Raw genomic sequence first — 144,179 nt, forward strand, 5'->3', positions numbered from 1 at the left:
AATCCCGTTTCCAGATTTCATTTTCTTCTTCTTCATCTTGGCTTCCCCTCCACTCTCTTTCTCTCTCGTGTTCTCCATACCACGAGGACATATGGAGAGTAATTGCCGGAACAAAAAAAAAAAAATACATATATATATATATATATATATATAAAATAATACGTAGTTTGTTTTTTTGTTAATAATAATTAATAAATACATTAGTATTTATCTTTTTTCTTTTCATTCTCTATTTTATTAAATAAAATAAAATATTAAAAGTTCATCTGTCACATATAATAAAGACTCCTCATCATTTAATAGCATTATTTGTCATTACTTTCCTTATATTTTTCTTTTATTCCTCTCATTCAATCTATTTAACAACCAATGATATCTCTTACTAACTAAATGGAGTAATAACGGAAAATAAAGTCACAAAAACGTTGTCAGTAATTATCAATTGAAAAAAAAAAAAAAAACTCAAAGAGCTGTTTGGTTTTCATTAGGAAATTAATGCCCACGTAGCATGAATTTTAACGAGCATTAATCTGGAAATGTAAATGCCACTTAATTATGGAATTTAAAAGGTTTCACCATTAAACATTAAACTCCTCTATATATACACACACAACCTTATTCTTCAGCATGCTTTTATATATGTTTATATGGATTTCATGCCTTTTTTATTTCACCTAAATGCTTTTTACGTATGGATATTTTTATTTCTTCCATTAGAAATATAATAATGGTAACCTTTTGATTTCTTATAGGAGTAAGATACGGATGTAAGCAATCACACAATGTATCTATTTTAAATATATCATATATATATATAGCATTTTCAATCAAAACAATTCACACAACTCATGTGCTACGATAACATCACTTTTAAACACTTTTTTTTTTTTTTTTTGTGTGTGTGTGTGTTTATTTAGTTAGTATGTTTGCGGTACCACTTGAATTTCTATTTTTCCAACATAGCAATTACATTTATGAGTTTTTTTTTTGTTGCTATGTATTTTTGTGAGTTTTTAAAGGTGGTGTTTTTTTATAGAAGTATGAAATGTGATTTTTGCTATATTTAGGTTTGAATTTCTTTTTTCTACCCTAAATTTTAAGTTAGCCTAAATATAGTGCACAGAGAAGTGATAGGAATTTTTGTTTATGATGGAATTTTAAGAACATATTTTTCAATTCGCAAAACGTTTTGATATTTGTGAATGCTGTCAATTAATCATTTGTTAATGTTGGTAGAAGTGGTAAAAGAGATTTTATAAAATTTAATTTGTTTTGTTGTTGTTTATTCTCTTTGCGATTTAAACAAGAGAAAATTATGAAGCACCAAAATTTATATCTTAAACAAAAGAAAAAACCAAATGTGATACTTATATGAGTGTATATTTTAAATGTACAAATGAATTTTTTTTTTAATTTTGTTAAATATATGCACATAAAAAAAAATTATTTGTGGTCAATAGCATGATGATGTGGCATAGTTCGTTGACCAATGATTACTTCTTCTTTTTTTGGGACTTCTTTCACTTATTTCTTCTTTTCATTCAATTCGTTATCTCCCTTTTGGAAGGAATCTAGAAGATATTTTCCGGTTACATAATTATATAACTTGAAAGGGTCTTTCAACTTAATTATATCGTGAGGGGTCTTATATATATATATATATATATATATATATATATATACTCACCAATAATCCCCATATGAAAATAAAATTGTTGGCATGCTGCTGCTCAGTGAATCATCTCTCTTAAGTTAGGTTAGTGTTTGCTTCAGTATATCTTTTTATTAAATTTCTTTTCTTTTCTTTTTCTTCATCGCAAAGCTTATATTAGTTCTCAGCAATTTTGTCACATTCATCTTAGCTATAATTAAGTAGGAAGCAGGTTTGGGAAGAGCATATAATTTTGTACATGGGCTTTTGAAAATAAGCTCCTTTTCTCCATTATTGCTATAATGGTTCAAATTATGTGGGTATAAATTTCAATTAATATTGCTGTAGGGAAGTTAATGTTGTTCTTTTGCGTTTCACCGATTTTTTGCATGAAATTTTTAGGCCTAAAGGCAAACACAAACAAAAAATAAAAAAATAAATAAATAAATAAATAAGGAAATAGGAGATAAAATAAAAGGGAAAATTTCAGAAATATACAAGTTGGTCACTTACATTGCAAAAAAAAAAAGCCCAAAATTTACATTACAAAAAATAGCCCAAAATATACAAACATATACCGACACTTATACCAACATATACAAACATATAAGAAGGCAGAGAGAGAGAGAGAGAGAGAGAGAAGTTTGGGTATTTTTTGTAAAAATTAAAAAAATGGGTCAATTTTGGTAGCATTGTTGCCCCAATTAACATACAGTGTAATTTTCTCAAAATAAAAAGGAAAACAAAGAATGACATGGAGGTCATAGAGGATTATATGCATATATATCCACACTTTTTATTTAAAATCAAATGATATAACCACATCTTTAGAGAGTTTTCTTCCCATTAAAAATGAGTGTCCAACCCATTAAATTGTCATCGCAGATGTGGTCGTTATTAAGTAAACATTTTCCCGTGTTACACCTAACTAAATAATTAATGTTAAGAATCAACAATTTAAAGTGAATATCATATCACTTAACCATGCTTAAATGTGAAAAAATGTATACGCAAGACATATATTCGACATACATTGACTTGGGATAAACACCCGGTAAGTTTTATTTGTCGTTATATATATATATATATATATATATATATATATATATATATATTCCTGTTAATTAAATTTACATATTTAGAGTATGCATGAAGATTAAAATAAATTACATTCTAGATGGCTTAGAATTTAAAAAAAATACTTCAAAAGATTACAATTGTAAGAGATTCTGTTTAACGTCTCAAATTGTAATAAACTGACAAAATTATTTTGTAGATTTGCCAATAAAAGTACACTAGTGAGAAATTAAAGAGATAAACTGTAACACCTCGTACTTTCATACTAAACCATATCGGTAATATCCCGTAAATCCGAGTTAGATGTGAACGTATGAAACTAGTATAAAGATCATATTTTAGCAATATGAATCCATTCGGGTGATAAAAATCGTTTTGAAATCAAACCAAAAGTGAAGTTCTTAAGGCCTTCTAAATTCGTCTAAGTACGAACGATTGTACTTATTTTTTTTTCGTGGTAGTGACGTTAGGAATTTGAGAAAACTCAAAACATGAAAGTTGTAGGCCTTTGAAATACCTTTCCAACCATATATTATGGAGCTCAAACGGAGCTAAACAAGTTATACTCGTTTTAAAGGTGAGTGTGGTCGCGCGATAGCGCACTGCAGGCGATGTACACCGCCTTCGCCGCGCGATCACTGCGCGAACTAACCTCCACCGCGCGACCGCACACCGACCACGACGTTTTAAGAGCCAAATTTCGTTATATTCATTCCCACTTCGTTTTAAACCAATTTTTCCGAGGTAAAGAAAAAAAAGTCTCTCAAGCCCTAAGGACTAAGCATTTGTTCCTCTCTCCCAACCTTCAAGAAACTTTAAGGTAAGCCTATTCCATGCAATCCAAGTCAATTCCAACATACGTTCATGATCATTAAGCAAGAATCCATCATTCTTAACATAGGGTTTTCAAGAAAATCCATCTCAAGGTTCAAGAATTCAAGATTTTTGAAAGAGAGAGTCTTTAATTCAAGTTTTGGAGCGACTAAGGTATGAGAGTTACTATCTACGTGTGGGAACATCATTGTTTCTTCCCCACGCCTCATAATCCATAAATTATGATTCTCTACTAAAACTAGGGTTTTTATACCATGCTCATGATAACCCTAGGTCCATGTCCATGATTATATTATGTATGAATTGTTATAATTCCATCATTGAGTTCTTAATATTTCTTTATGATTATTGAGAATCCGTCCGTAATCCATAAAAACCCATATCTTGCATTCCATGGGTTCTTGCATGCATGTTTTTAAACAAAAATGCTTATTTCATGAATATCTATCTACAAGTTTTCATGCAATTGTATTTTATAACTATGTTCATGCCATGACTCAAGATACACACATGTTAAATACAAGTTATTTCATGAAACCATGCTTACAAGTTATTTCATGAAACCATATTTACAAGTTATTTCGTGAAATCATGATTACAAGACAAGTACAAGTTAATTCACGAAAATCATGGGCTTCTTAGCCAACTATATTATGTTCATGTTTTTGGGAGTTGCACGAATTATAAAGGCTCGGATAGCCTAAAACTACGTAGCCACCGTAGGAAGGATAATCCGTTAGGACGATACCTTAATTTTTTACATTGAATGGATCCATCGCAAACAGGTTACACCTCATACCCCGGCAAGTATGGGGATATATTGGTACGGCGAGGTACCGAACTCACATACCTTTGGTACGTGGTGATATCACATGGTCGGTTTATGAAATGCTCTCCTACTTATCATGATTTACGTATGTTATATATATATATATATATATATATATATATATATATATATATATATATATATATATATATATATATTCATGCTCATGTTCATGTATTGTTTTCGACTTTTTCGATTTCGGTTCTTATCATGTTATCCCATATCCCATGTTATTTCATTCGGTTGCTTTACATACAGGTCATAGATATTCAATGTCATATTGACGTCCCCTTTCTATTGCCGGGGGCTGCATTTCACGATGCGGTACTAATTTACGTGGCAACGTATCCGCTCGATGGGGACGAGCACTCGTATCAGCTTATTGGTGAGCCCCATCTCATTCGGGGTTTAGTCAACTCTTTGTTTCATAATTAGTTATGCATCTAAGGTATGCTGGGGGCCTTGTCCCAGCAAGCATGTTTTACGAGTCGGACTCATGATAGAGGTTTCATAGACTAGACAAGTCGGTTATCTTATATTTATTTATATATAGCCATTTTGGCTCATTCATGTTATTTCCGCACTCATGTTTAAACAAGTAATTTTATTAAGTATTATGACTTATTACGTTTTATAAAGGCTCATCATGCATTCACGTTATAGACGCTCATGTTATGCCTCGCTGATGATTGACGAAGCCATGTGGTTCGCTCGGTCACATGCAGTAAGGCACCGAGTGCCGTGTTTCGCCCAGGCCATAGTTCGGGGCGTGACATAAACCTCCAAAGAAACTCCCAGACGTTTGCAATTTATAACTTGTTTGGCCAAACTTTTGAGAAGTCAAAAATACTTTTTTTTAAAAGGAAAAAGGTTCAAAATTATCCTGGTGATTTCTGAAATGCTTTACTATATATCGTCTTCCGTTTAAAGTTGGGTCAATCATGCCTCGCTGTTACAAAATTGACATACATTTAACCCAGGGATTCGTGAAATGGTATACTTTTGTCCCTTTTCACTAATGGAGCCATTAAATGGAGAAGGCCCAAAACTATCCCTATATTGTTTTAAAATTATTCTTCGTCCACCTGTCGCCCCTGAATACTTCTGTCATTATTTTCTAGCATAAAAATATTCTACGCGACTAATGATAATAGCTGAAATAATTACAAAAAAGAGAATTTTCAAATATATTTTTTAGTTTTTTTTTTTTAATTTAAATATTAGAATATCCAAATTCTTCCGAAAGGGAAGATACTTCTTCTATCTATTTTATAAATATGCTATTGTTTGTTTAGTCTGTTTCATGAAAAAAAAAAATGACAACTTTCGAACGTCTTTATTATGAATTTGACATTCTCATTTTATCTTAATTTCATTTTTTATAAGATTGACATTACAGGTTTAAAGTCACAAGCAATGTTATATTTAATTTAGGTCAAACCCATCGATAGACACCTGTGGTCGTCCTGTTCTTTCACTTGAACACCTCAACTAAACCTTGTTTCATTTAGACACCTGATGTAGGGTCCAACTGTGCCATTTAGACATTTTTCGCTGAATCAGCCAAATTTACAAAGTGTGTGCAATACACTCGCTGTTGACATGGCAAATGACAAATAAATTGAGGGCATGTGTCTTTTTAATTAAAAAATACTATTTAAAAATATTTAATAACAAATTAAAAGTAATACTCTCAAAAAGAAAAAGAAAAACTTGATTTACACCAAATTAGAAAAGGACACATTATTAATAAAAAGAAAAAGAAAAAAAAGGACACATTGAAAATTCTGAAATGAATAGTTGTTCTTGGTGTTCTTCACCATCTTCCTGTTGTTCTTGTTACAATCACGATTTTAATCCAAATTTTCAAGAGAAACTCCTCCAAATTTGTTATAACTTCAGCTAAAGATTCCCCACGAAGACCCAAAGACAATCCAACATTCATTTCTCAAAATTTTCATCAAATCAATTAACCCATTTTAAACTTTCAAGCTTTCTAAAGACTCCATTAATGGCAAGTTTTTTTTTTTTTAAATCTTTTTGGGAATTTTGTTTTTCTTTTGTTTATTAAATAGATTTATCCAAAGAAAAATCATCTTTCTTGTCCCATAAACGCTTAGAAGAGAGAGGGTGGTGGCGGTCTTGATTTTTTCCAGTGAACAAGATAGTAATGGTAGAAGGTTTGTTAAATGGAGAAGAAAGAGAAAAAGAACTAAAAAAAAAAAGAAGGAAAAACCTGTTTTTTGGGCTCTTCACAGGCCAGTTTGGTGTGAAAATCACGCAAGTTGCCAAGTCAGCGAAAAGTGTCTAAATGGCACAGCCGGGCCCTACCTCAGGTGTCTAAATGAAATAAGGTTTAGTTGAGGTGTTCAAGTGAAAAAACCGGACGATCACAGGTGTCTATCGATGGGTTTGGCCTTTAATTTATATGTCAAAATATTTCATTAAAAAAACATAATTCACCTCCAATCAAACATTGTCTTATAAAATGAATCAGACAGAATAGAAAATCGTAATAACAACAGAGACAAAAACAATAATATCACGATAACAAATACTAATGACATGTGATAAAGAAAACGGAAAAGGGCCAAATATACCCATGTACTATGGGAAAAGGGCTAAATATACCCCTCGTTATACTTTGGGTCCAAATATACCCTTGCCGTTATACTATTGGTTCAAATATACCCCTCCTCCATTAAAGTTGTCCAATGCGGACATCCAATCCTACGTGACACTAACAATTCGATGAGGTGGATGTCACCTCAACACCCCTGACCCATTTTACCCCGTCCTCTCTTCCATCACTAAAACTTCCTTCCCCTCCACCACCATTGCCATCATTACCGCAAGCATGACCACCTCTTCAAATTTCTAGCAGATCCGCCTCCAACAGGGGATCAAAGGCACATTAGAAGCCGTCCTTATTCAAAATTTCCTTCCTCTTTAATGTGAATGTCCTATGAAATTTTTTCCCCAAGAAAATGCATACTTCCAATATATAGTTCTCTGTTTCTGGTCTAAGCTTTCAGAGGCGTATCTAGCCTACAAGGTAGGGGTTCAACTGAACCCCAAACTTTCGACACGGAACTTAAATTTATGTGTAAAATATTATTAAAATTGCAATAAACAGTAGATATGAACCCCTAACTTTAAAAATATAATGGATTCAATGCTAAAAATCTTAAGATTGAACCCATAAAATTTAAATCCTGGATCCGCCTCTGTAAGCTTTCATCCTTTCAATCTTTAGATATTTTACAAAATCGTTCATATCTTTTGTACCTTCAAATGGATGCTTCCCCCCCCCCCCCCCCCGGTATATATTGATTATGAGAAAAAGTTTTTACTGGTCGAAGAATAAAGGAATTTACTCTGTTTTACCTTGCAATGTTCTTAATCTGTTTATTTTTTTGTATAAAATTATTAAATAGAAACATTAAACTCGTTCATAAACATTGCTGAAATATGCTTAATGATGTTGCTTGGAAATAGCTAGTGTAGTAAATGAAGCAATCCAAAGTTATTTCCTGGAGCCTAATTTAACAATAATTGCAGAGCCAGGACGATTCTTTCCTGAAACGGCTTTTACGTTAGTCACACATGTGATTGGTAAAAGAGTTAGAGGTGAGAAAATAGAATATTGGATTGATGAAGGTATTTATGGATCATTTAGGCCAACACTTTATAACAGTTGCTTTGTGGGTATCAAGCCACTTTCAGTGAAGGGATCAGAAGAATCTAGTCAAATATGTGAATCGACCATTTATGGACCAAGCTGTGATTCCTTGGATGCAGTGGCCATAGACATAAAATTGCTGGAGCTTCAATTGGATGATTTGATAGTGTTCTATAACATGGGTGTATACTGATAAGTTGGTATTTTACCAACTTATTTCTTCTTTAAGCTTTAGACTTTTGCAATGTTTGATTGAGAAAATAGTGGATTTAATATCTTTTACATCTATTTTACAGGTTTTATGTGACTTAGAAGTGATCGGAAGAAACCAAGTGAAAATTAAGTCAAAAAGAGGCCAAATTGGACAGTTTTGCAAAACTGTCTGAACTGGACAGTTTTGCAAAAACGGGACAGATTTGCAAATCTGAAAATATGGGCTGTTTTGGTCATATTTTAATGTGGGAATATTGGGAGCTATAAGAGGATGACTTGGGAGAAAATATCATTATCTTTGGCCACATTTCAAGCTTGGAGCTAGGGTTCATCATCAACCACACCATTGGAGGAGAAGATTGGAGCTCTTGAATGATAAAACTCTTAACCCTTTCTTCAATTCCTTGTTATGTATTGAATATTTAAGTGTGTTGTATTTTATTCTCTCACTTGCATCTTATTTATGAGAATATCCATTATCAAGTGTTGAATTAACTCTCTTGTTTTGCTTATGTATTGAACAATTTTTATTTCTAATGAAGTGGGTTAATGTTTTTCTATCAACTCTTCATGCTTAAATGTTTCTTAATGGTTGCAAACATTATTTGTGCCTAAGTACTTTTACTTTGCTTGAGAAAGAAAGTGAAAGTTAGGAAAAGAGTTAGTTAGCAAGGATTTGGGTCATTAAATCCATCTAATAACTTGAGCTAGAGATAGGATAGTTAACTTGAGGTTGAATTGATTGTGTTTAACATCACATTCTAAGGCTTGAGAAAACTTAGAGTGAAATTCATTGATTTGGTTGAGAGACTTTCAATGAGATTTTAGAAATCACTATCTATTAACATAAACCCGCTCATAGTTGTAGAATTGTAAAATACATTGGATCATCACTTGAGAGTAATTTCTCTTGTATCCATGCTTGTGACCATTGATCATTTTACTTGCTTTCTAGATTAGTTTATATTTTCGCATTAGTTATAATTTTCTCAAAAACCAAAATATTATCTATCGTTTGGCTTAGCTTAGTTGGAGAAAGTTCCTTACTTTCTTAATCGCCTAGCATATTGTTCCCTGTGGAATCGACCCCGACTCATAGTTGGATAAATTATATTGCATACGACCATGTACACTTTCTCTTTGAGGAATGGATTTGGACGTTATCACATACTCAAAATGTTCAGGAACCAAGTTCAATGGATTTGATATGTTATCCACACCTATCTATCTTGCTAGCACCAATTCTAGCTAAAGCTATATGTCCGAAACAATGAAAGAATTGGAGCTAGCTCTCCTTGTTATTTTCTTAATTCTCTACAGGTGCTAATGATCGAATAAAGAATTTATTCCCATTGGTTAGATGTTTGTCCTTGCTACCGGCGTCCCTAGGGTCGCTATTCATAGTGATTTTTTTGAACATTTGATTGGCAATTTTGTGGAGTTAAAAGCTTATATGATCACTCAATTTTGGGTAATTAGTCACCATAGTCAACTCAACTTTGTTTTGTCTTTCAAAAGCTACTCAACTTTGAGTAAGTGGCCTCTATAGTCACTCAACTTTGTTTTGTCTTCCAAAAGTCACTCAACTTTAGGTAATTGACCTCCATAGTCATTTTAGCCAGAAATATAATTTCAGGTACATATTTAATGACGTGGCAGTTATATATATTTTTTTAAAAGATCTTAAGAAATTAAAATCAATAATTAAATTTACTTATTTAGGATCCAATTCATCATAATTAGTGCATGTAATACTAAAGTTTAGGATAAATTTATTTAGGATGTTATTCATCATTAATATATAAAAATAACGAACTTAGACAATATATCTCAAGTAATATTGTAAGACATAAATAATAATAACAAAATATTTTGAGAATATAAAATTCTACTTATCAAATTAAACAAGTGAGTCAATAAACCCAATTAGCCAGATTGTTAGCAATAACAATTGAAGTCTGCAAAAATTCTCAAATTCTCTAGAATCTTCTACGATTGTTATTAGTGTTGTTTCAGTAACTTTTTGTAGACTTCAGCTGTTATTGCTGACAATTCGACTAACTGGGTTTATTGGCTCACTTGTTTAATTTGATAAGTAGAATTTTAAATTCTTAGAATATTTTATTATTATTATTTATGCCTTGCAATATTACTTGAGATATATTGTCTAAGTTTATTATTTTTATGCATTAATGATGAATAATATCCTAAACTTTCGTATTAAATGCACTAATTATGATGAATTGGATCCTAAATAAACAAATTTAATTATTGATTTTAATTTTTTAAGATATTTTTGTAAGAAATTATAACTGTCACGTCATTAAATATGTACCAGAAATAATATTTACGCTAAAATGATTACGGAGGCCATTTACAAAAAGTTGAGTGACTATGGAGGCCAATTACTCAAAGTTGAGTGACTATAGGAGGTCACTTACCCAAAGTTGAGTGACCTTTGAAATACAATACAAAATTAAGTGACTATGGTGGTCAATAACCCAAAGTTGAGTGATCATATAAGTTTTTAACTCCAATTTTGTGAGACAAGGACCTACCTATTTTATTACTACAAGCTTTCGAAATTTTATTTTTTAGTGTTTGGATATTCACGATTTTCTATTACTGCATCCATTCGTTTGGTTAATTTGAAACCCTGTTCTTTTGGTGTCTCATGAGTTGACAAAAAGTTAGATGATACAATCAGTCAATCCACTTGTTCATTTTTTAAATTAAAATAAAAAGAAATGAAAATTATCCTAGAAAAGGGAAGAAATGAAAAATGAACGTACTACATTATTAAATTAAAAACCACACATGCCGATGAGGAACCGCATCTTGTCCAGCAAAGGGATGGCAACGATTTATGTTACACTATTGCTAGCAATTCAGAAGGATAGTTGAGTTGTGCGGCACCACAACGGCAAAATTGTGGCTACCTAGCCAATTTATTGTAGAAATTTTTGGTTAAAGAAATCGATTACTCAATGTGGATCAGGGTTGAACGAAGGAGACAAAAATTTGAGGAAAATCTACCTCTCCGACGAGCTAGAACACGGGTGTATCGAGGCTATCAACCTGATTTGATAACTAGTTGACGTTCTAATAATAAAAAGAAGGTTATCTTTCTAATCATATTTTGATTATGTCTGGTGAATAAATACAATCAAACAGTTTGATACGACGACAATCATTGGTTCAAATTCAATAGTAGGTGAAATTTGTTAGATATCATTGACTCTGGTATCGAATAAGGTTTAAGACCCACCTTTAGTAATATTGATTTTTTTAATTTTATTTTTCTATTTCATTTTTGAATTTGATTTTTGCATCAAACTTGGATTCTATGACCTTCGATGAGAGTTTATCTTGAAGCAATAATAACGCGTTGATCTAGTCGCCACAAATGACTATTTAAATTGTTTCGGTTCTGCCGATGGTGTCATCGAAATTAAAAGTTCTTACATATACTTATAGTGATTACTGTCACATCCTTTTTGATTTTAATAGTTTCTACGATTACATGAATTATATCTATTTCGACCTTGGCGCACGTTTAGTAGTATTATATATGATTCGAGCATCCATCCTATTTTAGGACTAGAGCAACGTAATATAATAAGTTTCCAAATAGGGTGAAGTTTGTTGAAGGTTTAATGACAAGGGTTTGCTAGCAGCCTAGCACCAAGCAATCGACCACTCAAATCACGCATCTACATCTAATAGGTGAAATGACAAATATGAAAATTTTAATATTTTTTGTAGTTTTTATTTTTGAATTTTTAAATTAGAATATCCAATTTCTTCTGAAAAGGATGATACTTCTTCTATCTATGTTATGTGTTATTGTTATTTTTAGTCTGGTTCAAGAAAAAATGACAGGTTTTTATATTTAACTTGAAAGCTCTTTATTAATTTGACATTATCATTTTATCATTTTATCAGAATGACATATTTTATAAAATTGACACGACATGTTCAAACTCACATACGTTGTTAATATTTAATTTATGTGTCAAAAAGTTTAGTTCACCTCCAATCAAACATTGTCTTGTAAAATGAATCAGAACGAATAGAAAACAGTACAGCAATATATCCAAAAACTATAATATAACGACAACAAATATTAATGACATGTGATGGAGAAAATATTATGCATGCGTGTGTCTGAATACAAAAAAATAATATAAGTAGAGTCCATCGATCCTAAAAATTGGACACCAGTACGTTCATACCACTCGAATGCTAACTACTAATGAGAAATAGAGACTCATTTCTTTACATTTAGAGAGTCTTGTGTAACATTCAGACTAATAATAAGGTTTGATGAATTAATTAATTAATATACACAGGTGGAAATTCAGAAAGAAAGAGATTCCCGTATCTTTTATTGCACTAAAATAATTAGTATTGATTTCTAAAATAAGAGAACAAGCACTCTATAGTCTATTCTAAAACGTGGGCGAGCTCGAGTCAATCACCGCGAGATTTTAATACTCATAAGAATACTCTTATGATACGCGTGAGATATACATTTTAGGCATTGTATGGAGTATATATAAAGGAGATCGATAAATGCATAGAAACAGCAACAAAAGACTCTAGCTTTCTGCTACTGCTCTTATACTTCTATTTCATTCATATTTAATTTACACATTTCTCTTCTTCGTCTTCTCTATTAGTACTATATTTCTTGATCATGATATCTACAGATTTAGTAAAAATCGTGTGCACAAAATAGCAAAAGATGGGATAACGGATTTAATCCGCTCAATTGCTGAAAAGCATCATGAAGCAGGCCAGCCATCTTATGTACTGCTCTTATACTTCTATTTCATTCATATTTACAAACCTAATAAGTCTCTCTTCTTCCTCTCTATTATATTTCTAGACCATGACGTTCACAGATTTTGGTAAATTATATATCCCTATAGTGAATTTTGGTAGTCGGCAGATGCCTACAAAGGTTTGGCGACCTAGTAGTACCATGCCATCAACCATTCACATTACGCATGCATCCAAATTTGATGATATTAGTTCAAATTACAAATATGAATTATTTTAAATAGTAGAAATGTAGAATTTCCTGTTTCGTTAAGTTGCTAAAAAGGCAGTATGTACTTCATTTATATGTTACTCGTTTTCGTTTGTTTTAAAAAAAAATTACATAATTACTTACATTTCATTTTCATACATAAAAATAACATAACATATTTAGCATCACAAGATATTGAAGTTTATCATCTTTTTGATTAAATTAAGCTCCAATCAAATCACTGTCATATGAAATGAATCAAAAAAATTTTTCCTCATAAAATCCCAAAAAGATTGTCCAGATATTTTCATATCATTGATAAAGCACAAATATTAACATAATTTTAATAAAAGAAGACTTTTGAAATGTGTGGTCCAAAACAACGTTCTTTTAGATATTTGTATGGCTCTAAATCATCTTATAAAGTTAAATTGTTTTAAATATTGTAAAAGGAGACAATATTTTTGCCCAGGACGCCACAACGTAAAAAGGAAAGGAGGACAATTTTTTTGGGACAAAGGGAGTAATAAAGATGATACTTTTAACTCCCACAGCTATAAGAGATCCAACAACATATGACGACAACAAATATAAATGATACGATCAGAGGCGAAGTCAGGATTTGGAGTTTATAAGTTCGGAATTCTAATTATTTAAAGTTACTGTGTTCTAAATTAATATCTTATACATATTCAATGAATTTTTTTAATAAAAATACAGAGTTTGAACCAAAACTACTGGGTTTGACCGAGCCCGTAATCAATGAACTAGCTTCCTAAATACGAGTTTTTTTTTTTTTTTTTTTAAATAATTGCATATGTGGCTGGTGGGATTCGAGCCCAGGTCTCCACGGCCACAACGTGGAACTCTCACCACTAAACTACAACCACAAAGATAGCTTCCTAAATACGATGAAGAAAATGGCACATGACAAATAGTAAGGTCTTTGATTTCCTGAGAGTGGGACACCAACGTTTATCCCACTAGATGCTACGTTCTCTGGTTTTATTTCTATTGTATGTCTAATGGCAAACAGATAGAGACACTTCTTTACTGATGAGAATTAAAGCGATAAACCTCCAAAGAAATTCCCAATTTTATCAAATAATTATGAGTTTAAATTATATATATTGTCACTGTAATAAATATACAATATCCTTTAGATGATCGTAAACTACTAAGGTGCATGCGAATAAATCATTCACCACGAGAATGACGAGATGCTTGTGAATATCTGCAAATTATAACTTGTTTGGCCAAACCTCTGAGTTTAAAAGGAAAAGGGTCCAAAACCTTGTGATTTCGAAAATGGTTTAATTACTATATATTGTCCTCTATTTAAAGCTGGATCAATCATATATACCCTCGTCTTACAAAATTGGCATACATTTAACCCAAGGATTTGCCAAATGGTTTACTTTTGCCCTTTTTCAATAACGCGGCCATCAAATGGAGAAGGGCCAAAACCACGTCTATACTGCTTTAAAATTACCCTTCATCCATCTATCAACTCCTAAATACACATACTATTACTTTCTAGCTTTCTTCTACTGCTCTTATACTTCTATTTCATTCATATTTACAAACCTAATAAATCTCTCTTCTTCCTCTCTATTATATTTCTAGACCATGACGTCCACAGATTTTGGTAAAAATCGTGTGCACAAAATAGCAAAAGATGGGATGACGGATTTAATCCGCTCAATTGCTGAAAAGCATCATGAAGCAGGCCAGCCATTTTATGTACTGGATTTGGCCACAATTGAAAAGCTTATGCACAAATGGAACCATTCTTTTCCAAATGTAAAGCCTTTCTATGCTGTCAAGTGCAACAGTGAACCTGCACTTCTTACCAAACTAGCCAACTTGGGTGCTAATTTTGATTGTGCTAGCCTACTCGAGATTGACAGTGTCTTAAATCACGGAATAAGCCCAGACCAAATCATATTTGCTAACCCGTGCAAGGCTATTTCCCACATCAAGTACGCAGCCACTGTCGGGGTCAATCTCACAACCTTTGATTCCAAGCTCGAAGTTGACAAGATCAAGCAATGGCACCCTCAATGCCATTTGTTACTCCGAATCAAAGCCCCTAGTGATAGTGGCTCCTTGCGCCCCCTCGGGAAAAAGTTCGGCGTGCTGCCCGAAGAGATTGAACCGCTCCTGCATTATGCTTGTAATGTGGCTGGCTTAAAAGTTGTAGGTGTTTCATTTCACGTGGGATCCATAGCACAAGATCCCAACATCTATCGTGAGGCGATTGCAAATGCCAGGGCCGTGTTTGATGTCTCCGATTATCTCGGAATTCCTAAAATGCAAATTTTGAACATTGGCGGGGGATTTAGATCGACCCCATTGTTCGAGGAAATAGCTGGTGTAGTAAATGAAGCAGTTCAAGATTTTTTCCCCGAGCCTTATTTAACAATAATTGCGGAGCCAGGACGATTCTTTCCTGAAACGGCTTTTACGTTAGTCACGCATGTGATAGGTAAAAGAGTTAAGAGGTGAGAAAATAGAGTATTGGATTGATGACGAGATTTACGGATCATTTAGGCCAACACTTTATAACAGTTGCTTTGTGGGTATCAAGCCACTTTCGCTCAAGGCATCAGAAGAATCTGGTCAAATGTGTGAGTCAACCATTTACGGACCATCTGTGACTCCCTTGATGCAGTGGCCATTGACATAAAATTACCGGAGCTTCAAATGGATAATTTGATAGTGTTCTATAACATGGGTGCATCCTCAAAATGTGCAGGAACCAAGTTCAATGGATTTGATATGTTATCCACACCTATCTATCTTGCTAGCACCAATTCTAGCTAAAGCTATATGTCCGAAACAATGAAAGAATTGGAGCTAGCTCTCCTTGTTATTTTCTTAATTCTCTACAGGTGCTAATGATCCAATAAAGAATTTATTCCCATTAGTTAGATGTTTGTCGTTGCTACCGGCGTCCCTAGGGTCTCTATTCATAGTGATCTTTTTGAACATTTGATTGGCAATTTTGTGGAGTTAAAAGCTTATATGATCACTCAATTTTGGGTAATTGGTCATCATAGTCAACTCAACTTTGTTTTGTCTTTCAAAAGTTTACTCAACTTTGAGTAAGTGGCCTCTCTATATATTTTCAACTTTGTTTTGTCTTCCAAAAGTCACTCAACTTTAGGTAATTGACCTCCATAGTCATTTTAGCTAGAAATATAATTTCAGGTACATATTTAATGACGTGGCAGTTATATTTTTTTTTAAAAAGATCTTAAGAAATTAAAATCAATAATTAAATTTACTTATTTAGGATCCAATTCATCATAATTAGTGCATGTAATACTAAAGTTTAGGATAAATTTATTTAGGATATTATTCATCATTAATATATAAAAATAACGAATTTAGACAATATATCTCAAGTAATATTGCAAGACATAAATAATAATAACAAAATATTTTGAGAATATAAAATTCTACTTATCAAATTAAACAAGTGGGTCAATAAACCCAATTAGCCAGATTGTTAGCAATAACAACTGAAGTCTACAAAAATTCTCAAATTCTCTAGAATCTTCTACGATTGTTATTAGTGTTGTTTCAGTAACTTTTTGTAGACTTCAGCTGTTATTGTTAAGTTTATTATTTTTATACATTAATGATGAATAATATCCTAAACTTTCGTATTATATGCACTAATTATGATGAATTGGATCCTAAATAAACAAATTTAATTATTGATTTTAATTTTTTAAGATATTTTTGTAAAAAATTATAACTGTCACGTCATTAAATATGTACCAGAAATAATATTTCTGGCTAAAATGATTACGGAGGCCATTTACAAAAAGTTGAGTGACTATGGAGGCCAATTACTCAAAGTTGAGTGACTATAGGAAGTCACTTACCCAAAGTTGAGTGACTTTTGAAATACAAAACAAAGTTAAGTGATTATGGTGGCCAATAACCCAAAGTTGAGTGATCATATAAGCTTTTAACTTCAATTTTTTGAGACAAGGACCTACCTATTTTATTACTACAAGCTTTCGAAATTTTATTTTTTAGTGTTTGGATATTCACGCTTTTCTATTACCGCATCCATTTGTTTGGTTAATTTGAAACCCTGTTCTTTTGGTGTCTCATGAGTTGACAAAAAGTTAGATTATACAATCAGTCAATCCACTTGTTCATTTTTTAAATTAAAACAAAAAGAAATGAAAATTATCCTAGAAAAGGGAAGAAATGAAAAATGAACGTACTAAATTATTAAATTAAAAACCACACATGCCGATGAATGAGGAACCGCATCTTGTCCAGCAAAGGGATGGCAACTATTTATGTTACGCTATTGCTAGCAATTCAGAAAGATAGCTGAGTTGTGCGGCACCACAACGGCAAAATTGTGGCTACCTAGCCAATTTATTGTAGAAATTTTTGCTAACAATAATTGAATCATACAAATTAGAAATGTTTTTTTTTTTTTTTTTGGTTAAAGAAATCGATTACTCAATGTGGATCAGGGTTGAACGAAGGAGACAAAAATTTGAGGAAAATCTACCTCTCCGACGAGCTAGAACACGGGTGTATCAGAGGCTATCAACCTGATTTGATAACTAGTTGGTACGTTCTAATAATAAAAAGAAGGTTATCTTTCTAATCATATTTTGATTATGTCTGGTGAATACATACAATCAAACAGTTTGATACGACGACAATCATTGGTTCAAATTCAATAGTAGGTGAAATTTGTTAGATATCATTGACTCTGGTATCGAATAAGGTTTATGACCCACCTTTAGTAATATATTTTATGTCTTTAATAATAATAATAATAATAATAATAATAATAATAATAGGTGAAATGACAAATATGAAAATTTTAATATTTTTTGTAGTTTTTATTTTTGAATTTTTAAATATTAGAATATCCAATTTCTTCTGAAAAGGATGATACTTCTTCTATCTATGTTATGTGTTATTGTTATTTTTAGTCTGGTTCAAGAAAAAATGACAGGTTTTTATATTTAATTTGAAAGCTCTTTATTAATTTGACATTATCATTTTATCTGAATGACATATTTTATAAAATTGACACGACATGTTCAAACTCACATACGTTGTTAATATTTAATTTATATGTCAAAAAGTTTAGTTCACCTCCAATCAAACATTGTCTTGTAAAATGAATCAGAACGAATAGAAAACAGTACAACAATATATTCAAAAACTATAATATAACGACAACAAATATTATTGACATGTGATGGAGAAAATATTATGCATGCGTGTGTCTGAATACAAAAAATAATATAAGTAGAGTCCATCGATCCTAAAAATTGGACACCAGTACGTTCATACCACTCGAATGCTAACTACTAATGAGAAATAGAGACTCATTTCTTTACATTCAGAGAGTCTTGTGTAACATTCAGACTAATAATAACGTTTGATGAATTAATTAATTAATATACACAGGTGGAAATTCAGAAAGAAAGAGATTCCCGTATCTTTTATTGCACTAAAATAATTAGTATTGATTTCTAAAACAAGAGAACAAACACTCTATAGTCTATTCTAATCATAAAACGTGGGCGAGCTCGAGTCAATCACCGCGAGATTTTAATACTCATAAGAATACTCTTATAATACGCGTGAGATATACATTTTAGGCATTGTATGGAGTATATATAAAGGAGATCGATAAATGCATAGAAACAGCAACAAAAGACTCTAGCTTTCTGCTACTGCTCTTATACTTCTATTTCATTCATATTTAATTTACACATTTCTCTTCTTCGTCTTCTCTATTAGTACCATACTAGTGATATAGCCCGCGCTTAGCGCGGTTATAAACATCATTAGTAAATTTATAGTAACCCATATTGTTGTAAATCTATTGGGAAGAGAATTGATAAATTTTTCTCGTATATGCATATCATAATTAATTTTATATATTTGATTAAAATCACAAATATAAATATCTTTCTTAAAAGTAGAACTTATATGAACTAAATTTCTCATTCGCATATTTAAAAATAAAAACGAATACATGTGCATGTGTGCTATAACTTTTCTATAATTTTCTTCTATTCAGATGACATGAAGGTGAAATGAAAAGTAAAAACTATATACCTGACAGAATCCAAAGAAGAGAGAATTACACTTCTGCTAAAGGCATTCAGCCTTTTAACTCTCGCGCATCAAGAATTATATTTGATCAATCAAGAAGCCGTCTATAATACCGCCGGTAAGTAGTGTTATCAGCTTATAATAAGCCTTTTTTGTAAAATCTTTTACTTTGGTTAATTGCAATAAGCATTTTGTTGCTAAGTATTTCGTTGTTAGTTATGTTAATCAAAAACTAACTACAAGTAAACGAAGTTTTCAAGTACAACTAAAAAAAAAAAAAAAAAAACATTGTTTTCCAACGTCATTAACACGAACCATAGTGTTAGCCATCTTGGTTTACACATGCTCATCCTACAAAAGTAGATAAACGAAATTACATTTTGATTAAAGGAAGATTTAAAGTATGCAAGTACACAAAAAAAGGAAAAACGAGGGAATCACATAAGCCTATTGTCTGCTTACAAAACCTCGTTGCTATCTCATCACTGGAAATTTACATTTTGATTAAAGGAAGATTTAAAGTATGCAAGTACACAAAAAAAGGAAAAACGAGGGAATCACATAAGCCTATTGTCTGCTTACAAAACCTCGTTGCTATCTCATCACTGGAAATTTACATTTTACAGAAAGGTCGGGTAGAAATACTCAGCTAAAGGAAAATTGCAAAATAAGTTCCAATGGTATTAGATAAGGAGAATTACTCCAAATAGAACTGAATATAATTGAGTTAAAAATCTATTCATATGCATGAATTATCATATATCTAGTAAATGCAGTAGCTATTATATTAGGAGCACCTATTGATTTCGAGTATGTGATCCTGTAGTCTTTCTAGTCTATTATAATGATACCAAAGCCAAAAGCCTTAGTTGAGGTTGGAGGAAAAAACATACTTGATATATCCTAAAACATAGATTATGACAATGTCCTTGCATAATCATCAGGTGTTTTAAGTGCTCTCTATGTTTCACAAAAGCGCAAAAGATTGGTGGCAATTCAAACATTCTAATGAGTCGCTATATATCTTACAACATAGATAAGAATTTTATGTGAAAGTGGAAATAACGGGAATAGGAAACTCCAGATCTTCGATCCAAGCACAACAATCCACTGATGCATTAACTGAGTACTTCAAGATAGGCTAAAATGAAAAAGTAGCTTTCCCAAGGCAATACAGGCCAACAACATTAGGGCTTAGGCAAAACAGAGGAGTGACTTTTCAACACCTTAAAGAAAATTAGAAAGAAATGGGCCATTCCAAATAGATGAAACCATAAACAGATTTTAATTACATCAGCAACTATTTTGACTATTATACAGTTATGGCCTTGAATCGATGCAAGTTAGTTAATGATCACCAATTTCTATCTTTGCATCGATGCTAGTTAGTTATGGCCTTGAAAGATGAACGCATGAATTTCTATCTTTGCATAGAGTTATAGCTCATTGTTGTTTCAATCAAAGACTGAAATCACAGAGAAGGCTCACATTAAAGAATGAAGAATACATATAACAAATTATTGTTCATTGGTAACAGTTAAAACAATGAAGAATGTAAATTTTTTGGAGGTGAAGATATCCTGCAGGGTAGAAAGCATGAGTCGAGTGGCAATAATTAAAATTTAAACATGTCTTATTGGTAGTCCCAATTACTAACGAACAACTGTATAAGCGGTGACACTACGGTGACAATTACAAATCTGATAGCTGATACTCTAAATCATCAATCTAAAGTGTAATAAAGGTTAGCCTCGATATATCAGTATTATCTTCTCGCATGAGACAAATTAAGAAAAATGTAAAAAAAGAGCGAGCGATGATGAAAGCAAAGCATATTAAACAGAGTGGTTAAAAAGACAAAAAATATGATTATGACACGCTACAACCGAAATGGAAAACAGGATGATGAAGCTTATAATACAACTGTAAAAGAGTTAATAAATCACTATTCCACTATTAAACCGGTTTTTTCAAGTTGAGGATTAATCACATTAGAATCCTTGGCAATGGTTTTTAACTTTCCTCTTTAAAACTGATTTTTCTCGAATGTGCACTTGGCATCATTTCGACACTTCATGCCAATTTTCCAAAGTGGGGTCTATCGAAAGACGGAAGAATAATCCCTTGAATCTCCATTTTGTTTTTCAAGCGTGAAAGAAATCACAGTTCCGTTGAATTTCGTAAGCATATGAATTTCCATGGTTTAAGGACACATCATGGAGCTCTTGAGCATGCAATGAAAATCCAAAGATCTTGATATACCCTTAAGCAATAACAGAAGCTAATAACTACATCTCAAGATTTTGAAACTTTACCTATAAATAGGCTGGACAAAGAGTTAAAATTTGTGGAAGACTGGAAGCCTGCCTCCAAAGATTGAAATTTTTCACCTTACCGTTGTATGCATCAAATTCTTCTATAAAAGAAAAGAACTTAGTGATTGCACGAACACATAAAATTGTTTAAAAGTAAAACAGGTATAAACTACCGCTTCCACTACTCTTAAGAACAAAGTTCTGAAGTTAAATCTACTAAGCTTATTCCATTGCTACACGATTTAACAGCATTCAGCTCTTCAAACAAAGTAATGAATCTAAGAAGGCGTAGAGATTACTGGACATCCATTATTTATTTTTATTAGAGAAAATTATGAGAAACATCAATTGCTCATTTTTAATAGAGAATATTAGAAGTAAAATTTACTTGGCATAGCTTACATTATTACCTATTTATGGAACATAACTAAATTTTACAATAATTATATTTAGTAGCTAAAATATGAAGCTACCACTTTTTTAGGATAAAAAAAAAAAAAAAAAAACGTCCCTCTCTCCTATCCCCCTAAATACATGCCATTATGTCCAATAGCCCTTAATTTCCTCCAATTTCAAATTAGTTTTATAATAGTTCAACTTTCTTGTTTATCTCTAATTAACTACTCATTAATTTCACTCATAATTCAAATCTAAATTCCAAAAAAAGGTAAGATTCTATACTAATTTTTACGTTTCACCGTGTATTTAACCTATATTTTCATTTTTTTTCCACTTTGGATTGATATTTTAATAGTTGTTTTTTCATATATATTTTGGCTATATTTTTAATTATATTTTGATTATTACTTCAATATTACCAGTTTATTGACTATACGGATATAACTATATTTAGAAAAATTTTAAAAAAAAAAGAAAACATTGTTACCTCAATTATGACTATATTTTGGCTATATTTTAATTGTATTTTTGATTATTACGTTCAATATTACTTAAATAATTGACTATATTTATATATTTTTCATATATTTTGACTATATTTTAATTTAAAAATCAAAAAAATAAAAAAGTTGCAGTGGAAACGTTGTTACCTCAATTATGAACTCAACTTGAATTCGATATTTCAACAGATGAATTCAAATATATATTTGTCGTTTAAAACGAGCTTTGTTCACTGGTTTGATATTGTTATTTTTCAAAGTTTTTTGATGAACTAGTTTTTGAACTTTTTTTTTTTGTTGGGTTAAAAATATGAATGTACTTTTTGAATTCAAAATTTTTTGAATTTATTAGCTGTTTGAATGAGATATGAGATCAGATATGGAATGAAAGGATATTTGCGTGAATCAGGAAACATTAAAAACTGATTTTAATTTAAATTGGAATAGATTAAAGAGCACTTTCGGTTTTATGAGTGTACGTTATATTTATCTATATTTACGACGCATCTACTAGCTAAATATAGGTCCTCTAGCTGGTGTAAACATATATGAAAATTTTACATTAGAAACTGAAAAGGATGAGCCCAGTAATTGGAGAAACTTCATTACACGCTAGAATTAGCATGCTAAAATGGGAGTAATTACTATTTAACAATAATAAGATTAAGGAAAAATAAGTGACATTAATGCAGTGAAAAAGCAGTTAACTAAACAAAGACAAAAAGGCACATGGTAAGATTAACAATTGGATTGAAAGCAAGCCAGAGAAAGAAGCCAAAATAGAGATCTTCTAGGCCAATGTGCTATACCATAATCTGTTAGTTTCAAGGGAGCTTGATCTCTAATTATGCCACCAAAAAGTGGAAGAAAATATGGAAATTAGTCCACATATGACAAAAGAAGTGAACTAATTATCTCTATATTACTGTTCTACGAAGGAGGCAATGTTTTACTAATTGTTTGTGTCTGAGATAAATAAATAAGAATAATCTACTAAAGTTTTATTTACCATGCCAAGTAAGAGGAGGAATCTGTTTTGCCCCTCTTAACTACTTTCACCATTGATTTTCATATTAACATATATGCTATGCTTCTTGTGTATTATCAGATATATCAGATGTGGCATGAAGAAAGGGAAAACAGTTATACTTGTTTCACTTGTTAAAAAAGAGTTCAAAAGGATTCACCACAAGAAGTAAAAAAGAAGAATGCAGTAGTTACAAGAATGACTATGAATTGCAGTAAAAAATCCAGCTTCATGAAATGGGGATAAGAAAACTTTTGAGGAATAAAACACTTCAAAGAGAAGCCGAACTTAATAAGAAACTTAATGTGTTTGAGTTCTACTCCTCTGCAATGAAAATTATTTAATAGAATTGTGATGAACTACAGATAATAGTAGAAGCAATCAAAATTTTGTTTTCTAAAGAACCAAATATTACGCATTCAACAATAATTACTTCTAATATCTAGTGTGCAACGTAAGTTTTATTTAGTATAAGAACAAACCCAAGCTTTTGTTAATTTCAAAGAGCACAATGGCATAAATAACTGACAAAATTTATTCACTTCAAAGGGAGCATGAGAGTATATGTAGGTACCACATTCAGTCCAGAGGCGTTTTGAGGCGAGGGAGAGATGCCGGTTCGGAACACATCGAATAAGCATCTGTCATGTCACTCTGATATCGGTGTGTACTCGTTTAAACGATCCAAACGTTATCCCACGGGTGAACTTTCTTCCTGCAATGGTAGCATTCCCAGTTAATTCAGATAAGGGAGAAAGTCCACTCCAAACTATTTGTGCCACAGAGTAAACCATATACGCAAAGAATCGCATGGAAGGCAAGTGATAAAATAATTTCAAGTTGACTTGAGTGATTCTTATCCTTATAATCTCAATTTCGGCAACACAAATATGATGAACTGTCTAATCAATTTAAAGTTAATCGTTGTTTGATATATATATATATATATATATATATATATATATATATATATATATATATATATATATATGGAGCAAACACATTAAGCAGAAAATTATAATTAAACATCACTTAATATTGAGATCATATCGGTCTTATTCTCCGTCACAGATCTGAAAACCCATGTATTGAAACTAAACACTCAAAAGGTTTTAGGATATTAGAAGATTCTCCTTCAGCCCGTACTAAAATAAATTTCCTATTTAGGTATAATCAATTGAATTGTCTACAGCTATAACAATATTTATTATAGGTTTGTTGCACCTAACACTTAGTAATCCGAGATTTTCATTCATATATGGATTAAGTATTTTACGACCGCAATTCACACAACCGAGTCCAAATATATTGAGAAAACTTATAAATTTTGATTAAGTGAAAAAAAGTATAAGTAGTTGAAAGAAATTATTCATGGGTTGGGAATAAATTCCACAATTTGAAAATAAGTAAGAGGTACGCACCCGGAAAGGAATTCAATAAAGGGCGCATGCATAGTACTTTTTACATATACAGCATCTGGGAAATCGAATAGTTGTTGTAAGGTGAGGGGAGAAAGAACGGGAAGAAAGGAGCCGCATGGACAACGAAACGCCTATTAGAGTTTTATTTAACCGCAAACATTAGCGTCTTTTGGGTTCCTTTAGCGAAGGCCGAAGGGGCATTTGAGTTTTATTAAATTAAAACAATTGATTTTGTTAAAATTTTAAATGGCAAAAAACTGAGGAAAAAGATAAATAGTGATTCGATCATAAACGCCGCCACGTCATCGGCCTAAGGCCTCGCAATTATATATATATATATATATATATATATATATATATATATATATGATGGTATTGAGCCGCCACGTGCATGGTGTTTTCTTCATCACTCGTCGTTAATAATATGTGCAGTTGTTATATTATTGTTTTTGGATCTATATATTGTTGTTACGGTTTTCTATTCCTTCTGATTCATTTTACAAGGTAATGCTTGATTGGAGGTGATTGTTTTTTTACAAAAAAATAATTTATTCTTTTTTTGACACATAAATTAAATATTAACATCGTTTGTGACTTTAAACATGTAATGTCAATCTTATAAAGAATGAAATTAAGATTAAATGAGAATGTCAAATTCATAAAGACCTTTCAAATTAAATATAGAAAGTTGTCAATTTCTTTTTTAAAACAAGTTAAAAAATGGATAATATGTAAAATAGATAGAAGAAGTATCTTCTCTTCGTAAGAATTTGGATATCTAATATTAAAAAGTTAAAAAATAAAATAAATTATTTGAAAATTTTCCCTTTTGTAATTATTTCACCTATTATCATTAGTCATAGGGGTACTTCCAAGCTAGAAAGTAATAGTATGTGTATTTAGGGGTTGATAGATGGATGAAGGGTAATTTTAAAGCAGTATAGAGGTGGTTTTGGCCTTTCTCCATTATTAGAAAAGGGCAAAAGTAAACCATTTGGCAAATCCTTGGGTTAACTGTATGCCAATTTTGTAAGACAAGGGTATATATGATTGATCCAGCTTTAAATAGAGGACAATATATAGTAATTAAATCATTTTCGAAATCACAAGGTTTTGGACCCTTTTCCTTTTAAACTCAGAAGTTTGGCCAAACAAGTTATAATTTGCAAATATTCACAAGCATCTCGTCAATTTCGTGGTGAATGATTTATTCGCATGCACCTTAGTAGAATAATTCCTTTTACGACCATCTAAAGGATATTGTATATTTATTATAGTGACAATATATATAATTTAAACTCATAATTATTTGATAAAATTGGGAAACGGCATACGCCCCCCATGTACGAACACTCGCTGAAGCTTGAATCACGACTTCGGTAAACTCCCTTATGTTTGAAGGTTTAACCAATCTAGGGTTAAAAGCTGTTGAACAAATGAGAAGTTTAAAAAGAGAAGATTGAGGTAACGGGGTTGCATCAGGGATCAGCTTTTATCCCGTTTCTATTCGCCTTGGTGATGGATGAATTGACGCGACAAATACAAGGTGAGGTGCCTTGGTGTATGTTGTTCTCGGATGACATAGTCTTGATTGACGAGACTCGTGCGAAAGTTAACGATAAGTTTGGAGGGGGAGACAGACGTTGGAGTCTAAAGGATTTAAATTGAGTAGGACCAAGACATAATACTTAGAGTGTAGGTTCAGTGGCGTACCGCATAAGGCTGACGAGGAAGTAAGACTTGGTACTCAGGCCATTCAAAAGAAAGAAAGTTTTAAGTATCTTGGGTCTATTATATAGGGAGATGGAGATATCGACGATGATGTTTCACATAGTATTGGTGCAGGGTGGATGAAATGGAGGCTCGCTTCCGTAGTGTTGTGCGACAAGAAAGTGCCACCAAAATTTAAAGACAAGTTCTATAAAGTGGTGGTTAGACCGACTTTATTGTACGGGGAGGAGTGTTGACCGATCAAGAACTCTCACGTTCAGAAGATGAAAGTCGCGGAAATGCGAATGCTGCGATGGATATGTGGGCACACTAGGAAGGATAGAATTAGGAATGAAGATATCCGGGACAAGGTGGGAGTGGAATCGGTGGAAAACAAGATGCGGGAAGCGAGGCTGAAATGGTTTGGGCATGTGAAGAGGAGAGACACAGATGCTCCGGTGCGGAGGTGTGAGAGGTTGGCTATGGACGATTTCGGGGAGAGGTAAAGGGAGGCCCGAAGAAGTATTGGGGAGAGGTGATTAGACGGGACATGGCACGGTTTCGAAACTTACCGGGACATGACCTTAGATGGGGGTTGTGGAAGACTCGGATTAGGATAGAAGGCTAGGTTGCTTATCCTTTCATCCTAGTAGTTGTAGTTTTGCTCATTTGTTTATTGCCATTTGATTTACCTATATTTGTTGGGCCTTGTACTTTGATTATCTTACTTATCTATGGTAGCCTAATGCTCTTTTCTTTCCAGACTGTTCTATCATGACTTTCTCGCTTTTATTATTCCTCGTTTTCATATTGTTTTTGATATGCTTGTCCCTATCTAACTTTTTGTCTTGTTTTGTCTCTTGAGCCGAGGGTCTTTTCGGAAACAGCTGCCCCACCTTTCAAGGTGGGGGTTAGGCCTGCGTACACTCTACCCTCCCCAGACCCTACATTGTGGGATTCTACTGGGCATGTTGTTGTTGTGTAATATTACCTCTCGCGTTCCATTTTTCTGGAAAGGTGCTAGCATCCCCGCTCACCAGTTGAGCAGTGGAGATAAATACGAACTCGTCAAACCAACGCCGGTCATGACCGTCCTCGGGATCTTCAAATAATTTATTGGATCCCCGAGCTCTAAACATAATCATAGAGCCTCGGATAAAATGGATCGAATTCAGATATAGAATATGATCGAGACTAATGTTTACCCCGGTAAGGTGAGCAACATGCTCAAGTAATTGAAACAATTGCCAAACCCCGGGGGTAATTTGTGCCTCACAAATTTTCAAACGGCGGCAAAATTCATCTATTAACGGCGAAAGAGGTAAAGTAAAGCTCATAGTGAAAGGATAGATGTACACAGCAGAATATCTGGGAAGATGAGTAATTGCGGACATACCCTCTCTAAGAACTACGAAGTCGAGATTACGATTTGTCCAGTGACACCTTTCCCGAACAGCATCAAGAGACTCCTCAGTAACGTGAGAAGTAATTGAAGAAACTAAGACCATCCTTTCTTCGTCTAGCTCCGAAGGTTATCGCCTTTCAAAGGAATAATCTTTAAATCTGCAGTATGTGAAGGATTCTTTGGAATCGCACTATCAACAGAAGGAAGATTCACATTAACCATGTCAGTTTCATCATCACCAACATCAGAAGGTGATGAAGATGAAGGCTTTCGGAAACGGCGGCAGCGTATCTCGCATCGCCATGAATTTTTTCGGAGGCAATCTGCTCTTAGGTTTTTCAACACCTACATTGGAGGGAAGAGCATCAACAATGACGGTCTTTTCTAGTAAAATATTTTGAGAAGACGAAGGAGAAGACATGGTTGAAAATAGTTGAAAATCGAAGAAGTTAAAGAAGAAGAAGAAGAGGTAGCGAAGATATTCGAAAATTGAAGCACAAATTGGAAGTAAAAAAAAAAAGAGGATAAAAATTCGCTGCTATAGAAGAATCATTATTGCATCGGAAATCGGCGAGAAAATAAAGGGCACGGCAACGGCCACGTGCCCCACGTCTGACTTCAACATTAATGCGAGTCTTTTCAACTTCTACGGTTATGCCACATACCCATCACGTCAGTGGGCCACGATCTAACATCAGTTACAACGTTTCTTATTCCACAATGAAAACGATTCAAATGTCTAATCAGGTAGAGATTGATGAATAACGGCGAGGCAATTCCTCGGGAACATCTTGGTGATGAACCCGAAAAATTGAGGGACTATCTGTATGGGTAAAAATTGTGCCTAACACGTGGACCAACATATGGCTAACACGTGTCAATTAAGACAATGGCGTAGAAATATCTAATGGCAATGCCGAGCATAGCAATTACGGAGAGGTAGCTTATACCGATGACATGGTCAACGAAGAGAACATTAACGGGAACAACATACGAGATCATATTGACTACGCACTAAATAGAATTAATACAATAATGGCGAAACAGTTTCTAACAGCCAGAATCAAGGAATTAAATAACAATCATTAATTCAGTAATTAATGATTGTGCGCCGTTACATACACACAACGGGAAAGGCACCAGACAGGACCAAATACCTATAAATAGTACTTCGCTTGTACATCTAGGCATCAAATACTGACTGAAAAAATCGATTATTCTTGATTACTTTCCACTTATTATTATTCTTATTATTACTCTGATTCTCTAATCATCAAGTTCTTGTTCATTCTTGGAAAAGGAGAAATTCATTACTGTTATTCATCACAATTGGCATAAGTTTACTTTTTCTCTTTATTTACTTATTCTTTATTAACCTTTAGTAACTTGCTTGTGTTAATTCAACCATTTTTATCAAATTGCTACCAACTATGGTTAACCTTATTTAACTTCTTAACTATTTGGGTAAAGTACAATTTTTGACTCAAACAGATAAAACAATGAAAATGACAAAAATAGTCAATCCCTCAAATGCTTTTCTACTAAATATGGTGGACGATATTTTTGTAAACAAACAACTTTTACTGTAAATTATGCAATGCATATTACTTTTAAGAAACAAACCAAACAATCATAAGAAATAATACAGAATAACTAATCCTAACCTAACTAATCTCAATATAACTAATTCCAATATAACTAATCTCATCATAACTTGTCTACAAACCAAACGACCCCTTATAGTTCTATTGTTGCTCATTATACTGTATAGTGAATGTGATAGTTATGATTAATTTACGCATGTCATTTCATTCACGGCATAAGATATATAAATCCTGATATTTTGCTTAAGTACACTATTTTCTTGTCCTTTCACCAGATAATTAAGCTGGTGTGCTTTTGTGGTTATACTTTGCTCATTATACTGTGTAGTGAACGTGATATTTATGAATAATTTGCTCATGTCATTTCATTCGCAATACATCTCAATCATAGATCACATGCTTTGAATCCTGATATTTCACTTGTTGGCCATTCCTTTATCAATCTTCCTCCCACGAGAGAAGCTAGTACGCTATGGTTCCACTGATGTTTCATTATAATGAGTAGCGAACATGATACTTATGGATATTTGCTCATGTCATTTCATTAGGATATCCTGCACAGGTCTCTTGCCACACTCTCTGATCCACATGATGGTCGTAGCTCCTATTATGCTCTATGCATCCCCACCTTCCTCAAAATACGTTTCTTTAGTGATTATTTATCTTATGATGCATGAAAGGCTTTCCAGAATGGAATAACAGTGACTTCTCGGCTGACTAGAGAACTTCAAGTGTAGAGAAAAACAATAGCACCGACAAACCATTGTGCACAAGGAAAAAACAATTTTTTGGTTGCATTAAATAACATCAAAGTGGCTTCATTAAAACACTGCAAAGAGTTACACGAGTAAAATACAGAACTGCTATGCGAGTTGAAAGGGAAAATCGCAGCTGTGCATCTTTTGGCTACAAACTCAGTTGTGCACAGTTTCATGTCCAACTGAAAAAATATGGTAGGAAGAGAAAAGAAAAGAAAATGGTAAAAAGTTTTTGAAAATGCCGGTTGTAAACGTCAGACCTCCCGAACTAGATTATCTGCAAACCTAAAACTCCTTAACAGCCAAACAGAAATGCTGTGCAGAACAGAACTTCTGGCTGATCATGACGATTTGCTAAGAGAGGAAACTGTAATAAGAAGTGCTATGAACACACACGGACCCTTCGTGATTCTCTCTCTTCTAGAACAGCCCCTGATGACTTGCTATCCCTCTCTGCTAAACATCTTTTGTATGGTAAAAATCCCTTACTGCTCTTGGTCGTACATTTGGACTCAACAGTTTCAGAACTCCTGTTTCCGTCATCAACTTCACTAGCTAAGCCAGTGCTTGAACCGGTCGACGATCCCTCTCTTTGAGGTTCTTCATCTTTCGGTCCTTGACAAGGAGCAGTGGTGGTTTGGCCGCTCGATGAGATAGATCGATATACAAGATCTTGGTACCAGGACCACCAAGAAATTGTAGTAGGGAAGGCAGCAGTACTCTCAGGATTGTTTTGTGACAACCAAGAAGCTGGTAGAATCATATTGCTTGGAGCCATGGCAAGAATAAACGGTGAATTTGCATGGTTAGCTTGGAAGCCATGAAGCACATTTTCATTGTTGATCTCGATTTCCTTTTCTGTGGTTTTAGATGGCATCGAGTTGCAATTATCTGTAGCTCGTAGAGCAAGGTTATTGGCATCTGGTACAGAAACCGTCTGTCCAAACAGCTTGATACTTGCCAAAGGTGCTTCAACAGCTAGCTTTTCACCATTACACGAAGTTTCCCTGTGAACTATATCACATTCCTGCAAGGCACATACGCATTTGAGGTAATTGTACAGAACAAAATAGCATTGCAAAGCAGATAGATTTATCAACAACTTTAAGAGGAATTACCATGACAGACTTGGTAATCGGGCTGGTACTAGCAGCTACTGGTTTTATTTCCTCCACCGTGTTGGAGTTTGAGGTCATACTTTCATTATCATTCTCTGCAGAGATTATATTTGCAGTGTGTGCATCCGTAGTACAAGAGGCTGGTGAAAAGCAAGAGCTTTGCTGCTCAGCAAATGGATATTCAGAAACACCTGAACCGATTGCTGAAAAAACTGAATCTGGAGAACCACTGTCCATTCCTGATGCATTTGGGGAAGGAGACCTTTCAGGCTGACCTGAAACTGCCTCGTTAGCTACAGGGGAATCAACCATCTTGCGAGGGTATGGATGCAGAGGTTTCTTCTTTGGCCGAGGAGGAGGTATATCAATCGCATTTACGGATTCATCACCATCATTACCTGAATCTCGAGCAACCTAAAATGGAGATTAAAACCTCAATGCTTGTAGCCATTGTTGAATCAAGCAAAATTCTTATAGTCATAATATAAGGCACCAACCTTGGCAAAAAATTTCTGGGCATGACTACGAATCTGAATTGCAGTCTTGCTTCCAACATATTCTGCATGATTAAAAAGACATGTTAGAAACTTCTACCTAGATTGAACCACATAAATGGGGAAAAAAGAGAAGGATCAGAAAAAGAATAGACCTTTTATCAGCAACGAACAACCTTATACCACTCACCTTCTATTTGGCGCCAAGCACGGCCATACAGCTTCAAGGCTTCAAGAAATCTCTGGTGTTCTTCCTCTGTCCATTTCTCTCTCTGTTTTGTAATGGTATACGGCTTCCTGACCTGTTGCACATGTGATAAAGTGATCCAATTAAGCACCAAGAGCTACATGCTATCTGTCAATCTCAAATAAACTGAAGGAAAGTAACTTGGAATGCATTCATGGGAGGGATGTTGACCTTCAGCATATTTTCATAGGCAAGACAGGTCGGGGCCTTTCCCTGAGTAGCCACAGTTTCCAACTTTGAGCTAATCATGGATGAGGCACCTTGCCAAGACCCCTTAACTTGATTCTGTCGAATTTCGAAGAAAGTATACTTCATAAGAATTGAAACCTCCAACTAAGCTCAATTAAAAAGAAACAAAATGCCACAAAGAAAGCAAAGGAAACAGGCTTCCTCCCTTACCAGCAGACAGACTTCTAGCTCAAATCGCTCTCATAAAATGTTGCCTATGATTCCAACCAACATCCACTGCTCTATGGTGCTAACATTCCATATTTTCACCCCCATTTCTATCAGCCATACGAATTTGGACAGCCATTGATCTACCTTTTTTTCCCAAATATAGTTAATAGTATCGTTTTTAAAACCAGGTAAAGCGAAAAAAGAACAACTACTACTACTGCTAGCATCCCCGGGAGCGCTCAAACGCAAGAGCGCGTGAAATAGGAGCTAAGAGGGTTGGAAAGGCCTCATGGATTTACTTCCATGTGCTTGACGTCATTGGAAGAGGATATGGAGCCAAGTTGGAAGAAATGAGATTGAAGCCATGCGCCTACAAGGCAGACACTGCAGGATTGAAGACTCAAAATTGAATTTGTGCCCTCAAGCTTGCAGCCTTGGTCTTGAGGATTTTCCCACTAGCCATGGCCTAAAATCTGGCGAGATTTTCAGTTATTTAAAGACATGCGGGTTTTTGACACACTTCCAATAGGGGTGGGCATTTGGTTCTTCGGTTTTCGGTTTCTTGAAAGTTTGTACTGAACACCAAACCGAATTAGTTTGGCTCGGTTTTTTGGTTTTTCTAATTCGTTTTTTTTTTTTGGTAGGGCCTGATTAATGGACTATTTTCCTGTTTGTAAAATGTGCTACTTTTTAAATTAAAAATAGGCTATTTTTCAGTTATCCTTTCCTTATTTGATGTTTTGGCGTATTTGTGGCACAGTAGGACTGTAGGAGATAGTGAATCTTTCAAGGATAATAAAATAACTAAAGCAAGCACTGCACAAAATAATTTACTCTAGAAACAAGGTGTCAATTGAAGTCGTAGTCAAGAAACCAGATAGACAAGCAGAGGAGTCAATCAGCATAAAGTAATATCCAACAGTGCATGAAATGCATATGGAGTAAGCCTGCAGTACTTTACTATGTTATAATGGTTCCATGTAATGAAAACAAGGAGCATTAAGAAATAACAAAGGTGAGAGTTCCTTTCCTCACCCCTGCCATTGTTCTAGGAAGGAATAGTGCTAAATGGTGGCTACAGGAACAGAGGTCTGAGTGAGGAAGTACAAACGGAACTAGGACTAAGATTTGATGGAGTCTAATACGTAGTTGGATATAATTAGGGATAGGCTTGGGTTGGATAAAAAAATTTGGGCCTAAGATCTGAGTATCATAATTTTTTTTCATACTCATGTAATAAAAGTTCGGTTAAACCGAAGAACCGGGATTCCATAACCGAAAGCCGAACCGAACTTTTAGAAAATAAAAAACCGTAACCGAACCGAAGAACCGAATTAATTCGGTCCAGTTCGGTTTTTCGGTTTTCGGTATTTATGCCCAACCCTACTTCCCAAGGGGACTATAAATCAAAGGCGGAGCTAGAATTCTGATTACGGGTTCGGCAAAACCAGTGGCTTTAGCGCAGACTCTGTATTTGTGTTATAAATTCTGTATAAATAATTTGTGAAGAACTCAATAACTTTCTTTTTCTTAGAATTTAGCACCCATAAACTCAAAATCCTAGCTGCGCTTGTGGTATAGATTAGAACCCTATAATCGTTGTTTATTAGTTTATGAGAAGTATAGTTTTGAGAAGCTTCGCATAAGTTTAATGCTTCTAAGCATAGGGATTGATCTCATGTTCTTCTTTTTGAATCTTTAAAGTCAGATTTTTTGTATGGGTTAATCTCTTCTTCCTCCTACTTCTTTATCTTGATTTAATTTGTAGGTTGTTGCATATTTTTTTTGGAATCGACTTATTATATTCTTATTTAACAACTTGATCATCAAATTCGTTCAAGAAAAGCCAACATGTAGTGATTTTTACTGCCAACAACAAAAATAACAATTATGATACCAAAGTTATTGTCCCTCTTCCTTAATCGGTACTTTCCAGCAGCAAGTTTCTTTATTTGATCTTACCACTATGTTCTTTGAGTTTGAATGACCATTAGTTATAACAAAGATTAAAGTTAGATTAGTTACTTGAGTTCATGTTATTCTAATCCACGCATATTTGTGTCGTTCCGCTAATCTGTATGCTGTCAATGCCTCAATTCCAAACAGCTAGGTTATAGTGCATCATACAAAGGCAGATCCAAGATTTAATACTTATGGGTTCAACCTGTAAAATTCTTAGTATTGAACTTATTTGGTTTTAAAAGAATTATGGGTTCAGATCTAGTATTTATTGCAATTTTATTGGATTTTTATACATAAATCTATGTTTCGCGTCAAAAATACAAGGTTCAGATGAACCCGCCCCTAGCATCATGTATAGTATCTTGTCATGGTTATCTACTGGCACACAAAGATGTAAAAGTGTATATTGACAGATTACCTATCATCAAACAAATTGTTTCAGTTTTAGCTAAATTACATGTTCGACACCATAACAAAGACCATTTACAGCCAGATCAAAACCCAAGAACATATATCCTCACCTCACAGGAAAAATGTGATAATGACATAATTGTGTACTCTTTCTGAGTAAATGAAGTTTACTTTGGTTTTACTGTAAGATTTAAATTACCTAGCCTCCTATAATTAAGCAGCTTTGTAGCATAATTGTCCTTACTACAAATTTGCCTAGCTAGATAATTGACCTTTTGACATACTAATGGAATCAGCAAATAGACAACTTCTAACTACCATTTAACTTAATTAAATTTACAGTTCTAGACATATACTAATAAGTATCAGCTAAAGCAACAGTAAATAAGTGCTCAAGGATGGACCTTATCAGATGCACATTTAAATCTAACAACTAAACAGGAAATTATTAAAACTTCAGTTGCTTTATATATTTAACAAACAAAGTCTACTACCAGATATAGTAAAAGAACATCAAACTAAGAAATACCCATATTCCAAAAATGAATAATGAAAATAAAGAATAAAATTAAATATTAAGAAAGAACATACCAGTTGTTCTGCTACCATTGCTGCAAAATCTTGAAAATAAAAGTTAGACCAGTCAAAGAAAAAGGAAAAAAAAAGTGGGTATTTTGGCTTCACTTCTCTTGTAGCAAAAAAAGAAAGAAAATTAAAACTTTTGAGAAGTGAAAAAAAATGGAGAAATATACACAGTAGTGTAAATAAGGAGGAAAAAATGAAATGAATGAAGGGAAAATATAAAAACAGAAGAACAGAGAATTGAAGGGTTAGAAGATATTGGTGGGGTGGTGGGGTAGTGGGGTATGCCACGTAGGATAGCATTGGATAGATTTTTTATTTTTTTATTATTTAATAAATAAAAAATATTTGGAATCGAAACCTCGAGAAGGTTGTAGAGTTGGAAGAAAGATCTTGTGGCTGAGAAGGGAAGCTTAGACATGACACGTGTCGATGTCAGGCTGTATTCCATTCTTGGGCTGGGCCCATTAATTGAAACCATATCTCTATCTCTTTCATAAATAGTGACACCAAAGTCTACATTGATTTGTTGATTGCTATTTGTGGAAGATATTGAACCAACCAATTATACACCTATAATAGGGAAAGAGCAATCTACTTATATTTTAGTAATATCTAAAGATAATATCTTATCCATCACTTATTTTTTTGGGGGAACGTTCTTTCATTGATTCCAAAGAGTGAGTTTGTAGCTCTGATTCTTTGTCCTTTTTGGGTGGCTGATTTTGATTCTTCTGTTTGGGCTTAGTTCAAGTTAGTTTGTTTTGGGCTATGAAGAATGGGTCTTGAAAATCTTTTCCATGTGGGTGTGTCTCCGCTGTTGGGTAGTGAAAGCTATTGAATGTCGTACCCTTAGGCGTAAAATAAGATTAGACATGCAATATCTAAAGTTAGGTTTTGTTCAGTTGAATTTTAGATAAAATGCTTGAAATTTTATATGATTGAAGTTTTAGATATTTTTGCCTGAAATCTAGACAAAAATGTTTGCGCTTCAACCATATGTAGTTTTAGATATTTTTGCTTGAAATCCAGACAAAAATGTTTGCACTTCAACCATATGTGCATGAAAATGCCTGGATCTCAACCATATGTTCATGAACTTCAGGTAAAAATGTTTGAAGTTCAGAAAGAAAGAAAAAATAATTAAACTCAGCCACATATAGCTGAAGTTCAGACAAAAATAGTTGACCTTTAGTCTACATGCTTGAAGTTCAAGTAAAAATGACAAAACCTCAATCATATGCGCTTGAACTTTAATCATATAGAATTTCAGACACTGTTGAAGTTGTTCCAAAATAAATAGATACACTATGAATATAACTTTTATAGTAATCCCAAAATTGAATATATGTGTAACTTTTTTGCTTGTTTGACCAAATATCTTTTAGTGCCGTAACTCATTGTTTTCAACTTTACACTGGCGTTTGGATTTAGAGCTTTATTTTTATTTTATTTTTGTTTCATTGTGTTTTGGTTCTGGTCTTTATCTTAAATTTGATTTTATCTTTTAAGAGTAGAAGGTAATATGTCCGTGAGTCTGTGACATGTTAGATTTCTGCTCGTGTCTGCACTTTAAAGAATGCTTATAGTATAGGTGTTGCCTTATAAGATAACATGTATTCCCGCGAAGGAATTCATTTGAACCCTTTTACCTAATTTAAAGGTGGCCATGCCCCTTTATCTCTCTATCCTTATATTTTCTTTCTTGGCTATGGACTTCAAATGGCAATCGATAGTTCTCTTTCTCCTTTTATTCACTGACATGAGGTGCCAAGTCGTATTATCAAGTAGTCGCACGTTTGGATATACATCTAGTGATATTTGAAAGAAAAAAAAAAATTAAATTAAAGTTGAAAAAAGGAAATTTAAAAGTTGAAATTGTGTTTGGACATTTATTTTACTTACAAAATACTGAAGTATTGTGAGAAGAAAATATTGAAACAATATTGTACTTGAAAAACTGATATGTTGTAAAAAAATTTAAAAAAATAAATAAAAGATGGAGCGAAAAACTGATACAATATATAACTAAATAGATTCTTTTTTAAAAAAAAAAAAATCTAAGTCCAAAGTCCAAACGGGCCCTAAATACCTCACTCTTATCTCTAAAACAAAATCTATATTTATATCTATATTTATATCTATATATAACATAAAGCTAGGCATAGATAAGATGATGTGGCACCTCTTTATGGCCACCATTCCTATTTATCTTTTTTCTCAAATTTTTGACATTTTAGTTCATTTTTCAGGCTAAAAAATTAGGATATTCAAGAGGTTACAATGTCTTTAATGACAAAAGTTAAATACATTCATGACATTACAATGAATTAATGTTTTATGGCAGTGGTTAAATTAGGCGTAAAGACATAAAATGCTTACTTAATGAAAGAAAAAATTCTATGAATGCCTGTCCAGGCATTTCATATTACGTATGGAGAAAGAAGAATGCCTAAAATCTCCAACCTTTCGTACTCCTTATTGAAGAAGGAAAAGCCTTAAAGTCTCCTGCAGTCGCATACCAATATATACCACAAATAAAGATATGGAACAACTAGTAAACTTATTCGCCTTTCGCGCAGTCATAAAAGTCCTCATTAAATATATAAAAATATTTTAAAATATTAGAATATTAAAAGCTATTTTAACACTTGGATCTTTTCCTCTAACTTTAATGATTTTAATCTTCTAATAGTACTTGATTTTTGCATAATCTATAACGACTAAACTTCAACGGCAAATTCTAATGTAGTAAAATTGTTTTAGTAATTGGTTAAAGATCATTTCATTAACATGAACACAATATTAACCAAAAGGGAAGTTGATGAACATTCTGATTCAATAATTTACATAGAGTCACTCACATTTATTTTGATAAAAAAGTAACTCACATTTATTTTGATCAAAATGTAACCTTTCTTCACCCATTCAACTTTTCTAGCTTGCTTGAGTTAATGCCTTTCTAATTAATTACATATTAGTAGTATTCAACCGTTAAAAAGAAGTACCTAACGAATTTGGAAAATAACTATTGAAATCAAATACAGATATATTTTTCAGATTTGTGTAAGAAAATAGACCAATACATATTTTTGCGGTTAGTAAAACCAATCATGTTCCTTTCTCAATTCCATATTCTCGACAAAATAAGAACCCATACTTTTTTTTTTTTTTGCATAAATTGTCATCGTTAGTTGACTAAAAGTACATATTTGAATAAAAAAACAATGTCAAATACATGAAAATATTAAGAAGAACACTTAGATAACATATTCTCGTGATCTAATTAAAACGGAAAAATGAGTTAAGTCTATGGGAAGCATTTCTCTGGATCAGTCATATGCTTGGTCAGTTTTAAACATGCTAACTTTGCATTTGTTTAGATTTTGGTGACTGAGTCCCGGATCTTGAATTTGTAGAGATCAATCTGTGCGCGCTGTATTAGCACTGGGAGTTGGACTACACCGTAATTTTCATGGTCAACGACTCAATGATCTAAATAATAGTCCTTTCATAGGTCAATTACAAAAGTAACTATAGAATATTCAGTACCAACATCATGTCTCAAATTCACACGCGCAAAATGGAGCATTAATGTTAATCAAAATACTTAACACTTATTTCTCGAATGAGCTATATATCTGAATACTCTCAAGTAGATACTGGCCTCTATCTAAACATTTTAGTCTATAGTAAATGTGTCTCACTCTGTTATGTTTATAGTAAATGTGTCTCACTCTGCAGACATTAACAATTTACAATTAAGAGCTTGAGACCTTGAGTTGATTAGATGTTTTATAGATCTATTCAGCTTCAAACTTTCATTCCTTATAGATGAGTCTCTTCTGGATCGCATGAACAAATCAAATAGTCTGCAATTGGAGTTATACGTAAATGATTGGCATAAGCGGAAATGAAAGTGAAACAAATATCTACAATCAAATTCACAAGTGCAATTTAAAACCTCCAAACAAAACTACTATTAAGATTTGATCACATATCCTGTCAAGTTAAGATTTACCTATTCTCGCTTCACTATAACAAAATCATGAACAGACATGTTCACTGCGTCGTTATGACTTATGTACCTGCATCTCTGAAGTTATCATATCAGGCAAAAACCCAAAAATAAAATAAGTTTTATAATTGTTCCCAAAATGCTGCGGGAAAATTGATACATTCTTGGCCTCCATTTATAGTATGGTGGGTTATATCATGTATGAGGGAAGATGGGACACATTTATGGTACATATTTTTTATTAGACGTTACATACTGTAGGAATAGTGCCATCCATTACAAGGTATTTAGAGCACCCATTAATTACAGGTTATTATGGAGCTTTTACAATCTAATGTGAAAGAAACGTTTTGATATGATAAATGTAACAGTAAAGCACATTGGGATGCAATAATTGAGTTAATGAGTATTGTAATTAATTTTTTATTTTTCAGATTTTTTGGACATCAAATAAGGAGAAAAGTGCAAAAAAATCAGAAAAAAGATAAATAGAAATGGTGACCATAGAGAGGTGCCACATCCCTTGTTTATGCCTGACTTTATTATATATATAGATTCATATGGAGAATCAATTCTTCTATATATCCATATAAAATTTAGCAGTCTGGTTGGAAAACACATATTTGCTGCCAATGGTCTCTGACTAGATTTATTCCCTCACCATATTTTGGCACTCCTATGGTGATATTCAGAAGATGATCGACCAAGACTTATTCAAAATCTAGAAACTCTTTTTCCCTCTCTTCTTTTTTAGTTTCCCGAGTCCTCTTCAGGCTTATGAAGTTCTTCCATATACTGGTTTCTCAATCAATATTGAGTTCAACAGCTTGCTTTTCTTCTAATGGTGATATCAAATAATATTTGTAGCACTAAACCAATGAATTTGGGATAATATATCCTTCTAATTGTATGGAGTGAAGTTATAAAAGAATTATTAAAGTAACAAAAGCTATATAGAGTAGGTTAACATTTTAGGTTTTTTTCTCCATTGACTAAGAGCCTGTTTGGATGGGCTTAAAAAAATCAAATTTATAAATGAAAACAACTTTTGATCGTTTTTAGATAATTGCCCAAACGGCCCAATTATTTTTTTCGCTTATTTTAAGACAAAATGACTTATGTGTTGTACCAAACACTCAAAAAAATCGAAAACGTTTTTATGTTCGTTTTCAAGCAACTTATAAGCCAATTCAAACGGGCTCTAATTGCTTTCTTCAGTTCTTTTTGATAGCAAAGATATTTTTGCACATGTATTTCTTTATGTTTCTTACTTTCTTTTTTTTTCGTTATCATGGAAGAACTGTGAAAGTATTTGATCTCTTGATGTTTACTTTTGATATACACAAATGTACATTTCATCGTTTTCTTTCTTTTAAAGTTTTCCCCATTTATTTTACTTTAAATAAATGGGTTTTTGTCACCTATATTCATTTGTCTTAAAATAATGGATGAGAAATGTTTGTTTGGTAAGAATCTTTTCCAATGTTTAGTGGATAGACGGAGTATAAAGCTTTAAAACGTATATTATATTTTAAAAGTGGGTTCTCTTTAATCAAATTGTATTCGATATTTCAATATTGCAGTCGTATGCGGTATTCAATTACTGAAAAACTTATGCATAAAATTTGTTAGTAAGCTTTTTTATTTTCCTTCCTAATTATTTGGGTTCTGATTCTTCTGGGGTTGAACAGGGTGACGAAGAAGAAGAAGCTATGGAAAATGGAAAGGATTTGATAAAGGATTCTTAGAGGGAAAAAATCTGATTTTTCCACCATATTTACAGGAAAAGCAAAATCTGATTTTCCACCATAAACACACAAAAATAAATTAAAAATGCTCAACCCAGAAAATACCCATAACGAATCAAGTGTTATCAATACAAAAATTTCAAAATGCAGGTGAATAGATGGATTCATGGAGCAAAAAATCTGATTTGTTATTAGAAAATTAATGATAAGAAATGAAGACTTTTGATGAAATTTTCTGTGTATTTCATTGCTTGACAATTACCTCTATTTATACAAAACTACGAAGGACTATTCTAATATTCTGCATTTAACTAGGGACTAAAAACTAATTACAAAATCCTATATAACAAACTAACTAAATTTTTAATACCACATATCTATATAACAAATCAGACACCTCATATATTCTAGAATTTGGACACCTCATCTATTCTAGAAGTATGTTATTTACAATGTAGCTATTTATCTACTCAATTGGGTCAGCTGAGTTGTGGAAAGCCCACAATTGTTTATTGAGCCCAAGTCATTTTATTCTTCAACCTAAATCATTTAATCAGCCCACATACAAATTGTATCATTCTAGACCCTTCAGACCAAAGTGAGTTTCCAACTGTGATAACCTCGTACACTCTATCTGTTCTTCTTATTCTTCTTCTTCTTCATTTTCATTTCTTCTTCGATCATTAATGGAGGTCAAGGTCGAGACTGAGGGCTTCTCTTCAACATCTCCCCTCAAGTGGGGGGAAGGGTTAAAACACCCAACTTGCTCATAATTTCTTGGTGAGAAGCCCCAGAAAGGGGTTTTGTGAACAAGTCGGCTAGTTGATGATGTGAGGGAACAAAATTCAAGGAAATGAGACTTGAAAGAAATTGTTGTCTCACGAAGTGACAGTCCAGATCTACATGCTTGGTTCGTTCATGAAAGATCGGGTTACGGGCGATGTGGATAACAGCTTGGATATTTGAGTGAACCGAAACAGGAAGAGGTGGAGAAGCTGAAAGATCATCAAGTAATCGAACCAACCAGGTAATCTCCGCTGTAATTCGTCTCATCGATATGTATTCTGCTTCTGCAGAAGAAAGTGAAATTGAAACTTGCATTTTTCGATTTCCATGAAATAGGAGCTCCTCCTAAAGTGATGAAATAACCACTTACTGATCTGCGACTATCTTTGCAGGATGCCCAATCTGCATCGCAAAAAGCAAAAGATCGAAAGATGGAGTAGATGAAACAAGAATCCCTTGACCTGGATCTGACCGGAGATAACGCAGAACCCGTTGAGCAGCTGAGAAATGCGAAAGAGTCGGTCTTTGCATATATTGACTAAGGCAAAGAACAATATACGAGAGATCCGGTCTGGTATGAGTTAAGTAATTTAATTTCCCAATTAAATGTCAATAGGTAGTTGGATTGGATAGTATAAGACCATCATCTGCTTGTAATTTGGTATATGGATCAAGAGGGGAGGAAATGCTAGAACCACTAGAATCAAATTCCTTCAAAAGGTCCTTAGTGAATTGTCTTTGGCTAATTATGAATCCTGCTTCCTCTCTAATGATTTCCATACCCAAAAAATAGTTGATATCACCCAGATTTTTTACCTTGAATTCAGTGTTGAGAAAATTGGTTATACTAACAATCTCGGAAGAATTATTACCTGTAAGTAATATATCATCCAAGTAGACTGCTAGAATGGAAATAAGATCACCATTTGTCTTGAAAAATAGAGAATAATCATTCAAAGAACTAACATAGCCTTTGAAACTTAATGCACCAGTAAGCCTAGAATACCATTGTCTAGAAGCTTGTTTAAGGCCATAAAGAGATTTTCTTAAAAGACAAACATGCTTAGGTGCGGGGGCATCAATACCAGCTGGAAATTTCATAAATACCTCTTCTTGCAATTCACCATGCAAGAAGGCATTGTTTACATCAAGCTGAGACACTTTCCAACCCTTTTTAACTGCAACAGTAAGCAAACACCTGATAGTAGTCATTTTCACCACTGGAGAAAATGTTTCATTATAATCAACCCCTTTTTCTTGTACATCCCCCCTCACCACCAACCTAGCTTTCAACCTTTCAATAGAACCATCTGATTTGTGTTTTACTTTGTAAACCTACTTGCAAGGAAGGGCTTTCTTTCCTGGGGGCAAAGGAACCACATCCCAAGTGTGGTTGAGTTGGAGAGCCTCAATCTCAACATCCATAGCTTTTAACCAACCTTGATGTTGAGCAGCTTCACTAAAACTTCTAGGTTCAGATACAATAGAAAAGGACTGAAGAAGTTGTTGATTAGGAATAGACAAAGCCCCAAAAGAAAAAATAGTAGGTTGAACAAAATAAGAATTTGTGACATCAGTTAAAAAAATGTTGTTACAAATGAAGTCATGCAAGTAAGCAGGTTGATGTTTCAGTCTGGTAAATTGTCTGATGGGTAAGGAAGGTGGAGAAGGTGTTTCAGGACTGGAAAGGTTAGGATTAGATAAAATAGGAGAATGTGGAACAGGGGAACTAGAAGATGGAGGTGAAAGATGGGAAATATCAGTGGTAGGTGATGAAGGAGTACTATGATCAGAAGATATAGGAAAAGATGGGGGTGAAGTAGAAAGTGAAGAGGACTCAGAGAAAATAGTGGAAGGAAAAAGATTAGAAGTAGAAGTGTCATTAGATTGATTATTAAAAGGGAATTGATCTTGACGAAATTTGATATCTCTAGAAACAAAAACTTTCTTGCTTTCCAAATCTAAAACTTTGTACCCTTTTTGAGACTGTGAATACCCAAGAAAAACACACTCTCTTGCTCTTGGTTGAAACTTATCTTTAGAGTGTGATAGTGTAGACACAAAACATAAGCATCCAAATGACCTGAGATTTTCATAAGAAGGTGGTCTGCTAAAAAGAACTTCATATGGAGATTTCCCTTTCAAAACTCTAGAGGGTAATCTATTTATTAAATAAATTGCAGTTAATATGCATTTACCCCAATACTTGGTGGGTACTTTGGACTGAAAAAGAAGACCCCTAGCAACCTCTAGTAGATATTTATGTTTCCTCTCAACAATGCCATTCTGTTGAGAGGTTGCAACACAGGATCTTTCATGTATTATTCCAGTTGAATTGAGATATGAAGCCTCTTGAGAACCCCTACCAAGCTCTAATGCATTGTTTGACCTGATTCCTTTTACTTTCACCTCAAATTGTCTTTCAACCATAGATAAGAAATCTTTAAATACTGGAAAAGCATTACTCTTTGTTTTTAAAAGAAAAGTCCATGTTCCCCTGCTATGATCATCCACTATAGTCAAAAAATAGAAATGTCCATTATAAGTAGCCACCTTGAATGGACCTCATGTATGAATGTGGATTAACTAAAAAATTCTCTGAGTTTTAATAGAACTTGTAGGAAAAGGCAATTTACTTTGTCTAGCCTTAAGACAAACATGGCAAACACAATTAGAACAAGAAGAAAATTAAAGAAAATTGAGGTTCTTCATTACTGAAGAGGGCAAATGGCCTAATCTGACATGCCAAAGGCTTACATTAGGTGTAGCATTTGCAGAAAGTTTAATAGAAATGGAACTATAATCAGGACTGGAAATAAAAACTGAACTAGGAACATTTTTGGAGTAATCTCCTTTTGGAATTGAAACTAATTGACTAGAAACAACATTGGAATCTCTTCCTTTTTGAAATGAAAAAGCATCTCTAACATGAGCTAACTCTACTACAGTAGGCTTGAGCAAGTAAAGGCCATCTCCTACTTCACCAAAAACTTGCTCCTTTCTCATTGAAGGGTCCTGTAACACACACCCAGTAAGAGTAAATAAAAGATGACACTTGAGTTGACTACACAATTTATGAACTGATAATAAATTGTACTTAAAATCTGGAACAAAAAGGACATTATGCAGAGTTAGAGTAGATAGAATGGAAACACTTCCTATATGAGTGACAATGATCCTATAAGAATTAGGTAAACTGATACTTAGAGGCGCAGGTAATGGTTTAAGAAATAAGAAAGATTTAGAGTTGAAACACAAATGCTCAGAGGCACCTAAATCAATGATCCAAGTGCTAGAATTGTAAACTGAAAAACATGATCCTGAATACTTTAAAATTGTACCAGCTATAACATTAGCATTGAGTGTTGGTCCTGATGGTCCTGTTTGATTGAGTTTGATTTCCTTAAGAACTTTCTGCACTATCTCATTACATTGTTCCTTGCTAATGTTCTGATTGAGGCTGCTTCGTTGATTTGAGATTCCATGAGTTAAGTCCAATCCTTCATTTTCCTCAGTTGTCATAACTGCATCCCCTTTGACTAGGGGTTGAAAATTCTTTGTTCTTGTGAATTCAAAATCCTTAGGAAATCCATGAAGTCTGAAACAGTCATCCTGCACATGACCTACTTTTCCACAGTAGCTGCAGGTCACATTAGGATTGTATTTGGCCCTCCTTGGTTTGAATTTCTGAATAGTTTTTCCAAACCTTGGTGCTGGATTTCCAGATCTTTGTGAATTATTCCCCCCTTTGTCGGATTGAAAACCAGATCTGTAAGTTCTCTTTACTTGTCCTGTGACCATGAAAGATATAGAATCAGGTGAAGGTGGAGTGAATGAGTTAGCATAAAATTCTCTCTAATTTTCATCTTGTAGCAGTAGAGAATATGCATGGTCCATAGTTGGTAAGGGGTTCATCATTAGTATGGTTCCCCTTGCCTGAGCATATCCATCATTAAGCCCCATTAAAAACTGAATAAGTCTTTGATCTTCTAAAGATTTGAGTAACTTTTCCTTCCCTTCACACAAACACACACAACTGCAACATGAAGTTAAATTGAGTGAATCCAACTCATCCCATAGTTTCTTAAGCTTTGTAAAATACCCTGCTATGTTGTTATTTCCCTGAACTAAACTTGATAAGTCTTTCTGCAGATGATAGAGTTTGGCACCATCCACTTTGCCAAATCTTTGCTGCAAACTCTCCCAAAGTTCCTTAGCAGTCTTAAAGTAAATCACACTGTCCTTTATGTCTTGTGATAGTGTGTTCAAGAGCCATGCTATTACCATGTCATTTACACAGCTCCATTGTTCATAGTTTGAATCATTCAGATCTGGAACCTTGCAACCTTCATTGATGAATCCAAGCTTTTTCTTGGCAGAGGGGGCTATCAAGATTGATCTTCTCCACCCTGGGAATCCTCTACCATCGAAAGTGGTGTTTATAAGATTTATCCCTGGGGAGTCTGATAAATTCAAATGATCGGGGTGATTAACATCAAAAGTGGTGGTGATTGTCTTGGTTGTGTTACTAGCTTCAAAAATTGTCTCAGGCATTTTTGCTTAGTTATATGGTGATTGAGATGTAAATATTGATTTGATATCTGAAAATTGTAAAGGACATATTTGGATCGAGCTATTGCTCTGATACCATATTAGAAAATTAATGATAAGAAATGAAGACTTTTGATGAAATTTTCTGTGTATTTCATTGCTTGACAATTACCTCTATTTATACAAAACTACGAAGGACTATTCTAATATTCTGCATTTAACGAGGGACTAAAAACTAATTACAAAATCCTATATAACAAACTAACTAAATTTGTACAGCTAATACCTTCTAAATCTGTACACCTCATATATTCTAGAATTTGGACACCTCATCTATTCTAGAAGTATGCTATTTACAATGTAGATATTTATCTACTCAATTGGGTTGGCTGAGTTGTGGAAAGCCCACAATTGTTTATTGAGCCCAAGTCATTTTATTCTTCAACCTAAATCATTTAATCAGCCCAGATACAAATTGTATCATTCTAGACCCTTCAAACCAAAGTGAGTTTCCAACTGTGATAACCTCGTACACTCCATCTGTTCTTCTTCTTTTTCATTTTCATTTCTTCTTCGATCATTAATGGAGGTCAAGGTCGAGACTGAGGGCTTCTCTTCAACATTTGTCCATCATAAACAAAGTAAAATCAATCAAAAAAACTCATCCCAGAAAAAACCCACAACGAATCAAGCCTTATCAAAACCCACAAAGATGGGAAACGACATTGGGCGCGAGGTTAGCGGCAGCGGAAGCAGGGGTAGGGGCATCGTCGTCGTCATCAGCGGCGGTGGCGCCTTCCATTTTATTTTGATTTTGTTTTTTTGCCTTTTGTGTTTGAAGAAGGTTATGTTTTTTTGCCTTTTTTCATTTTTTAATTTATTTTAGTAACTTTTAAATCAATTCACGCTCTTTATGCGCGTGTAAACACGCACTTTTTCCATCTCAGCTAAATTAATGCCACATAAGCTCGGTCAATGGTCAAAGGAGTTTAAAATGCTCAGTTTTTAAGGGTAGAGGGATTTAGTTGACAAACCCATAAGTATGAACACCGGCATGACAAAAATGGACAAGTACAGGAGCCTCTCGAGCTATTCCGCCAAAACAGAAACACAAAAGTAACGGTCCAAAATAGAATGGAAAAAGTGAAAAATAAGATTTTAGTTATTTTTCAAAAAAGTTGTATTTGAAATTTTATGTTTTAGTTATGAAATTTTTTTCAAAAAAGTTGAATTTCTCGTGGCCAAATTCCTTATATTTTAAGACCGTTTGGAACTTATAAGTTACTAAATTTTTGAGTGTTTGGTTTGAAATCCATTTTGCTTAAAATCTAAAAAATAAATAATGAATTCTATCTAAAAACAACGGCAAATATAAGCCAAGAAAATAAATCGCGCTACCCTAACTTATTTTTTTTTCGACTTATAAACGGGTCGTTAGATTTTAAGCCCATTGACTCTAACTTTGAATCGCCTCGAAGGGTGAAAAGAAAACCGAAACGGGAAAGGAGTGCGGCGTTGCGGATCATTACCAATTGGGCGGGTATCATCCGAACCAAATTCCAGAACCCAATTAACTCTCCCAACAACTGCACAGCGCGAAGACGAAGAAGAAGAAGAAGAGCATGAGCAAGGATAAACAGTTCGAATTCTGCCTAGTTTGCAAGCTCAATCACAACCAAGCACGCCGCCATAACTTCCTCCCTAACCACAAGAAATCCCTCGCAGCAGTTCTCTCCCGCTTCCAATCAAAGCTCTCCGATATCCGTTTCTTCCTTCGAAACCCTATCCCTTTGCGTCCTGAGCACGCTTCGCTTAATCGCCTTTGGTGTCTCTTTTGCGAGTGTGATATTCGTGAACACGACAGCTTCTACGCTAGGTATGTAATGATTAAAATCTGCGGATTGTCTGATTAATTAATTAAATTATGTGTTCCTTTTTAGATTTTGTTTTTGTTGGATATAGCGACAATGCGATTAGGCATTTGGCTAGTGCGGATCATTTGAAGAGAGTGAAAGGTTTTTTGTGGAAGTACGGTGGTGGAATGGACAAGGTTGATATTCTTCGGATTACTGAGGCTGACTTCGCTAAGGTACTGGTAATATGATGTTAAAATTTGTGATTTCATTTCTCGCTATCACTATCACTATCACCAAAGCTTACTATTGACTACAACAACTGTACCTTAATTTGAAACTCGTAGTCAGCTGAATTTTTTCGCTGAGTAGAAATGTATAAAATTTGAGCTGATAAAATTTATGGGAATTAGATGACATTCCTTCGGGTACCAATTTCAATAGAGCACTTCAAAGTTATTTCTATTAATAAATTTAAAATGTGGTTCCTTATTAGATTATACATATGAGAATTTTTACTGATATTGCACCAGGTGGTTGTCCTTAAATGCTAAACGCTTTCTTACTGCACTTTTAGTTTTGTATTTGTCGTTTTCTCCCATCTAGGTGTGGATTATCCCTTTGGTTTTTCATTATATCCTAGTGATTAACGTTATCAATAGATTTTCTCTGTCGGAGATGTCGTCTCCTAGATGAAATTTATGTATATTTAGATCCGAGAGGTGAATGTTAGGATTTCGCAGAGTTGCTGAATTTGATCCTCACATGTCAAGTTGAATATATACTCTATCATCTTAAACTTTTTACGTACCTTAAAAGATTTATTTCCTATCATTCTGAACCTTGATAAAGTCATTCGTCATGTATTCATATGTACAGTGGGAGAAGAAGTGCAATCTATTGAAGAAGGGAGCTCTTGATGGAGGATCTCGTTCGACGTCAATTGGGCCATCTAATGATATCCAAAATAAAACGAACTCTGACTATCTAAATTGTTTTGAAAAAGATAATATTCATGCTCTTAACGTTGGTGTTTCAAATAGTGTTGTACCTTTACAAAATTACACGAATGAGAGATCACAGATATCTGAAAACGAAATGCGTAGTGTTACAAATGGCCCTAATTTGCGCGGTCCGTGCATGGGCGGTCAACTCAGTGAAGATGCTTGTTCCTCCAATGGCCTGTCAAGTTAGTGCCTCATAGTTTTCTCTTTTCATATGGTACAATGATGTTTCGCTGACTGCATGTTTTGCTCACTGACTGAAAGTGATATTCTCTTGTTGCACAGATGCCCAAAAGTGCTTGGGGTTTCATGCCACAACAACTTCTCACCAATGTCTTAATGGCGGTTCTGTAAGTCTATTTAACAGGCATATCTGCCACTCACTTTTCATGTTATTTATCTTTTTGTTGTAAGCTTGGATACTAAGATCATTGTGCACTACCAGTAAGACATCCTATCATGCGCTAGTTAACTTTTCCTATGTCCTTCTTTGCTGAACTCTGACCATCATACTTGATGCTTTATCATTTTTCTCTTACATATATCATTATTAGTCCTTTTGTGTTCTTCATCATTTTCCTGAACAGGTGGTATCACTAATTATTATTATTATTATTAATTTTTTTTTTTTTTTTTTTTGAGAAAGTTAACAACTGTTATATATATCCAGAAAATAAACTGCACCAAGTTAATGCAGTCCAGACTAATTACAAAATGCTATAGATCAGTCTCCTATTCCTTTGGTTCACAAGGTTCCTATTACATCTACAAACGGTTCATGACCTTCCATAAATTCATGTTCACACCAAAAATAAAACAAAACTAAGCACTTCAGCTTCAAGTTCTGGACGGAGCTACATTTGTTTTCAAAGCATCTTTGATTCCTTTCCTTCCACGCTGTCCACCAAATACAAGCAGGGACAATTTTCCATCTTTCCTTCCGTAGCTAGGCTAATTAATTATTATTTGAGTGCTTACAAGCATCACTAATTATTAAAGCATTAATTGATGGCTCATTTTCTTTATTTGCTTTGCTTTGACTTTTTGAGCACTTACAAGTTTAGAATCTTTCTTATTTGGTGTGAGATTACTGACTGAATTTATGAAAAAGTGATAATAGCCTTTAGTTGTGGGAAAAGTTGGTCATAGGATTGGTAAATTGCAGAGATGTTTATAAACATGTAAGGTCGAAAGAATAGATATCAGAATTTTGATATGACTACGGTCTACAGATATATGCAAGTAAGCAATATATTGGTTAACCAAAATACTTGATGTATATAAAGCAGTGCTTACGGATGAAAATTGGTATAACATTGCATGCTTTCTCTTATCCAGGAGGAAAGACAATTACAAAAAACTATAAGATGTCTAAGTATGATAGCCTCCTTTTCTCCGTTATTCTGTCTTTGCACTTCTGCATATAAGTGTGCCAAGATCTTTGTGTTTTTGGCCCACTTCAGCCTTTTAACCTTCTTATTTGAAGGCTGAACATTGAGAACCATGACACTTCTAGTTATAGAAATGGGTTTCCATCAATAGAAGTCTGTTATCCTTAGAATTTTTCTGGAAGGTCTTCATACAGATAGTGATGAACTTTCTTGCTTACATCTGATTATCAACGGGACACATATAGTGCTTGTGCTTTTGTTCTTCTTACCTATTAAAATGTTGATTGTCTTCTTTTTATCAAATGGTGGCCTATACATTAAAGAGTTCATAAATATTTGGCAGAGTTGTGGTAATCATCTAGCAAGGTGGCTATAATCATCTGATTGCTTGTTAATTTATTAACTTCTAATTTGTTTCTCTAAGTTGATAGTTGGTCGCTGAAAATGATCTTTTGCACATTATCCAAATAGTGATTTTGATTAGGAGCTATTAGATCCAAAATTTTGATTACATCATGTGGTTGCCCACCTATACCGGAAGCTTCTAAGAGAATCTTTTTAGTCTCTTTCGTTTTCTTATAGGCTGATACTTCAGGTTCTGCTTGGACGAAATGGATTTGGTTGATTAGGGTTTAATTGTATCCATTAGGAAATTATGAATTTATTTCAAATATATGGTATATACAAACTATGCCAATTAAGAGGTGCCGAAATTATAATTTTCAATTGATTTTTCTATCACAAAGTTTGATAGTTTGTCTTCTTCAACGTGTTGGATCGATTTCCTTGATACTATCACTGGTGATTGTATTTTCTATTTTGTCTCTGCTCCCTTCGTGGTCTTAAAGCTTATAGTGTGCTTTCTTGGTTCTACCCAATATGGATGTCTCCTTATAAAAAAAAAAAAAAAAAAAATGGTTTTCAATTTTTTTTTTCTTTTTTTTGAAGTTTTTCCTCGTTGTGTAAATCTCGCTCTGGTTGATGTGCCAGGTAACCCCGGATGGAAGAATGATGAAAGGGAAGAAAAGTTCTCTGGGTATTGATCTCTCGACTTTCTACATAATTTTTCATTGTATGCACTTTAGTTTGGACTATATGTGCAGTAGTGTTTCTGAGTTGTAAGATCATGTTTATGGACGTCTAATATGTTTGTGGGTTGGTTATTGTGTTGTTTCTTCTCTCTTGTTCGTTTGTCTTCACCTATTCTTACAGTTGAAGAATGGAAATTTCTTCTTCTTCTTCAGGTCCACCAAACATTACACAGATATCTTTAACATTTCAAGAAAGTTCCCTTGGTAATGTTCATTCTGGAGCACCTCCCCCGTGGTTCAATGCGACTGAACAAAGTCAGCTAGATTTTACATCAAATCCTGGACGGAGTGACCTTCTTCCCCTTTCCAATCAGAAGAAGTCGAAACTAAACCCAAATCGGGTTGGTGCTGCTTGGGCAGAGAGAAGAAAAGTTGAGCTGGAGTTGGAGAGTAAAGGGGAGCGTGTGGCTAACACTTTTGATGTGAATTGGCTCCCCAATTTTGGCAGAATTTGGCAATCAGGTACTAGGAAGGAATCTAGAAAAGCATTTCAGCTGGAGAATCACAAATCTGCCAAGGTTGAAAGTCAGTCTGAGAGTATGGTGCAGTTACAACCTTATGTCAGCAAGAGAAAGGTAAGCTACTACGTCAGCATATAGTCATTTGCTTGAACCCAATAAATTCCTCTAGGTAGCTCTTTAGCATCACCAAAAAATCCCTCTAGCCTAGTCTTGTATGCTGAAAGCTACAATAGTATATGTGGCCGTAAATTGTAACTTTGCTCAAGTGTTTAATATGCTGAACTTCTTTTAACATTCATGAGGCGATAACTCTGCAACTTCGTCACAAATTTCAAGTATTCAGATTCAATTAGCTATCTAGATTTTAACAATGCCGTGATGTATATCTTCTTTCAAGCTGACTTTTCTGCAGCTACCTTGTTATTCTATTAACGAGAATATCAATTAGTTACTTCCATCACAGTAAAACTAACCTACTTCCGTTTCTGATTCAAAAAACTTGACTTCTACATGGGAAGTCTTTCATACTCTGACAATTTTTAAACTAATAAAGAGTAATGTTATTAAACTATTTCTAACTTCTGCTAACAACTTACCAACCGTTACCCCTTAATTTCACATTTCAAACTAATATGCTAAACGTTTCTCTATCAAATTTAACAATATGCTAAACATTCTCTATCAAATTTAACATATTAAGCTATTTAAATGTATTACTTCACTGCAGTACTGCACAAGTCAAATTAGGTAATATTTTAAGGGATGGATGGAGCAATATGCAAGTCAAACTCCTTTAGCTCCGTCCCTTGTGAAACATTGTGAAAAGAAGGGGACAGACAAATGATTTAGTGATAAGGGGTCTCTCAGCTCTCTTATTGAGCCAAGGGTTTATCGGAAACAACCTCTCTACCCCACAAAGGTAGGGGTGAGGTCTGTGTACATCCTACCCAACCCAAACCCCACTCATGGGATCACACTGGGTATGTTGATGTTGTTGGCTTTCTCAGTTCTCTGACTCTTGACCTAATCTCCTAAAGAAGGCTTTCTCAGTTCTATGCTTTTTAGATGTCTAAATTCTTGATCGCAATGTAGTGGTAGTTGGTTTTTCTTTGGTGACCTTGTCAGAGCAGTGTTCCCCGAGCAACCATTTATTCTGATATGCTTTGATGAGACGTTCCCTTGTATATGTTAAGGCAGTAGCCTTGTTGCTCTTTCTGAATAGATGGTTTATCTACTTCATATAGATAGAGCGTTCATTGAAACTAGACCATATTGATTCTTACTTTGCATCATAAGTGTTCTGTTTATGGCATTCGTATGACTGATCTTTTTTATTAATCATTGCAGCGCAAAGATCCTGTTGATGATGAGCTTGACTGACCTAACAACTTCCGTATGGTGACCAAATTATGAAAATTCATCTGTACATTCTTCTTGATTTTCTCTCCCCAGCAACTATCATATTTGATACTCGTTAGGTTTTCCCATTTGGTATGAAGTTGGGGCAACTAGATTATACTAAGCTTTCATGGTCAAGTTATTAAAAACTGTAGATTGTTTGTTATGTTAATTTTTCTTGAGGAGCTCTTAGGTCTTTTGTGTTGGTTCTCTGAAATTGTTCGGCAAAGGTGTTAGCGCCCACATGATGTATTCCTATTTTCTTGTATTAGCTCGCCTTTAATTGGCTCAAAGCTCCACTTGTATTCCTATTTTTTTGTTTTTGTTTTTTTGGCTTGGAGGTCTCGTGCTTGTAAATAATTGCGGATGAATATTGAAGGTGACACTTCTGATTTTGATAGTTTCCTCTTACTCAATTGCAGCCTACCTTCCAGTACATATTAATATCATGAAGGTTCTTTTCTATTTTCCCCCCCCTTATCACGTGTTCTTTCAATTTTTATTCGTCTCTTTTACATATGAATTTTCTATGTCTCAATCTGATGAAGAACTTGAAAAATAAAAATAAATTTAATATGGCTACCTGATATTCATATAACAAATTTTGCCAACTTTTGAAAGTAAATGATGCTGTACTATTAAAGAAAATTACGATGGGGGTATTTACCAAGCAAAGCGAAACTGTATTTGGAGCTACATAGTGGCAATTTTTATCAAGTATGAGCAACTCTTACTAGTAGAGGTACGATAAAATTTGGAACAAATTATGCGTGCGTCCTTGACTCCTGGTAATTTTTGTTGTTCGCTTGTTATAAATCTGCTAATAAAGGAATAATAACAAGTGAGAATTTTAAAACTTATCGAGAATACAACCTCATCTTTCCTAGAATAATACAATTATTTTCCACTTTTAAGACAATAGTTAGAAAATAACACTGGTCAGAAGAGTCATTTGATACCCATGCAGAGAAAAACACTCACGAAATAGTGGTCAAATTCAATGGTCAAAATGTATTCTTTTCACTTCAAAATAACCTCATCTCTAAATACTCACAGAAATGTATTTGCAAATATTCTTCTTAAAATCATATCCTAAGACCCAAAAAAATAATAATTCAAAACATAGTAAGCTTATAGGAGAAGTCTTCTTTTTTTTTTCTTTTTCTTTTAGCAATTAAAGAAAAACAAAACTATTCACACGAACGGCGCCGCTTAAGTTCCCGCCTAAGTGTTTTCAGAACTCATCGCCACCATTGGAACAAACGCAGTAAACCCCCAAACCACTTCCCTCTCCGCCGGAAAAAAATGCTTATATCCATAGTAGAAAGATCCTTATTCAAAGACAAAAACAGCGGCACTAAAATCATCAAACACCGCTTCTTAGGGTTCTTAATCTGGCAAGCACTTCAATCCACATCCATCTTCTTCTTTACCAAAACCCTACTTCTTTCTCTTCACTCAAACCCCTTTCAAACCCTCATTTCTCACTCTCCTCTCTTTCCTAACTTTCCACTTCTCCCTCCTCCTATTCTCCACTTCCCTTTTCATCGTCTCTTCTCCTCAACCTCAACACGCTGCTTCACCTTTAGAACTTTTCCTCAGTACTGCTAAGCTAATACTCGTTCCCATTTCTAACACACAGCCGTTATTGTCCACTGATTTTCGGGCCCGAGCTAGGGCTTCGATTAGTTTCGTGCTGTTTGTGGCTGTTTGTGCTGTATCAGGGTCTTTGTCTGTGATTAGCTTGTGTTGGAGCTGTCATGTTTTTGATCAATTGAAGCCGAGAAGGTTGGTTATTGGGAAATTAGGGTTTTGGGGTTTGCAGATTGGATTGTTTTATGGAGTGCATTATGTGTATAAGAAGCGCTGGGTTTTGCAGTTCCCAATCATACAGGTATAAAAGTGGATGATTTATATCGATTTTACTACTCTGTGATTGCATAATGTAAGATTTGTATAGGAAGTGTCGTGAATTGTGATCTTCGATATGCTTTTCTTTTTGAATTGACTCTTAACTGATTGATTTCCTAGTTTTAGCTTTTTAAACTCAAATCAGTTTGGTTTCTGCTAATTGGAAACGAGAGTGTGAACCCATATGTGTAAAATTTGCTTGCACTTTGGTTCCTTATCACGTTCTTAAAATAGACTAGAGAAGTTATTAGTCTGGTAGAAAAATGTAAAAACAGTAGTCAGTAGTTCATATACAAACAATTTATATGGCATATTATTTTTGTAATTGCTTGGTTTGCTTCATCTATAGACTCATCTTGTTAATTGGGGCATTGATCCAAGAGAGAACTAAATCCTTACATTCTCTATCAATTTCTGTTATTTGATGCGGAAGTGGTGGAACTGAATTATTTTGTCATGTGATGTCAGTCCTTTCAGAATTACTGTGTTCATGATACGTTAATGTTTTTTTTTTTTCCCGCTTGATTTAATTATTTATAGTATCAAAGAATAAGCGTTGTTTTATACACAGTTTTTTGGGGGCGTTAAGTTAGTATTTCTTTTGGCAAGGGGATACTTAGTTCTTGCGTGTCTGTTATTCTGTATGAAAGCACCCAATTGTCTATGCTTACTGGAACTGTTAGTTGAGAGTTTTCAACTCCATTTGTGGTTTCTCTCATTGCTATGATTCTAACAATTTGACTTTTCTTTGGTTACTTCCAGTCTCATTAAATATCCACTTCCCATCATGTAACATTTAGTTTGATGTAGTGACTAGTGGTATTTTTTTCGGCAATCAGAGACACTGACACAAAGTTCCTTGTCAACAGCGTCCTCCCTTTTTCAGCTTTAAGATGGGGTTACCTTTAGCTATTGGGAAAGCTCTAAAGCTTTCCGCTGCCGGTTATGTGTTTTCAGCTCTCCTTGCGTTTGTTCTACCTTATGAGTTTAAGGGTCAACTTCCAGTAGGAAACTTTATCACTGAGCAAATACTCTTCTATATTGGAAGTTTTGTGGTGATTCTTTGCTGGGAATTATGTCATCATTTACACCAGGTCAGTCTCTCTCTCTCTCTCTCTCTAGCACACCCCCCCCCCCCCCCCCCCCCCCCCCACACACACACACACACACACACACACAAAAAAAAAAGGTTAGGCTCTCATTAGATGTATATGTTGAAGCTGGTTATTCTTCTAAGTAGCATCTGGAAATAGCATAAATACCAAAAGCGATGTTACTTTGACTATTTAGGTGTTACACACAAAGCGGTCTGTTTTTGCTCCTCCAAAAGGTTCTGCAGCTGCTGAAACAAATCCAAGTGAACCTCTTCTTGCCGCATTGGAGGAGAGCACACCCAAATCTCTTTTGCAGTATCTTGCATACCTTGACCTTTGTATGGTATGCGAAGGTAATGTTGACCCTTGGCGCCGAGCTGCCTTCTTTGAGGAAAGTGGTGAGACTTACAAAAGAGTCATTTCTGTGTGCTTGACCCCTGTTGAACAATTCACAAGAAATCTGAGTGAAGTTTTGGAAAGCTCTCCAGTTGATAACTCCTTGCAACTGTCTCATCAGTTGCGTTCTCCAAATGAACAGCTTGCCGATTCAAAGGTTTACGAATCATTTGATGACTTTCAGGTAAATCACTATTTTTAAGCACAGTGATTGATAGCATTCTTTAATATATGCAACTGAGACTATACCACTTATTTCAAATGAAATGCTAAACAGAGATTTAAACTGGATGCAGCTACTAGCTTGGTGTGCCCGCATTGTGGCTTCACTAACTGTGCATTCACACAAGGAGGATAGATTTGGCGTTGCTCAACTTTCAGGGAGCAATGCTGCTGTTATCTCAACATTGCTATCCAGTTTATTAGCTGTTGAAGCTCTGATGGGCAAGAAAACCAACTTACATTCGTCAAATACTTTAATGGATCCTGCTGGTATTAAGTGGGCTGCATTAAACTCAGGAAGGAGAGATTCAGCAGCAGGCTTTGCAGGAAAAAGAAAAGGAGCCCCTTTTTATGCAAAAGCATATTCAATGGCTGATATCCTGAGGACTTCCATCTACGGTATTGTCTCCGCTTTTTACGATGAGATGTCGCATAGTGCCAAGGCAGGACTACTTGAGAAAGATTGGATCATCAGTAGTAAGCCACTATATGGAACTCGGGAGCTCCTTTCGCAGAAGTTGCGACTGTTCCTGGACTTCCAAGCTAGCTAGGGCGGCTTGTACTGCGTGGATGTTGATTTTGAAGAGGTGGTTGTTGTGTTTCCAGGGGGAATGTTTGCTCAAAGAAGATTGATACCTCAGTCCTCGTGTGAGAAATGGTGCGAGAAAGAAAAGATTATAAGCTTATACCAGGTCCATCTGGTGGATGATGTCTGGCATCCGCATTCAGATCTTGACAATTCTCTCCTTTTTTTTTTTTTTGGTAGGTAAAAGATTGGGTGGTGGGTTAAATTTACGGATAATTGTCATCTTTGTGCATTAATTGAGGTATGTTATAAGTTTGAATTTCTACCTTTTGGAATCACTTACACATCTGCAACTTGCTCATGTGCATATCTTCTGAAGTATTTGAGAGCAGTACAAGCACTAAAACATCTGTAAGCATTAAAAACATTTTTTGAAGAGATTTCTGCCTCTAATGCATATGTGAAATTGATGTTGCTCATGAGGTTTTTATTGTTGATCGCTGGATGTATAAGTTAAAAACACCAATGCTGTGTATATATGTTTCTTTTGCGCAGGAAGCTGTCTGGATGACACTCGGAGAGAATTTTCTGATTTTTTTTTTTTTTTTTTGGGAAATTAGTTGTTTCCTTGTGTGTTCTTCCCCCACATCATACCTACTGTGATATGCTGGGTACTATGGACCACAAGATGCTCTTGTAGGTATGGAACACAAACAAGGTTCTACCCAAGGAAGTATGGAACAACAGTGTCAATGGTTAATCAAAGCTGCTATGGATAAGGCCTACCCAATGCACAAACTGAATCGACAATGGGCACAACTGTGTGAGACAGTTAAAAAGATGAGGCACAGAACAATCACTAAGGTTGTGACTTGGAACTTGCCTTGTAGTGGCTGGATTAAAATCAACACAGATGGAAGCTTCTTGAGAGGAAATGGGAAAGCAGGCATTGGTGACATAGCTAGGGATTGCTCTGGAAACATGCTTTTTGCTTTTGCTGCACCAGCTCATTGCCGAGATCATAATGTAGCTGAAGCATTCGGTGCATTTTTTGCTGTGCAATGGTGCAAGAACAGTAGGTATCAACATTGCATTATCGAAATGGATTCTATGCTTATTGTGGATATGCTGAAGAACAAGACCTTTACAAATCTCAACCTGAAGACCATTGTAGAGGATATTCTCATAAAAAAAAAGACCATTGTAGAGGATATAACTGATTTGACTGACAATACTGATATTACTTTCTCACACTGCTATAGAGAAGCCAACAGGGTGGCTGATTACCTAGCTAAACTTGCCACAACCTTGACTGAACAAGAAGTCTATAGCAATTTTGAACAGTTGCCTACTGGTGCTAAAGGATCATTTCTTCTGGACAAGAGGCAGGTCCCTAACATTAGGATAAAGTAGGACAAAGCCAATTTTTTTGTTAGCCAATTGTATAGCCTGTATCTCCAGAGGAAAGTTCTGCATTTAGTGTAAACTTTCCCTTGATGATTGCATTGCAATCTGTGATGTGTACATGGGGTTTTGGTCTAAGTTCCCCCCCGGCTTTTGTGTTATCCTTACATAAATAAATACATCACCACCAGGATCCAACCTGGTAAATTAAAAAAAAAAAAAGCATTTGTGAGTGGTTTGTAAGTGGAAGTGAAGTTCTTTATAGATATTCAATGAACGCTCTCAGACTACAACTCAAAAAAATGATCTTTGTTCCCTTCTTGGCAAGTGATGACAATAAGGGACAAATGGCAAAGATCATTGAGAAAAGGTTGTAGCGTAAACATTTCGCACTTGATCTAATTGTCGAGAACTTAGATTGCACTGTATATATGGATAACTGATGGGACACCCAGGATTGTCCAAGTCCTGGAACTAAAGTTACCCGGTACTCGTACTGATGGGAGGTAACTGGTATCCCCCAAACACCACTGTTATAAAAAAAAATCATGTCATTAATCGTTAAAGATGGGTGAACTACAGAAAGAAACCGTGAATTTGACACAATAACCCGAACAATACTACTCTAGCCTTATTCATCAGATGATGTATGAAATTGAAGGAGTTTTGCTTCAAAAACCATCTTCCCAAAAGTGATGATGGCAACAAATACATAAATTTGGTTGCAAAATAAATAATTAAATTTAGTATGACAATCTTGTCGAGTTATTCTTAATGTTTTTTAATTTTTTTTTTTTTTTTTGGTTTATTAGTAAGCATTCTGGAAAAGAGAGGATGATAGGAAATGTCATCATCTGAGGCTAAACAATGCAGCTGCAAATGCTTTCAAAACAAAAAGCTAAAATTCTCTTAATTAATCACATTTTGTAGATGTTAAAAACTCATCCATTCAATCTTTTTCTCATCTCATACTTGAGTTGAGATCATAGGCACAACAGTAACTACAAAATTCACATTTGCATCTCAAACTTGATTTACAGATAAGGTTATTGCATTTGTCCAGATAGGTTTTTGCCAATCTTATTTTTCCTGTTTGTATAGGTTTCTCATTCTGAATAAATAAACTAACAAAAGAAGACGAATGAATTTTTATAAAGCAGCTTCTTTCTTTGGTCAACCTTTGGTTTATCCCCTGCTGCAAAGCTCACTATTTTCTACTGTTCCACCATTACTTTCTTTTTTAATATGTTGTAACATCATTATGTTGGATAGTTAGCACTGATCAAAGACAGATTTCTGGTAACGGAAAACAGACGAAGACGATTGAAGCCATATATAGACAACAATACTTTTCAATGCAATGCTTCACTATGCTCTGTCAGGACTTGAAAATTTTACCATAATGGAAATTGTAAAGACCAAAAGAAGTGTTTGTCTGCAGCAAAACAAGAAACTTTCTTGATTCCTTTTTCCAAAGCAAACTAGCACACTCATTAATTACTATTAATCTTGAGTTTAGATATAGTCTTTACTATGAAACAAATGTTTATTCGATTCAATAAAGATTTCTATTAAACGAGTTGTTTTGTTGGTGTGTCCCTTTATTAATATAGTGGATAATTTGGTGCATAAAGTTTAGTTTGTGCACAGAAGATCCAATACAGCTTGAGTATACCAAGGTATGATTGTCGTAATACAAGATTTTTTTTCTTCGTCGGATTATACTTTTAATCTTGATATAATAATTTTGACCAATATAAATTACTTTACAACCAATGTGGTTGTTCCTATTTCATTTTTTTCTTCCAAGCCCTTCTTAGAAAGCACTCACTAAGTTACTTACGGAATCTTAAATCTCTCTCGACGCCGAGAATTCTTTATGTGTCCACTATTCAGGTTGATTAGAGAGGTCTGGCATGTTCTCCCCCACCTTTTAGCCTTCTGGACCTCTGAAAAAAGAAAAGTTGAAATCAAAAAGGAAGAAGAGAAATTAGGTCATCTTTTCCCAGAGAGGCCGCCTTCTCTCAAGCCATCAGTCTTCTACTTCTAGTCGGCTGCTCTATTACGGGGTTCCCTCTTTCCTTGGCTCTGCTCGCTTGTCTACGCTCCGGCCCAGCAAGTAATAATTGTTGTTTTGATTTCTTAGTGGGTAAGATTCATTAAGAATCAACATATCTAGTTCATTGATTGTTCATACGGATCTTCCGAATCACTTTGGAGATTTCCCCTCTAAAGGATTTTTTTTTTTTTTTTTTTTTTTTAAAGACCAACAAAAACAGTGACTCGTTTTAAGTTAAACATATTATGTCTTCCTTTCTAGTCTCCGAAAAAATTAAAACAGAACGAATTGAGGGCATGAGAAACGGCAACGGAGCAGAGGAACACAACAACACATTAGTGAGTACGGAAGTGAAGGATGATATAATTCGGGAGATCACCTCCCGCTTGCCCTTGAAGTATGCAGTTCAATGTAAAGTTTTAAACAAGGATTTTAATAGATGCATTTCTGATCCTGGGTTTTCCCAATCTTTGCTCCAACATGAAATGGATTGTTCTACACAACTCATCTTTACATCAAATGTTTTATTCAAATATTTTCACAAAATATCCTTAAACCCAATCCCAATCACTCATGGTGCGACGACTTTGCCCTATGACGTTGAACTTTTAGCCTCATGCAAGGGTCTAATTCTCTTTGACTTTGATGAAATTATGGTTTACTGTGTTTTCAATCCGATAACTGGAGCTCACCGATTAATACCGTACCCCGAGCCTACAACTTTTATGATGATTGGTGAACCAGGCCTAGCTGTTTATTATCCTAGTTCAGATCACTATAAATTGGTAACCATCAGTAAGATGGCTGATCCCAATTTGGTTTACAAATTTCACGTACTTTCATCAGTGCGATCTGGCTCGTGGCGTGAAATCCCACTGAGAAGCAATACTTTCAGTGATTTGGCCGTCGGTAGTCGACCTGTTTACTGGCGCGGTTCTCTGTATTGGCTCAGAAGTGACGGTAGTGTTATAACTTTTGATACAAATAGAGAAGAGGCTATAATTCTTGACCGTCCGGAATTTATTGATGATTTTGGTATCATCTACGGTAAAATTTTGACAGGTCGTGATATATGGTTAGGAGTGGCTCAAGGTTCACTTACACTTGTTTGCATATTCAAGAAGTCCATTGTCATTGCTGCTTATGAGGATGCAAGCAGCAGTTGGAACGTTTCCCACCCTCTGGACAACTTCCTTCCGTGTCCGGACGGCTTTATTAATGGCTTTCCAGTCATGATTGACAGCAAACAAGTGTTTTTCGCAGTAAAAGGTCCCCTGTCAATTTATCATGATCTTTACGAGTATGATACTGAGATCAATTGGGTTAGGAAAGCTGCAGGGTTGGGCCTAGTTGATTATCCCCTGCATTCCTTCCAACCAACATTAGCCAGCGTTCACGCGACACCCTCGGAAATTGTAAACAGTCATCATTTCTCATATATCACAGCAAAGATAGATCAGATCAGAAGATATATTACCGAAGGTACCAGTTAGTTTCAGTTCAATTTTATTTTGTTAGTTCTTGTGATGTCTTAACTGAGACTGAAGGTCATGATTAGCTATTCCTTTCAAAACTATTGTCTTCTATTTTCAAAACATTTTCTCCAGTATCACCTCAACTGAGAAAATCCGGAGTTTCATAGAGATATTCTGTGCCTTCTTTGTGGTGTCAAGATTTTTGACTTCAGACATGTGAGTTATAGCTTACAACTAGGTTGAATTAGAAAATGGTCACAAGACAAATACAAAAGTGAACAAATTTAAAGTCTTTTTGTTATCAGCCTTCCAGTTTCAGTTCCAATTTAATGACTTGTGTCACCTCCTTCTGCAGAAAGACTGGCTTTCATATTAACAACTTATAAAATGCTTTTAGAAAGTGATATTATTTGAAATATCCAGTAGAATTTAGTCCAATTCTTCCATTACAAACTTTAATTTATTACTACTTGGAAGAAGTAACAACCACATGATACTCATAAACCGACTACATGAATACGAATTTTCACATTACTGCCAAATTTTCACGTGATATATATACACATGTCATAGAGGCGTTTTCTAGATTTTATCTTTTTACTTGAAACAAGTTTTAGTCACTTCTAATCGTTCTCAAATTTTGTATATAACCTTGTCCAGGTGTTTCCACAGTAGAAGAAGAAGACGACGAAAGTTCTTCAGAATCAGAAGAAGAAGAATCAGATGAAGAAATATTGTAATAGACGTGGCTTCTGCCCATCACTATCTTCACCATGATTATTTTCTGTTCTCGTGATGACTTAATTTGTGAGTATTCTTTAGAAAATTGCTATTCCAGTGAGATAAGGTTGAAATGAACAATAAATATAGCTACCCAGACTCTGAAGTCATTGACAACTCTTTGAGAAATGAAGGATGATGACTATTACATACGGGGCTTAGTCAATGTTTTATTTATTCATTAGATGTTGAATTAAATGGCAGAGGTTTCTTCAAGAGCCATCTCTTCACCTTTCTGCCTTGAAAAATAATTTTTCAAAAGTGATGATGGCAACGAATAACAGGACCACCCTATTTCTTTGTTCCTACTTAAATTCAGCTCACTCAATGACGAACAAATATTTGTTGTAGCTTCTAAGTGTTAAAAATCTATTCTCAATAGGAACAAATAAGTTTTGCTTTATGATGGCAGTGTTGTGCTAGTTTGCACGCGCACCTCGATTATTACACCAGATACATGGTAACATGAAAAGAAATCACTCACTAGCATTTTTGTTTCTGCATGAATTTGGATTATTACACCAGAAAATATAGTTCTAAAACTTGTCTAACCATGTCTTATGAATAAACAAATAAAAGCTACTGCTTGCATAACATGTCTCTGCTTATTCTTAATCATATTTTTTTAGTAAACTAAAGTTCTTGAAAAAATTTAATACGGGGCAAATGACTTCAAACCAAAAAGTAAATACTTCTCAAAAATATAGGCAGCATCAGCTGAATGGATTCAGTTCTGTTCTCATTTGTTGGCATGCCTTTGTTATCATTTGACCACTCAATGGAAAATACTCTTGTCGATTTATGAATGAATATTAAAGCGAATTATAAAATTTTGTTCTTGTCTTTTTTTATGATATCCTGATTTATAGCAAATCATTGGAGGATCATTTATATCACTTGGAGACAGTGTTTGATATCATGAAAGAACATACACTGTATGCAAAAAGGTCTAAGTGCTCTTTTGGCCAACCTAATGTAGAATACCTTGGTTATGTAATTACAATCTAACAGGAACTATTCGAGGAACCATACCTAAATACATCTCAAACTTAGTGAGCTTGGATTTACTCTACTTGGGTTACAGCCGTCTAACAGGCAGCATTTCAGATTCTGTTGGCAGCCTACAAAACTTGGGAAATCTCAGGTTGGATTCAAACTTTGACAGGGGTAATCCCTTCTTCAATAGGAAACCTCACTAAACTTTTGTATCTTTATTTTTCATATAACAAGCTAGAGGGAACCATACGTCCAACTCTAGGAAACTGTAAGCTGCAGTATATGCAGCTCTAAAAAAACAATCTGAGTGGAACCATACCCAGCAACTCATGACTCTTTCATCTCTCACACTAGTCAATGTGTCTTATAACTCCTTTACTGATGCCGATAGAGGAAATTCGAGCCGTCTTAATTCTCTTGATCTTTCCTCATGACAACTTTTCTGGTACAATGCCACCCTTCCTAAGGAAGTCCTTGGCTTTGCTGGAAATCCATATGCACGCCCATTCCTGATTTAGGAGGCTCGCAGAATCTACAGGTGTTAGATCTTTCCTCAAACAATGTTGGAACTTCATCTCAAACAACCTATGGATTTGGTCAATGGGTTTTCTTAGTCAAACAGGACAATCTTTCCATCGGAACAAGTTTATTTGAGTATTCCTACTTCATCAGATTTCTTCTCTACTTAACCGATAAAAAAACAATATAAAATGATTCTATTTGAACCTATTTTGTCATTTAACAGTTTGTTATCTTGAGAAAAAAAAACAATCTAGTGGAAATGTTCCTGTCACTGGACCATTTTCCAAGAAATTTTCCATGGTATCGAGCAAGGTTACCACTTTTCTAAAAGATCATTTTTACAATTAACAGATAAAACAATGATGATTCTAAGAACCACCAAACAGCTCTAGTTTTTGATGGAAGAATTGAAGAGAATATTGGGCAAGAACAAATTTGGAAAAGATCAGATTGAATGCTTGGTTCAGCTGAACCTTTTCCAAGAGAGTGTTTAGACTACGATGAGGTAGAGTTGGTGCACTTTTGATCAAAGACAGATCAAAAAAATGTTATGGGAGAGTTGGATTGAAGCTTCTTTTTGCCAAGGTGTGATGTACTTTTCAATGCAAAGCACTATTTCATTTTTAATGGGACTATGTTCTGTCAGGTCTTAAAATTGTTACCATAATGGAACATGTAAACACCAAATGAAATATTTGTCTACAGCAAAACTAGAAACTTTCTTGATTCATATTTCCTGAGCAAACTAGCAAAATGATTCATTACTATTAATCTTGCATTTAGATATAGTCTTTATTGTAAAACAAATGTTTATTCAATTCAATAAGGATTTGTATTCAATTATGTCCAATTTCAATTTCTTGTGTATAACTAAATTTTTACATTATAAATGTATTGAATATGACCAAATAGAAATAAGTGTAACTCACGGTTAACTTTGAGGTTGGATTTTTTTAATTTTTTATACTAGATATGTTGAATTTATTAAAAGTAAACACTTTTATATTCACGGTGCAAGAAATTAGTTTGGAGAGAAAAACATTAATGGCAAACCAACTCAAGATCAAGGTTATGGCTTTTTATCTGTAGTTCGAATGGAGACTCTAGTTCATATCGTCATTCTTGTCTTAGTTGTTTCGATAGCAATGTAAAAGAACTTGTGGCACTGTTGGCACTATAGCGTTAGGCCGAGCAAAGAAGAAAGTTTCGCTGCAGCTTCTATATCTTCTTATAATGGGTAATCAAATGTTGAATAGTTCATTTGATGGACATAAATTTTTTCTTACTATTGTGGATGATTTTAAAAATGACTTTTTTTGTTAAATTTATATTAAATCTTTTCTATACTTGTGCAATTACCAATAAGGATTGTGTTTTGGCATGAACTGAAGTAGATTTTACATCAAACCTCGTAGTTTAAACTGCCAATGCGAAACATAAACATTTATCATTACATAATGTACCAATCTCATTTGCCTATTAAGTATTGGGGGGATTGTGTTTATTACTTATCTAATAAACTATCGAAACATTAAAACAAATCAACAAAACAAATTTAAGAATATTTTTCTATTTCTGCTATTTGATAAAAACTTGCGTGTGTTTTTAGGTTATTTGAAGCAGGTTATAAGGTCTAGATATAGCACATTCCAAGGTTTTTGATAGATTTTTTGAAGAATATTTCACTCTTTTAATCCTATCTTCTTATTTTCAATAAAGAACACGTGTCCTTTTCTACCATCATCATCATACAAATTCCACCTACATAATAATCTGTTCCGTTCCAAGAGACACTAGAACCTTCCATTCCCATTCTTTCCCTAGTTTCTTCCCAATTTTCAGAAAATCAGCCATTTCTTGAAGACTATATTTTTTTTTCATTTCATGTTTTCATTGTCTCTCATTTGAACTCATTTACTAATTATGCTCTTTGTCAACTATTAACGTTAGCTACAACGTCTATGGATTCAATTCGAGCTCCATCCTGTATTATTCTTTGATTTATTGGTTGATTTCAAAGTTGGGTCGATTTTAATGAAACATTTTCACGTGGTGAAAATGACCTATTAGATGTCTTTTTGAAAGCCTTTTTCAATTAGACGTTAATAATGCGTTTACATGGGGCATCTAAGAGTATATAGAAATTTCTTCCCCCATCTCCTTCCCATGTGTGTAAACGGAAATCTATTTATGGTCTTCGTCAAGCTTCAAGAATGGAAAACCCTTTGAATTTTAATTCGTCATTCTCTTAATGATTAAGTTTTTGTTGATGCATCTGTCTCTCGATGATATCATTTTAACGAGGAAATGATAGTGCGAGCTCATTCTCTTACTCTCTCTACATACATTTTTTTATATATATACTTCAAAAGCTAAACCACATTCATCTATTACCGATCATGGGGATGCTATTCCAATCAGTGATTGTAGTTAAATTCAATTTGTTAGTCCAACAATATATCAAATCAAAGGGCTTTTTCAATTTCTTTTTTGATTCGGATTGGGTTTGATCCGGATTCGAAATCGGTTAGTGGGTTCTACATTTGATTGGAAATCGAAAAGCAAACTTCCATTTTTTTGAAGATCTTGGTTTTTAAGCTAATTGTTACTTTGAGTCTTTAGTGTTAGAGAACAATGTTGAAATTGATTTTTTCTAATGTAATTTAATTCGAGCATGAATTTCAATTTTTTTCTCGTTTTTACGGGTGGAAGAAGATGGAGTATCCAAAGAGACTGCGAGTATATAGGTTCTTGTTTGGTTACATATACTATGTTCGGGATAAATTTTGGGAAAATTGTGTTTTTGTAAATATTTTTGAAATTTTGTTTCTTTAGTTAATTTACCATACCAGCTTATAGGACAATCAGCACTATTCACGAAATTAAATCAAAACAGAAAATTTTCTATTTTTCATTCCAGCAGAAATTTTCTATTCCAGCAAACAAACTATCGGGACAATCTTTCCATCGGAACTATTTCCCTCTCTACTTTGTAAAATGATCTATATATTATTATTATTATTGTTCCTGTCATTATTATTATTATTATTATTATAAAACAATGATGATTATTATTATTTATTTGGAAAAGATCAGATTGAATGCTTTTCAGAATCCCCAAGAGATCTGGCACTGATCAAAGGCAGATCATGAAGGATTATGATTTTGAGAATTTTCTAAATGCTTGCTTCAATAAAGACACGTGTCCTTTTTCCATCATCAAATCAAAGATGGACCAAATACTTTCTTCATTGAAAGTAACTCCAACGTCTATTCAATTCTCCATCCTGTATTATTCTTTTTTATTGGTTGATTTCAAGTTGGGTGACATGCTTGAAAATATGCATCTAAGAGTGTGATAGTCTTGCAAGAATGGAAAACCCAATTCGTCATTTCCTAGGTAAGTTTGACGCATCTGTCTCTAGAATTTTCTCATCTCTTACTCTCTCTACATACTTTATATATATACTTCAAAAGCTAAACCACATTCATCTATTACCACTCAATCAGTGATTGTAGTTAAATTCAAAGAAATAATCAAATCAAACCAATTTCTTAATTGATTTACCGTGATTGTTTTCGAAGTTTTTAAGCTAATTATAGTTAGTGTTGGAATTTTTTCTAATGTAATTTAATTCGAGCATATTTCTTTTATCCAGTATCCAAAAAAGTATATAGGTTCTTGTTTGGTTACATATACTCGGGAGGAAAGATTGTGTTTTTGTTTGAAATTTACCATACCATCTTAGAGGACAATCGATTCAACTCAGGGGCCTTTAGTTGTTATCTACAGGTAATTCTCTTATTTTATATTATTATTATTATTATTATTATTATTATTATTATTATTATTATTATTATTATTATTATTATTATTATTATTATTATTATTATTTAATTTTGAAACTGCTTTGAAATTATGATTTTGGAAGTTCAATTGAATTTTTTCTTCTAATTGAAAGAATGCACATGAAGTTTATTTCAGTTCAAGAAGAAATATACGAGCATGCAGGAATCCAACTTATGTTTCTACAGGGGAATCCAACTTATGTTTATTTTTTTTTTTAAACTTCTCAATTATTGGGAGAAGCTATAGTTATCTTGGAATTTGTATGTAATGCTATTTCTTATCCATAAATGCAGCTTAGGTAGACTCAACTTATGTTTCTACAGGAGAAAAAAAAAAAAAAAGCTTATATTTAGTAGATTGTAGTTAAGAAACTGAAGAGGAAGTTCAGTTTTTCTTCTAAGGAATGCATGAGTCTATAAAGAAGTACAGGTTTGTCTTGATTCCTTTTTTTTTTTTTTTTTTAAATACCATGTTACTCTCTTCGGATGCGCGCACGAAAGAACCCGCGATAGCTTGCAAACCACACAAGAGATGTGAACTGCATTGGGCAAGCCTGGTGCGACGGGCTCTGATGGAGAAGGTTTGTTTGCACTTAACATTTGATGTCTCCCAGAAGTATAGATAAGATGGTATTGATCCACTCTTTTTATATATAAATAAATAATAGAAAAACTTGCTTCCATATATTGACCTTGTGCATACTGCATACTAGGGTTTTTAATCTTTCTATACACGATCCCTTGGAAAATTGAAATTATCCTAACATTATCAAACTAAAGAAGATCTCATGGAAACAGACGAGTTTTTCTTCACACCGGAATCCATGGTACTCAAGATGTGTCCTTTTTATTCCCTTGACTTAGTAGTCCTTTATTTCATATTATGGAATTTCGCTGAGAAATTGGTATCTGACTTTCAAACGGATTACAATTTTGCAGTGTTAAAGTAAACAACCACAGACTACTATAACTTCTGACATTAACTCTTGCCGGATCTGTTAAATGTTACAAAATGTGGTGGTGGAGCACAAACGATACTATGTGTATGTCAGTAGATACAATCTGCAATTTAGACATTTTCCTGGAAAAATTGATACTTAATAGAAAGAGAAAAAGAACAAGAAAATGATGATAAACTTGGTCATGTAGACCAGCAGTATCATTCTTATTAAATCAAATTAAAAATAAACATGGCCAAGTGTCTATACATAATACTTGAGTTCTTCTGATGTCACGATCCAAATTAAAAGATTATTGAAGTTTTAAGATCATGAAAAAGTTGGATATGGAAATAGGAAAAAAGCAAGAAAGAAGAGGTACTTGAATCTGAATATAGCATGTTCTCTATTTGTAATCCGTTAGAGAAAAATATTGAATACAATTAGCATATCCTTGTGAATGTTGAAGTAGAAGAAACTTCTTTATGGGCCAAAGAAAGAGAGGAGACTTTCTTTATGCATCTGATGAGGTTAATGGCTTTGAGAAAGTTACATTTGTAAGATGCGCAATTGTTTTGCGATCAACTGATAAAGTGATTGATTACTGAAGCACTTCAAGAGCATGGCCCTTACTTTTGTTTTCATTGCTTACAATTATTGCTTGTAAAACCTGAATTAAAAGTAGATTTAACATTAGAAAATTTTGTTTTACTTCTCTATGATATTTTTAACTATAAAAGGTAGAGAATTCTCTACTGAATTTTTTTCCTCACTTGTTGCATTTGCATCTCTGTACATAATGTGACAATTAATATTCTCAGAACGTTGCTTTTCTAACTTAATATCTGGAAGGAGCGCGTAAATTTCCCTTTTCAACTGTTTAGTTTTACTTTTTGAGATTTTGCAGATAATAAGTACCATTTTAATGCTACAATAGTTACTTGGAAATACTTAAATATGATAGCTTTATCAGTTAAGTTGCTTTCCTTTGATCTAATTTATATAATTGCAACTATGCCCTTTTTCCGTTATCAGATTACAAGATAATGTTGATGATTCTTTTCGCTCTTAAAATAATTTAATCAGGTATAATTACATAACTATTTTGCAATTCATGCCATTATTTTAGATGAGACTTCATATCTGACCTTGAGATTCTGCCATTTTTCAGATACTGCAACTACACAATTAAATAAGTGCAATCCGGCCACTAATGCGGCTAGGGTTGATATTGGCCCTACTAAAGAGCTCCGGTAAGTTACTGCTTTGTAGCTTTTCACACTTGAGCTAATCTGTAGAATACCATGAAAAGTTAATTGGTTCTCTCTTCTATCTTATTCATTGTAAAACAATATTGTTGAAGCTTCTTCCATTTTAATTTCATTGTTGTCTCAGAGTATCTGAAGCAAGTATTCAAAAATTAAGCTATTTCGAATTGGTCATTGAAATCACTTGTGGTGAGGAGCTAACATATTGCTGGATGGAAGGCCAAATCTGAATTATGCAGGTGCACAAAACCCCAATCAGTTTGCTAATCGTCTGCCCAACCTTGCAATACAAGGATGATCTTATCCTATTTCTGAATCATTTGCTCCACTTTTGTGCAAAAAAATTGGTGAACCTAGATAGAATGGGGATGGCGACTCTTACAATCAAATATATTGCATGGAGGGTTCTTTCATTATTGTAAAATAGAAGCATGTCACCGGTACTTCAACTGTACTTGGGTGCACTTTATCTCTTGTACTTTCAATCAAGCAACAAAATTCGACACCTAATGTTCTGACTTTGAAGCAGGGTGCTGAGTGAAAGATTTTTTTTTTTTTCTCTAAAATAACTAGTTATGTGAGGCCCGTGCCAAGTTTGGGTTCAAATTCAAGATATAAAAGTAGATATTTTAATTAAAGAAATATAATTTATGTTAGTACAAGTGTACAACAACAACAATCATATACTCATTGTATTTCCACAAGTGGTAATTATGTTACTAATAATTAAATTTCATATAAGTATTTTTTCAATGTATGAAAATAAAACTTTCATTTCACTCCTTTAATATTTTAACTTTCATTTTGGTGAAATTACTTACTTCAAATCAAATGCGGAGCCGGAACTTGACATGTATAAGTTATGTATTCTAATTTTCTAAAGTTATTTAGTTCTAAATAAATAATCTATACATAGTTAATGAACTTTTAAGACAAATATAGAATTTAATTTGTGCAATGAATGGAGTTGCTCTTCCCTTAATTAGGAACTTGAATATGGAAAAATCTTTGGAGGGGAACGGCTACCGAATGGGCTTATCTGATGCGAATTATCTGGATTAATCGGGTTCGAATGTGGATATAAGGTACGAATAGAAAATCGAAGAACATGAAAAATGAGGTAGGAGGTTCGATAGCTTTTGAAAAGTAGACCTTAAGAACAAAAAAAATAAATTTGACTTAAAAAAATAAAATTAGGACCTAGAAGTAATTAATTAAAAAGTTTAAAATTTTATTGAAAATTCCTGTGAGGAATCCCTTACATACATATAGTAGTAGGAGTAATAAGGAAAAACTTTATAAATGCATTTTAATTTTTCATATTAGGCTATTTATCCAAAAAATAAAAAAAAAACTTTTTATTATGTACACCCATCTAGTCTATATTTTTTAACTATTATAAAAGCACCAGTTTGAGAACGGTTCGTCGTCCGTCATGGCATTTCCGCAAATAAAATGAAAAGTGAGGGTAATTAATAAATCATTCTTCAACTCTTATTTTAACTCTACACGTGTCCATTTTGGCAGGCCTACGTGTCCTTCTTCACATTTTAAGTGTCTTTATTTTCAAAATACCCTCTTTCAATTTTTGTCCAGAATCTTCATCATCCTTCATTTCTTTGTTTTTCCAAGTTCTCTTCGGAAAATTCCCAATTTCATGGGTGGATCTCATGTTTGTCGAAAATTTTGGTATTTCTCGCCGATAAAGGCCGGAAATAAACTCCCGAAGGACGCCGCCGTTGGTGACAATAAGAAGAATACAGATATAATAATCCAATCTAATCTGTCATTTTGGTCTATTATTACTTTCTCGGCTTTTCTTTTTAGTTTCTTAGTATCTCTGGCCATTAGCTATTATTTTATTTCTAGATTTCTCCATTTACTCTTTGATTTTGGCATTTATTAAACCTATGAATTTTGCTGGGTTTGTTTATATATGGTAATGTGCTATGTTGGTTTTGAAGCACAAGTGTAGTACCTCTATATGGCTGAAGCAAGAAAGTGTTTGGTTTGGTTATCTGTTGAAGCTTAAAGAAAAAAGATTTGAGCTTTATGAATCTATCTTATTATTCTAAAGTTCAGTATTAACTATTGGTATAATTGTATGTTGAATCTCTTTTCTCCCAGCTGAGTGAAAAATGTGGTATTGAATGAGATTTTGTTTATCTTGCCAAACAGAATTGGTTTACTGAAGGAGATAAATGAAGGGCTTATTCATGATTTCAAAATGATTCATGGAATAAATTGTGAGGATGATTAAAAAGTTCTTGAACTACAAGTCTCACTGTTTGAGAGAATGCTTTATAGGACTAACTCAAAATGTATTGGACTGGCTAAGTTATTACATGAATTGTTTTAGAAAATGTTTTGAAGGAACTGTGTGTATCTTTTTTACTCTCACTTTGTGCTTCTTCTTCACCTTCTTTCTACGAAAAAACTATTTTTCTGTTTCTGGTGAGTGCCTTTGCTTCTGCCTCTTTCCTTTTTATTCCGTGTTTTCTTTTGGTTTCTTTTAAGTGTTTTTTGCTTCTGCTTTGTTTTGGGGTGTTATCAGTGGTTTTTTAGTTTCCCGCTGCAGAGAAATAGGGAAATGGTAGCTTCTTTGTAAGCACTTCCTAAATTAGTAGATTCCGCTACTTGGGCTTGCCAAACCTTGGATGGTATGTGATTTGACGCTTCCCTATCACATGCAACAGTTCTTTTGCAGCCATGGCATGGTATCCTTCTCTTTGCCCCATTAGAAATGCAGACTAAGCCTTAATATTGCAGGTCCCTCTGAACATTGTTTGGTGGAAACCCATTTTCATTTCTGTTTTATTCAGCTCATAGAAAGGCATCAATGGGAAATAGGAATTACTTATTCAGTTATGTTGGTAACACTAGGATTCTCAAGTGAGTGTTGTTTTTCTTCATAGCTGATTATTTCGTCACTATTCATTTATGAATCCAACCAAATATGTTTTGAGTCTTTGATGTTGTAAAATTCACTACTAAAGGCAGTACTACTGTACTGTGAAAAAAAACGAGGGAAAAGAAAATAAGCTTTCCTTGGGGGTGGAGAAAAGAGTCAGCACATTATATTGTGACTCTAGGCGAGGTTAGTAATAAAAGGCATTATGAAATGGCGTGTTTATGCACTTAGCGAGCTCATTTCAATTGCGAGATAATAAAAGAAGACTTTTTAATGGTATTTAACAATTGTTAATCTCCATTGTCATCTACTTTATCTTTGTTGCTCTCAAGTCAATAAAATAGGACGGGTGATTTATCAGTTCTTCATTATTTTGATATGGAATTATTTTGTTAGTGTACTAGTTGAATTTGTCTCTGCTCGACGCTGGTTGAGGCTTATCTATAATATGCTGTCCAATTTTGTTGATGCATTTCCTAATATTTGGTTGCAGGTCCCCGATTTCATCCTATGTGGTATATATAAGCTCTAGCAGTTTAATAAATATATCAAATTATAGCAAAGACTATTGGAAGGATGGAGTACAATTAATGTCCTGTTTCACGGGTATGGTCAATATGACATATTGGAGACCATTTCAGAGAAGGTTCACCAGAAGTTAGAAGAATAAAAAGCAGAGTATGATGCACTTAGACATATAGTCTTTATTAGATTTTAATAAAAGTAGTTAGCAAGGACGATCAACTTATATAATAAGAAGTTCAGCTATCCTGTTAACAAATATATCACATCTTGCTCTTGACAATAGTTTGTTATATGTGGTTATATCACATCTTGCTCTTGACAATAGTTTGTTATATGTGGTTTTCTTAAAGTTAGCTGCTTTTGGCTCAATATGATAAAGTTCTGCTGGAGGTCATTACTATTTCTGAGTACTGGCTAGACCACTAATCTGGGCTATGTTACAAGTATAGCTTATCAAGTGAGAAGGAGCTCACATTTCTCATGGATATGTAGTGATCCTGCATAAGTTATTCATCAAAAAGTTATAGGACGTCTCTTAAAACACTAATAATCTTTACAATTTCCTTTTTAACACATCTTTTGATCTACTGATCTGGGTATAAGGAAGCAATTTGAAATCCTTTTAGTTGGCCATGGTAGTTCCAGAAGAAGTGAAGATTGGGCCTAAAGTAATCAAGAAGCTGGAGATTTCATCTTTATGCAACAACACGAAGACAAGTAAGTACATTTTTGGGTGAACTCAATGGCATTGTCAGGAAAATCCAAGTATGTATATTATCAATTTCAATTTCCTCCATGCTATGCCTCCGCCCTGTTCTTTTTCTGATCTGAAAAATACTTGCTTGGCTTTGCGGTTTTGAAATGTGATGAACATTTCATATGGAGCCAAATCCTTTTGCCATTGCAAGAGATTTACTTATGCCCGCACCCAAACTGAAAAAGTCACAACAGTTTGATCATTATAAGGTAGTTTAAGCCGAAAATGTATCATCTCTTTTGTAAAAATGATTGTTATATTTCTTTGTCTCACTACATACTGAATAGTATCTAATATGTTGTAATTTTGAAGTCAAAAGAGGTAAGAAACAAATAGAAGGGAACTTTTAAAACTCTTATTCGGAAAAAAAAGGGAACTTTTAAAATTCAGCTTTCTATATTTAGAGTTTTTGAGATTGACAAAGGGAATATTGGTTCTTTTGAACATTAGTGATGACTTAAGTGATAAAGAGAGAGACAATTTAGAAGAAGAAGCTAATGATTCTTCTATAACTGAGTGTTCTTTTGTGGAAGAAGGTGAATACACTGTTTTAATTGAGTTCATTATTCCATCCACAGTTTGGTAGCAGACATGAGAAAAGAAAGATAACCAAGTCAACTTTTTGTCAAGGGCCAAGTTCATAAGCATATAATTCCTTCGTAAGTATCTATTATTTCATTCCTAGAAGTGTCTCATAAAGCTTAGTTTTGCTTCTTATATATTGCCAAAAGATTCTGCTAAACTTATAAACTTCTCCAGGACATAAGTAGAAACATGAATAATTGGCCATATTATTTTTCCTATAGGATGAATATCTTATCATCTATATTTGTACATTGAATGACAACCGTTCTCACTAAGCATGGTTATACCGACAATGTATAGCTGTATTTACAATTAACCCAAGTGTCCACTGAAAGACAGATATGTTCTATTACTCATTTAAGTTACTGAGTACTATGTTTCACGGGCTGGCAAAAGTTGTACTACGACTTGGTTGATGCAGCTGTTTAATAAATTGTTGATAAAATATATTGGACGCTTTCTTGGATGATTATCTAAACCATCTTTCCCCTTGAAAACACTACATGTATACACTTCAATGGACAATTTTCTAGCCCCTCCTTTGTCCCTCTTCAGATAGTAAACCATAGACCATCTATGGTCCATTAATCCTACAAGGGTTCTGCAAACAAAAACATGAAATAGAGATTTATAGAGAAACTGTGATTATTGTTTTGAAGTTGAAGTGTGATTCTTTGCCTATCCATGCTACCAAGAGAATTCTTTTCATCTTTTCCTAATTGGTGCTTCCAGTATTAAACGAATAGTGTTAATAAATTTTACTACATTTTAGAGCGGACTTAAGGTACCTTTATATTTGACATTTGCTTGACAGGTAGCTATTTTTTTTTTTTTGTAAGACATGGAGGAAATGTGGTTGCTGAGGACAAGAAAGGATGAAGGTTGCTTGAACAAGCTTCATATTAGCCTTGGCTCGGCATTAGTTGATAATGAGAAGGCATTAATGCTGGTAAAATAATGCCGGATGTAAAACTACCTTTGATGTCATTAGCCAATTGATATATTCAAGGCTTATTCTGTAAATGGTTGATGTGAGGTGTTCTCAAATTTGTGAAGTTGGCGACCAAGTGCCCAAACGTCAAATAGGAATGAGCAACTCCAATCAGTTTTCTTGAAGATGTCTGCTCCTGATGTCTCTTTAGTTCCTTGGTAATTTTTATAGGCTGGTTAGAGTTAGACTAACTTTGAGATATATTCTATGAATTTCCTTTATGGGATAAGAGCTCTTCCAAATTTAGCTTAGAGTTAGGATTGGAGAGGTGACCTAAGTCAACTTCTTAAGACATTCTTTGATGGTAGTATTGGCATAGATGATTCTTGCGTCCCTTGTACTCCACGTGTCCATCTTTGCTTTTGTAGGAAAAAATTTACATTTTAGTAAAGTTGGTTTCTCCCATATTTATATTCTATCAAAAAAAAAAATAAACGACACAAACAAACAATATTGTCGGGCACAAGCCCGTGCCTTGCACGGGCATACACCATCTAGTATTATATATAAATGGGAAAGGAGGACGAACACTGCTGCAAAAGTTGTTGTGCAACACAAAATGGTACGAATAGGGGTATTATGGTAAATGTTTATGGATAAATTGGTTGAACTTTATTCATTTCCATGAAAACACGTGTAAGTACTTTGAAACATGTGTCTTGTCAATATCTATTATCTTTTATATTATATATAAGTGTTAAAGATACGTATGCACTTCAATTTTAATTCTCCGTATATTTTTATTTGTTCACTTTTGACTTTTTACGTTCTTGCTGAATATTTATTCTCTTCTCATGTATATACATATGCGTTTCAATTTTAATTCTCCGATATATTTATTTTCTCCGTGCACTTTTACTTGTTCACTTTTGACTTTTCACGTTCTTTAAGAATTAATAAATGAAGTACTTTCTCCGTTCTATATTACTTGGCCAAATTACTAAGAATATATGTCCAAATTACTTATTCATTTATAAAATTAAGATAAAATTAATTAAATATTTTCCATCTTACCTTTAGTAATAAATGTTCTTGAAAATAGTCAATTTTGATTAGAATATATTTATTGGAGAGAAATAGGGGTAAGATAGTAAAACAAGGGGCGTGCAAAAGGGAAAGTAGGCAAGTAATATGGAACAAAAGAAATATATATTTTATCATAATATTCATATTTATTGGTGTATAATCTCAATAGCCTTGAAAAATGATTTGAAAATGAGTAATTAATGTGAAGGGTAAAATTAATAATAAGAAGAAAAATTCCTTTCTCTTGATATGTCTTTTCTTTCCTTATACTTGCTTAATGTTCTCCTTAGACTTATTAGATAATACTTTTTTCCAGTTCTCTTCATCATTTCAGCTGGTGTTGCAACTTTCAGGTCTGTTCCTCTCTCGCTTTTTGTTCCACGTTACTTTGTATATGGTCTTTGTAATTCGATATAATCAGTTAATCTGTTGTACCCGTTTTTTTTCGTTGTCAATACTTTAAACGTGAAGAGAGGACGAACAATAACTATGCAAATTTGTACCAAAAGTAATATAAATTGTACACTTTAATCAACTATTTTTTTATTCCACTTGGACATATGTCATAGTACTGAGTATTTATTCTCTTCTAATGTATACACTTATGTACTTCAATTTTAATTCTCCTACACATATTTATTACCTCCGTGGACTTTTACTTGTCCACTTTTGACTTTTCACGTTCTTTAAGAATTAATAAATGAAGTATATATTTTATCATAATATCCATATTTATCGGTGTATAGTCTCAATAGCCTTAGAAAATGATTTGAAAATGAGTAATTAATGTGAAGGGTAAAATAAGAAGAAGAAGAAGAAATTCTCCTTAGACTTATTAGATGATACTTTTTTCCAGTTCTCTTCATCATTTCAGCTGGTGTTGCAACTTTCAGGTCTGTTCCTCTCTCGCTTTTTGTTCCACGTTACTTTGTATATGGTCTTTGTAATTCGATATAATCAGTTAATCTGTTGTATTTTTTTCGTTGTCAATACTTTAAACGTGAAGAGAGGACCAATAATAACTATGCAAATTTGTACCAAAAGTAATATAAATTGTACACTTTAATCAACTATTTTTTTATCCCACTTGGACATATGTCATAGTACTGAGTATTTATTCTCTTCTAATGTATACACGTATGTACTTCAATTTTAATTCTCCTACACATATTTATTCCCTCCGTGGATTTTTACTTGTCCACTTTTGACTTTTCACGTTCTTTAAGAATTAATAAATGAAGTATATATTTTATCATAATATCCATATTTATCGGTGTATAGTCTCAATAGCCTTAGAAAATGATTTGAAAATGAGTAATTAATGTGAAGGGTAAAATAAGAAGAAGAAAAATTTCTTTTTCTTGATATGTTAACGTGGACAAGTAAAAATAAAGGGAGGGAGTGACTTTTATCTCCGGTTTCCTTCTTTGTCAATACTTTACTTATTTTATGTGTATACATGTGAAGAGAATAAATATTCAGCAAGAACGTGAAAAGTCAAAAATGAACAAGTAAAAATATACGGAGAAAATAAATATGTGTTGGAGAATTAAAATTGAAGTGCATACGTGTCTTGAACGCTTATATATAATATAAAAGATAATAGATATTGGCAAGACACATGTTTCAAAGTACTTACACGTGTTTTCATGGAAATGAATAAAGTTCAACCAATCTATCCGAAGACATTTACAATAATACCTCGGTTTGTACCATTTTGTGCTGCACATGGTACAACTTTTGCAGCTGTGTTCGTCCTCCTTTCCCATTTATATATAATAGAATTTTTTAAATTAATTTACTATTTTTTTAATTAGTTTTGCTTTTAAAAAATCCAAAATATACAACAATGGAATCACAATATTAATTTTCCCTCATATTCTTACTAATTTGCATTTATAAAATGTATTACTTTATATTTTCATTTCAGAATTAAAATTTGGTGATTTACGATATAACATATATCTTTCTAATTTTGATTTATTTGTAACAATTCTTTTTATGTATAATTGTTAATATAAAAAAATTATAATGTAACTATTTTACCCTTTATTAACATATTTTTTAATTAATTTAATAAAAGTATTTTATTAGTTTTGCTTTTAAAAAATCTAATATATACAACAATGGTTGTTATATTTGGATCTGAACAGTTAGTTAATTGAGATGGATATCAACTTGTCGGTATACATATAAGATATTAAAGAATTTAAAAGAAAACATCTAGAATCAAAATATTAATTTTCCCTCATATTCTTACTAATTTTCTTTTTCACATCGATAAACAACTTTCATTATCATGAAAATGAGAAATTTTTAAAAGTTATTTACAAAATACAAACCTTAAAGAGGCTAATTAAAGTGAATAAATATGTTCGGCCCGTGCATCGCACGGACATATTTTGCTAGTCAAGAAAGAAAGTGAAAAGAAATATGTAATGTATCAATGAATGTAGCAAATAATACACCAAAATAAAAGTTGTTCTTGAACTTTTTTTAAAAAAAAAATATTTCTAAGGAAAAAATAGCAAATATCATTCGTATGAATCAGTAATCTCCAGGTAGCCGATTTGCGGTTTTAACCCAGGGATTTACATATTTTTTTCACATGATCAACTTTACATTGCACTTTCAAGAGAAATATCAATGTCTACAACAAGAGCCTTGTCATGACAGCAACCAAAATGGATGAAAGGAATATACATTAGAAATATGGTTTATTAGGAATCATTAGGTGAAATACGTTCAATTACATGTTTGTACCTCATAAAGCAAAATAAGATAAAAATGTATCTAATTAAACTTTGATTGTTAATCTTCATTGGTTCAGACAATATTTAATCATCTTGACATCGACAAATAAGTCTTTACAGAAAATTGTACTTTTTCATGCAAGTAGAATTATTTATTCATAGTTAAATTACTTAATAAAATCTTAAAAACATAATTACCGGACTTATTGGTCAAAGAAAGAATTATCCTCCAAAAAAAACTCCAAATGCTTAGCAACAGATGCATCGTTTACAAACAGTTATAGTTCCCTGTGAAGGGATGTGACTGTTGAATGAATGCTTTCTTTTTTCTGCTATTATTTTCACTAATATATATTGCTATGGCCGAACATCTGCGCTTCAATTCTGGTTTACAAGAGGCAAAAAAGATAGGTATGTTTCCATCTTTTCTATGCTATTCCTTGCTTTTCTTTTTCCTTTTATTAAGATAGTAGTAGTAGTTTCTCAGAGGATAACACAAACGTAAGTTTCAATCCCATCAAAATATCTTCTCTTTTATTTTCCTCTGTAAATATTTTACTATCTTATTTTAGCAAACAAGACAAACATTTAGGTAGCATTGTATTACACTTTGTCATATACAAAAGTAGGTAATGCATGCTATACTGAAATAAAAACATCAAACATAACAGACTGACAGAGGCAAACTCCTAGAGCTCCACTTATTGAATACCTTGCTAAAGTTGACAAACATTTTTAAACATTCTCCTAGGTCTTTTTTCTACACGTTAAATATCCTAACATTTTATGCCGAAAACTCCATGACCATTCGTCTAACTCCACAATGCATGTCTCTATAAATCTGAAATAAGAAATTCTCCATATTTTCTTGATGACCAAAGTGCCAAAAAATACCCAGAAGCCAACCAAGTATCCCAGACCAACAACAGCAAAGAACCATATTTTCTCAAGTTTATCTTCATCATCTGTTTCTTCTTCATCATCCGCTCCACTATGAGAAGTTGTAGTCCCATCATCAAAACACTTTTTCAAAGGAGGACCACAAAGCGCATCATTTCCTTGGAAAATTGTTGGATCAACTTTGGTTTGGAACTGTGTGCTAGTGGGAATTCTTCCTGACAAGTCGTTATAAGACAAGTTCAAGTGTGTCAAAAAGTCTAAAGTAGTTATGCTTGGTGGAATAGGACCTGACAGTTGATTTATTGAAAGATCTAAGGTTTCAATCCATCGCAAATTTCCAATATCCGTTGGTATTTTTCCTGTCAAATGGTTCCTGGACAAGTTCAAGGTTCCAAGTTTGTATAAACTTGTTATCTGTACTGGGATTTCTCCAGATAAATTATTGCTCGAGAGGTCGATGCTATTTACTAGGTAAAGGATATTATCATAATAAAGTATTCTTCCTTTTGCGTCAAGTTTCAATGTCCCTTGATATCGTCCAGCTTCTGTATCGGTTAGCTCAACCTTGAAGGCTTCCAAATTGCCAAAACAGGACGGGATAGAACCAGATAAGTTGTTTTCTGAAAGTTCCAGTATGTGAAGACCTGAAAGGCTACACATGTTTAAAGGAATGGGACCAGAAAACCTATTATTCCCTACACTAAGGATTAACAGTGATCTCATTGTTTCCCCTAGCCAAGCTGGGATTAAACCTGACAACTCATTATTACTAAGATCAATGCTAATCATTCTTGTGCAATTTCTAAAACTCGAAGGCAAATCTCCAGAGAGATTGTTGCCTGAGAGTCTTAAGAACATTAGATAAGAGAGAGAACCTAGTGAGCCTGGAATTTGGCCGGATAGATGGTTCTCTGACATATCTATATAATAAAGATATATTAGCTTACCCCAAAAATCAGGAAACTGTCCGATAAGTTGGTTATTATTAAGGGCTAAAGTAGTCAACTGATGCATATCACCCACGCACAAGGGTATGGTGCCATTTAGATTGTTCTTGGAGATGTCCAAATCAGTTAAATTGAGAAGTGCTTCACAAATGTTGACAGGAATAGGTCCTGAAAACAAGTTATCCCTCAGATACAATGTTGTAACATTAGAAGACCATAGTGGGAGAGGTCCCTCGAAGCGATTGGTGCTTAAATCCACATTGGCTAGAAAGTTGAACTGGAATTTGTTGGGAACTTTCCCTGTCAAGCTGTTTTCAGCCATGTTTAGATTATCAAGCTTCAAATCCAACTCTACAAACCAATCCGGTACAGCATCTGAAATCCCTGAGGTGGTGAATATTATGCTGGTGAGCTCATTCTGATCCTTCAGCCAATGTGGGAATTTGGGGCCTAATTGGCACGACTGAATGGTCAAGAATGTCAGCTTGAATGGAGGAGTCCAATTTGGGCTGATGTTGAATGCCAAGGTAATATTTTTACCATGTGTCATGCCAACTGAAAATTCTTGCAAGTTAGAAAGATTCAGTAAATGGACTTCTGTGACAATACCGTCCCACATATTATCAGAGATGTCCAACGAGACCAACGACGTGAGCTGCCCGATATTAGGGGTGAGGTTCCCACTCATTTTGTTGGATGTGAGGTAGAGTGCCTCCAATGAAGATAAGTTCCCTATAGTTTCAGGTATTGTGCCTGTCAGTGAGTTGTACCTCAGTTGAAGAATTTTTAGCTTCCTTAAGTAGCCTAATGTATCAGGAAGATTTCCAGTCAATTTATTGTAACTCAAGTCCAATGTCTCCAAGTTGTTGCTTTGGCATTCAGATAAGGCATTGATGAAATCAGTAAGGTCTCCAGCGATGCTGTTGTAGGAGAGGATCAAAGTCTTCAAATTGCATAGTTTCCCCAAGCTTCTCTTGAGTGTCCCATTGGTAACATAGTTGGAAGATAGATCAAGATATTCAAGGGAAGTGAGATTTGCAAACTCATCAGGCAGTTCACTAAAGATATTGTTGGAGTTTAAGTCCAGATGCAGGAGGTTACTAAGTTTGAATATCCATCGAGGGAAAATACTTGAGTTGAAAGCATTGTTGGAAAGATCAAGTACCAAAAGGGAAGTAAGATTTAGAGATGGAAGAGAAGATGGAAGGTTTAGAAGTTGACATTGAGGCAAATGCAACTCCAAGAGAGAAGGAAGATGATCATTGATTGTTTGAAGCCAAGAATTAGTGGCTTTGCTAAGATCTGAACCTCCCAAATTTAAATGTTCAAGAAAAGAAAGTCCTTTTAGCCATTCAAGATCATTCTCAGCTGGATTTTCAGAGTACATACTCAAATCAAGAACTTGCAAATTTGAGAGATTTCCGAGAAATGGAGATACTGAACCCGAAAACGATGCCCTAGAAAGATTGAGATACCTCAATTTTTCAAGGTTACCGATGAATTCAGGTACTTTAATTCCTCCAAAATCGTTCATGCTCAAGTCTAAGTATGTCAATTTTTGTAAATCAAGTAAAGATGGATTAATCTCACCTCCCAATTCGTTGTTTGTTGAAAATGTGTTTCTCAGGTCAAGCTTTACCACGTTTCCTGTCTTGTCGTCACAACTTACACCAATCCATTGACAGCAATTTTCTTGATCAGTCCAAGAAGATAGCCTGCCTGAATGATCTCTAAGATTTTCTTTAAATTTAAGCAGTGCTTTCTTCTCTGTTTCAATGCAAGTGCTCACTTTAGAGGTGCCAGCAGAGCAAACAAAGTGATAGTCTATGCAAGTGAAATAGAAAAGATGATAAAACAATATGAGAAAGATAAATTGAAATGAGTTGCTCCCCATGTTTTCTTGGTATGAATGAGCTAGGAATAAAAACTTTGCCATTTATAGGTATAGAAGTAGCTAAAATCTAACCTAGTCATTTGATGTATTTGACTTTTTAACTTTGACAACAGAAGAATTTGGAAGTTCATTCACCCAGGAAACAATCTCATTCTAAGTACGTGATACTTTTGAAAATAACATTAAATTATAGCTCCATGATTGTGAAAGAAATCTTAGTTAATTTTAGTGATAGCATCAACATACTACTCTGACCATAATGTGCTCTACCATTAAAGCAAACCACACCCGTTATTTGTCATTGCATATAACATATCCCATATATGACTCTGCCCGTAATGTGTTCTAGCACTAAATCAAACCTCACTCGTTCTTTGTCATTGCATATAACATATTCCGCATATGACTGACAGTAATGTGCTCTACCACTAAAGCAAACCGCACGCATTATTTGTCATTGAATATAACATATTCTGTAAACGACTCTGACCACAATAGAATTCGAAGGTTGAAAATGCAAATTGTAATATACAAAGTATTTCATAAAGTTAATGGCAATATTATAGGGGATATATTGCAGGCTTCCATACAAAAAGAATTTATGCAACAATTTTACTAATTGCAAGTAGCAACTTAGCCGCCACCCTTGTCAACTCATTTTCTGGTTTACAAATTGATTATAAATAATACTCCACATTTTTGTTTCTTCCATAAATCATTCACACAAATTAAGGAGAAATAGTCAGCTTTGTTTGATAAAGACTACTAGTAATTATTATTATATCCTATAAGTCATTGATATATGATGGTGTTTCCACATTCAAATGTATGGTCAATAGTTCTTAGGGTGCTTGTTTAGGATGATGTCAAATATCTAGAGGATTCTAAATGATTAGTCCTTCATTACTCGTCACTTTTTTTTCTATAGTCATAGTAATTACCATTTCTTAATATGGTCAAAAAAAGGTAATGTATGAGTTCTTGAATCGAGCCGACTGTAATTTAAAATTTAGAGTCGACTGGATAGCAGTTTATACACTAGTCATAACCCCATGATTCTTGCATGCCTCTGCGAGGGTCGAGGTTGGAAATTTTGGGGAGATACGAATTTAAAAAGTGAATTCTGGGGTCGATCAATTCAACTTGATCCTGTTGGTTCCCTTAACTTGAAGTTTGATGATGTAGAAGTTTTTCAGTTGAGCAAAGTTTGTGTATTACACTGAAAAGTCTGCAACTCCTTTTGTCATGCTTGCTGAACTGTTAACTGAATTTGTCAGATTGCAACTTCCATCTACAACATCATTATTGAAAAACTCTATTGTGACCACTATGGTATGATGTATATCCGAGGGAATCTAGATTACTCCTGCAAGCTAAAATTTATGGGGGCATTCTATTGTGGAAAGAAATCCTCACCAGGTGCAGCATCTCCACCTTATAAGTACTCCTTCCGTCCGAAAAAGATTGTCATGATTCGGATTACGATGGTTAAACTAACTAATTTTCGGTGTGACTTCGGATATAGAATCTTTAATTTTTTTGAAATAAAAATTACATATTTAGAAACAACATAATAAGTACTATAAGTCACAATAGTTTACAATTCAAAATTTTTAGCAAGTAATTGAAAAAATTATGGTCAAAGAAAATATCCCTTTGACTGTCCAAATAGTAATTAAGACAATCTTTTTGGGACAGAGAGAGTACTTGATGTTCTTCCCTCACTATTGCATTCCATTTAATAATTGGTCAAGTGATGATATTCTGTTGAAAGGTAATATCTAAAGCGTATAATCTTTTTTTTGGAGATCTTGGTTAGAAAATGCTGCATTACTTTCTTAATGCTATCTCACTTTCATAATGCTGCATTACTTTCTTAATGCTATCTCGCTTTAGCATTCACCAGGCCTCCATCAGATAGTGTTAAAAGGGTTCAAACAGCCCAGTTTTTGTAGTACTCCCTATTCTGTGTGCTTTCTGTGTTGGGTTTATGTAAAAATTAGGTCCAACCACTATTCTCACTCTTTCTTGCCCCATAGTTGACACAAATTTAGATGCGCTCTTCAAAATTTTACTCCGAATTCTCCTTTTTTGAACTTTACAAGTACTTTTTCTGAAATTTGGATATAGTTACATGACTAAGATGGAATAGAACTATATCAACAATTCTTTTTCCATTTTCTTTTTTCTTCCTTTATTCTGTTCATTTTTTCAAACATTAATACATGACTGCCTCTTCAGCCCTACTTGGTGATACACTGTGATGAAATAGTACAGTTTCAAATTGAGCGCCCTCCTTTTCTTTCTAGACCATCCTAAAATAGAGTGGTTTTTCAAAGAGGGGGAGTTTCACACTACCTTATATAATGCAAGAATTCATATGGCTCTTAACTTAACTTTCCTTTCCTATTTGTTACAAATGAAAAAGTTACCTTGACACCACATTTTTACTCATTAAGCACTCATTATTCCGACTTCATACACATGCCAAGTCAAGCATAATTTTTTGTTTTGAATGGACAAAGAATTTAAGTTTCTTGCGCTGATTTTAGCAAATAAGGTAAACATTTAGATAGCATAAATAAGGTAAACATTTAGATAGCATTGTATTTCACTTTTTCATATAGAAAAGTAAGTAATGTGTGCTGTATTGAAATTAGAACATAAAATATGTCAGAATGGCAGATGCAAACCCCTAAGCTCCACTTACTGAATACCTTGGTGAAGTTACATTTTTCAACATTCTCCTAAGTGTTTCTTCTGCACGTTAAATATCCTAACATTTTATGCAGAAAGTTCCATGACCATTCGTCCAACTCCAAAATGCATGTCTCTATAAATCTGAAATAAGCAATTCTCCATCTTTTTTTGATGACCAAAGTGACAAAAAATGCCCAGAAGCCAACCAAGTATCCCAGACCAACAACAGCAAAGAACCATATTTTCTCAAGTTTATCTTCATCATCTGTTTCTCCTCCGTAAGGTCTCCACTGATGCTGTTGTAGGAGAGGATCAAAGTCACCAAATTGCATAGTGTACCCAAGCTTTTCTTCAGTGGCCCGTTATACCATAGTTAGACGATACATCAAGATATTCAAGGGAACGAGCTTTGCAAACTCATCTGGCAGTTCACTATAGATATTATTAAAGTCAAGATACACAAGGTTGTTAAGACTGAAGAGCCATTGAGGGAAAATACTCGAGTTGAAAGCATTGTTGGAAAGATTCAAGTACCAAAAGGGAAGTAAGATTTAGAGAAGGGAGAGAAGATGGAAGGTTTAAAAGTTGACACTGAGGCAAATGCAATTCCAAGAGAGAAGGAATATGATTATTAATTGTTTGAAGCCAAGAATTAGTAGCTTTGCTAAGATCGGAACCTCCCAAATTCAAATGTTCCAAAAAAGAAAGTCCTCTTAGCCATTCAAGATCATTATCAGCTGGCTTTTCAGAGTACATATTCAAATCAAGAACTTGCAAATTTGAGAGGTTTCCAAGAAATGGAGATACTGAACCAGAAAAAGATGCTCCAGAAAGATAGAGATACCTCAATTCTTCGAGGGTACCGATGAATTCAGGTACTTTGATTCCTCCAAAATTGTTCATGCTCAAGTCTAAGTATCTCGACTTTTGTAAATCAAGTAAAGATGGATTAATCTCACCTCCCAATCCATTGTTTGTTGAAAATTGGTTTCTCAGGTCAAGCTTTACGACGTTTCTGGTCTTGTTGTCACAGCTTACACCCAGCCATTGACAGCAATTTTCTTGATCAGTCCAAGAAGATAGCCTACCTGAAGGATCTGTGAGAACTTCTTTAAGGTTTAGCAATGCTTTCTTCCCTTTTTCAATGCAAGTGCCAGCAGAGGAAACAAAGTGAGAGTCTATGCAAGTGAAACAGAAAAGTTGAGATAACAATATGAGAAAGATAAATTGAAATGAGTTGCTCCCCATATTTTCTTGTTATGAATGAACTAGGAATGAGAACTTTGTGATTTATACGTGTAGAATTATTATCAAAATAAAATTAATAAAAATAGGTATAGAAGTTGCTAAAATCTAAACTAGTCAATTGAAGGATTAGACTTTTTGACTTTGAAAACAAAGACTATGGTAGTTCATTCTCCTAGGAAAGAGTCTCATTCTAAGTACGAGATAATTTGGAGATTAACATTAAACTATGGGACCTTAAACAATAGCTTCATGATTGTAAAAGAAATCTTAGTGATTACATCAACATACGACTGTGACCGTAATGTGCTCTTCCGCTAAAACAAACCTCTTTATACTCAGTATAAATAATTATTTGAGCAAAAAAGCCATTGAGTATAACATATTTTACATACGACTAAAACACCCCCGATGGCCAAGTCCCCAAACTAGCACTTCAAGACTCCCTAAACTTGACAAAATGGGTTTTAATTCATCCCCCCGCCACGTGGCACAGTGTAGTCAGAAGCTACAACTTTGACGGGTGCCACGCTTTTTTTTTTTTTAAAGAAAAATCAATTTTGGAAAATTCATAAAAAAAAGTATAAATTTTTAAAATCAGAAAAAACTAATTTTTTTTTTAAAATGTGGAAAACCCTTCTTTTTTTTTTAATAAATGACCGAATTTTTTATTAAAAAATTTGGAACTTCTTCAAACTTTAAAGGCTTTGTTTTGTTTAAAAAAAAAAAAAAAAAAAAACTTTTTTCACTTAATATGTATAAATAATGTATCTAGATTTAAAAACTAATCTAATTTTCAGGGATTTTTTTTTAAAAAAAATGGGTTTTCTACATTTTTTTAAAAAAAATAATTTTTCCAGTTCTTTTTAAAGAAGTGTCTTAAAGGAATCATGAAAATCTGGATTTTTTATAAACTCATTTTTTATAAAAAAAAAACAGATATTTTAATTAAAACTCGTAGTTTTTTTCAGCTTTTTTTTTTTTTTAAATAATACTTAAAATAAAATTTTTGGATAAAAAAAATTAGTTTTACATTCAAAACAATGTTGACCGTGGATAAAATTCGTATGTTGAAAATGCAAATTGTAATATGCAAAGCGGTATGTCATAATTGATAAAATTAATGTGAATATTATAGGGGATATATTGTAGGCCGCCATACAAAAATAATTAAAGCAAAAGTTTACTAATTGCAAGTAGCAACTTAGGCGGGTGCACCCTTGTCATTAACAAGTTGTCAACTCAGTTGTTTAATTTACCTAGATTCCTGGATTATATACAACACTTTATTTTTCTTCAATAAATCATTCACACAAAATAAGGAGAAATAGTCAGCTTTGTTTGATAAAGACTAGTAATTATAGTATCTAATTAGCAAATTAATAGATGATGGAGCTTCCACATTCAATTGTATGGTCAATAGATGTTAGGGTGCTTATTTTAAGATGGTGCCCAATATCTAGAGGATTCAAAATAATTAGTCCTGCAGTAATCGTCACTTTGTTAATTCTGGAGTCATAATAGTACCATATTTTACTACTTTGAAAGCTAATCTAATATGAGCGAAAAATAGGTAAAGTATGAGTTCTTGAATAGAGCCCATTTTCACATTTTCAATAAGAGGGAAAAGAACACAATTAGTCGTGGGTAACTTTTTGGTAAGCTATCTTTGAATAACTACTTTGCATCACTAAGATATAAAGTTTGATTCTCATCCGAAAAAAAAAAAAAAAATAGAAGTAGCTTATCTATGGAATAACGACTTTGCATCACTAAGATGTAAAGTTTGATTCTCATCCGATCAAACTAAAAAAATAAAATCCTTTAGAAGTAGCTTATCTATGGAATAACGACTTTGCATCACTAAGATGTAAAGTTTGATTCTTATCCGATCAAACCAAAAAAAAAAAAAAACCTTTAGAAGTAGCTTATCGATGGGATAATGACTTTGCATCACTAAGATGTAAAGTTCGATTCTCATCCTATCAGACGAAAGAAGTCGATTCTAATTACTAATAGTTGTTGAAATAGATGTATCTTTTAGTGCTATTTAGAGTGCAATAGTTATGATAATCAAAGTTTTATGGATGTATTGTAAGAAGAGTTTTTCTCCTATGAATAATTAAAATATCAACGATCATTTCATTCGAGGCACTAAATTGTATTTTGGATGTTACATGAATCTCTAAAAGCCCACATGAAGTTGCCCACACGAAGTTTGGGCTTTGGTTGGGCTATATACATGGCTGGACAACTATGTGATTGAGCCCAATATGCTTGTTCTTTCTCTATGTCCAACCTAACATGCTGTATCCTGTAGATACTGAACAAAATTGATCAGTTTATTAAACCTAAAAGATCTTCAAGCAATGCTCACAAAATAGTAAGGAATTGCCGAAATTTACAATGTTTTAAAGTTTAGATGTCTCGGAATCAAACTGACATGTGAAGTTTCATGGTCACGTCTGAAATTTAAACTGTCAAACTCTAACTTCATATGTTAGGTCTGGAGTTTGAATGCAGTTCAAAAATCTAGACCTCATGTCTAAAGTTTTGGTTTTGATAGTTCAAACTACAGACCATTGGATATAAAGTCAGGCTTTGCGAAGAGAAAGCAACAGTAGCAGTAACATGAACGGTCTAAAGTTTGCCAAATTGGTTATACTTCAAATAGTTATTAAAATTTGGATATGTTTTAAATAAGGGTGCTAAGAGCGGCTCGCCGAGTACCATTTCTATCCGAAAATGTTACTCCCTCGGGAGCTTGCCTCAATCTTATTCATTATCATTTGATTGGTCACAAAATTTAAAATATTATATTTGACTTATATAAGTAGATTATTACTAGTAAGAAATAATAATTGAAAAGTTAGTAAATAGCGAAGACATCACATCCAGATTTAAAGAAAGTTTTATAGAAATAGGATCTTGTTATAATTTAGAATGTTTTAAAGTAGAACAGTATTATTATTGAGAATTTGATAAAGTTTTCATTCATTGATCAACAATACATAATTAGATACTACCACTGGAGAAATATATTTTTTAAGACAAAAAAAGAATTGTGGAAAATTGATTTGAGATGGCTTGGAAAACAAGTTCTACTTTGGATTTCATAACTATTCCACCGAAAGTTCCATGAATTTTCTAAAAAGCATTAAATTTTTGTGAAGCACATTTGTCAACATTTTTTATTTTTTTCTGACCACCTAACTTTAAACTTTTTTTTAATTCACTTTTGTCAGAAGTATACTGCTACCCATAATGTTCGTATGAAATTTCTTTACCATTTCTCAGATAGAACCTACAAATTTACCACGTGAGAATAAATATAATTTGTTATTTTAGTATATAGAGTTTTCTACACTATCGTTCAGTAACTTTGAGTGTATTAGCACCAGACCAATTAAAAATATAATAACAAAATTTGGTTTGGAATATATAGTTAGGTTCTCTTTGTCCTTAATTAAAGTTCTAGAGTATGAAGGGCGGAGCTATATTATTAAGTACCGGTTTGCACGACCTTAATAGCATTTTACTTATCCTATATTTTTCTTAGGAAATTCATTAATTATGTATAGATATTTAATTGCGAACTCAGTAACTCAAATGAGCCAATGATTTGGTGGTATGTTCAGCACCGATGATTTTAAAATTTTGGCTCCATTTCTATGAGGCACGCCTTGTGAACGAAGAATATTTCAGTAAGGAGACCCTTACTCCCTTAATTAGTGGACCTATCACAGCGCATGAAATTCAAGATTAGTCGAGTGAGTAAGACATCAAATATCGAAGGATTTAAACAACAAAAGATGAAACTAAACTGGTCCTGATGAATCTACTATGTGTTAACTTATGCAAGAACGACTTCAAAGGTGTTTCTTTAATGAAACATTTCTTTAATTAACTCTTCTTCCCCAAATATATATAATGGAAATATTCACAATTGGAGAGAGTTAATTTTTAGTTTGTTAGAAATAAAAATAATAAGCACATATCTGTGAAATGCAAAAATCATGTAATATTTGGGGAAGAAGAATTAATAAATAATTACAAATTACTCTAATTTAAAGGAGACTTGAATCCATGAATCCTGATTTTAAGAATATATATATATCCTTGTGGCTCCCTTAATTTAAGGTTAAAAACTGTAGATATGTGTTTAATTAAGATTCCAGATCCATCATGGCATCATCTCTGATCCACTTGGATTCTTTAGTATGGATGCATTTTTTATGTGAGACAAAATATGAAAAAGACCTGATCAAACTTGTACTCGTACTGAGATAACTAATAGCTTTCCATTAGAATCGAATCTAAGATTTTTAGAACATGAGTGTATCACTTTAAAAAAATGTATCTAGTGGGAATCAATCACTGGTCTTTTAGGTAAATAACTCAACCTTTAATTAAGTGCATCATTTAGCCTTCGTGTGGCATGAGTACCAACGGATAATATTTTATCAATTTTCAAAAATATATACATAAAATATCTAATTTTATAGAGAGAACATAGATTCACGTGCCTCAATATTAATGTACAAATTCAGCCTAGTTTTCGACCACCAAATGATTATGGCAGGATAGATAGAGTTCCTCAATTATTATTTTTATTTTTCTATTCGATATTCGGTATAGGTGCTTTTAGGATCCAACTAAATTAAATTTGGATTCGCGCCTGAAAGTTAACAATGGGGTAAAGTGGCAGTTTCAAGTGATTGTAATTTGTAAGTTTTTCAAGATAGCTTATTTTCATTTGATTTGAAATCTATCTCGTCTCCATTTAATACCTACACTTACCAAGATTTTGCATCCATAGGTTAGTGTATCTGTAGATCAATGCAAGACACATATGATCGAATCATCTCAAACGACCTTGTCTTATTTTATCCTCGATATATGCTACTTGCACCTTCTATTGAACGTGATCATTTCTAATCTTGTCCAATCTTGAGTGACTGCATATTCATCTTCCATGTGTATTTGAGCAAAACCCATCTAGTAGTCGTGGATATTTGAAATTTAATCATTTAACGGCCAAATATTTAGTGTTAGTTTTATAAATGTCCTATTAAAGTTTACCTTTCAGTAGACAATACTACTCATATTTGCATATAGAATCCATATCTATATCTATATCATATATCTATCTATATATAATAGGAGAGACAAAACATGTGCAACTATAAAATATAACATTGATAAATTCATTTCTTTTCAAACCTTAACTAAATATTTATGGCATTTGATTGTAATTTGTAAGTTTTAAAAAGCCCCTCATAGCTTATTTTCATTTGATTTGAAATCTATCTAAGACAAGGGTTTCCGTATTTAAAACATACACTCACCAAGATTTTGCATCCATAGGTTAGTGTATCTGTAGATCAATGCAAGACAATATGATAATCATCTCAAATGACCTCTCTTATTTTATCCTCGATATATGCTACTTGCACCTTCTATTGAACGTGATCATTTCTAATCTTGTCCAATCTTGAGTGACTGCATATTCATCTTCCATGTGTATTTGAGCAAAACCCATCTAGTAGTCGTGGATATTTGAAATTTAATCATTTTTAATGGGCCAAATATTTAGTGTTAGTTTTATAAATGTCCTATTAAAGTTTACCTTTCGTAGACAATACTACTCATATTTAATTATAAGAATAAAATATCTATATCTATATCATATATCTATCTATATACATATAAATAATTATAAATTTTAACTATAAAATATAACATTGATAAATTCATTTCTTTTCAAACCATAACTAAATATTATATTAAACTTTCAAATTTAAAACTAAACCAAACGCAAACTAAACCAAATCTCGGTTTTTTACTAAGTATATATCGAATTTTAAACTAAAATAAAGCGCCCGTGACGGGCATCCCATATGACCAGCAAACATATTTATCTTTTCTCCTTTTTTAAATTTATTCTTCAATTATTATTACTTAGAAAAACTAAAAACCCTGGCCGAAACGTTGCTTGAAGGCAAAATAGAGAAGACCCGTCCCTCTGTTTTCTTCACCAGACACAGTATGGGATAACTCTAATCTCCCCAAAATAGAAGTCTAGGCAAAATCAACAAGGAGAATTCGGCTCCACTGGCAGCGAAATAGAGACATAAATTGTGGTTTGGTTCCATCATTGAGAATTGGTGTCCGACTTGGTTCTGTGCTTTCCTTAGCCTGTTCAATTTCAATACATGCAGTTTTCAGTTTTGTGGTGGAGAAGAAGCACACAACCGTTATGAATCTCAATATTTTAGTGGTTTTTTAATAACAATTGTCTCTGCATTAACTGTTTTTGCGTCCATATATGTCAAACGTACATAGTGTTCATTTCACCCAAGTTACTTTTAAACATTATTGGAATAAAAAATCCATATTACTCTTGGATTTCATATTAATTTTCTGTTCTTGAGATCTAAGTCATAGCATAAGAGGTACTTTGTGGGAATTATTGAATACTTATTCAACAACAACAACATACCCAGTGAAATCCCACAAAGTGGGGTCTGGGAATATTGAATACTTATTATTAGATGTTAAAAAGATTCCATTTTGAATGACTCAACTTGAACATGATATGTGTACCTTCAAACGTCTTAATAATCATAGTATGAACAATAAATCTTCCATATTCTTGATTTCTGATCAATTATAGTTTGGTTTTAGCAATTAAATTTACATATTTTAGTAATGTGCTTCTTTGTGAAATTCAAATGTTTTCATTATTTAGTTTTGATCCAACTTTTCTAGCATAGTTAATGATATTAACATGTTTGTTGTGTATGTTTATTTTAATCTTTTAGACTTCTGCTTGATTTTAAGTTGGAATGTCGAGCACCTGTAAATATTTCTCTATTTCAAACAATCAAATTCTAATTGATATATTTAGAGGAAAGTATTTGTCAATAATATCTGAGGTGTACCTGACTGATGCTTAGTCCATTTAATTCCATCACTGTTTATCATGGTCATAAATTATTTTCCATGAATTATTTCGACAGTTTTGAGATAAATACTTAGAGGAACATGTTTCAACTTTCAACAACTTCATCCACCATTATGACTTTTTTTACAAGTAGAACAGATTTATCTGATGGATCACTTCTATATTCGTCCTAGAATGCGAGTTACAAGGTTTGCCACATGAGCAATTAAAAAATCTAGCATACATCCATAACACTCTAAAATACTTCTTTGTACAACTTAGTATTTACTGAAGTGCAATTGCAACTAGAAAAAAAAAGAAGTGAAATTGCATAGTCGCTTACTGAAGTGCAATTGCAACTGGGAAAAAAAAGAAGTGAAATTGCAATGGCAATGACTCATTTAGTATGAGCTTTCTTAATTGAGAGTTCCGATCAATTTTATATGAATGTGACAATGTTTCTCGGGAAAGCGTTTCTAAGAGATCTTGCGCAATCTATTGGTCATAATATGTTGGTTTCGGACAAATCATTTAATTTGAATAAGAAGTCTATCCAACAGGGGCCAAAAATCTTAGAAAATCTGTCTTCCTTTGATCTTTACTGTTTGTGAGGTGCTATTTTCTTTCAACAAAACAATTTTAGTTTTAGTCTATGGGTTTCTGTTACAGTTTAACTAAAACTTTGTCATAATTTAATGTAGTAGAGAAGGAATAGTATTTTTGGTATCCGGTAGTTCTATTTTACAAGGTATTCAAAGGTTATTGTGATTACATACTTTTTTCCATATGACCTGCAAATGGTATTTGGTTAGACTAGCTATGAAGAATGAGGATCGCCTTCTTTTAAGTATTTGTTGAGCAGGATAATTTTCGTTGGTTGCCATATGTTTAGATAATACTCTAATATCCTATAGTTTAGGTAATGCAAGTTTTTAATGGAAACACAGAACCTCGAGAGTTTATTTGTTGATGACCATGAAATGGAGCCTTGTATGTTCTTATTTCTTTTCCTAGGAAAGGTGAGTTTCCTCATAAACGTCTTTGATTTTCTTTAAACGCATTACATTCAGTCCAATTGGGAATGACATTGTTGTCAATATTGGGCCAATAGTAAGTCTGTTATCGAGAATGTTGATTGGAATAGTAAGTCTGAGATAGGACTATTGAATATTGACAACAAGAATGCACGAGAAATTTCATCAACAGTAAAAGAAGAGACATGTAGAGGTTCTCTTTGTTAGCTCCTTTTTTCCTACAGAGGTAGGGGAGTTTGTTTCTCTTGGATTTTTGACAATGATAATGACATTCGTTTTGCAGATACCAATAAAATGACGGAAGGCTTTTTAGATACAATTTTATAATACAGTTTGAAATTGAGGAGCCACAAATACTACCAGTATTCCAAATATTAATGATTGACATGGTAAGTTTTTTTCTCTGCCTGATAGTTAGACTAAAATCAGTTGTAAATAAATATATTATTGCGTGCATTGTTAATCCATGTGTGATTTTAATGATTCAATCCGATGGTTATATATTGTGATAACTTAAAACTTAATTTAGTTAATGTGTGTTTCTTCGTTTTTTCATTCTTCTCTTGCATAATTTAGATAATTATGATTTATTAGTGAAGTAGCGCACTAACAAAAATGGAGGGAAAGTACCGTAGATAACATTCTCTGGATTACTACTTTTTTCTTAATCAATTGGCTTCAACCTAATCAGAGTTAATCTTTCTGCTATCCAGAGAATGATTAACTTACTCCAAGGTTTAAGCTCGCTTATGGACCAATAAATTCTGAATTTCCATGAAATAATTTCAGATAGAGGAGTATGTCGACTATGAGAAAAGTGGTTTCAATTCCAAATGTTAACTGAATTTTGTATTCTGATTTTAATAACTACTGAAAACATATAAATTCAGGAACAAAGCGGTACATTTTTAAGATTTCTGATCATGTGAACATGGTCTCTTTCTCTTCTCTTGGACCTTTGAGTTGGACGTATAGTTGGTTCCACAGGAAATTGTAGTATGAGGAGATAGAAGTATCTGCTATCATGAAACTTTAATATATTTAGCTCATGATACAATTAAAAGTTCAGTTCTGTCCACAACAATGCCAAAATTATACATGTCCAATCAATATAGGATTAAGGTTATCTATATGATCTAATTTATGGTATATCGGCAGTGCTTTGGATGGTGCTCCTCTTCCTATGGATAGTTACTATGGTAAAAAGACGGGAAATGTGGTTCTTATTGAATTTTGTACCAAACTGAAATGGTTTAGGAGAAAGAAATGGTGATAGAAGCAGAATTCCCAAGGCTTTCATTTGTACACGAAATACTATATATGTGTTGAATAGATTCCTTTTCCGTAGCTACTTACAAGTATATTCATTTCTTAAAATTTGAATGCGGTATAATACATATATTACTTTACTTTTCATAGAATTTTTCTCTCAGTATGATAAAAAAGTGTATCTACAAAACTTCTATTTTGAAGGGTTAAACGATTTTATTTGCTTGATAAATACTATATTATTTGCTGCCCATTGTTAAAGGCTACCTGTTTAATAGTAAGATGTAGGACTGTTTTATTTAGACAAAGCTAGAGGTCCTGTATTTGAAGTTTTGGGTTTCACTTTAACTTATAGACTGACAGAACTGCTTCAAAAATTCTTTTATCAATTTTCCCAAAATAAATATTGTAATTACAGAATCTTTCACCGATTACTCTCTGCACTAAGGCTTCATTTGTTGTCACTTATTAAAGGACTTAATCCTAATTATTAAGATCTCAATCATTATGTCTATTCATTTTTTAAGTCTGAATCTTAATGTTGTAAGGAAATACTAGAACACTGAAAGTGTAAAATGTTTTATTGTCATGAAGATACAATTCTTATAATAACAATTAATAGAAACATTTAATTTCTCTTGTGACAGCGTGAAGCGCGGGTTAGTTTCCTAGTATAATATAAAGTTAAAAAGATCATGATGCATGCACATCTATACACAAAGATTCTATTTATCTTTTTTTGTGATTTTTTTGCTTTTTTCTTCTAATTTTCTGTTTTTTTTTTTTAAAATATAAAAGTGGCTTAATAATTACATTATTAAATGAGAAGGATTATTAAATGAGAAGGAATTAATTGCATTATTAAATGAGGAGGACATGTAGTCCTCTACGGACTCTTCCCCTAAAGTCTGAACCCACGATTTGACTGTTACAAATTTTTTGGAAGAAGCCTAAAAGTTTCCACCAGTGGTTACTGCTCCTCCTTTATTTTAGTAATAGAAGAATGAGCCATTTCAAGGGTTTGGTTTTTTATTTTCCTTGGTGATTAGTCCGAGGGTAAAAATCATTTTAGTCCTCTAATTTTACTTTAAAAATCAAAGACCTCCCCCAACATTGAACAATCGATATTTTCATTCCCTTATCTCAACTTCCTTACATTGACCGGTAACTTTATATTATTTGATTGTTATCAAAGGGGTAAAAGGAAATTTCACTTATATTTTTAATTAATTAGTTAATATCCTATTTAATAATATGTAAATTTTCCATAGTTTTCTCCGTTAATTAATTTTAACACTTTCTACCGTCTTCAATTTTTCGTCATAACCTAAGCAGTTCTTCATATTTTCAGGGCACCTTTCAAACCCGGAAGGTTACAAGGGTTTGAAAAGTTCTCCAAAAATATGAAGAACTGCTCTGGCTTGGAGAAAAATTGAAGACGGCACAAAGCATTAGAATTAATTGACGGAGGAAACTGTAAAACATTTATATATTATTAATTAGGGTACTTGCTAATTAATAAAAAATATATAAATGAAATTCCCTTTTACTCCTTTGATGATCGGTCAAATAATATAAATTTACCGATCAATGGCCAGAGAAGTTGAGATAAAAGGATGAAAATGTCGATTGTTCAATGTTGGGGGAGGTCTTTGATTTTAAAGTAAAGTTGGAGGACTAAAATGATTTTTACCCTTAGTCCCAGCCTCCCAGGTCCTCATTTTTTTCTTGTAACTCCTACTGTTTTTGTTTCTGTAAATTGTTATTCCACTATCTTTTTTCTTTAGGTGTATAATTAAGGTGTAGAAAACATAATACGATGACACCTCAGTTCACATATTAATTGTAAGAGTTTTTTCTCCATAACTCATACATTTTATGTAAGGCTGGGTTTATAATTTTTGTCAATTTTAATTTTTGTATTTCTTCGTCATTCATCATTTTCTTCCCATCTTTATTTATAATACCAATTGCTCTCTCTGATTGTAAAACCTAACTTATTTGATTGGGGTAAGCTAACAGGTCTTTGCTTTCGTGTCTTGATTGCAAAAGAAAATTCACGAGAGTTTAGCAATAATTTGGTATGAAGAGCGTTACACCATCAAATACAAGATTGTTCTCAAATTCTTAGAAACTGGAAAAGGTGTAGTTCCTCTATCCCAATTTATATGACATTTTTGGCTTCTTAAGAGTTGAATTTATGTAAACTTTAATTTGACCAGTATTTTAATTTGAAACTAAGTTTTATTGTATTGACATGAAAAGATAGCTATATTTCAATTTTATAATATTGAGTTGATTTAATCCAACAAAAAACTTCACAAAATTAGTCAAATTAACTCTCGATAAGACAAATTAGTTACATAATTTGGGACGGAAGGAATATAATTTTTCCCTTTTAACTTAAGGTGTTAAATTGTCCAATGGTTGCTTTTCTTTTTTAGAAATTGGTTTTAACTCTAATTGGATGAATATTTGTTTTATTTGGCGACATGTGATTTGGGTTGGATTGATTTTTTTTTTCTGGACAGATTTATAGGTTGGTATATGTGTATTTATTGTTTCAGGCTCTACCAAATCAACAAATTATAAATGTCGTACAAGATTCGAAAAGGGATTAAAAAAAAAAAAAACAAGCACGTGCATTCATATTTTTTTTATGGACAACGTATTCAATATCTTTGTGTATTTAAAGAGTAATTATTAAAAAAAAAAAAGGGTTGGCGTTAAAATTATTCCTTACTATTTTATTGATCGGAATGTAAATATCATTAGTTTTCTTAAATTGTTTTACTTCGTACTTTTTGGTTTGTAATCTTTTTGAAATTTTAATTTTTTTTGTTTGTATTAAGTCAATGTTCTTAGAGAGATTTAAGCCGACAAAACTGTTATGTTTTTATTGCCCTCTCTTGTCTTTTTTTCTTCATATTCTTACTTTTTAGTAAATCTACAATCGTTATACCTATTAGCATGTTTCATCCATTTATTATATTTATTGAAGAATAAATTTTTTAAACAAAATGTAGAGATTATCTATATGTTTATTTATTTACGTCAAACTTTTTGTATCTTTTATTTTCTTTCATTAAATCTATGATTATATGTGCAAAATAATTCTTTCCCTATCGTGTGAAGCGCAGATAAGTACACTAGTGCTAAATAAAAGAAGAAAATTTCTTAAACAATATGCCTATAAGAATCTCACACTACTTTTTTTTTTTTTTTTTTTTTTTTAATAACAACTATGAATATTTATCATTAATAATCCAAAAAAAAAAAAAAACAATCTAAAGGGCACCTAGTTAGTTCCAAAAACCACCTTTTGGGGGAAATCTAGGCCGACTAAATTACACAATAAATGCTGCAAACAATCTCACACTATTATTGACCTCATTTTTTAATCCCTTTCTTTTTCTGAAAAAAAAAAATGAGTTTCAATTTTTGGAAAAGTGATTTGATAAAATTTTCAAGTATTTTTTCACTTATAAAATTTTCCATATTTTTTCAAAAAGCTTAAATGTGTATCCAAGCACAACTTCAGACTTTCAAATATTGAAATTCTACTACTTTAATTCAAATATTCTATTAATTTAATGTCCAAACACCAACTAACAGGGGAGGATTTGGGGGGGCAGGAGGGTGTTAACCCGAATCCCCTCGACAAAAAATTACATTGTATGGTATTTATTTTAACAAAAAATTACATTGTATGGTATTTATTTTCTATCTTTTATACACATATATAGATTTTGTATCTCGTAAACACAAGATTCGAGGTCACTACTAGAATATCTCTATTTTCCTACTGAAAAATGTTTAGTGGCTATTTCCCACTGAATGCCGGTGGGGAAAAACCTAAATAATAGTGTTTTCACACGGAAAAATTAAAAAGTTTTCTAGCATTTCAATGCAAACTTGTTTCCCATCATGCATTTTCCTGCTGAGCTGGTTCAGTGGGAATGAGGTGAAAAAAATCATGTTTTATAGCATAAATTTTTCATTGAATGTCGATGGAAAAACTTCTATTTTTAGTAGTGGGTTGACTCAATAGTTCACGGACTTCAAAATTCACCTTCAGGTTTCATGTTCAAATTCCAGCTACATTATCCTAGATCAACCACTGTCCGCTAAGCCTTCTTATCAGCTAACATGTTATACAAAGACTAGTTGAGTTCACAGAGAAAATCAAACTTGAATCGTGCATGCATATTCATGGCGATCATGTTACTTTGCATGCAATTAGGGTAACAGCATACACGATTCGGTGACGAAACTCGATTTTGGTTTCAGTTGATCAGTTCAAATTGATGTTTATGAATCCTTATTGTTTATACAAATAACTAAAAGTTGGATTGGCTAATTATCAAGTAAAAGGAAAGAGCTTTTAGTGCTAATATTATTGAGTTCCCACACTATTTCGCGAGAATCCTATGGTAAATTTTTATCCCTATATCTCGAATTTAGCATGGCTTGGGTGGTAGGTGGATTTGATGTTTCTAGTTATGGAGAACCAGATTTAGAGCCCGTTTGGGTTAGCTGATTAAAAGTAGTTGAAAAACAGTTTTAGGCTTGATCCAGAGTATTTAGTCGAAATACATCCTGTATTTCCAACTTAATTAGTAGTTCGCTCGATCCTTTTATTTCCATGCCAGAGGAAATGGGATTCGAACCCATGATACAGTCTTCTTATATGTCGATTTAGCAAACCAATGCCTTAAGCTACTCCGCCATACCTCTCCACGTTGTTGACCGCAGAGGAATTGGATATGTCGGGTTTGGCTGCTTGCCCGAATGAAGGAAAAATATATCCGTAGCACAATCTATCTCTAAGCTCGACTCTCTCTCTCTCTCTCTCTCTCTCTCTCTCTCTCTCTCTCTCTCATTGTTGTCCGGTTGACCAGACAAGCTAGCGTGACTTCCTGCCTTGCATGAATGAAAAATATTAATCTTAATACGAATAAGATACGTGTTTAGATAGAAGGGCTGAAGTTGATGGTTAGAGGAATTTGTTACACCCCGTACTTTTAGAGAAGCACTTCTTAAATTTGAACATAAGTATGTCGAGCTATGACTAAGTAAAACAATTTTGGATTATGAGGAACGAAGCATTATTAAGTGTATAGTGTGAGTAGAGGATGAATTATGATCTCGTAAGTTGTAACCGGGAAGGACAACCTTGAAACCAAAGGAAATGACTATTATCAAGCATGACTAATGATAAATATCATGTATGGAGAGCTTCGGAAGGTTCCGGGGCCATGAAAATTGAAGAAAATAAGTTTGTCGAAAATTTAGAAATTAGTAGAATTTTGAACAGAATTTTGGGTCAACTTTGGAGGGGTATATCTCCTAGTATATTAGGAGTTTTAAGGTGTTTCAAAAGCCTAAAATGAAGTTCGTCGAGTCTAGTTTCCAACGCAATAAACCGATCATCAATACAACATCGTAGGAGAGAATTATGGATGTTATGAGTTAGGTGGTCAGCGAGAAACGCGTGCTACAAAGAATCGACGTGCTATAATAGCCGCCGTAACTCCATTGTAAGTACTTTTATCATACTGACTCTAGAATTCTTTAAAAGGGGTTTTACCCCTTATTTTTCATCAAAAAACACCCTCTAAGCCTTCCCAAAAATTTGGAAACTTCCACCAATTTCCATACATCAAATTTTAAGCCCAAATAAGCTAGAATTCCCGAATTTTGGTACGTATAGTTGCGATTATAAAATTGTACAACGATGATTTTTGGTGTAAGTTCAAGGAGAAAAGTGAAGATATGGAAATAATATTGGGAGTAAGGTATGAATCTCTTATTATTAATGTTAGTTTCGATTTATTTACGTATATAAAGTTGTTAAATAGTCGTATAATGAGTTGGTTAGTTGTGGAACTTGGAAAACATCGTATGGGATGTTTATGGAACATGATGGTGTTGGAAATGATGTTGTTGATGTTGGTATTGTTATTTTTATTTTTGGTTCGGATTGTGATTTTGAGCTGGCATATTTTTAATTTAGAGATTCTAAAGGAGTTTAATTTGAAGGCTTAAGATAAGCATCTGACGATAAGCCTAACAATAGTATGAATGGTTTTATATATAGAGTTACGAGCTTGGAAGGATAACCATTGAATAATTAAGAAGACCGAAAGGTATGTTAAGGCTAAACCCTTTGTTTCTAAAGGCATGGTTCTTTTGTTATAAACCTTTGTGCCATATCCATAATATCCTTGCTTAAACAAATGCTAGAAGTCTATGAATCTCATGATCCTTACGTAATTATTGAGCTTATTCATGGTATTGAGACTATTCTTTGTGATTGATCTCACCTCATAATACTTGTTCTTTCGAGGTGAGATATAGCCATGACAATTCTATTTCTAATGCTATCTAAGTTCATGGTTCTCGATACTCTCGTGACATTATCGATTTCACATTATGATGGTTGATCCTTCAAGGAATGATATAGTGATAATGATAATGCTAATTATGATGTTGATTTCATTTATGTATTTTTTTTAATGTTTATATATGTATGTATGTATATATGCATTGCACTCCCACTAATCAGTTGGGTACGGATGACACCGAGTCTCGAAAGGGTTGTACATGGATGACATCAAGTCGGATGACAAGGACGGTACGGGTACGGATATATGTATGTATAGTATGTATGTGAATGCAAATATGGTTATATTGTGTATGGATGTGTATGAAATGTTTTTCCTATAGACAAGTTAATTTACGTGACCAAAATCTCAGGAAGTGTACGAGGTATAATTGCTTACTTTATCTTATGTTATTTTCATTCTTATATCATGTTACTATTCATGCCTTACATACTTAATACATTATTCGTACTGACGTCCCTTCTTATGAACGCTGCATTTATGCCCGCAGGTGTAGATAAATGAGATGAGGATCTTTCATCGTTTTTCGCCTTCGTGTAACGTTTGGTGGCTCCACTTCTTCCGGAGCAAAGGCTTGCCGAACCTAAGTCTCTCTCTCTCTCTCTCTCTATATATATATATATATATATATATATATATATATATATATATATATATATATATATATATATATATATATATATGAATTGTATTAAGGGTATCTCGGGGCCCCGTCCCGACTTGTATATTTTCCATATTCATAGAGGCTTACAACGCTTCTACGCGTATAGCTTAGTTATGTTGTGTATAGTTATGTTGGCATCGTAGCCCATTGCATATATATTTATGCATGATATTATGTTCATAGTTATTAGCCGTATTTTTACCATTCGAGACAAGAAGGATAAGTTATAAGTTGGTTCGCTGTTGCCCCAGGGTGTCGGGTGCCACCACGCCTTATAAGGGTGAGGTGACAAATTGGTATCGAAGATTCGTCCTAGGGTGATGCAATCGTGTCACCGCAGTCTTGTTTATAATGGCGTGTGGCACCACACATATAAATGTAGGGCTATAAGGCATTTAGGAATGATTGACCTTATTTTCTCATCTTAGATCGTGCGATGAGCTATGTCATCGATTCCCATTTTCTTAATTGTGCGTTATGATTTCGAATGCCTATGAAGAGAAAAGACATTGCCCGCCGTAGAAGGGCAAGTCGGTAATAGAAAAAGAGAACGAAACGAGATCCGCCGCGATTGAGTTTTACCTCGAACGAGGTTCGTCTCGACCTCTTACGCTCCACCCATTTTAGAGGGTCATAAAGGAGCCTTTTTCCAAGACCTTGTCCACCACATGCTTCCTCGGCCTAGCGTATGAGAGAGAGAGGCCATTCGATTGTTAACTCGGATAATTGCGCTCGTGCCGCCGGTAGGGCGGGCCAAGGTGATAGAGCGGTCTTTAGCCCGTGATTTTATTAGTTTAGACCCTTCGTAGTTCTTTGGGTCGAAACCGATAAGGAACGAGCTTTATAGATGAGATGTCGAGAACGTTTGATTAATGCATGCTTCGATACCTCAGAATTGGCTTAGAGATTACGGGATGTTGCGGTCCATTGGTATACGATCTGGATGTACTCTAGAGGAGCTAATTCACCTCCCCTAGTATGGCAAGAGTTTGTAGATGCTTTCCTCCGACATTATTTGCCTCCAGAGGTTCAGCGGGCCAGAGCCGATCTTTGAATCTTATAAGGAATACGGCTCGCAAGTATAGTCTCTCATTCTCCGGAGTATGCTAAAACCATGGTAGCTTATATGAGAGACCGCGTACATCGATTCGTGAGTGGTTTGAGGCCACATTTGCTTAAGGAATGTTTGATGGCCTGCAGGGAAGAACATTCTCGTATTCGAGCCCATGCTCAATAATTTGAAGAGCAACGGTAGCCGCTTACGGTGAGCGGATTATGATAGAATACAAAGAGGGTCAAATCTTCGGGAGCTATTAGTGAGTTTAGAAGGAACAGAGGCGTATTCCGTGCCTACGCCAATCATACACCTTCCCGATTTGCAAGTAAGAGATTTGATCTTTTATCTATTTCGAAGAGTTTCAAAATCTTGTATACAATATAAGTGTGACTCGGGCCGGACGAACCGCACCACGATGTATTTTACATTTGGGACCATATCGATTAGGTTTAGATGTTTGTTATGCTTGCGGAGCCATATTATGCGTGAGTGTCCAAAGTAGGTATACGGTCCGGCCTACGGGATCGAAATAGGTTCATCATTATCGGTACGCCTTGACAAGGGTCGCGGTAACCCGGCGGGTCATGGTAAAAGTAGAGGAAGAATGTCTAGTTCAAAACCGTGATTATGCATTATCCGAGCAATAGGATCAAAGCCTTTCCCTAATGTTGTCTGTGTATATCATCAATGTCTTCCCATGATATATATATATATATAGTGATCGATTCGGATTCTATTTTGTCATATATATATATATATATATATATATATATATATATATATATATATATATATATATATATATATATACACATACATATTATTTCTTATATTTTCGATTTACTGCGGTAAAATGAAGCCTATGTTAAAGGTACGTATTGATAGCGTAAGATATTGGGCTTGGACTAGAGATATGATTTGGATGAATATACTAGGATTAGACATATATGAGCATACGATCAATATGGTATTAAGAAGGGAAGTAAGAAATGAATGACAAGATGAACTTTATAGGTATTTCATGACGAAGACAAGGATTGACTAGATAACGTATTGGAGGAATTATGACACCTGACAATGGGGAAATTGAAAAGTAATAGAGAGCTATAAAGGAAGATGAGCTAAGGAAATGCAAGGAGAAATTATAAAAGTAGACGGAGACGAGATTGCAAGAAAAAGATTCATGGATATAAATAGAGGAGACGAACATTTAAGGAATCAAGAGACCCGCTTCAGTAATGAATCAAAACAACATATAGGTGCGCTAGACTATGGAAAAAGACTTATCAGGTGAGAGTCGAGCGAAGGTTAAGAGTAAAAAGAGAACTTAAAAGAAATGATTAAAGATATTGCATTTGATGGGAACAAGCTGGTGACTTAGACAAAGGCCGGGAATATCTGTGAAGCGTAAGAAGGATACGCAGAGATCGAAGAGAACAAGAATTTCTAAATGATAAGAAGAAGGATAAACTACGTAATTCACATAAGTGTAGTTTTTAAAAGTAAAGTAAATACCAGTAAATGCAGGTAAGAATATCGACATTCCCCTCTAAACTAACTCTACTTCAACATGTTTTTGAAGGGGGGAGGATGTTACACCCTGTACTTTTAGAGAAGCACTTATTAAATTTGAATGTAAATATGTCGAGCTTTAGCTAAGTAAAACAACTTTGGATTATGAGGAACGAAGCATTATTAAGTGTATGGTGTGAGTAGAGGATGAATTACAATCTCGTAAGTTGCAAATGGGAAGGACAACCTTGAAACTAAAGGATATGACTATTATCAAGTATGATTAATGATAAATATCATGTATGGAGAGTTTCGGAAGGTTTCGGGACCAAGCAAATCGAAGAAAATAAGTTTGTCGAAAATTTGAAAATTGGTAGAATTTTGGACAGAATTTTGGGTCAATTTTGGAGTGGTATATCTCCTAGTATATTAGGAGTTTTAAGATGTTTCAAAAGCCTAAAATGAAGTTCGTCGAGCCTAGTTTCCAACACAACAAACGTCTCGTCGATACGACATCGGAGTAGAGAATTATGGACGTTATAATTTAAAAGGGGTTTTACCCTATTTTTCATCAAAAAAACACCCTCTAAGCCTCCCCAAAAATTTGGAAACTTCCACCAATTTCCATACATCAAATTTTAAGCCCAAATAAGCTAGAATCCTCGAATTCTGGCCCGGACAGCGTATAGTTGTGATTACAAAATCATACAGTGACGAGTTTTGGCTCAAGTTCGAGGAGAAAAGTGAAGATATGGCAACAATATTGGGAGTAAGTGTCACGCCCCGAGCCATAGCCTGGGCGTAGTAATCATGTATAGTACCGATGGCTTAGAATTCTTTAAAAGGGGTTTTACCCCTTATTTTTAAAACATCAAAAAACACCTTGATTAAGTCTAAGCCTCCCCAAAATTTGGAAACTTCCACCTATGAAATTTCCATACATCAAATTTTAAGCCCAAATAAGCTAGAATGCCTAAACCCGAATTGGGGCTTTTGGACAAAATAACGATAGTTGCTATTATAAAATCGCAAAAAGGGGACGATGAGTTTTAGTTCAAGATAATAACATCAAGGAGAAAAGTGAAGATATGGCAATATATATTGGAGTAAGGTATGAATCTCTTATTATTAATGTTAGTTTCAGTTTACCTTGACATGAGATTTAATGATTATAAAGTTGTTAAATAGTCGTATAATGAGTTGGTTAGTTGTGGAACTTGGAAAACATCGTGTGGGATGTTTATGGAACATGATGGTGTTGGAAATGATGTTGTTGATGTTGGTATTGTTGTTTTGTTGTTAGTTGCTGGATTGAGATTTCGGGCTAGGCATATAAATCAGCCTAGGGGATGGTATAAAAACCCTAATTTTTAGTGCAGAGAATCATAATTTATGAATTTTGAGCGTGGGGAGAATAATGATGTTCCTAAAGGAGTTTATGCTCCAAAATTTGAAGGCTTAAGATAAGCATCTTGACGATAAGCCTAACAGATATATATATATATATATATATATATATATATATTATATGTAGAGTTACTTGATGTTTTGGAAGGATAACCATTGAATAACTAAGAAGACCGAAAGGTATGTTAAGGCTAAACCCTTTGTTTCTAAAGGCATGATTCTTTTGTTATAAACCTTTGTGCCATATCCATAATATCCTTGCTTAAACAAATGCTAAAAGTCTATGAATATATGGTCGATCCTTACGCAAAATTATTGAGCTTATTCATGGTTTGAGACTATTCTTTGTGATTAATCTCACCTCATAATACTTGTTCTTTCGAGGTGAGATATACATGATGGTATTGGAAATGATTCTATTTCTAATGCTATCTTAGTTCACGGATCTCTTGAATTTCAGATTCTAAAGGAGATATTCTCGTAACATTATCAATTTCACCTTACGATGGTTGATCCTTCTAAGATTCTTTTGTTATAAATGATATAGTGATAATGATAATGCTAATTATAATGTTGATTTCATTTATGTATGTTTTTTTTGTTATATATATGTATGTATGTATGCATTGCACTCCCACCGATCAAGGAATGATATTGGATAACGGATGACATCGAGCCCCATTGACGAGGAATACGGATTGTACTGATATGACAGATGTATGTATAGTAAATACATGTGAATGCAAATGTGTGTCTATTGTGTATGGATGTGTATGAAATGTTTTTCCTATAGACAAGTTAATTTACGTGACATAAATCTCAGGAAGTGTACGAGGTATAATTGCTCACTTTATCTTATGTTATCTTCATTCTTATATCATGTTACTATTCGTGTCTTACATACTCAGTACATTGTTCGTACTGATGTCGCTTCTTGTGGACGCTGCATTCATGCCCGCAAGTGTAGATAGATGAGACGAGGATCTTTCATCGTAGGATGCCTTCAGGTACTAGTTATGTTTGGTGGCTCCACTTCTTCCTGGAGCATTGCCGAGCCTAAGTCTCTCTCTATATATATATATATATGAATTGCGTTAAGGGTATCTTGAGAGCCTTGTCCCGACTTGTATATTTCAGTCATGTTCATAGAGGCTTTGCAGACAGTTCCTGGGTATAGCTTAGTTATGTTGTGTCGGTAGTTATGTTGGCATCGTAGCCCATTGCACATATATTTATGCATGATATTATGTTCATATTTAGCCGTTAGCTGTATTTTTACCATTCGAGACAAGAAAGATGCAAGTTATAAGTTAGTTCGCTCGATTCCCGTAGGGTGTCGGGTGCCAGTCACTCCTTACCAAGGGTGGGGTGTGACATAATCCTTCTCCACATGCGATATTTTTTCTATTTTTGGAGAAGAACGTTCAAGCGATTCCTCTGGTTCTACTACCTCCGAAGAAAAATGATGAATTTTTTTCTCCTTATGGATATGAATATTTTAAGCAATTTTCTGTTTCTTCTATATCTAGCACTGAATTAAGGGGCTGCTCCCTGACAAGAAGCATCAAACATTAAAGTTGTAGGACTTTGCCCACTATCTTTGTTCAATGTTCATCAAGCCTGAATAGGAAAAGACAATTGGAGTTAGTCTTCAAATTGGACTATTGGAATTTGGAGGTTCATTTTCTATAAGTTAGTTTCAATAATTGACTCTTAATTTTCACAGTATAGTTGTTTAATTTTAATTTTGCTGAGTAGATATATCAGTTTTAACAACTTTACACTTTCTCAGTAGATGTAATTGATATCAAGAAAGTTTTGAAGGCAATAGAAGAAGAAGGTTCCTTTTTTGTTGGTTGAATATCTTATTGTTATAATTATTTGATGGAACTTGGACAATGCTTGAGCTTTATTTTGATCTCACCCATTCGAACTGATCAGAGTTATATCTATTTTTTTAACATATCTTTCCCTCTTAATTTCTTTGCTGAACTAGATATTTTAACATCTCTTTCCCTCTTTACTACTGCAAACTCAACCGTTTACTTAAAATGTTGCAATTTCTCCGTGCTTTATCTTTACCACTAAAGGGAGAAAAAAAAAGTTTTGATAGCCTACAATTCATTGATGACATGCACTACAAACATATAGTCGTGTGAACATTCCCCATCTAATTCTTAGTTTGAGCTCTATTTTCGATGTAGTCAATGATACATTCTCTCATAGCACCAAAGAACACTGGCAAACTTTTCCAAAACCTTTAGTTTGTGTTAAAGTTAAAGTAAGGATAAGAATCTAGTGTATGGTCATTTACAATGTCCTATGATCTTCCTGAATAAGTTATCTAAGTGCGTATAGGACCTGTCAAAGGTAGGGGTGTGGGGAATGAAAGATGCTCTTGATTTAGTCAATATTAGCAAATAAGTTAAACATTTAGGTGAGAACTTTCTAACTTATGAAATAAGTACTTAAATTTTGCCCATGAAATTAGCAAATTCATGAAATCTTTACTTTGAGTCAATGAAAAGCAGTTTATACATTTTCTCTAGTTCTTTCTTGTGCCGATTTTAGGAACTAAGATAAACATCTAGGTAGCATTGGTTCACACTATTTCATATAGAAAAGTGAGTAATATGTGCTATACTTAAACTAAAACATAAATTATAACAGAATAGTAATATGTGCTATACTGAAACTAAAACATAAATTATAACAGAATGGCAGAGACAAACTCCTATAGATCCACTTATTGAATACCTTGCTAAAGTTGACAAACACTTTTCAACATTTTCCTAAGTGTTTCTTCTACACGTTAAATATCCTAACATTTTATGCAAAAAACTCCATGACCATTCCTCGAACTCCAAAATGCATGTCTCTATATATCTGAAATAAGCAATTCTCCATCTTTTCCTGATGACCAAAGTGCCAAAAAATACCCAGAACCCAAACGAGTATCCCAAACCAACAACAGCAAAGAACCATACTTTCTCAAGTTTATCTTCATCATCAGTTTCACCTTCGTCATTTGTTCCACTATCAGATGTTGTAGTCCTGTCACCATCACATTCTTTCAAAGGAGGACCACAAAGTGCAGCATTTCCTTGGAAAATTGTTGGATCAACTTTGGTTTGGAACTGAGTGCTAGTGGGAATTTTTCCTGTCAACTTATTGTAAGAGAAGTTAAAATGAGTCGAAAGTCTAAACTAGCTATGCTTGGTGGGATAGGACACGACAACCGATTTATTGAAAGATCTAAGGTTTCAACCCGTCCTAACTTTCCAATATCCGTCGGTATATTTCCGTCAAATGGTTCCCGGACAAGTTCAAGGTGACAACTTTAAGCAAGCTTGTTATCTCTACTGGGATTTCTCCAGATAAACTGTTGCTCGAGAGATCGATACTATTGACTAGGTAAAGGATAGTATCATAATAAAGTATTCTTCCTTTCGCGTCAAGTTTCAGTTTCCCTTGATATTTTTCAGCTTCTGCATCAGTCAGCTCAACCTTGAATGCTTCCAGATTGCCAAAACAAGATGGGATAGAACCAGATAAGTTGTTTCCTGAAAGGTCCAGTATGTGAAGACCTGAAAGGCTACATATTTTTAAAGGAATGGGGCCGAAAAACCTATTCTTGCTTAAACTGAGGATTAACAGTGATCTCATTGTTTCCCCTAACCAAGCTGGGATTACCCCTGACAATCGATTATTACTAAGATCAATGCTAATCATTTGCGTACAGTTTCTCAAACTCGAAGGCAGTTCTCCAGAGAGATTGTTGCCTGAGAGTCTTAAGAACCTCAGAGATAGCGAACCTAGTGAACCTGGAATTTGGCCGGATAGATGGTTCTCTGATATATCTATCAAATAAAGATATGGTAGCTTACCCCAGAAATCAGGAAACTGTCCAATAAATTGGTTATTATCGAGGGCTAAAGTAGTCAACTGATTGATATCACCGATGCACAAGGGAATGGTGCCATTTAGGTTGTTCCTGGAGATGTCCAAGTCTGTTAAATCACGAAGTACTCCACATATACTGAGAGGAATAGGTCCTGAAAATAAGTTATTCCTTAAATACAATGTTGTAACATTAGAAGACCATAGTGGGAGAGGTCCCTCGAACCTATTGGTGCTTAAATCGACATTGGCTTCAATGTTGAATTGAAATTTGTTCGGAATTTTCCCTGTCAAGTTGTTGTATGCTATGTCTAGATTATCCAGCTTCAAATCCAACTCTACAAACCAATCTGGTACAGCATCTGAAATCCCTGCGGTATTGAATATTATGTTGGTGAGCTCATTCTGATCCTTCAGCCAATGTGGGAATTTAGGGCCTAATTGACATGACTGAATGGTCAAGAATGTCAGCTTAAAAGGAGGAGTCCAATTTGGGCTGATGTTGAATGCCAAGGTAATATTCTTACCAAGTTTAACACCAACAAAAAATTCTTGCAAGTTAGAAAGATTCAGTAAATGGGCTTCTGTGACAATACCTTCCCACATATTCTCAGAGATGTCCAATGAGATCATCGACTTGAGCTGCCCGATATTAGGGGTGAGGTTCCCACTCATTTTGTTTGATGTGAGGTGGAGTGTCTCCAAGGATGATAAGTGCCCTATAGTTTCAGGTATTGTGCCTGTCAGCGAGTTGTACTTCAGTTGAAGATCTTTTAACTTCCTCAAGTAGCCTAATGTAGTAGGAAGATTGCCCGTCAATGCATTGTGACTCAAGTCCAATGTCTCTAAGTTGTTGCTTTGGCATTCTGATAAGGCATCGATGAAATCAGTAATGTTTCCACTGATGTTGTTTTCATTGAGGATTAGTGTCTTCAAATTGCATAGTTTCCCAAAGCTTCTCTTGAGTGTCCCATTGAAACCATAGTTGGAAGATAGATCAAGATATTTAAGGGAAATGAGCTTTACAAACTCATCAGGCAGTTCACTATAGATATTGTTGGAGCTTAGGTCAAGATGCACAAGGTTACTAAGTTTGAATATCCACAGAGGGAAAATGCTTGAGTTGAAAGCATTGTTGGAAAGATCAAGTACCAAAAGGGAAGTAAGATTTAGAGATGGAAGAGAAGATCGAAAGTTTAGAAGTTGACATTGAGGTAAATGCAACTCCAAGAGAGACGGAAGATAATTATTGATTGTCTGAAGCCAAGAATTAGTAGCTTTGCTAAGATCTGAACCTCCCAAATTTAAATGTTCCAAAGAAGAAAGTCCTTTTATCCACGCAAGGTCTTTCTCAGCTGGTTGATCCGAGTAGAAACTCAAATCAAGAACTCGCAACTTTGAGAGGTTCCCAAGAAATGGAGATAATGAACTAGAAAAAAAAGCCCCCGAAAGATTGAGATACCTCAATTCTTTGATTTGACCAATGAATTCAGGCACTTGGATTCCTTCAAAATTGTTCATGCTCAAGTCTAAGTATCTCAATTGTTGTAACTCAAGTAAATATGGATTAATCTCACCTCCTAATTCATGGTTTGTTGAGAATATGTTCCTGAGATCAATCTTTACGACGTTTCCGCTCTTGTTATCACAGCTCACACCAAGCCATTGACAACATTCTTGATCATCAACCCAAGAAGATAGCCTGCCAGAAGGATCTGTGAGATTTTCTTTAAGCTTTAGCAGTGCATTCTTCTCTGTTTCAGTGCAAGTGCTTACACTAGAGGTGCCAGAAGAGGAAACGAAGTGATAGTCTATGCAAGTGAAATACAAAAGTTGAAAGAACAATATGAGAAAGATATGTTGAAATGAGTTGCTCTCCATATTTTCTTGCTGTGAATGAACAAGGAAGGAAAATCTCTTGTCATTTATAGTCATAATAGTTGGAAAATTTAAGCCAGTAAATTGACCTTGACACCATTTACCTAGGAAAGAGTCTTAGTCCTTGTGGTGTCAAATTCAATGAGTATTCTGGTGGTGGATAGGTGTCTTAGTCAATAACACTCGAGCATCAATTGCATACCTACTATTGCACCCAAAATTTCACTGAAGTGTTTGCTACGTAACACTTTGTTAGGGTACTTAGTTAACTCAATTATTTTTAAGGCTACTTAGTACTTTTACCTTGGATAATTGAACCTCCTAACCTATTCTCTTGTTTTCAGGTACTGTTTCAGAGTCAATTTTTTCCTTTTGCCAGAATATTTTTAAACATAGATCAAATTTTTTTCGTAACTCAAAAAGAATTTTATGAAAATGTTTTGGAGTCGCCACCCAACACAAATAATGGGATCATCTTAACTGACATGTTAGGCAACTTAGTTAACTAAATTTTTCAGAAAAAAGAGTTTGATCTATATTTAAAACATTTTACAAAAAGGAAAAATTTGACTTCAAAACGGTCTGTGAAACCAAGAGAATGGGTTAGGAGGTTCGATTATTTGAAGGAAAAGTGTGAGACATCCCCTGAGATTTTTGCGTGATGTGCGTTTACATTCCCATTTAAGTTGATTAATTAAAATTTAAACTAAGGCTTAAATTGTTATCTTGTATAATCACTGTTTTTTTAATTGTGGAGTGACTATTCAGCTATGTAATCTATTATTAATCATGAAAGGCATCAAATGGGCCATGCCAACGTCTGTGGTGGAGGTATTAGCTTGCTGGAACAACACATATGGTTTATTTTGAAGATACATCCAGTAATGTGGAAAATTATATCAACTTGCATATGGTGGACTACTTGGAAAGTTGGAAGGAAAAAACATTAATTAGATGTTTTGAAGAAGTCTAGACAACACATATGGTTTATTTGGAAGGTAAGTCTAGTAATGTGGAAAATTATCTCAACTTGCATATGGTGGACTACTTGGAAAGTTGGAAGGAAAAAACATTAATTAGATGCTTTGAAGAAGTCTAGACAACACATATGGTTTATTTTGAAGATAAGTCTAGTAATGTGGAAAATTATCTCAACTTGCATATGGTGGACTACTTGGAAATTTGGATGGAAAAATACATTAATTAGATGCTTTGAAGAAGTCTAGACAACACGTCTGGTTTATTTTGAAGATAAGTCTAGTAATATGGAAAATTATCTCAACTTGCATTTGGTGGACTACTTGGAAATTTTGAAGGAAAAAACATTAATTAGATGCTTTGAAGAAGTCTAGACAACACATATGGTTTATCTTGAAGATAAGTCTAGTAATGTGGAAAATTATCTCAAATTGCATATGGCGGACTACTTGGAAAGTTGGAAGGAATAAACATTAATTAGATGCTTTGAAGAAGTCTAGACAACACATATGATTTATTTTGAAGATAAGTCTAGTAATGTGGTAAATTATCTCAACTTGCATATGGTGGACTACTTGGAAAGTTGGAAGGAAAAAACATTAATTAGATGCTTTAAGTCTAGACAACACATATGGTTTATTTTGAAGATAAGTCTAGTAATGTGGAAAATTATCTCAACTTGCATATGGTGGACTACTTGGAAAGTTGGAAGGAAAAAACATTAATTAGATGCTTTGAAGAAGTCTAGACAACACATATGGTTTATTTTGAAGATACATCGACTACTTGGAAAGTTGGAAGGAGAAAACATTAATTAGATGCTTTGAAGAAGTCTAGACAACGCATATGGTTTATTTTGAAATGTGGAAAATTATCTCAACTTGCATATGGTGGACTACTTGGAAAGTTGGAAGGAAAAAACATTAATTAGATGCTTCGAAGAAGTCTAGACAACGCATATGGTTTATTTTTGAAGGTAAGTCTAGTAACGTGAAAAATTATCTCAACTTGCATATGGTGGACTACTTGGAAATTTGGAAAAAACATTAATTAGATGCTTCGAAGAAGTCTAGACAACACATATGGTTTATTTTGAAGGTAAGTCTAGTAACGTGAAAAATTATCTCAACTTGCATATGGTGGACTACTTGGAAATTTGGAAGGAAAAAACATTAATTAGATGCTTTGAAGAAGTCTAGACAACACATATGGTTTGTTTTGAAGGTAAGTCTAGTAATGTGGAAAATTATCTCAACTTGCATATGGTGGACTACTTGGAAATTTGAAAGGAAAAAACATAAATTAGATGCTTTGAAGAAGTCTAGACAACACATATGGTTTATTTTGAAGATAAGTCTAGTAATGTGGAAAGTTATCTCAACTTGCATATGGTGGACTACTTGGAAAGTTGGAAGGAAAAAACATTAATTAGATGCTTTGAAGAAGTCTAGACAACACATATGGTTTATTTTGAAGATAAGTCTAGTAATGTGGAAAATTATCTCAACTTGCATATGGTGGACTACTTGGAAATTTGGATGGAAAAATACATTAATTAGATGCTTTGAAGAAGTCTAGACAACACATCTGGTTTATTTTGAAGATAAGTCTAGTAATGTGGAAAATTATCTCAACGTGTATATGGTGGACTACTTGGAAAGTTGGAAGGAAAAAACATTAATTAGATGCTTTGAAGAAGTCTAGACAACACACATGGTTTATTTTGAAGGTAAGTCTAGTAATGTGGAAAATTATCTCAACTTGCATATGGTGGACTACTTGGAAAGTTGGAAGGAAAAAACATTAATTAGATGCTTTGAAGAAGCCTAGACAACACATATGGTTTATTTTGAAGGTAAGTCTAGTAATGTGGAAAATTATCTCAACTTGCATATGGTGGACTACTTGGAAAGTTGGAAGGAAAAACATTAATTAGATGCTTTGAAGAAGTCTAGACAACACATATGGTTTATTTTGAAGGTAAGTCTAGTAATGTGGAAAATTATCTCAACTAGCATATGGTGGACTACTTGGAAATTTTGAAGGAAAAAACATTAATTAGATGCTTTGAAGAAGTCTAGACAACACATATGGTTTATTTTGAAGGTAGGTCTAGTAATGTGGAAAATTATCTCAACTTGCATATGGTGGACTACTTGGAAAGTTGGAAGGAAAAAACATTAATTAGATGCTTTGAAGAAGCCTAGACAAGACATATGGTTTATTTTGAAGGTAAGTCTAGTAATGTGGAAAATTATCTCAACTAGCATATGGTGGACTACTTGGAAATTTTGAAGGAAAAAACATTAATTAGATGCTTTGAAGAAGTCTAGACAACACATATGGTTTATTTTGAAGGTAAGTCTAGTAATGTGGAAAATTATCTCAGCTTGCATATGGTGGACTACTTGGAAAGTTGGAAGGAAAAAGCATTAATTAGATGCTTTGAAGAAGTCTAGACAACACGTCTGGTTTATTTTGAAGATAAGTCTAGTAATATGGAAAATTATCTCAACTTGCATTTGGTGGACTACTTGGAAATTTTGAAGGAAAAAACATTAATTAGATGCTTTGAAGAAGTCTAGACAACACATATGGTTTATTTTGAAGATAAGTCTAGTAATGTGGAAAATTATCTCAAATTGCATATGGCGGACTACTTGGAAAGTTGGAAGGAATAAACATTAATTAGATGCTTTGAAGAAGTCTAGACAACACATATGGTTTATATTGAAGATAAGTCTAATAATGTGGAAAATTATCTCAACTTGCTTATGGTGGACTACTTGGAAAGTTGGAAGGAAAAAACATTGATTAGATGCTTTGAAGAAGTCTAGACAACACATATGGTTTATTTTGAAGATAAGTCTAGTGATGTGGAAAATTATCTCAACTTGCATACGGTGGACTACTTGGAAAGTTGGAAAGAAAAAACATTAATTAGACATTTTGAAGAAGTCTAGTGATGTGCAGGAAATCAGGACACAATGTTTATTTTTAGGGGTTAATCGCATTTTTGGTTCCTCAATTATTGATGAATTCAAATATTAATCTTTGTGATATCTGACTAAGCATATTTGACCTACAACTAATTGAAACATGGACTTTTAATACTTTGCTCATCAATATTCACAAATTTACCGTGATTACCAATTAGTATATTACTTAATTCCACATATGGTATGTTAAGATTGTACCATTGCTCTATATTTAACAGGAAACACGACATCTATCAAATCTCTCTAGAGTCACATATAAATTGAAAGGAGTAACAAAAAATATTGCTTCCTAGGAAGTTAGTTTTTAGCATTGGTTTTTATCGTCACTTTTCATTACATACCTCGCACACTTTGGGCGATGGTTCCACCTGAATTGAGCTTTACGCAATTGAATCCCATTCAATGCCATGATTGAGCTTCACGAGACGATTTCACTCGATTCCAATTTTCATGCGAAGAAATATTCAAACGGATGGGACTTGGGAAGCATAATTGATAGAATACACGAGTCCACCAAACAATATAGAGAACCGGGTTCTCTATCTGTTCCCCTGAGTATGATAGAAAGTAAATGACACAAGATATTTACGTGGAAAACTTTTTACTCAAGGGATTAAAAACCATGACCTACCCCAAGTAGAATTTTCAACTTCACTAAACTGAGCAACTTCAGATTACAACATATTACAACCTAGAAATTGAACTCTTAATCCCTACCCCTTACAATACCTCTATTGTAAGCCCTTTACAATAACTATATTGGAAAGACAACTCTTGACTAACTCTAGCTAAGGACCCAAACACACCTTGACTAACTCAAACCAACAAAGGTTGTAGATATGTCCTACTATTACACTTCTTGAAAGCCGTGTAGGAATACAAGTTAAGAACAAAGACAAAGACTCAAAAAACCTAAGGACTTAAGATATCTTCAGGGTTGGAACTGGTCCTTCTGATTGTTGGAGCTTTGTTCTTGAGAGCACCTTGAAAGAGAGCTATGAGAGTGATTTTCAGATTTTTCAAAGTGTAGGTTAAGCATTGTAACATGTTGTGTATATATTGGGGAGCATGTGAGAATCATGTGACAATGGATAGGGACATTTCAGCCTTTGGTTTGGCCTTTAGGAAACTTTAGTCAATCTTTCTTGCCACCATCAAAGTCGGTACAAGACCATAGCTTTATAGCTGTAGAGTTGATTGTACGTCGCGCAGGGGACCTGATCGAGTACATAATCCCTCTAAAAGCATATCTGATCCCTCATCTATTCCTCTATGAAATTGCGCAAGCAACCTTCTCCAAGCTATCTTTACCGATGCACTTTACTACATTGTCGCCGCCTTTATCGGCAAAATTTGTAGAAAGCTATAAAGTTGACCAAGCAATGGTTGGGGACCTGATCGCATCTGATTCCTCATTTGGTCCCTCTAAAGACATAACTGGTTCCTTGAGTAGGTTTGTCAAATCATCAAAACACGAAGTAGCATAACTTATCAATAATGAAATAATAATGCAAAAAATAGCACGTGTTGGACGAGTCATATAATTGCTCTTTGCTTTTCAAACCAAATCTACTACCTCCTTTACATTTTTCAGTATTGGTATCAGGACAACACCCAGGGGCGAGCTAGGTTGGGGCCAGGGGTTCATCCGAACTCCCTCGGTGAATAATTACACTGTATATACAAGATTAAAATTATTCTTTTATGTATATATAGTAGATATTGAATCCACTTAACTTCTTTGTCTATTTATTTCTTTATATTTTTAAACTTTCTAGGTGAAAATCCTGGCTCCGCCACTGAAAACCACCTAATTTTAAATTACATCCTATCTCAAAATTTTAACGAAGTTATAACACTACATGGAAGGGAAAAGTGAAGTTTTTGTTTACTGAAAACTTTTAAGAACAAAAGTAATAATATGATGACATATTTATCAATTATCAGTACGAGTGGATCCTCAAAAGAAAAGGACAACAACAAAGCTAATTAGTAATTTGGGATCCCCAGTAGACCAACTACACTTCAACATTATGTGTAGACCTCATGGTGCTCTTAAAAACCTCATGCACTTGAATTAGAGTTATAAAAAAAGTCACTTATTTTATATTATTATTTCATTTAAAAGGTCACTCAACTCGTTATTCTGCACTTTTAAGGTGCGCATATATTTTGCTACTTTTAATCGGTATATTTGATGCGAAATATAAATTTATAAAAATTCACGCAATTTACAATAAATGGTCGATCTGAACCCATAATTTTAAAAAGCGGGAAATAACCCAGGTATATAGCCCACACATTTAGTTTTGATGCAAAATATAACATATATTCTATATAACTATATATAAACATTACGTATATTTATATATAAATGGTATAATCATGTATAATTAAGAATGAAGATATCCGGGAAAGAGGAGTGGCATCGGTGGAGGACCGGGAAGCATAGATTTTAGGGACACAAGCGGAGGTGTGAGAGGTTGGCTATGGACGCTTTTCGGTTTGAGAGGCAAAGGGACACCGAAGAATATAATGGAGAGGTGATTATAGACATACATTTATGTTTATAGGACTCAAGCTATATATAAACATATGTATATTCACCCTAGTATATTATATTATATTCTTTGTAATCATTTAAAACATTTAACACTATATATTTGTTGGGCTTTTGTACTTTGACTATCTTATTTATCTATGGTATAAATAATGTATATATGTTCTATCAACTATATATTTACATTTTTTTTGGCGAAACTCAAGATATTGTTATTCCTCATTTTTATTTTTATTTGTATTTGACTTTTTTCTGTTTTTCTCTCTTGGCCGAGACCCTCTCTATAGGTTTCGGCATCATGTATGTTGTTGTTGTTGTTGTATAATCATGTATAAACATGAAACCAATTCAAATTGAAAGTGTATAAATAATGTGTATGTTCTGTATAGCTATATGTAACTTGCTCAATTTTTTTTTTTTTTGGTAACTTTTCTTACCAAGACCCACTCTAGAGTTTTAGCATCACCGTCAATGACCCGTCAAGCCACAAAACTAACTCAAATTGCAATGTATAGATATATATATATTGGTAAATAGTTGATTGTTAGGCTTATTCTGGCAAACTAAATGCCTAAATGGACACTGAGCATAATTTTCCCTTTTAAAAATACAATAGGTTTTATGCTAATAAAAAATCTCTTATTGGACCCAATAATGCGACCCGTAAAATTTCCTTATATGCTAAGCAAAAGGGAGATTGCATCAACGGCTGATGTTTACACTTAAGGAGAGATCTTCGGCTATTACTATTATGACCTCCAACCAAGCAGATCTACGACTCAGAATTAATCCACATATAATATAAATATAGCTGACGTGGAAATGAAATCAGTTATTGATAATCGAATTTGGCAATTTCCCTCTTTTATTTTTCTCTCTAAATTCACGTGTTCTACATTTCTTATGCGCAAGTATGTCCTTAATTAATGAGATAATGGTCAAAAACACACGTGAAGTATCACTTTCTTGTGAGTTTTCTATCTGAACTATCACGTGTTTGTGTTTCCTACCTGAATTATCACCCCAGTTATTTATCAAAACACACCTCAAAGCTGACTAGACCAAGTGTTTGAATACAATCACCAAAGTCGTGTGGCGCTAATTAATGGCTTTGTTTGTGGATCAAATTAATTAATTTAGAGATAATGATCAAAAATACGCATGAAGTATCATTTTTTTTTTTTCGAGTTTTCTACCTGAACTATCACGTGTTTGCGTTTCCTATCCGAATTATCACCAGCTATTTATTAAAACACATCTTGAAGCTGACTAGATCAAGTGTTTGAATACAATCGCCAAAAAGCGCGTGACAGCTTAATTTGCCCATATAATTTCGTCCACATGGTAGCTGACTCATTAATTTTGAGGTATATTAGATAAATAGTTGGTGATGGTTCAAGTAGGAAACACAAACACCTGATAGTTCAGGTAGGAAACTCGCAAATAAGTGATATTTGAGGTGTGTTTTTTTACCATTATCTCTTAATTAATGGCATTGTTTGTGGATCGAATTAATTAATTTAGAGATAATGGTCAAAACACACATGAAGTATCACTTTCTTGTGAGTTTCCTATCAAAACTATCACGTGTTTGTCTTTCCTACTTGAATTATCACCGGCTATTTATCAAAATACATCTCAAAAATAACTAGACCAAGTGTTTGAATACAATCGCCAAAAGGCGCGTGACAGCTTAATTTGCCCATATAATTTCGTCCACATGACGCCTGACTCATTAATTTTGACGTAGGAAACACAATTACCTGATAAGTCACGTATGAAACTCTCAAAAAAAGAGATACTTCAGGTGTGTTTTTTACCATTATCTCTTAATTAATGGCAGAGTTTTGTGGATTGAATTAATTCAATGTTGAAGTTCATCCATTGTTCTTAATTCAGAGTAATTTTTTCTTAACTTTTAGTTTCTCTTCAAGAATTGTTGTAGTTTTCCTTCGGTTTAAGTTGTTATTTTGAGCTTCTAATCAATATCAATGCGGTAATAAGGCTGATAGGTGTTATTTCTGTTATTTCAACATTGAATTTTGTTTGTGGATTGAATAAATTAAATACTAAAGTTCATTTGTTGTTCTTAATTCGAGTAATTGTTTCTTAATTTCTTAGTTTTATTCAAGGATTGGTGCAGTTTTCCTTATGTTTGAGTTGTAATTTGAGCTTCTAATCAATATGAATAGAGTGAATCAAGGAGATATTTCTGTTGTTTAAGCATTGAATTTTGTTTGTGGATCGAATTAATTCAATGCGGTAGTTCATGATTCGATGTTCTTAATTCGAGTAATTGTCTCTTAATTTTTAGTTTATCTTTGAGTTGTAATTTGAGCTAATTATTAATATTGATGGAGTGAATCAAGGTCGTTCGGTGCTATTTCTGTTATTTCAGCATTTTGTTTTGCATTATTATTATTGAGATTGCAGATAGTTAGAGTTAGTATTCAAATTGGAATTTGGAGGTACCTTTTTCTGTATGGTACTTCCAATAGTCGACTCGTAGCTTTCTGTGATGGACTTACTAATGGCTGAGTTTTTGGATCGAATTAATTCATGCTGAAATTCATTCGGTGTTCTTAAAAAGTTTGTGGTGTTTCTTAATTTTAGTTTCTCTTCAAGGATTGCTTTGGTTTTCTTTCTGTTTGAGGTTTTATTTTGTGTTTGTAATCAGTATCGATGGAGTGATAAGGTCGTTATTCAGCACTGAATTTTGCATATATTGTTGTTGAGATTGCATTTCAATCTTAGTAATTAAGGCCATTATAGACAGTTAGGGATAGTGCTTAAATTGGATGATTGGAATTTGGAAGTACTTTTTTCTGTATGCTACTTTCAATAGTTGATCTTAGCTTTCACATGACAGTTGTTTTATTTTAATTCTATTGAGTAGATAGTTCAGTTCTAACAACTTTACACTTCCTCAATAGTTGTAATTGATATCAAGAAAGTTTTGTAGGCAATAGAACAAGAAAGTTCTTTCTTTTTTAATTATCTTCTTGTTATGATTTATTGATTTCTCTTGTTTATCTTCAACAGTTGGTTGATCAAACTTCGACAAACGTTTGACATTTATTTTTCTCACTCTGTCACTCAACAGGTCAGGATTATATCTGGTTTTTAACATATTTTTTCCTCTTTATTTCTGTGCTAAACATGATATTTTTAATTGACTGCAAGAGGAGTCTTGAGTTACTACTGCAAACTCAACCTCTACTTCAAATGTTTCAATTTCTTCATGCTTTATCTTTACCATTTAAGGGAGAAAAGTGACGAGGCTACAACTCATTGATGACATGTACTACAACAGTCGTGTGAACATTCCCGCCATGTAATTCTTAGTTTGAGCTCTATTTCGATGCAATTAATGCTAGTTGCGAAGCTAGAAATTTCGCTAAAGGTGTTCAAGATTTAATATACATGCATAAGAAGTAGTAATATTTTGACCTACATACACACGAGCATAACAAAAGGGAACAATACAAGAAGTATAGAACATACAACACTCCTAGTTGTAATTATCTATCCTATTTAGTGTTAATGTTAATCCTTTACATGTCTCCTTAAGTTGAGCAAGATGTGGGAACACTGTCAACTTGCTTCCAACATCTATTAGTGTGCTTTTAGCAGAGCTTTAGTGAGAACCTCAGCTATCTAATCATGAGAGTTGAGATACTTAACTAGAAGTGCCTTGTATCAGACCTTCTAACAGACGAAATGAAAATCTATTTCCATGTGTTTTGTGCGTGAGTGCAGATGGAACTTGCATTCAAATATGTGCTCACTAAGGTTGTCACCACAGAGAATAGATGTGGTCGAAACAAGGAACTCAATCTTCTTAGTACTATTTCTAGCCATGTGAGCTCAGATCTAGCACATGCAAGTGCTCGATATTTGGCGAAGGTGCTCTACTGACCACTCTTCGCCTGTTGTAGTTTTGCCCCCTGGTTAATGGTACTTTCTCTCGTGGAAACCCAAAACACTAGCAAACTTCTCCACAACTTTGAGCTTGTATTAAAGTAAGAATTAGTGTATGCTTATTTATAATGTCCCGTGATCTTGCAGAATGAGTTATTCAATTGAGTATAGGACCTGCCAATAATAGGGGTGTTAGGGAATGAGAGAGATGATCTTGCTTTAGTCAATGAAATTAGAAAATAGGATAAGTACTTAGGGAGCACTTTTTAATCCTTGAAATAATTACTTAAAAAGAGCCCATGAAATTAGTGAATAAGATACTTAACATTAACCCATCAAACAATCTACTTTAGTACATGAAAAGCAGATTAAACACTTTCTCATGTTATTTCTTGTGCTGATTTTAGCAAACAAGACAAACATTTAGGTAGCATTGTATTACACTTTTTCATATACAAAAGTAGGTAATGCGTGCTATACTGAAATTAAAACATAAAACATAACAGACTGGTAGAGGCAAACTCCTAGAGCTCCACTTATTGAATACCTTGCTAAAGTTGACAAATATTTTCAACATTTTCCTAGGTCTTTTTTCTACACGTTAAATATCCTAACATTTTATGCTGAAAACTCCATGACCATTCGTCTAACTCCACAATGCATGTCTCTATTCTCCATATTTTCTTGATGACCAAAGTGCCAAAAAATACCTAGAAGCCAACCAAATATCCCAGACCAACAACAGAAAGAACCATATTTTCTCAGGTTTATCTTCATCATCTGTTTCTTCTTCATCATTTGCACTGCTATGAGAAGTTGTAGTCCGCTCATCAAAACACTTTTTTAAAGGAGGACCACAAGGTGCATCGTTTCCTTGGAAAATTATTGGATCATCTTTGGTTTGGAACTGTGTGCTAGTGGGAATTCTTCCTGACAAGTCATTATAAGACAAGTTCAAATGTGTCAAAAATTCTAAAGTAGTTATGCTTGGTGGAATAGGACTTGATAGTTGATTTATTAAAATATCTAAGGTTTCAATCCATGGCAAATTTCCAATATCGGTTGGTATATTTCCTATCAAATGGTTCCTGGACAAGTTCAAGGCTCCAAGTTTGTATAAGCTTGTTATCTGTACTGGGATTTCTCCAGATAAATTGTTGCTTGAGAGATCGATGTTATTTACTAGGTAAAGGATAGTATCATAATAAAGTATTCTTCCTTTTGAGTCAAGTTTCAATGTCCCTTGATATTGTCCAGCTTCTGCATCGGTTAGCTCAACCTTGAAGGCTTCCAAATTGCCAAAACAGGACGGGATAGAACCAGATAAGTTGTTTTCTGAAAGGTCTAGTATATGAAGACCTGAAAAGCTACATATCTTTAAAAGAATGGGACCAGAAAACCTATTATTCCTTACACTAAGGATTAACAGTGATCTCATTGTTTCCCCTAGCCAAGTTGGGATTAACCTTGACAACTGATTATTACTAAGATCAATGCTAATCATTCTTGTGCAATTTCTCAAACTCGAAGGAAAATCTCCAGAGAGATTGTTGCCTGAGAGTCTTAAGAACATTAGGTAAGAGAGAAACCTAGTGAGCCTGGAATTTGGCCGGATAGATGGTTCTCTGACATATCTATGTCAACTTTTGTAAATCAAGTAAAGATGGATTAATCTCACCTCCCAATTCATTGTTTGTTGAAAATGTGTTTCTCAGGTCAAGCTTTACGACGTTTCCTATCTTGTTGTCACAGCTTACACCAATCCATTGACTGTAATTTTCTTGATCAATCCAAGAAGATAGCCTGCCTGAATGATCTATAAGATTTTCATTAAATTTAAGCAGTGCTTTCTTCTTTGTTTCAATGCAAGTGCTCACTTTAGAGGTGCCAGCGGAGCAAACAAATTGATAGTCTATGCAAGTGAAATAGAAAAGATGAGAAAACAATATAAGAAAGACAAATTGAAATAAGATGATCCCCATGTTTTCTTGGTATGAATAAGCTAGGAATAAAAGCTTTGCCATTTATAGGTATAGAAGGAGGTAAAATCTCAGCTAGTCAATTGATATATTTGACTTTTTAGCCTTGGCAACAGAAGAATTTGGAAGTTCAATGTTACACCCTGTAGTTTTGTATGTTGAGATTCGAGTTACCCTTCAGGAGTATATGAGATTAGATGCGCCTATCCTATGTTTATGAGAATTTAAGTTTATATAACAAGCTGCGGAAGGATTGAAGGACAAGTGGATCAAAAAAATTAAGTTTGTTGGATTTTGCAGGAAATAGGAGGGGTAATTTTGGCCCTACTTGTGGAAGGAATATCTTATGGTATACGAGGAGTTTTGAAGTGAAATAAACACCCTAAATTGAAGTTCGGGAAGCCTAGTGTCACACGCAATAAACTGCGCATCGATACAATATCGGAGTGGAGAATTATGGACGTTACAAATTAGGCGGGAGAGCAGGGCGTGATGCTACAGTGCTACAGTGCCAACCGACTCTAACCCACTATATAAGGGGCAAAACCCCATTTTTTCTTCACAAAAATTTCCCAAATATTCCAAAAAATTCAGCAAGCATATGAGGGCATATCTACACCATAAAAGTGAGGATTTTAAGTAATTTCAATAGATGGGGTATTAATCAAGGCCCGAATAGCGTGTAACCGCGATTATAGTTTCGTTCTGCGTTGGAGTTGGCTTGGAATCAAAGTGAATATTGAAGATTTTCCTATTCTAGTAACGGTAAGGTATGAATCTCTTTTTATTAATAATGATTTAAGGATATTTAAGAGAATAAGAGCTAAAGGGATGGGCAATACCCCAACACCAAAGGGTAGGTTTATTTCCTACCTTAAGGCGTGAAAAATGATTTCCAAAGGTTATATTTATCATTTGGTTCGAGTTAGGAGCGCTGAAGCCGAACCACCAACCTTGCAATCCGTTCCTGTAGTTAATGAATTTCAGGATGTATTCCCCGAAGAATCACCAGGTCCCCCTCCCAAAAATTGAATTTGCTATTGACGTGTATCTGGACACTCAACCCATTTCTATTCCCCCTTATCGTATGTCCGCTGCTGAGTTACAGGAATTAAAGGTGCAATTGCAGGACTTGCTAGATAAGGGCTTCATTAGGACCAGCAAGTCTCCGTAGGGAGCACCGGTATTATTTGTGCACAAGAAGGATGGCTCACTAAGAATGTGTATTGACTATCGGCAATTGAATAAGATGATTATTAAGAACAAATATATGTTGCCTAGAATTGATGATTTGTTTGACCAGCTACAGGGCACCAAATGCTTCTCGAAGATTAACTTAAGGTTAGGGTATCATCAGCTACATGTAAAAGGGGAAAACATTCCGAAGACAGCTTTCCAAACGAGATATGGGCATTTTGAATTCTTAGTTATGTCTTTTGGATTGACAAATGCTCCTGCGACGTTTATGGCTTTAATGAACACCGTATTCTGACCCTTCTTGAATGTTTTTGTTATTATATTCGTTGACGATATCTTGGTATATTCTCGTTCAGAAATGAAACATGCTGATCATCTCTGAAAGGTGTTGCAAATATTTTGAGATCAAAGGTTGTACGCAAAATTTTCCAAATGTGACTTCTGGCTAACTTCGGTGGCTTTCCTAGGCCATATCGTGTCCGATGACGGGATAAAGGTTAATAATCGCAAGATCGAGGTCCTTAAGAATTGGCCGACCAACGACCGTTTCGGAAGTTCGAAGTTTCTTGGGCCATGCTGGGTATTATCGAAGATTTGTAGAAGAATTTTCTTCTATAACAGCTCCCCTTAGTAAATTAACTCAAAAGGGGGCCAAGTTTCAATGGTCAGAAGCGGGCGAGCGGAGTTTCCAGAGATTGAAAGATAAGTTGACATCCGCTCTGGTTCTTACCCTTCAAGCAAAAGGAATTGAATTTGAGGCAACAAAGATGGCTCGAATTGCAAAAGGATTACCACGCTGAGATTTTATATCACCCTGGCAAAGCTAATGTTGTAGCTGATGCTCTAAGTCGCAAATCAATGGGTAGTTTATTGTATGTGCCAGCGGAAAAGCTGGAAATGACTAAGGAACTTTATCGTTTAGGCAAATCTGGGAGTTCGCCTACTAGATTCGGAAGACACTGGAATTGCTTTACAGAATATATCCCAGTCAACTCTTGCCTCGGATGTAAAGACTCAACAGTATGAAGATCCAATTTTAGTTAATATTAAGGAAGGACTGCAACAACATCGGATCTCGGTCTTTGAACTTGATTCAAATGGGGTTCTCAAACATTGAGGTCGTTTATGCAGTCCAAATGTAAGCGGGTTTCGAGACAGGATCATGCCAGAATTTCATTACTCCCGGTATTCAATTCATCCCTGATCCACCAAGATGTACTATGATTTCAAGGGCTTTTATTAGAGGGATGGTATGAAGAAAAACATTGCTAACTTCATAGCTCAATGCCCCACTTGCCAACAGGTAAAGATCGAACATCAGAAACCCAGTGGCTTATTACAAGAAATGGAGATCCCAACGTGGAAGTGGGAATTGATTAATATGGATTTTGTCACGGGATTGCCCCATTCTCCCCGCAAATTCGATTCTATTTGGGTCGTTGTTGATAGGTTAACTAAATCAGCCCATTTCTTGCCAGTAAGAACTACCTATGCTGCTGAAGACTATACTACGCTGTATCTTAAGGAGATTGTACGCCTTCATGGCATTCCGCTGTCAATTATTTCGGACAGAGGCGCTCAGTTTATGGCAAAGTTCTGAAAATCTTTTCAGGAAAGCCTTGGGACTCGAGTAAATCTTAGTACAACTTTCCATCCGCAGTCAGACAGGCAGGCGAAGCGGACTATTCAGACTTTGCAAGATATGTTACGAGCCTGTGTACTGGATTTCCAAGGGAGTTGGGATGATCATTTGCCTCTAATAGAGTTTTCTTATAACAATAGCTATCACGCTAGTATCAAAATGGCTCCGTACGAGGTTTTATATGGCAAGAAGTGCAGGTCTCCTGCCGGATGGTTTGAAGTCGGAGAAGCAAACTTATTCGGGCCAGACCTTGTTCATCAGGCTATTGAAAAGGTAAAGCTTATTCAGGAATGGTTACGCGCAAACTCGAGTCGTCGTAAATCTTTACGCAGATGTACGACGACGAGAATTGAAGTTTCAGGTAGGTGATTAGGTGTTTCTGAAAATATCACCTATGAAGGGCGTGATGCGATTTGGTAAGAAAGGAAAGCTCAGTCCCCGATATATCAGACCTTATAAGATTGTCCGAAAGGTAGGCTAGGTGGCTTATGAATTGGAGTTGCCATTAGATCTTCTAGCGGTTCATCCAGTTTTTCATATGTCCATGCTGAGGAAGCGTATTGGAGATCCCTCTAGAATCATACCTGTTGACGATATACAAGTTACATAAAATCTGACATAGGAGGAAGAACCAATTGCTATTTGTTATACCCTATTTTAACCTAAGTCAAAATAGTTTACAACATCCCGGTAATTCTGGGGTTATTTAAAGTTAAGGAGTCGCCACCTAATTATTTACGGTGAATTAGGACACCTAAGTTAATTAAAGTTATTTTCTAAAGTTAACTCCGTTTAAGGTCTACGAAACTTAAGATTCTAGGTACGGGTTCAACTAACCTAGAGGGAAGGTGCTAGGCATCCTCTAAGTTCCAATAATAATGGTTAATCCGACCGGACTTATAGTTAATTAGGCTAAGTATAAATATAACATTCTAGATGTTTCGAAAATAACTTATAAATATTGCTAAGTTTAAAGTAAAGGTAATAATATTAGTAGAAACAAAGCTAGTAAAAAATAATAATTTGTACACAGAGTTTAATTATAGGTAAACTGAAGAAAGTATACGTCGTTTCGTAAATATTTGTGAAAAATGAGTTATACCGACTAACACAATGAAGGATCATTAGAAGATTAATATGAGCAAGATTTTAAGGCTTTAGTATTAAATATGACGAAATCTTCAGAAGTCTGAAGAGATTTTGATGCCAAAAATGATACAGGTTTCCATTATTTTAGAGTGTTTTGAAATCGACATGATTTATTAGAAAGGTATGATTATTGTTTGGCCTTCGACTTCCTTTTGAAAATCATCTCGCATAGCCCAAAATGCGGTAGGTACTAATACTAAATTCATTCTAAGTTTTAACAGTTCTACTTTATCTTACAACCTTGCCAGAATCCGTCTAAATCAAATCATTCTAAGTTTTAAACAATTCATTTTAAACTTTGAACAATTCCTACAACCCCGCCATAATACATCTAAGTCAAAAGAAACAAAATAAGATAAAGTGTTAGTTGTAATATAAATCAAGCACACAAATAAGTAAAAGAGCAAATACAACTAAATGGGCTTAGCCCATTTAAGTACTGTTACTAATTTTCCTTCATATAGGCTTTGGCCCAGAATCTTTTATACGCTGCGGGTTGTTATTGCTTATCGGGCTGTGGCCCAGATTTTGATTTTCTTGTTTGGCTCTGACCGGGCTGGACACAAGAAGAGTCATGTTGGGCTTTTAGCCCAACGCCAAATGCGGAAGGAGACGAGTCCGAGCGACTCGTACGCGATGGTCATGCATGAAACGAAAGAAAAAAAAGATTAGTGTACATCAATGGATGATGTTAAACATGTAAAAAATATAAACTCAAATAAATCTGTAGATCATGTATACTCTATGAATATTTGAAGTATACCTAATATATACACACTCATAAGGATGTATAGAAGGTCAATATTGGGAAGCTTTTGCCCCCGTTCTCTCGATGTTGCGCAAGTTCCAAGGGATTTCCCGAATCCCAGGCATGGCTAACACCGAGGAGGGTTCAAGCTTAACCCATAATGACCGATCTAGCCTCCCTATCAATGTGTGCTCATAAAGATTTATCGGTAATATACATAGATATATGTTGACACCCAATTTTGTCCCGCCTCTTCTCCGAAATACCTATTTATGCTTCTAATATTTTTTAGAAAATTAAAAAATATATATTTATATTTTACTATAATTATTAGCCTCTTATCAATACCGGTGTTTCATTATTCTATTACGCATTACTGGCTATTATTGTTATTATTATTATTATCAGTTCAAATACCAGCCCATTACCCATTCTTACCCGACCAACCCAAATAATTCCCCTACCCGGTCCAAACAAATTCCATCCGACCCGGCCCAGTTGTTTTCTTGAAAAACCTACCCTAATTTCTATCTCTCCTCTCTTTCTTTTTCTTCGTCCGCCGTCTCTCCCCCCTTTTCCTTTCCCTCTCTCTGCCCTGCTCTCCCTCTCTCTCTCTTCGTCATCTTCTCGTCGTCTTCCTCTCCCGTCCCTTTTTCGACCAAAATCCAGTACCTCTTTCACCATGGCAGATTTTTTGCCACCCTATTTTCGTGCAATGCCCTCTTCACTGCTCTCTCTACCCTACTCTCTCTTTCTCCCTTCCATTTTAGCAAAATCCAGCACCTCTTTCACCCCCACAGACTTGCCGCTCCATTTTCGTGCAAGTTTTCCCACTTATCCCATGCATATCAAAACCAGTTGAAGCCAAAACAGAGCAGACCGAATTCGAGCCAAATCTCATCCATTTTAGGTATGTGTTTGACCAAATCACGTGGACGGGCTGCAAGCTCGTCCGAAACTCTCCAACGTTCAGATAGAGCACGTTGCTTTGACTCATTTTCAAAAAATCCCAATCTAAAATCCCGCCCAGATTTCAAACCCAAAAAGCCTAACAACCTCCTATAAATATTGGCTTCTGATTTTGAAAGAGGAGAGCTTTCCGGATCATGAAAATCCCCTTAAAAAAAAATGAAGAAGTCTTTTAAACCGCAGAAATTCCCTGAGATTATAGTTCTCGGATCACCAAGTTTCCTTTGAAAATACAAGTTTCTTTTTTTTAAAATCTCTCCCGTTCCTTTGTTTAAAATATCTGCTTTTAATTTTCTCTATATCGTCACAAATATTAAAACCTGTTCTGCTCTTGCTTTGGGTGTTCGTTTGAATCCGAGCATACGCAAGTTCGAATTTCGTAGTGTTTCAAGGTGGATCGAAGATTCGAGGCCTCACTTCGCTGCACCCGAAGCAGGTGATTCTCCTTTCCCTTTTATGTCTTTATTTTACTTTCCGACTTAGTGGCTCTGTGTTAGTTCAAATATTGCTTTTTTTTATGTGATTTGTGTACACAATCCGAATAACTGTGTATGTGTTGGAATATTTGGTTTCCTGTTTGTTAAGTTTGCTAGACACCCTTTATGGTAATTAGTCCCCTGTTTGGTTCGATTTCTTTCTGGTAGTTGTTGCCTTGGTACAGTTTAATATGCGTTAAGTTTGGTTGCATTTTGTGTCATTCAGCATAATTAAGACATTTAGCTTGTTTGGTAGGACTGGTTATTAGTCTGGTCCTTAAGCATGACTTTGTCTGGGCATTATATGAATATGTTTTGTCTAGTTTAAACGTGTGTCCTGTGTTAATATACTACCGTGGTAAGAGTAGTTGGTCGATTATTGTGTGATAAGGTCTAAGCACGATTGGATTCAGCCTGGTTAGGCATAATGGTGTAATCAGCCTGCCTTTATCTTGCTGCTTATTTGAGTAAAATAGACCAAAGGATATAAGAAATAAACCTATTTAAAGTTTAGGCGTGACTCCATCAACCCGATAATTCGGAATACGTGTATAAATTATATAGTATAATGAATTAGTCCACTGTATTTGAACCTGGCATCTCATCTCTGTCTGTAATATGTCCATTTTCAAATATGAATATCTTTGTCGAATGTCGCTGTGGTATGTGAATCAGTATTGATGTCAATTGGTCCAATCGAGCATGTTTACGTTTTAATTCGCCTCTTTTGTTAATTTGAAACTGCTTCGCATAAAGTTTGGTAAGTTGAGTTGAAATAATAACATGGTCAAGATATAGTTGTTTCTTCAATCTCACTGTTCTAAACCCAGTCTCTCGGCCTCCTTTATCATCTGGGTATGTCATCCAATTTATATTGTATCAGATGTAGTCCCTAGTTAGTTTGGGCAGAACCGTGGCTTAAATGATTTGAGTGGGGTGTCGTTAAAATCTGAATCTGTTAAAATCTTCTTTAACTCGAGTAGAGATTTGGAGATACAAAAGACCACCCTATTTGTGTGAACGCAGCTGTTTTCCCTTATACGACTCCCTGCATGCTAGCATTCCTCTAAACATGGTCAGCCCTTTCAAATAGTATAATTTCAGTCGAGTTTGTGGGATTAGGTGCTGTCTAGGCTTTAATGAATGCTGAAATGATTCTTTCTGGAAACAACTAAATATGGATTGAAATGCGATGATGTATCGCTGTAGCCTCAGTGTGGTAAGTCACTGGCAGTGAGGATGTTTGCCACAAATATTAGTGTTCTGCTTTGTTAAGGTAAAGAATATGAGTTGGAAAATGGGCCTGAATGCTAAAAATCCCTCCTGAATTCAGTAAATATTTGTATGTCATGTTGGGACATGGTAGGCTTCATAAATTGGCAGCACATCTTTTTTTAACTATGCACGTGTAACATATACAAAATGCCTTATTTGAAATCTTCAAAGTGGTCGGACGTCACGAGTATGCTTAGTTTGCATCATATGAATTTTCGTATGAGTAAAACATATATGATTGAATCTCGGTAAGTTTGTTATTGGTTTAGTGTTGTATAAACTTTGCGCACTATTACAAGTATATTTCAGTCGGTCATGTATATTTATTTATGTATACTAATCCTTTTCCTTTTATTTTGCATGACCACCGCATACGAGTCCGAGGGACTCGTTCGTCTCCCACATCCGGTGTTGGGCTAAAAGCCCAACGAAATTCTCTCTCTGTCCGGTTCCATCCGCAGCCCTTTTTCAAAAGAAAAAATGAGTTTTGGGCCAAATCCCAATAGCATGATCAATCCGCAGCAGTTGGGCCTAGACAATGGGCCAGATCCATTCAATTCTCTTCCCCTTTACCCCTTTTTTATTGTTGTATATTTTGATGTGCTTCGTATGACTAACCTCATTCTTATTTTATTCCCTTAACTTAGATGGATCCTAATGAATTAGTAAGTTTAGTTTTAGTAATGGGTAGATAGTTTAAGAAACACCAACATTAATTCCATAAATTTTTACTCTCTTGTCTTCATGCTAAAATTGTCTAATATTTGTTTTAGAATAAATTGATTTGCCAAAATGGTATAACTTTATATGTTAAGTAAAGAGAATCATATTTTATCCTTATTGTTATACACATCTCAAAATATCACTAACATGCAAATATAAATTCAAGCATATCTTATGAATAACTTTTTCAAGTTTTGAGTCAATTATGCATATTTCAAAGTATAGCTAATAAAAGGGATAAACAAAACTCATTAGCTATTTTAGTATTTTATTTATACGCCAAAATTGCAAAAATCAATTAATATCTCATCATTTGAGTTGTTTTAAATATTTATCAAAATATTGTTTAAACTCGCATTTTTCTTCTGTTTATATACAAATTATTATATTTTCGCTAATTTCATTTTATATAGCCTTATTATATATTCTCACTTAAAGTCTTAACTATCTTCATAGATCTTATCTTAAATAGTATTTAAAGACATTTTTTATGCGAACTATTATTTTCTTTAAGTCCTGTTTTAAACAATATTATTACATTTTCCTTCAAAATCTTATCAATATTTACAAATCATTTTCTTAAATTTTAAATATTATATTTGTGTCTTTAACTTTAATTAATTAACCTAAGTTTGGTCGGATAACCGTAAGTTAACGGATTCTAAAGGATGCCTAACCCCTTCCCTTTAGGATAATATAGAACCCTTACCTAGAATTACACTGGTTAAGCAGACTATTAACGGAGGTTAGTTTTACCTTAAGTTAATAATTAGGTGCCCTAATTCACCCTAAAATCAATTAGGTGGCGACTCCTTGAAATAAAATAAATAGGAATCTCCAATACGTTGTACCTTAATTTAACCCAGTTAAAATGGGGTATAACACATAATCTGTGACCTTAGGTCCATATCTGTGGGCCTGATGTCCTAATACCGGTATTCAATAACAAGCACTGAGACTGAGATATAACTGATAGCATGATACTGATTACTGATTATGAAGATGAAACTGGTAACTGTTCATAATAATTCTAAGTATTCACACTAAGACACATGAGATACAATTCACAAGTCTATGTTGATTACCTACTGAGTTCATGATATTCAAATTAATCACCATGAACGAATTCTGAAACTATAATCTTAGAAGATAACAGTTCTATAACTATTTAAGAAACTAGGGCTAAACTATATTTTGAGTCAATTTAGTGATAAGTATGAAGAGTGCGCCGTAGGGAGAATCATGAACATTCCCTAACAGAGGTAGTTAGCCTCACATATCTTATTTGCTTCACAATCCTCAATCCAAAAGTCTGAATTCTGAGAAGAACCCAAAAGCCTGGATCTCAAACCTTATCTGTGTGTTTTCATGAAAACCCTAGATTAAGAACAATGAATTCTATCTTAGATTATCTAAATACATGATAGAATTTGATTTGAATGGGTAGAACTTGCTTACCTTAGAGTTCTTGGGGTTGGAGAGGAGAAATAGGTCGTGCTAGGGTTTTAGGAACTTGTAAAAATAAAATTAGAACTGAAACCAGGTATTTATAGTTTCTGGTGCGGGTTGAGAAATACAGACCAAAATATGGTCCGTATTCTGAATTACGATCCATAAACCTGGACCGTAATTAAGCATGTTCAACGGACAGAAACACTGCACAAACTCCTTATCAAATACGACCATCAAATGCGGGCCGTATTTAAAAATACGGTCTGTATTTAACTATAAAATTTGCTGAGCCAATTTCCAGAATGCACAGTGATTTAGATGCCAAATTATGGTTTGAAATACGGACCGTATACTGAAATACAGTCCGTATTCTGGGGCGTGAATCCCCATTTGACAACTACAAAGAAATTTCTAATTCCCTCATTCTTTATCTGATTTTCTAAGTTTAGAATCATGGTCAAAGCTTAAGTTAAAGGTCTGAGGTGTTACTATGTATTCAGACTTACAATGTATTTAGACTTCATCTATGTAGTAGTTCTCGTAAGACTTAGACCAGATTCATTTGGGCATGTATTATTCTGCACTTGTTATTATTTTATGTCAGATTTATTTATATTATTTTTGGGAGTTGATTTCATTTATTAGTTTAGGGGCTAGTTAAGGGATGAGTTCGCCTATCGAGGTGAGAAATAGTAGGTGCCCGTATGTTTCCCGAGTTGGGGCATGACACCTTGTGTTAGATCCCAAGGATATCATCAGAGGTGTTCGGGTGAGCTACTAGCCGGACCTGCAGCCCGGAGTCTCTTAATTTGTATTCTGTCCATTCTATTCCTATGGATAGTGTTTACTTTCATTTTGAGTCTATATGTCATTTCAAGTTTTGTAATTCTTTGTAGAACCTCTTGTACAATTTAAGACCAGATTTTGGGAAGTTTTATAATAAAAGATTTTCTTTCCGCATTTGGTTACATTATTTTGATATTGATTTATATTTCAATGTATTTAATTTCCGCTCATATGTCCTAAAAGAGGTTAATGTTTGGTAATGGTTCGCCTACCAACGGGGACAGTGTAGGTTCTATCATGACCCGTGATTTGGGTCATGACAAGTTGATATTAAAGCCCTAGTTTTACTGATCTCACAAGTACAAGAGAAATGTCTAGTAGAGTCTTGAAGAATGGTACGTAGACGTCGTACCCATCTTAGCGAGGCTATAGGGCATTTATCAAACTTCCATTACTTCATTCCCTTCATGCGACTTCATTCAAATTGGTATCTCGTCGATTCAAATTGGTATCTGAATTTGTTGTTCTATTCTCCTATTGATGGTGGGGACACAATCTTTCTTTCATTAATAAGTGATCGATATAACGTGGCGTGGTACCGTACGATATGTGTTATTCTGATACGGACGCGAGACCAAGTTCAGTTTTCAGCTATGATTTGAAGACCCAGTTGAGTGGTGTTATTGTTAGGACTCCTTAGTCGGTGTTATCCTTGGAAAATGGGAGTGCATGATCTCATTGTCTTCAATGGCGAGGTGCTCGGAAGCCGAGGGAGTAAAATTATGGTTTCACAAGAATGATTTACTCGAGGTGTGAATGGTATGGGAATGTTTTGGCATATTCAAAATGGTATAATAGGTTTGAGGCACAAGTGTATCAATGGCAAGTCAACAATTCAGCAATGGAAGAGCATTGATGTCAACATCAGGATACAAGTGTAACTTGGGGAGGATCGTCGGGTATGACAAGTCGAAAGTGAGCGTTTCAAGGTAATGAAGAGAAGTTGAAGATAAGGACATGAGAGTTGACTTTTATGGTAAGATGTGAGGAAGTAAGATTTGTTTGGGTATATTGGAAAGAATACTTCTTGTCCTATGGGACAGAGGCATGAGGAAGAGAATTTGGATGGATCAATCTCCGCTATATGAAGGGAATGATTGGTATCTAAAGTGATCACCGGGATAAGGTTGCAAGATGCACGAGAGTGGATGTCGTATTCGGTTATGAAAAGTTAAGTCGGGCTTCGACATGGCAGAATTGTAGTAGTGGAGTAAGAATTAGTGGGTTACAGGTTCCTTCAGGAATACGACTATCAGTTGTAGATCCTAAGGCAAGGTTACTTATGGCTAGTGAAACTTAAGGTGATAGGAAGTTATGGTCCTTCAGTAGAGGGTGTATTCGTAAGGCTAGTTAGTATTTCAAGGTTAGTGTTTGAACCGAGAGCTTGTTGATTTGGAGAATTTTGTTGTGGTTATTTAACTAGAAGGGGATGTAAAGATTCATGGATTAGTTGGTATGTTCGTTTATATCGCGGCCTAATGGAAGAGGCTAATGGGGATCAGTGGTTGACTAATAGAAAAGACTCTAGTGACGAGAAAGTGTGAAGTTTTAGTACCCAAGGAGTTATCGGGTTTTGCATCCAATCTTGGACAAGGGATGTGGACATCGTATCTATGGTGTCTGACTCAGCTAGTTCCTACAATTCTGGTGTTACGACTCGGTGGACTTGATCGAATGAGAGAGATAATCACATGATTTGGTTAGAGGTGTTCTAGTTCGGTAATTAAGGATTGCCTTACGGATTATGAATCGGTTTAGTGGTGTTTAGGAGTATTACATTGACAACGATTGATTCTTGTTGGGATAACCAGAGTTGGTCAATAACTTCTAGTCGGGAAACTTCATGAATAATTGTTTATGTGATGCGCTGGACTTAGAGAAGAAATCAGTTTTGGAGTTGAGTGAGGTAAGGGAACTCTCGGCTATTTGAGTGTGTGGCATCCAGGATTGACTCGGCTATTTGCAGGACTTATGAGATTATGGTATACTTTTGAGTCGGTTGAGTTTTGGTTGGTTGGTGGAGTGAATGTGATTTGAATGGAGTAGATAAATTGAAGAATTAAGATAAAGGTATTGTTGATTGAGAATCGGAAGGAATAAAGTACATTTTGAAAAGGAAAGGATTCAGATTCGAAGCAATGGGATCACTTGGGTTAGGTGGGTTTGGTGGTGTTGTTTGTGTCATTTAGATAGGGAGTGATTGCTAAGTATTCTTTAAGAAGAAATCTTGAGAATCTTTATAATTTGAAAGTGAGAGTTATATTTTTGAGGTGAGACTGTATTCGTGGTAGTGGATTCGTAAGTGTTGCTAACTAGATAACATAGGTGAGTATTTCATATATTAAATATTTGGGAGTAGTTGCGCAGTGTTTGGTGCAAGAGATTGCAAGAAGTGATACTTTCAAATATGTTAGTTGAAATGTTCAAATTTTGTGAGCGAGTTAAGAGGAAGCACGGGGAGGATTTGATGTAGTTAGAGTTCATAGGTTCGGTTAGATTTGCTTATAGGGTGGAAATTGTCACACCCTAATTCTGTTAGGGCGTGATGGGCACCCGACCCTTATTTAGGGCCGAGCGAACCCACTGACTAACATAATACTTATAATCACGCTGGCTCTCAAATCATGACACAAATACATAACGAAAGTTTTTCGAAGAATAACATGCTTTTTACCTTTCTCGAATCAAAGAAAATCTGTAACATATAAAACTTTTAATACAATGCGTAATAATACATCGGCTTACATAGCCGCTTACATAACCGACATCTTATACCCACGACACTGTCTGCAAAGTCTCTAACAGAACTCCAGATACCATAACATAATGCCCTGGCTCGGCAGCACTCCGGAGAAAATGGAGCTCGCCAATCCCGCTGGAATGTCTTCTACTAATATCTTCAGCTCACCTGGGTGTACCTGCACGGCATGAAACGCAGCCCCCGAAGAAAGGGGGTCAATACGGAATATGTACTGAGTATGTAAAGCATGAAATATAGTAAGCGGGATCATACTGAAGTAAAGAGTACAGGAAATCATAAGACTTGCCTTCGAAAACATATATCATGCATGTCCATGTTATAAAATCATCGTAGAAACATATAGCGTGTCCCGGCCCTCTAGCGAGGGACTCGTGAGTAAAATCATAATATACATATATAAAGTGTACATATAACGTGCCCCGGCCCTCTAACGAGGGACGCGGTAAGTAAAATCATATCATCATCATGCACGCATATACATATATATATATATATATATACCGTACCCTCGCTCTCTAGTGAGGGACTGCGGTGAACGTGTCCCGGCCCCGCTAGCAAGGGACGTATGCCATCCCGGCCGCCATCCCCCCATCATCATATATATATATATATATATATATATATATATATATATATATATATATATATACGTGCCCCGCCCTCTAGTGAGGGACGCGGTGAATAATGCAATGGAGTCGTGCACGAATGCGTGTCCTGGCCCGGGACTCAGTGAAGGACATATTGAGCTTCGCACGAGCAGAGTAGTGAGAAACCAAATGCAATTAAAACATTTCCAAGACTCAATGAAGTAGTCTAAACGGAATGTCATTTGAAAGTCGGACAATAGTTATATCAAATATCTTTCGGACGTTATTCGGAAACATAGCATACATCATAAACGTATTAACAAAACCATAAGGATCATAGTCATATTCAAACCATAGGGACCATAGTCTTACGCCAAACCAATCCGAGTCCGCCTCGGAAAGTTACAAACCTTATTCACTTTAGAACTTTCTACGAACAAATCGAAGCGATCCGAGCCCTTATGTGAAAGTTACGGACGTTCGTAGTTTCGGAATCGTTTAGGAACAAAACTCTTTTTTGAAAACGAAACTTTTATGCAACTTTTGAAATTTAGTCATGCGAAAAACATAAAGACCATAATTTGACTACATTAAGAATACGAATATCAAGAAACAAATAAGGACCATAAACATGCTCGGACCGCAAGAATAGAGTTACCTCGGGATGCGTGTCATAACTTACTTTTTCAACTACGACATGCCAAAAGAAAGAAAGAATGGGCTTTACATACCTCATCCTCTTCCTAAGCTAGTCCAAACTTACGTCTCGACTTCTCGAAATCTACAACAACGTCATTAAGCATCAACCATTAGTCATAAGCACCGAAGGATCCAATTCCAAACCATCATTTTATCTACAGAAATTTGGGCAGCATTTCCCCTATAAATACGACATCCCCGAGAATTCAACTCGGCCAAATCTTCAACAACAATACCAACAACCATATAAACAACATCAATAATTAATTCAAAACGCATTCTAGCATTAATAACTCCTTTCTACATAATTCGACGACATTCTTTTATATTCATTTCAACTACATATATTCAAACCAACATCGACGATTACATGTTCAAGCACCAATCCGAAACCATTCACACAAGATTCAAGAACATTTCAAACAATCCGCTCAATGATCAAACAAGCCAATCCAATACATGCTTCTCACCCGAAACCATTCCAATTCAACAAGAATATTGCCAACACCTTTCTTTCTTCCACATTCATAAATTATGTCAACAATACATGCGTTTACCACTTCATTTTCATAAATTCAAGAAACCATATCAAGATCACAATATCTTCCAATTCAGCCCACACAATTATAACCTTAACTTGGATCATTAAAACTTCATTTTACATCATAGAATTCACAACGACGACAACCAAAATACTACATCACATTAGTCCCACATGCCTACACCAAATCAGCCCATTTTCGGCCACAACAACAACATACAAATTCCATGGTTTTCATCCATTTCTACACATTACAACAACACCCAAACATGCTAAATACAATTAGTTCATCACTCCTACACAACAACACACACACACGGCCACAACACAATACATACGGCCACAACACAATACCCTTAATTTCATGAATTTCATTCATTTCTACATATCACAACATGCATAAATACCTATAAAACATATAAGGAAGATTGAACCTCACCTTTCCATCCATCTTCTCCCACGGCTAGAATTGTTCAAAGCAACAACGAACGATTTTCTTGCTCCAACAACTACTCCATGTTGACGAGGACCTTTCAATTGGTATGAAAACTAGAAGAAATTATTTTTTTGATCACAACTTGAGGGCCTCCATTTTTTTTTCATGGCCGAATGGCCCTCTTCATCTTCTCTCCAAGTTCTTGAAATTTCTAGAGATAAGAAATGATGAAGATGACTTAATAAGTCATCTAATATTACATATATACTTCATACATGTGGCCTATGGCCCACAAGTCATGTGCATGGTCACATGGTCATTTTTTTCATGAATTAAAGTGTCCAAAACTTCACTTTTGGCCCCAAATTTTCATGAAATGTCTAACTTTCCATAATTCATTTTCTTGGTCCCAAATTTTTCTTAATATTCCATGCCAATAAATTCATAAGCAACTTGTGCCTTAAAACAATGTTGAAAAAAAATAGCCTTGTTCTTAACTTATCGCAACCAACTTAAAATATTCCGACGTACAAAATGCGGGATATAACATCCTTCCCCCCTTTAGAACATTCGTCCTCGAATGTTCAATTAGCCTCATAGGGTCTTATAGATCTCGGGTTTCCTTTACGATCATAGCATGCGATTTCATCTACCAATCATATTTCTCTTTCATCTCCTTCTCAGGTTCGCAAGTCATTTCCTTTCTGTTATCATTCCGCCACGGTGCCTTAACGGAAGCTACGTATTTAGCACACAACCTTCTTGCCTTATGTACTACGTAGCAAAGCCTAATATATCTCGGGTTCAACTTTTTCTCAATTCCTTTGAAAGACTTTAATTGTCACTTTACCTTTTGCTCTTAGTCTCTGTCTTTGGAGTCGGTTGTCAAGTAGTGATGAAGTCCCCTCATATAACAACCTTCCTTAGCCACTCCCGGCTTTAACTGTCATCAGCTTGTACAAGTCTAAAAGAATTCGGCATGTAAATTCACCCTCCTTTTAGTAACCGAACTAGTTCTGGTCACTTTGCTTAAATCGTCTTACAATCTCTCTTTACTCATCTTTTAACATTTTTAGCACATTGCCTCATGTCACTACCTTATCTTTAATCCGGACTCATCTTGCTCTCAACTTTCCCGTCACACGTGATGTTGCAATCTTTACCCGAATATACGAAGGTGGTCAAATTCTTCTAAGAACCGCCTTAACGTAGCTTCACTAATTCTTATGTTTCACTTTATCTTTGCCCCTCTTCTTCTACCATCGACATCAGAATACATCTTTGGTTCAACTATAACCATGTCCTGTTCGTTCTCAGTACTAGTTCTATCTCGGTAATTTATCTTAAACCATCCTAACATCCTTCCTTAATGCACCCAAAATTCTCATAACCATGTTGCTAT

At 34.2% G+C, this 144,179-nt stretch overlaps 8 protein-coding genes, 3 long non-coding RNA genes and 1 pseudogene across 18 annotated transcripts; 8 read left to right on the forward strand and 4 right to left on the reverse strand.

Moving 5' to 3' along the window:
- The first annotated feature begins 6,561 nt into the window (after positions 1–6,561).
- Positions 6,562–8,266, forward strand: LOC132043684 (ornithine decarboxylase 1B, chloroplastic-like). The gene is made up of 2 exons (XM_059434149.1): positions 6,562–6,571; positions 7,890–8,266. Exons 1-2 carry the CDS (start codon positions 6,562–6,564, stop codon positions 8,264–8,266), a joined length of 387 nt encoding a protein of 128 aa, XP_059290132.1.
- A 6,579-nt stretch (positions 8,267–14,845) lies between these two features.
- On the forward strand, positions 14,846–16,190 carry LOC132043693 (ornithine decarboxylase-like; annotated as a pseudogene).
- Positions 16,191–30,621: 14,431 nt separating this feature from the next.
- On the reverse strand, positions 30,622–35,978 carry LOC132043679 (protein REVEILLE 1-like). 2 transcript variants are annotated; one of them, XM_059434142.1, is made up of 6 exons: positions 35,800–35,978; positions 32,608–32,721; positions 32,380–32,491; positions 32,193–32,254; positions 31,696–32,109; positions 30,622–31,604 (listed from the first exon to the last, which is right to left on the reverse strand). In XM_059434142.1, the coding sequence occupies exons 1-6, from the start codon at positions 35,815–35,817 to the stop codon at positions 30,960–30,962; spliced, it is 1,365 nt and encodes a 454-aa protein (XP_059290125.1). In that variant the 5' UTR covers positions 35,818–35,978; the 3' UTR covers positions 30,622–30,959. The 2 variants fall into 2 exon arrangements, with proteins under 2 accessions (XP_059290125.1, XP_059290126.1); XM_059434143.1 differs by lacking the exon at positions 32,608–32,721.
- A 12,422-nt stretch (positions 35,979–48,400) lies between these two features.
- Positions 48,401–54,491, forward strand: LOC132043680 (TITAN-like protein). Of its 2 annotated transcripts, none has more exons than XM_059434144.1 (7): positions 48,401–48,769; positions 48,856–48,982; positions 49,626–49,935; positions 50,036–50,100; positions 52,132–52,213; positions 52,386–52,807; positions 54,041–54,491. In XM_059434144.1, exons 1-7 carry the CDS (start codon positions 48,516–48,518, stop codon positions 54,071–54,073), a joined length of 1,293 nt encoding a protein of 430 aa, XP_059290127.1. In that variant the 5' UTR covers positions 48,401–48,515; the 3' UTR covers positions 54,074–54,491. The 2 variants fall into 2 exon arrangements, with proteins under 2 accessions (XP_059290127.1, XP_059290128.1); XM_059434145.1 differs by having other exon boundaries at positions 48,404–48,769; positions 52,132–52,177.
- A 738-nt stretch (positions 54,492–55,229) lies between these two features.
- Positions 55,230–58,737, forward strand: LOC132043678 (uncharacterized). The gene is given in 5 exon segments (XM_059434141.1): positions 55,230–55,539; positions 55,541–55,985; positions 56,872–57,096; positions 57,293–57,676; positions 57,789–58,737. Coding segments are annotated over 5 exon segments (1,674 nt in total). The 5' UTR covers positions 55,230–55,396; the 3' UTR covers positions 58,266–58,737.
- A 2,857-nt stretch (positions 58,738–61,594) lies between these two features.
- Positions 61,595–64,209, forward strand: LOC132043688 (putative F-box/kelch-repeat protein At1g20940). The gene is made up of 2 exons (XM_059434154.1): positions 61,595–63,185; positions 63,839–64,209. Exons 1-2 carry the CDS (start codon positions 61,949–61,951, stop codon positions 63,916–63,918), a joined length of 1,317 nt encoding a protein of 438 aa, XP_059290137.1. The 5' UTR covers positions 61,595–61,948; the 3' UTR covers positions 63,919–64,209.
- Positions 64,210–69,831: 5,622 nt separating this feature from the next.
- On the forward strand, positions 69,832–72,031 carry LOC132043689 (uncharacterized). The gene is made up of 3 exons (XR_009411908.1): positions 69,832–69,906; positions 71,299–71,349; positions 71,435–72,031. It is a non-coding gene; the product is annotated as an uncharacterized LOC132043689 (long non-coding RNA).
- A 1,042-nt stretch (positions 72,032–73,073) lies between these two features.
- LOC132043677 (uncharacterized) lies at positions 73,074–77,637 on the forward strand. Of its 5 annotated transcripts, none has more exons than XR_009411905.1 (4): positions 73,074–75,120; positions 75,571–75,933; positions 76,303–76,383; positions 77,149–77,637. It is a non-coding gene; the product is annotated as an uncharacterized LOC132043677 (long non-coding RNA). The 5 variants fall into 5 exon arrangements; XR_009411904.1 differs by having other exon boundaries at positions 75,571–75,732; XR_009411903.1 differs by having other exon boundaries at positions 75,571–75,684.
- A 4,046-nt stretch (positions 77,638–81,683) lies between these two features.
- LOC132043685 (receptor-like protein EIX2) lies at positions 81,684–84,820 on the reverse strand. Its single transcript, XM_059434150.1, has one exon. It carries the CDS (start codon positions 84,818–84,820, stop codon positions 81,827–81,829), a length of 2,994 nt encoding a protein of 997 aa, XP_059290133.1. The 3' UTR covers positions 81,684–81,826.
- A 9,866-nt stretch (positions 84,821–94,686) lies between these two features.
- LOC132043694 (uncharacterized) lies at positions 94,687–100,884 on the forward strand. 2 transcript variants are annotated; one of them, XR_009411909.1, is made up of 3 exons: positions 94,687–95,992; positions 96,047–97,134; positions 100,037–100,884. It is a non-coding gene; the product is annotated as an uncharacterized LOC132043694 (long non-coding RNA). The 2 variants fall into 2 exon arrangements; XR_009411910.1 differs by lacking the exon at positions 100,037–100,884 and having other exon boundaries at positions 96,047–98,166.
- A 10,969-nt stretch (positions 100,885–111,853) lies between these two features.
- On the reverse strand, positions 111,854–114,896 carry LOC132043686 (receptor-like protein EIX2). Its single transcript, XM_059434152.1, has 2 exons — positions 112,340–114,896; positions 111,854–112,221 (listed from the first exon to the last, which is right to left on the reverse strand). The coding sequence occupies exons 1-2, from the start codon at positions 114,894–114,896 to the stop codon at positions 111,854–111,856; spliced, it is 2,925 nt and encodes a 974-aa protein (XP_059290135.1).
- An 11,068-nt stretch (positions 114,897–125,964) lies between these two features.
- On the reverse strand, positions 125,965–127,279 carry LOC132043687 (receptor-like protein 11). Its single transcript, XM_059434153.1, has 2 exons — positions 126,976–127,279; positions 125,965–126,851 (listed from the first exon to the last, which is right to left on the reverse strand). Exons 1-2 carry the CDS (start codon positions 127,277–127,279, stop codon positions 125,965–125,967), a joined length of 1,191 nt encoding a protein of 396 aa, XP_059290136.1.
- Positions 127,280–144,179: the final 16,900 nt, after the last annotated feature.

This window comes from Lycium ferocissimum, unplaced genomic scaffold (genome assembly GCF_029784015.1).
Source record: "Lycium ferocissimum isolate CSIRO_LF1 unplaced genomic scaffold, AGI_CSIRO_Lferr_CH_V1 ctg2710, whole genome shotgun sequence".
Classification (NCBI taxonomy): Eukaryota; Viridiplantae; Streptophyta; class Magnoliopsida; order Solanales; family Solanaceae; genus Lycium; species Lycium ferocissimum.

What these genes read in the sequence shown, in the direction of transcription:
- LOC132043679 (XM_059434142.1), bottom strand. An exon ending in CCTATGAAAATATGCTGAAG is followed by an intron (nt 32,492 to 32,607) that starts GTCAACATCCCT and finishes CATGTGCAACAG; the next exon opens with GTCAGGAAGCCGTATACCAT. An exon ending in CCCAGAAATTTTTTGCCAAG is followed by an intron (nt 32,110 to 32,192) that starts GTTGGTGCCTTA and finishes TCTCCATTTTAG; the next exon opens with GTTGCTCGAGATTCAGGTAA.
- LOC132043680 (XM_059434144.1), top strand. Translation starts at nt 48,516, where the DNA reads ATGAGCAAGGATAAACAGTTCGAATTCTGCCTAGTTTGCAAGCTCAAT. An exon ending in TTCCTCCAATGGCCTGTCAA is followed by an intron (nt 49,936 to 50,035) that starts GTTAGTGCCTCA and finishes CTTGTTGCACAG; the next exon opens with ATGCCCAAAAGTGCTTGGGG. An exon ending in TTTCTACATAATTTTTCATT is followed by an intron (nt 52,214 to 52,385) that starts GTATGCACTTTA and finishes CTTCTTCTTCAG; the next exon opens with GTCCACCAAACATTACACAG.
- LOC132043688 (XM_059434154.1), top strand. Translation starts at nt 61,949, where the DNA reads ATGTCTTCCTTTCTAGTCTCCGAAAAAATTAAAACAGAACGAATTGAG. An exon ending in CAGAAGATATATTACCGAAG is followed by an intron (nt 63,186 to 63,838) that starts GTACCAGTTAGT and finishes AACCTTGTCCAG; the next exon opens with GTGTTTCCACAGTAGAAGAA.
- LOC132043685 (XM_059434150.1), bottom strand. Translation starts at nt 84,820, where the DNA reads ATGGGGAGCAACTCATTTCAATTTATCTTTCTCATATTGTTTTATCAT.
- LOC132043686 (XM_059434152.1), bottom strand. Translation starts at nt 114,896, where the DNA reads ATGACTATAAATGACAAGAGATTTTCCTTCCTTGTTCATTCACAGCAA. An exon ending in ATACCGACGGATATTGGAAA is followed by an intron (nt 112,222 to 112,339) that starts GTTAGGACGGGT and finishes ATAAGTTGACAG; the next exon opens with GAAAAATTCCCACTAGCACT.
- LOC132043687 (XM_059434153.1), bottom strand. Translation starts at nt 127,279, where the DNA reads ATGGGGATCATCTTATTTCAATTTGTCTTTCTTATATTGTTTTCTCAT. An exon ending in AACAAACAATGAATTGGGAG is followed by an intron (nt 126,852 to 126,975) that starts GTGAGATTAATC and finishes TAAGACTCTCAG; the next exon opens with GCAACAATCTCTCTGGAGAT.